The sequence below is a fragment of the Phocoena phocoena genome, chromosome 4 (assembly GCF_963924675.1).
Source record: "Phocoena phocoena chromosome 4, mPhoPho1.1, whole genome shotgun sequence".
Taxonomy (NCBI): domain Eukaryota; kingdom Metazoa; phylum Chordata; class Mammalia; order Artiodactyla; family Phocoenidae; genus Phocoena; species Phocoena phocoena.
The window spans coordinates 74,459,944-74,581,089 of NC_089222.1; the positions used below are offsets into that span (position 1 = coordinate 74,459,944).

At 46.5% G+C, this 121,146-nt stretch overlaps 3 protein-coding genes and 1 pseudogene across 3 annotated transcripts; 2 read left to right on the forward strand and 2 right to left on the reverse strand.

The window, feature by feature from the left end:
• Positions 1-9,883: 9,883 nt before the first annotated feature.
• LOC136122010 (14-3-3 protein gamma-like) lies at positions 9,884-23,714 on the reverse strand (annotated as a pseudogene).
• Positions 23,715-25,980: 2,266 nt separating this feature from the next.
• MUC4 (mucin 4, cell surface associated) lies at positions 25,981-80,952 on the forward strand. Its single transcript, XM_065875846.1, is given in 25 exon segments — positions 25,981-26,062; positions 56,864-57,016; positions 58,361-58,494; positions 59,371-59,535; positions 60,285-60,440; positions 61,553-61,683; positions 63,123-63,211; positions 64,951-65,130; positions 65,314-65,439; positions 66,196-66,315; positions 66,662-66,870; positions 67,614-67,704; positions 68,160-68,327; positions 68,918-69,019; positions 69,418-69,651; positions 70,757-70,894; positions 72,455-72,636; positions 74,218-74,377; positions 75,342-75,521; positions 75,879-75,952; positions 77,266-77,330; positions 77,416-77,648; positions 79,572-79,734; positions 80,723-80,909; positions 80,911-80,952. Coding segments are annotated over 25 exon segments (3,564 nt in total).
• Positions 52,574-55,554, forward strand: LOC136122568 (mucin-4-like). Its single transcript, XM_065876648.1, has 5 exons — positions 52,574-52,630; positions 53,008-53,179; positions 53,658-53,916; positions 53,995-54,376; positions 55,288-55,554. The coding sequence occupies exons 1-5, from the start codon at positions 52,574-52,576 to the stop codon at positions 55,552-55,554; spliced, it is 1,137 nt and encodes a 378-aa protein (XP_065732720.1).
• An 8,826-nt stretch (positions 80,953-89,778) lies between the features above and the next one.
• Positions 89,779-99,870, reverse strand: MUC20 (mucin 20, cell surface associated). Its single transcript, XM_065876724.1, has 4 exons — positions 99,771-99,870; positions 94,614-95,909; positions 91,344-91,435; positions 89,779-89,847 (listed from the first exon to the last, which is right to left on the reverse strand). The coding sequence occupies exons 1-4, from the start codon at positions 99,868-99,870 to the stop codon at positions 89,779-89,781; spliced, it is 1,557 nt and encodes a 518-aa protein (XP_065732796.1).
• Positions 99,871-121,146: the final 21,276 nt, after the last annotated feature.

Consider the following 121,146-nt stretch of genomic DNA (forward strand, 5'->3'; position numbering starts at 1 on the left):
ATTTGGAGTCTGCTGTAGTAATCATGAACATATTTGGCAGGCTTTTGGGTGCACACCTGAAATTTGTTCTAGTTTAGTAGTTTAGAGAAAGCCCTTGGAATGGCGAGATGCAACCTTTGAGTATGGTATGAGCTTGCTTGGTCATATAACATACAAGCTTGGTCATATAAAACATCTGGTGGTTGACTTAATTGGAATTCTAAAGACTGTTTGGGGCTTTCCCAATTAGCAGTTTTCATCCAATGCTGGACTTGACCTTCTCCAGCAAGCATGTGGACTGACTGATAAAGATTGGAGAAGCCAGGTTGATAAATTTGAATTGCAATACTGAATTCTTCAGCGAATCTGAGGCTCCTCAGTTACCTTGGGAAAAATCTTTTATTACAGCTCTAAATTCAGCTTTGGTCCATGGGATTTAAGAAATCCTCAGGAGGCCTAGTTTTATTTTTTAATAGAAGTACAGTTGATTTACAATATTGTACTAGTTTCAGGTATACAGCAAAGTGATTCAGTTATATATATTTTTTCTAGGTTATTTTCCATTATAGGTTTTTATGAGATATTGAATATTGTCACCTGTGTTATACAGTAAATCTTTGTTACTTATCTATTTTATGTATAGTAGTATGTATCTGTTAATCCCATAAGGCCTAATTTTATTTTATTTTTTAAAATAAATTTAATTTTTTTTGGCTGCGTTGGTTTTTGTTGTTGCCTGTGGGCTTTCTCTAGTTGTGGTGAGTGGGGGCTACTCTTTGTTGTGGTGCACGGGCTTCTCATTGTGGTGGCTTCTCTTGTTGCAAAGCACGGGCTCTAGGCACGCAGGTTTCAGTAGTTGGGGTGCGTGGGCTTAGCTGTGGCATGTGGAATCTTCCCGAACCAGGGATTGAACGCGTGTCCCCTGCATTGGCAGGCGGATTCTTAACCACTGTGCCACCAGGGAAGTCCCAGGAGGGCTAATTTTAAAAGGGAATATTTTAGCAGCCTCAGTTGTTTAGTTTCGGCACTAGAGAAGAAAGGGAGTTCAAATAAAGGAAGGAGATTAGAAGAGGGCAAAGGTGGATATAGAGGAGGCAGAGTAATGGGATTAGGGAAACATTGGCTGGTGCTGCTGAGGAAGAGGCCTCAAATGCTTTTTAAAAATCTGGGCTAAGTGAAATAAGTCAGAAAAAGACAAATTCTGTATATCACTCTTATATGTGGAATGCAAAAAATACAACAAACTAGTGAATATAACAAAAAGGAAACAGACTCACAGATACAGAGAACAAACTAGTGGCTACCAGCAGGGAGAAGGGTGGAGGGAGGGGCAAGATAGGGGTAGGGGATTAAGAGATACAAACAATTAGGTATAAAATAAATAAGCTATAAAGATATATTGTACAACACAGGGAATATAGCCAATGTTTTATAATAACTCTAAATGGAGTATAACCTTTAAAAATTGTGAATCACTATGTTATATGCCTATAACATATAATATTGTACTATATCTCAATAAAAAAAACTAGAAAAAAATTAAAAACCTCCTTGTTTATTTGCTTCTGTTAACTTAGAAATAGTATTTTGTAAAGAAACAATTTTAGAATTCTGAATACTTTAGAAGTCTTTAGTTACCAAGTAAAATAGCTATTCCATTCATATGTTTAGTTCTATTCACACAGTCTTCTAATTTAGTCCATAGAAAAACAAGTTTGGGGAGATCTAAGGTTCTCCATAACGGCCATTGAAGTTCTAAATTATCTTTAGTAAGGTTGGTCCAGTTAGTCAACAATGCATCTGAGGAGAGACCATAATTTTTTAACATTAAAACCAGCCAGGGTCCTTGAAGGAGGGCCACCCTTAGAGCATTCAGATGACTGGGATCACATATCTCAGAGGTTTTCTTAAGAGCAAAAGAAAATTCCTAAATAGTCTGAAAGGGGTGGTTTCAGAGTTGGGAGTTGTGTTTTGTTTCACAGAGTGCCTTTCATGGGAATCTCTCTCTCTCTCTCTCTCTTTTTTTTCCCCTGGCAGACAGCCTTTGTCTCAGTTGTTTGACTCATGACCAGTTATCCCTTGTTACACAGAAATTGTCTTGCAGTTGGCAGGCGACCTAATGTCAATCTGGCCTATCCACAACCAACTTAGCTCTCATGGGAGTCTTGCTTCAAGATCGAAATCTCTCATAACGAGGAGCGGGGAGTGCTCTCGTAGTGCTTATTTGCTTGACCTGTGCCCACTGATTATTTACTTATTCATTCATTCATTCATTCATTCATTTTTGCTCTCAAGAATACCAAAGGAATTATACCAAAATTCTAGCATGCTTCCAATAAGAAAACAAACAAGTACTCACCAAAAAGGACAAAGCCTTTAAATAGAGCCCAAGTAAAGTCATAAAGTCGGAGAACTCAGCCAAAGGGAGGGATCTCAGAATCTGAGCGGAGGCTCACCAAACTGGAAGTCATGGGTAACACATGGAAGCGATGAGTACAAGGGGCTCAGTGCATGCGCCTGGCTGGATTCTGAGGGGCGTCGTCCTTTAGAGGTCATTTCCTTTGGATCTTACTTCAGACGCCAAGGAATGTTGACTTAAATAAAAAGGTAAAATGAGGCAAGCTCAAAGTTGTCAAAAAGATAAATTTATTCCGGAATAGCAGAAGAATTGCAGTTGAGGACACGAAAACTGTAGCAAGCTACAGGCAAGTCTGATGAGGATTTGTGGTAGTCTGTATTTATGGGCAGGGACTGTAGAGAGTGGGAGACTCAGTTAGAATTTGCTAAAATAAAAAACAAACAGAGACCAGCTTTGAAAATTCCCCAAGCAGACAAAGCCAGTCCAGTCATACAAACGAAGCTCATTTCAGCTCATTTTGTGAGACCAACCTGACCTGGGTCACTTCTTCTTCATGCCTCTGGAAACTATAAGCAAAAATTCGCGAGGTTGATATGAAGCAACCCCTGATCACCTCCGTACCATTTAAGAAAATTCCAATATTATCACTCTTCTGTTAATCAGGGATTTATGAAAAATCAGTTGCTTGGTCCTTAAGTTTTGTTTTCCTGAGGGCCCGTACATGAGATTTTCCGTGTTATAGCTTCAGGTTCCATTGTACATTGAAATTCTTTCACGGTGGTTTCACCTAGGTGACCCTCAGTGTATTCACTGGAGAAGAAAGAGAATGGTCCCAGTAGACTCTTCCTCTTCACAGTGGTACAGTATTTGTAAAGCCAAAATGAGATTCAGATGCAAAAGTACTTGGGACAGGAACATGTGAGGTCCTCACAAGGTGATGGGGAAAGGAGACCTTGAGCCTTGGCTCTGCTCAGGCCAGTGGCTGTGGCTGCCCTGATCCCTTACCTCCAAGCCACAAGGATTCTGGCTGACACTGTTCCCTCCCCTGGACGGTCCTTCCTCCAGCCCTCAGTGCGCCCACCTGACACCACCTTCCTTTTAGGAAGAGACAGTGTCCCCTGCTTTGGGAATCAGTTGGAACTGAGTTCAAATCTCTGCCAGCTAGCGTGCTGTATGGTCTTGGTCTCAATAGCTTCCCCTCCTCTTAGGAAACGTCTGAGATCCTTCAGATGGCTGATGAGACCTACATCTGTACTCCTTGAGGTGTCTGCTTCTGGCTACCTGCCTCAGCATCACTTGGGGAAACAGGTAAAAGTGCAGGTGCTCTGGCTGAGACTCGGTGGAGGGTGGGCTCCAGAGCCGGCCTTGAAATCAGCTCCCCCAGGAGATCCTTATGCCTGCAGAGCTTGAAAACCTGAAGGATCTGACTCCTACCCAGCTCTCTAGCCTCATTCCACTCATTCCCCTGTCTTGGCCCCCATCCCTCTGGCCTTCTTTCAGATCCTTGATTAGGCCAAGTTTCTATGCACCTCAGGGCCTTAGCACATGCCATTGCTCTGCTCACAGCCATCTTGCCCCACCCCTCCCTGGCTAACTCCTGTTCCTCCTTTAGCTCCTGCCTGCCCCCCGACTAAAGTAAGTGCTCCTGCTCCCTAGAATGTTCTCTACTTTCCTTCATGGCACTTATCACAATTATTATTTGCTTGCCTTTCTGTTTAATATCTGCTTCCAGACCAGACTGAGGAGGGAAGAGACTGGCAGTCTTGCTCCCCACTGCCTTTATCTCTGCTTCTAGTCTCATACCTTGCACAGACAGGTGCTCAATAGACATTATTTGTACAAAAAAATTAACATCTGTGTTTAATTTTCTCATCTGTAAAACAGGATAAACACCTACTTCAAGAAGTTTCAACGGTAGAGATAATACATCAAAATGCCAAACATAGTAGATACTAAATAAATCATAGCTTAAAAAAAAAAAAAGACAAGAAAAATTTGATAACAAGCACAAAAGAGCTGGCGTAGACCTTTACGCTTAGTAGCAAGTAAATTCCGGGAGGATGGTTCTGTTTTATTCCCCTACCTGTGCAGGAGGTGGCTGGCACAGGTACTAGTTGTCAGGAACCTTTGGAGCCTCTGGGGGAAGGGGGAAATGAAAGACAGAGGCTTGTGTGGCTTCGGGCTGCTTGCTGGAGGGACATGCCTCATCCCAGAGCTGGCTGAGGCCCAGAGGGGCTGGCGGGCAGGTGGTGGGCATTGCCTGTGTGATGCACAGAGGCAGGCTTCTCTCTGCTCAAGCAGAGGGAAGACAGCATGCTGAGGTCCCTGGGTGAATGTAAGTCTAGTTGGCCATCATGGGCAACATAGCTTAGTCATGACAAACATGATCTGTGCTGACGCATCTCACTCCACCAGACTAGGGGATCCCCATGACAGGTGGCTGGGTCTTCCTTCCTTCCTTCCTTCCTTCCTTCCTTCCTTCCTTCCTTCCTTCCTCCCTCCCTCCCTCCCTCCCTCCCTCCCTTCCTTCCTTCCTTTGTATCTTTCTTTCTTTCTTCTTTTTCTTTTTTTTGTCAAATGAGAGTTAAGTATTTATTATCTGATAATGCTTTTAGTTTATTTTTCTGCAATGATTATTTGGGTAAAGAGTGTTTTCAGGGAGGAAAAACCGACACGCTTACAAGGTACTGAAATTGGACAGAATGTTTATGAATAGAGCTCTTCCTTTAGGATTTTTCTACCAGTAAGCTCCTAGAACCTAAATTTTCACACACTGCACCACGACCTTTCTCAAAACGACTGCCAACTTCTACAACCCAACAGCTTTTCAATCCACCCAAGTGAGTGCGGTGGACACAAGGTAGAGTGGGGAAGACTCAAGCGAAGAGTCAAATGGCAGTGTAACCCCCGAGGAAGGAGCTGTGGCAGCTTAAGACTCAGGATGTCTCTGAAAATATCAACACAGTCAATGAGATACAAACCTGAATTTTCTCTATTTTTGTGGTGTTTAGTGTTTCTGTTAAAGTGATTCATAATTTTTGTGGTGGACTTAAGTTAAGAATAAAGAAGGACAAAAATCCCACAGCCACCTGCCAAGCACCTATTAACCAAAACCTAAAGTAGCATTGACTCTCCTCAGTCAAGCCTTTTCACCTAGGAGATAAATAACTGCAAAAACAACCTGGATAGGCTAACTAAGGATGTAAAAGCCAAAATGAAGAAAAATACACAATCAATGGCTTGATGTTACATATGGCTGTAATGCAGAAATACTGTAAACTACAATCTAGTGTTAATGCTGTCAACTACCAGAAACTTCTGAAAACAGGCAAGGCCTAAACCATAAGAATAAATATACCTTATGTTTTAAGTCTATCAGCTTGGGATTTAAACTATTCCATGTCTGGTAGCATACACCCTGAAGAAAAATGCACAGCTAAAACAGATGAGACAGAAAGTACCCCAAACGTAAAAGACAAGAGCATATCTCTTAAAGATAAAAATCCTTACTGGAACCACAGAACTTATTGAAGGAGGGCCATTCCACTTAAGTTTTCTTTTCATCTTAAAACCCTATTTACCCCAGCTCTACGCACCACCAGTTCCTACCATCAGGAAACGTGCACAAGCCTCTTAGATAGTCTCCTCCACCAGAGGACAGACAGCAGAAGCAAAAAGAACTACAATCCTGCAGCCTGTGGAACAAAAACCACATTCACAGAAAGACAGACAAGATGAAAAGGCAGAGAGCTATGTACCAGATGAAGGAACAAGATAAAACCCCAGAAAAACAACTAAATGAAGTGGAGATAGGCAACTTTCCAGAAAAAGAATTCAGAATAATGATAGTGAAGATGATCCAGGACCTTGGAAAAACGATGGAGGCAAAGATCAAGAAGATGTAAGAAATGTTTAACAAAGACCTAGAAGAATTAAAGAACAAACAAACAGAGATGAACAATACAATAACTGAAATGAAAACTACACTAGAAGGAATCAATAGCAGAATAACTGAGGCAGAAGAATGGATAAGTGACCTGGAAGACAGAATGGTGGAATTCACTGCTGCAGAACAGAATAAAGAAAAAAGAATGAAAAGAAATGAAGACAGCCTAAGAGACCTCTGGGACAACATTAAACACAACAATATTCGCATTATAGGGGTCCAAGAAGGAGAATAGAGAGAGAAAGGACCTGAGAAAATATTTGAAGATATTTTAGTCGAAAACTTCCCTAACATGGGAAAGGAAATAGCCACCCAAATCTAGGAAGCACAATGAGTCCCATACAGGATAAACCCAAGGAGAAACACGCCGAGACACATAATAATCAAATTGGCAAAAATTAAAGACAAAGAAAAATTATTGAAAGCAGCAAGGGAAAAATGACAAATAACATACAAGGGAATTCCCATAAGGTTAACAGCTGATTTCTCAGCAGAAACTCTACAAACCAGAAGCAGGTGGCATGATATACTTAAAGTGATGAAAGGGAAGAACCTCCAAACAAGATTACTCGACCTGGCATTCAGATTCAATGGAGAAATCAAAAGCTTTACAGACAAGCAGAAGCTAAGAGAATTCAGCACCACCAAACCAGCTCTACAATAAATGCTAAAGGAACTTCTCTAAGTGGGAAACACAAGAGAAGAAAAGGATCTACAAAAACAAACCCAAAACAATTAAGAAAATGGTCATAGGAACATATCGATAATTACCTTAAACGTGAATGGATTAAATGCTCCAACCAAATGACACAGGCTTGCTGAATGGATACAAAAACAAGACCCATATATACGCTGTCTACAAGAGACCCACTTCAGACCAAGGGACACATACAGACTGAAAGTGAGGGGATGGAAAAAGATATTCCATGCAAATGGAAATCAAAAGAAAGCTGGAGTAGCAATACTCATATCAGAAAAAATAGACTTTAAAATAAAGAATGTTACAAGAGACAAGGAAGGACACTATATAATGATCAAGGGATCAATCCAAGAAGAAGATATAACAATTCTAAATATATATGCACCCAACATAGGAGCACCTCAATACATAAGGCAACTGCTAACAGCTGTAAAAGAGGAAATCAACAGTAACACAATAATAGTTGGGGACTTTTACACCTCACTTACACCAATGGACTGATCATCCAAAATGAAAATCAATAAGGAAACAGAAGCTTTAAATGACACAATAGACCAGATAGATTTAATTGATATTTATAGGACATTCCAACCAAAAACAGCAGATTACACTTTCTTCTCAAGTGCGCATGGAACGTTCTCCAGGATAGATCACATCTTGGGTCACAAATCAAGCCTCAGTAAATTTAAGAAAATTGAAATCAATCAAATCATATCAAAAATATCATATCATATCTTTTCTGACCACAGTGCTATGAGATTAGAAATGAATTACAGGGGAAAAAAACGTAAAAGACACAAACATGTGGAGGCTAAACACTACGTTACTAAATAACCAAGAGATCACTGAAGAAATCAAAGAGGAAATAAAAAATACCTAAAGGCAAATGACAATGAAAACACGACAATCCAAAACCTATGGGATAAAGCAAAAGCAGTTCTAAGGTGGAAGTTTATAGCTATACAAGCCTACCTCAAGAAACAAGAAAAATCTCAAATAAATAATCTAACCTTACACCTAAAGGAACTAAAGAAAGAAGAACAAACAAAACCTAAAGTTAGCAGAAGTAAAGAAATCATAAAGATCAGAGCAGAAATAAATGCAATAGAAACAAAGAAAACAATAGCAAAGATCAATAAAACTAAAAGCAGGTTCTTTGAGAAGGTAAACAAAATTGATAAACCATTAGCCAGACTCATCAAAAAAAGAGGGAGAGGACTCAAATCAATACAATTAGAAATGAAAAAGGAGAAGTTACAACGGACACCACAGAAAAACAAAGCATCCTAAGAGACTACTACAAGCAACTCTATGCCAAAAAAATGGACAACGTGGAAGAAATGGACAAATTCTTCGAAAGGTATAACCTTCCAAGACTGAACCAGGAAGAAACAGAAAATATGAACAGACCAATCACAAGTAATGAAATTGAAACTGTGATTTAAAATCTTCCAACAGGGCTTCCTTGGTGGCGCAGTGGTTGAGAGTCTGCCTGCCAATGCAGGGGGCATGGGTTCGTGTCCCAGTCTGGGAAGATCCCACATGCCGTGGATCGGCTGGGCCTGTGAGCCATGGCCACTGAGTCTGTGCGTCTGGAGCCTGTGCTCTGCAACGGTAGAGGCTGCAACAGTGAGAGGCCCGCGTACCGCAAAAAAAAAAAAAAGAAAGAAAAAATCTTCCAACAAACAAAAGTCCAGGACCAGATGGCTTCACAGGTGAATTCTATCAAACATTTAGAGACAAGCTAATACCCATCCTTCTCAAACTCTTCCAAAAAACTACAGAGGAAGGAACACTCGCAAACTCATTCTATGAGGCCAACATTACCCTGATACCAAAACCAGACAAAGATACTACAAAAAAAGAAAATTACAGACCAATATCACTGATGAATATAGATGCAAGAATCCTCAACAAAATACTACAAACAGAATCCAACAACACATTAAAAGGATCATACATCATGATCAAGGGGGATTTATCCCAGGGATGCAAGGATTCTTCAATATCCACAAATCAGTCAATGTGATGTACCATTCTAACAAATTGAAGAAAAACCATATGATCATCTCAATAGATACAGAAAAAGCTTTTGACAAAATTCAACACCGATTTATGATAAAAACTCTCCAGAAAGTGGGCATAGAGGGAACCTACCTCAACATAATAAAGGCCATATACGACAGACCCACAGCAAACTTAAGCAACTTAAATGCCCATCAGCAGACGAATGGATAAAGAAGATGTGGCACATATATACAATGGAATATTATTCAGCCATAAAAAAGGAATGAAATTGGGTCATTTGTTGAGATGTGGATGGATCTAGAGACTGTCATGCAGAGTGAAGTAAGTCAGAAAGAGAAAAACAAATATCGTATATTAACGCATATATGTGGAACCTAGAAAAATGGTACAGATGAACTAGTTTGCAGGGCAGAAATTGAGACAAATGTAGAGAACAAACGTATGGACACCAAGGGGGAAAAGTGGCTGGGGGTGGGGGTGGTGGTGTGATGAATTGAGCGATTGGGATTGACATGTATACACTGATGTGTATATAATTGATGACTAATAAGAAAAAAAACAAAACAAAACAAAAAACCCCTGTTTTCTAGCAACAAGTTAAAGACAGCTCCACTTGCATTAATCTACAGAACCGTCCATATGCCAGTGTGAGGCTGCTATCCAATACCAGCACAGCTAGTCTGCCTTTCCACAAGTGGTATTTTGGCAAAAATGTCAACAACAAGACAGGTCGTGGGTTTCTCCCTAAGAAGGTCATCCCATCACCCCTCTCTTTCCCTCCCCAACACGATCCCCAGCTCATGCAAAAAAAATAAATAAATAAAGATTGCAGTAGTAGCATCAGTGTGCACTGCCAGTCCACCTGGGGGCCTTAATTGCTGCCTTCTCCTCCAGCGTCGTCTTGCTGATCACTTGTCCAGAGCGTTAGGTTGTCGCGAGGAGCTGCATGATGAGCGTGGAGTCCCTGTAGGAGTCTCCACTGAGAGTGTCAAGCTTGGCAATGGCGCTATTGAAAGTTGTCTTGGCCAAGTGGCAGGCTTGCTCTATGGCATTCCGGATCTCATAGTAGAAAAGGCAGTAGTTAAGGGCCAGGCTTAATCTAATGAGGTGAGTGGGCTGTGTGTGCCCTTTGCTGACCTTGTGGGCTTCGCTACATGTCTTCTCAGATGACTCCTCAAAGGTTGCCCTCTTCTCTCCAGTGGTGACTTTGGCCAGGTAGCGGTAATAGTCCCCTTTCATATTCAGGTAGAACACTTTGCTCTCATACCGGCTGTCCTGGCAATTCTTGATCTGGTATTTATCCAGCAGGCTCAGCTCATCCTGACACACCAGCTCCTTGTCTATTTTTTCACGGTAAGCACGTACCGTGTCCACCTTCTCGTTGCCCTCTGCAGATATCTTCTGCTCAGCGCTACTAATGACCCTCCAGGAAGAACGGCGTGCCCCAGCTACACTCTTGTAGGCCACAGAGAGAAGGTTTCCTTCTTCACTAGACACTGGCTGCTTCAGCTCTGTCACGTTCTTCGTGGCCGCGGCCCTGTAGTCCTAGCGTTCCGCCTACTCCACCAGCCGGGCTTCTGCACCAGTTGCTTGCGGTCCACCGTATTCACGGGCTCTTTCGGGCCAGGCGAGGAGACCGGGGCAGCCTGGAGCCTGGGTGCTGGAGGGACCCACCCAGGCTGCGGCTAGAGCTGCGACCCTGGGACCGGGCGCGAGGCATCTGCCGGGTCTTTCTTATTCTCTGGGGGTCTCCCCTGCACCCAGCACAGAGCTGGGCACACAGTGGGTGCTCCCTTAATGATATCGAATGAATCTGTGGATTCATTAATGAGCAAAATGGCCTGGCATAGTGGTTTCAGTCTTGGGGGAGGGTCATGGGCATGTGTGTGACACTTTAATGGACCGGGGGCGGGGAGAGGATGACTTAAGAAGAGACAGGGGAGGCAAGGGCCTCAGAACTGGGAGTGGGGGTGGTCAAGGAGTTGAAGGGGTGGGGAGGCAGACCTGGACTCAGCGAGATTTGGTGGCTGCCTTCAAACGTCTGAAGTGCTGCCCTGGAGGAGGGAGTTGAGGGCTGATCGGGCATGATGAGAAGCCAGGACTCATTAAATATAAGGAGACCTGTCTAACAGTTTGTACTGTCAAACACCAGCACAAAGGTAATGAGTTTCCCATCACTAGGAGGGCTCAGCCAGGGCTGGGCAGTGCTTGGTGGAGTTACTGTAGAGTAGGGTCTCAAACTTTTTTTTTCCAAACTACAACCCATATAAAAGTGTAGTTCATGCTGTAGAGTCCTCCTCTACACATGCACAGAGAGTTTCTTAAAATGCTACTGCTGACCCACTCTGTTCGCATGAGACCCTACTGCCTGGTGCTCAGCACAAGCCTGAGGAATGCATCACACTAGTTGGCCCCAAGGCCCTGTCAGGTCTGGGACTCTGTGGCTGTCTGTCTTCTCAAGGAATTCAAACTCCTGTGAATAGTCAGATGAGAAAAACTCATTTAGGAAGGTAAATCTTCGTTTTAAAAACTCACAAAACATTCACTCTTTTCTTATAAAAGAGTGCTTAGTGTTGACTATACCAAAAAGCAAAAAGAATGAATGTCACTGACCACTCAGAGAATGCCAATGTTAATATTGGGGTATATTTTATTCCAAGTCTATTTTTTTTTTTTTTTTTTTGCAGTAACCAGGTCTCTCACTGCTGCGGCCCCTCTCGCTGCAGAGCACAGGCTCCAGATGTGCAGGCTCAGCGGCCACGGCTCACTGGCCCAGCAGCTCCGCGGCACGTGGGATCCTCCCGGACTGGGGCACGAACCCACTTCCCCTACGTCGGCAGGTGGACTCCCAACCACTGCGCCACCAGGGAAGCCCTGTCTTTCTTTTTTTTTCTTGTTGTATATAGCTCTTTAAAAAACTTTTGCAATAACATGGCATAAATGATTTTGTGAACGTTTTATTGCACACTGTTTTATTGTTTTCCCTGATTGCTGTATATTCTTCCACAAGATTATTTTTAATGAATGCATTATATTTTATTGTACTAATGCATCATAAGAACTTAACCAAATTCTAGTTGTCATCAATTAGGCACTTTCCAGTTTTTGCTATGTACGTATGTCTTAGTATACTTGGCCTGTAATTTCATTTGGATAAATTCCTAGAAGTGAATTTTGAAGAGTAGAAGTAAAATCTTAAGACTTTCATTATGTATTAACAAATTCCTTTCCAGTAATATATGATTTTATAATCTCAAGAGCAATTATGAATGTGAGCTTCTCCATATGCTCATCAATCCTGGCTATTGTCATTTATTTGAAATCTTTACAAATGTGATTTTTTTAAAAAAATGGTATCTTGTTTTGATTTTACATTTCTTTAAATACTAGTGGGATTGAAAACCTCTGTGTATTTCTTTGTTTATTCATGTCCTTTGCTCCCATCTTTATTTTATTTTAAAGTATTATTACTACTTTGTAATAATAATATATGATATTTAATATATATATCTATAAACATATAAATATTATGTTTATATATTAAGGATATCTTGCAAATATGTTGCAAATATTTTTCTTTAGTTATTTAAAATTGCTTTTCAAGTTGACTTATGCTTTTTGTTTTACATACAGGGTTAACCTTCTTTTAAAATATTGCCAAATGTATTTGAAATATTTGGACTTTGCATGTGAGTCTTCTTTCTTCACTGCCCCCTCTGCTTCTTCCCTCCCCACCATGCACACTACAGATGTAGATAAGCAAGTACTCTTTATGGTTGGCGAGGGTTATCTCATTTTCCAGTCTCATTTTTTTTCCGCCACTCTCCAGGTCACAGTCAGGTTATGACCATATAGTTAAACAGAAGGGTCATGGGAGAATGTGGATATTCTATGTTCTAGACTACTCATCCCTATAATCCCAAACTGCAGCCATGCTGAGGATTCAGGCCCCACTCTCCTTCCTGGGCACAAAGCCCTGTCACCCCGACTCTGCTCCACATGGGACAGAGGGGGGTTAGCCTGCACTCCTCCTGGTGTCCTCACCCCTGTCCCTGATGGGCTTGTCGGGAAGATTCCAGGGTGGAAAGGCCTTTGAAGCCCTGTCTCTTGGGCCGGGCACAGCCATTCCTGTCTGGGATCGGGCCTCTCACAAGCCCCCCAACCTCCATCTGCCTTTCCAGCCCTGACCGCTCCACCAGCACACTCTCTTTCAAACTACAGATGCTTTCACTGTTGGAGGAGGTTAAGTAGCAAGAGTGAAAAGCTGTGGAGAGAGACAGACCTGTGTTCTAACTCTGGCTCTGGCCCCTGTTAGCCGCAAAATTCTGGACAAGTTACTTAACCTCTGAGTTGCTCAGAGACAGTTAGTTATCTGCATGCAAGTAATTTATTTACATATAAGAGGCAGGACAGCAAATAGGCTGTTGGTAATGAACAAAGGCAAAACAGGATTTTTAAAAGATGGCAGAGGAAAAAATTTTCTGGGAACTGTGATTTTCTTTTTATATTTTCTTTGTCAGTTGATAAGTGGGTGGCTAGGTGAGAGGCCCACTTAGGCAATCAGCCCTGAGCAGGCTGGCTGGGCCTTGGAAAGTAGCAGTTTTCATTGTTTACGGATTCTCTGGGAAGCTTGAGAGTTTAGCACGTGGTATACAGGAGGGCAGACTCTGTGAGGTCTGCCACGCCCCTCATGTAGGCTGAGTCCTCACCACTCCCTCATGGGAATCTCTCCCAGTAACCACCTCCCGGGTTAGAACTGTGAAGGCTTTTAGGTACCCGTAAACGTTAAAACAGGACAGTCGGGTCTGCTATAATGATTGTCTCAGAAATACTAATTTGTTCCAGTGCAATTGATACATGAGGGAACAATTTGAACCTACTGCAAATTTCACATTTGCTGATGAATGATTTCATCTTCGGGAAACACTAGGTGAAAGCAGAAACCTGCACCCAGATGAACCAAGCTGCCTAGGAATACAAAAAACACACATGGCCACACACCAGACATCTCCAGCTACCTCAGTTCACCATATCCTTCCATATCTGGTAATCGCATAACTGATACCCTCGACCGTCCACCATAACACGCAGCCACCCATGTCCAGGAGCCAACAACCCTTCCAACACCCACATCCAGAAGCCAGCTTCAGGTCTTTCTTGAGGTAAAGTGCCATACTTATTATCGTCCTGATGAACTTCTTAACCATTCAATGTGTAAAACCATACTACCATTTTAACTAGGTGTATTTTTTAAGTTGTTTTTTTTTTTTTTTTTTTTTTTTTTTGTGGTTCGCGGGCCCCTCACTGCTGTGGCCTCTCCCGTTGCGGAGCACAGGCTCCGGACGCGCAGGCTCAGCGGCCATGGCTCACGGGCCCAGCTGCTCCGCGGCATGTGGGATCTTCCCGGACCGGGGCACGAACCCGTGTCCCCTGCATCGGCAGGCGGACTCTCAACCACTGCGCCACCAGGGAAGCCCAACTAGGTGTATTTTTTACGTGTCATTGACAAAGTTTTTGTCATAAGCCCTCATTTTCCCCATAAGCCCTGTGATTTTTATTTCACGATTTTGCAGAGCGCTGTGAATTTTAGTAACACATGTGCAGACTATAGCCAGGACCAGCTACATAATATGTGGGATCCAATGCAAAATGAAAATGTGGGCCCCCTTGTAAATAAAAACTAAGAATTTCAAGATGATGGCAGCAGAGCATTAAACCAAGCTCAGTGCCCTCCTAATCCTGAGGTCCTGTCTGCCTGCACAGAGACACACCCACGAAGCCAGCTCTGGTTGTAATAGAACTGACTATGCCAGCACGTAGTAAGTACTTGATAAATGTTAGTTGCCATTCCTATTGCGGTTTCTTTAATGTTTAAGCTATTTTCACACTGTAAAGCAGAAATTCTATAAAGACCCAGTCATTTATTTATCCACTTTACAAACATTTATTGAGAATCATCAGGGGTCAGGCACTGTGCTGGGGGCGGAGACCTGGGGGAAGGGAGTACATGGCACTTGAATGAGTCGCCCTAGTAAACCCAAGGTAGGGGAAAGAGCCAACAAGCTGGGCCAGCTGGACTTGGGTTTCCCTGGTGTCGGATGTCCGGAGACATTTCCCCTTTGATCTCTCCTGTTTCTGCAAGTCTCGGGAGCAGAGGTACTGACAGCCTTTTGTTCTCCACTATCTTTTCAAGGATGTTTATAAAGTGTGAACAGCCTTGGAAGAGAGAGATAGTGTCTCCCTCTGGGACAGAATGCTAATTTGTTTGCCATCCAATATTATAAAGGTAACGTCTACCTTGGGGGAAAGGTTGGGCAGGTTTTCTTGCAGCCCCTTAAAAAGATTGGTGTTTTCTAAGGTCAGGGTTCCTCAGCTATGATACAAATCCATTGTGTCCCAGCATCCACTTGGGCCTACCTCTGTACTGCCCAGTAGGACTTTGTGGGCAAGGGAAGCCAATGTGAACATGAAGTTCAGGCTACTTGCTGCTCCTTGAGTAATAAAGCCCTTTGTCTCTGTCTTCTACCTGAATCCATGAAACTGTGCAGGCCAGTCCAGGAGAGACCAGGACGAGGGGCCAGGCCGGGGCACTGGGCACCTGGGAAACACCTGACTGAGCAGGACGGCAGGCAAGGAGGCTACGGTTTGCCTGGGAAAGAGCCTCAGCAAAGACCTGATGAATAAGCTTCTTTCAAACCCTGAGGCACTGTGAGGACCCGCCAGGTAGAGTTGGAAATGGAAAAGACAGCTGCAGGAAGAAGGGAGCCAGGGCAGGAATCCCTGGGGGCAACTTGAGGGAGGACCTCCTCCTTAGCAAGCAGGTGTAGGCCACCTGGAAGCTTGGTCAGAGCTTCCTGATTGGGGGTGGGAGATGGCGGCAAAGCCAGTGAGGAAGGGTCTGAGGTCTCAAAGAATCTTCGGACACCGGAGGGAAGCCGGGAGCCTCTGGCCAATGCTGTTCCTGTAGAAAGCCCCTCCTCCCAGAGATGATGACTTTCACACCCTGGTTCCCACCTACCTTCCCTCTCTCCCTCCCCTCCAGGAACTAAAAGTCCTCCATCCCAGGTAGAAAACAGAAACACCCACCCAAGGGAACCCCCAAACACAGGTGCCTTCTGCACAAAGTCCCCCTCCTAACCCTCACCTCCCAACCCAGCAAGCTGGGAGATGCTGCTCCTTGCAAAGCAGGCTCCTGGCATGTTCCTCAGGCCCTTCTCTGCAATTTCCCTCCTTTCCGAGGCTTCCCTCACTCAGGACAGTCATTCTGGATTCCAGTCAGGTACCCAAAGGATTTCACCTACATTCCAGGAAATTTGGGTGAGTCAGCTGCAAGGACTTCCCACGTTTCTCATAGTGCCATGCAAGCTGGCAGCGCCAAACGGCTAACACCTTGTAGGAGCCCTGGTTTCACTGCCTCATTTGCTCTTATTACCACTCCTTCCACACCCACACCTGGGCTGCATCCGCAGGGGCTGGACTTCTGATCTGCCTCAGTCAGAACGACCATCTTCCTGTGTTCTGGGGACTCTGCCCACAGCAGCCCTTTCCCGTGGTTCGGTAGTTCAGGGTCTGGCCTGGATGCCTAAATCAAGCCTGTAAATTTGCTCAGCTCTCCCCTCTGGCCTCCGCATTTTCTCCTTGCCTTCCTCACCTGCTGTACTCATCTGATGAAAGGCTGTACTTTAGGTCCTGAGAAAGGAACAAGAAGTCGTTGTTTGTTTGTTTTTAATGTGTTGGTCATTTATACAGAAATGCAGACTCACGGATATGGATAAAAACACCAGTGAATTTTGATTTTGCCTCTCATTCTTGCCAAGGGCTGGTGGGGAAGGAAGGAGAGGCTCTAACCAAAGAATAAGGGTTTGGGTTTCACGTTCTTCATTTTTTTTTTTTTTTCCTTTGCTTCCAGTTTATTTTGACATCTATAGTGACAAGAGTCATAAAATGGGTTTTAATGAAATACCATAAAGCAATTGGAAAGAAACAACTCCCTTAATTGTTTTACTGGTAGAAAACCCTCTGGTCAAAAATCTCACCTAAACTCAGACGCATATATCTGTTGTCACCTTGATAGCTTCACTTGAGTATCTCATCAATACCTCCAACCTCAATACATCCCCAGACTCGAATGAATGACTGTAGGTCTGATTTGCCAGGTACAGGCTCAGTTTAAGTTGTTGTCCCAGTTGCTCCAATGGTGCCTCCTTTCATTTTCAAACGTGTGCTGCTCGGGACAGAAACAATATGGTCACCCTACCAAGAAGAGACTCATGTCTTTCCCTCCTGCGACCTCCCTCCATGCCTCCAACTTATTACTCCACTGATGTTCCCTTTCTCAGTTACTGGCACCATCCTCCTTCCTGTGGCTCAAAGTGGAGCAGAAGAATGACCCTCTCCCATCAAGCCTTGTGGGTTCTATCTCTGAAACCTTTCTCCAACCAAGCATTCTCCACCTCCCTGCCACTGTACTTCTCCGTACACCATCATCTCTTGCCTGGGCTATTCTATGAGGCCTCCTCTCTCATCTAGTCTCGCTCTTTCACAACTTGATTTCCACCTTTTTTGAACCAAAAGTTGGATCATGTCACCCCTGCTTAAATCCCTGCAATGGTCTCTCATTGCCCTTGGATGAGGAGTGCCAAAAGGAGCAGCCTTTTGTGATAGGCCCTAGCGTGATAGCCCAGTGTGATAGGCCCAGCAAACCATGAGTTTCATGTTCTTAATCCTTTAGGCAAAGTACAGTGATCTTTACTCCGATGGCATGGGGTGGGGGGGCCTCTGAAAGCCAGGTCCTTGCAGGTGTGTGCCTGCTCTTGGCAGAGGGGCAAACTAACCAAGGGCGGTGGCCTAACTATCTCATAGGGACCAGGGGTTTGGGGTTTGGCTGCCCAGGACTGTTAAAAGCAATCAGACATTCAGGGGCTCTCCAGGCAATAACAGTCATGAAAGCTTTCAAAGCATTTTTAGAAAGCCAATCTCACACTTAAATTAGGCTAATACGATAAGTATAAAATATATATACCAGTATATCACAATAATTTAATAATTATACAATTTATATTATTTATTATAAGATATTGGAGCCTACATTTGAAGTCCCGACGTACAGGTTGCATCCAGGGCCTGCAGGCTCTCACTACTCTGTGAGATAGTCTAGTGTCAGAATAAGAAGAAAGCACTCAAAAATATCCTTCCAGGACTGGCGTCTTCCCTGCCCTTGCAGAGTGGTGTGTGTGTGTGTGTGTGTGTGTGTGTGTGTGTGTGTGCGCGCGCGCGCGCGCGCGCGCGCGCGCGCGGTGGGGGGCGGGGAGTGGGCTGACCAGCCCAGCTGCGGAATGCCTGATGACAGGGTGGGGTGGCTTATTTTTAAATACATTGTCCTGTCCCTCACCCCTTGCCCACCCTTATTTTCTTCTCCACGTTGAGAAGGAAACCAGGAAGTGTGACACCTTCACTCAGCTGTAGTAAGCCCACGTTGGAGAGCGAGTGCGAGGCTGAAACCACAGTGGTGGGGGGCAGGTGCGGTCGGCTCCAGCTGCGCCCTGCTCTCCTGCTGTCTCCACTTCCCTGGGCAGTGGAGGGTGGTCTCGGCATGGCAGGAGGCCGCCAGGCTGGGGGCTCCTGGGTCTGCTGCCTGCCCAGCTTCCCCCCTCCCCTGGGAAGTTAGATTAGGTGATTAGTCCCGCCCATTTCCCTGGGTCACCCAGCCTGGCTTGTGGCTCAGGGGTGATGAGGGCCGACGTTTGGGGATTTCCAGGGCCAGCCCGGGGGGAAGTGGGCTTACCTGCCGGGCTTCCCTGAGGAGGCCACCTGTCCTCTACCGTAACGACCCACAAGTACCCTTCGCAAGCTTTCTTCGAAGAGATTTTATTGGGCTGGATGAGTGTCCCCCCAAACTCATGTCGCCTCAGAATGTGACCATATTTGGAAATACAGTCTTCACAGATGTCATCAGCTAAGTTAAACTGAGGTCATACTGGATTAGTGTGGGCAGTACTCCAATGACTTTTGTCCTTATAAGAAGAGAAAAGGGGCAAAGACACACAGCGGGAAGATGGCCATGTGGTGACGGAGGCAGAGACTGGAGTGGTGCAGCTGTAAGCCAAGAAATGCCAAGGATGCTGTCAACCACCAGATGGTAGAGAAGGCAAGGATGGATTCTTCCCCGGAGCCTTTGGAGGGAGTGTGCTTTTGCCAACAACTCGATTTAGGATTTCCGGCCTCCAGAGCTGGGAGAGAATACATTTCTGTTGTTTTAAGCCACCAAGTCTGTGGTACTTTGTTACGGCAGCCCTAGGAAACTAATAGGAGAGAGATCCTCTTGGACTGCCCTCAGTGAGTCTGTTCCATTGCTCAACATACACCCAGACCTCAGGACCGCAAACCCAGAGGGCCCATCAGTAAATGCCCCTCCCCCCATGTCTAGATCCCTCTAGATTGTGACCCTGTGACGGCAGGGGCTATATCTTATTCATCTCAGCATCCCCTGTGCTGGGCACAGTGCCTGGCACACAGGTTCACAGAATAACAGGGCTGTTGGAGTGCCAGGCTGACCCTGAGTTTTGTTGCCTCTGCTGTATCCTGGGGAGCAGGGCTTGCTGGGACTCCTTGGCTCTGCTCCCCTTCCCTCCCCTTGGCCGACCCCTCCAGCTTCAGCTAGTTCCTCTCCCCAGGGAGCTGGGGAAGAAGGAGAGGACCTCACTTCCCAGCTAGGTTTTGCTCCAGGACTATTTCCATTTTCTTTTTCTCTGATCCTCTGGTTAAATTCCCCCACCCCGTCCTCTTTCAAATTCCTTCTGGATTACTTTCTCTAGAATATCACCTGGGCCATGTATCAAGTCTCAGTTCTTCAAATAAGAGGCCTGGCAGCTGGTCCTGGATCAGGGCTGGGAGCCCACCCAGGAAGGCATCCTTGAGGGACTCCACCTGTTTCCCAATCCACCTGCAGAGTCCTTAATCCAACCATGATTTTAGCTCATCTAATGATCTCATTTTACTGTTGGTTTTGCCTCTACCGTTAAGACTGTCAGCATTAGACCCCAAGTGTCTGAGAATTCGCTCACACACTGTAGACTTAGCTAATTCATGTTCATTGACTTCCTGCTGTAGGAGAAGGAAGATCAGAGCAGTGTATCAAAACATACCAGTCTTGATTCTAGCTTAAGGAAATGAGCTTAAATAGGAAATCATCTCTGCACTACTTGTAATAGGGACAAGTAAATAGCCCGTGTCCAACTTAATTAAATAAATTATATGGCAGTCCACTCAATGGAACATTACGCTGATTTTAAAAATGTGTGCGTGAAGTGTTTCATAACAATGAGAGGAAACGTTTAGGTTTAAAGTCATGTGGTAAAGTAGAATCCAAATTTATCTATGATGTGATAGATTAAAACTACGTATATGAGCTATTCCTGGAGAAGTAGCTAGAAATCTATCAGTGTATTAAGAGGGGTTTTTCAAACGTACTGATGATGTTTTTCTTCTCTCCAGTTTTAAATATTTTCCATATCTGCTATCGTGAGAATGTATTACTTTCATAAGGGGAAAAAAACAGCGATGGTAAACTTTATTTGAAAAAACTCTTTAAGGCCTGGGCTGGCCTCTCTGTCAGAACCCTGTGTTGGAAGTCTCTGCTGGCCGCCCTGTCTGAGAGGGCAGGAGGCCCCATCGTGACAGCCCTTACTGAGCATTGCTTGTGGACAGAGGTTTAGGCTAGAGGCGGGTCTGACTGGGGTGCTAGGAGTGCACAAGACAACCTAATAACCATGGGAGGAAGAGCGCAGAGCAGAATGAACACTGGAACCATGGGTGCAAGCCCGCATCTGCCGCTGACCAACCGTGTGACTTGGGACACTCCCTTTTCTGTGGGCCGGCACCTCTTCCATGGCAGAATGAGCAGTGTGGACTCCATGATTGCCAAGGTTCTTCTGGTTCTAAAATTATGTTCAGACTCTTTTTTTCTTTCAGAATTTGAGAAGGGAAGCCTACCCGTAGGTCACAGATAGTGAATCTGAGCTCCTAGGTGCTGGCTTTTTGACTGAGCACTGTTGCTAACTTCCAGGACTGAGTTTTCTTCCCCTTAAAGTTGAGTGAATGGATAAATTTAGACTCCTGGGCCTCAAGTCTACCCCTTCACCCCTGCCCAGGCACTCAGCACGGAGCCTCCTTCTTGGGTACCCCAGGCCTGGAAGATGTTGCTTGGGGAGGCATTAGTCCCCCTCCGCCGCAGAGGGAAAATGAGAAATGAACTAACTGGTGTGAGAACGCAGGGCACTTTTAGAGAAAGGGCCTTGAAGCCCAAACCTGGGAGAATGACAGAGGCCTTTTTGTGGCACAAACACCAGGGCCCTGGCTTCCACCACGGCCTGGGTGCCAAGATCTCACGAGCAGAGCTTGCCCTTTGTCACCTCGGCTCCCTCATCCGCAATGGCCTGACACCAACACATAGCACACTCCCATGGCGGGTCCAGCCATGGGGGAGCCCCCGCCCCAACCGGCATCAATCCCATTGGTCTGTATCTTTTGCAGCCTGGGAATCTTGCCCTCGCAAGCAGATCTCCCCCTCCTCTGTGTAGCAGGAGCCACGCCCACCAAGACCATAACCACCCGCCCCTCCCCTTGCTGGACTGTTGAGTACAGAGCAGTGGTCAGAGAACTTGGAGTTGCGCAGATTTGGGTTTGAAACCCAGCTCAGATGGTCAGTCTTTATATCGTAGAATGGTCATCCTCTTTTAAGTGAGTGTCTCAGTGTCTGCTGGAAGCAAACGCTGAGATGGAGTGAAATGGAAAAGTTTATTGGGAATAACACCTGTGAAAGGAAAAGGCCAGAGGCAGGATTGGGCAGGAGCCAGCACAGCTGACAAAGCCACGAAGTCCCTACAGGTGCTGTGGGATGCTCTGGGGCGCAGACTGCCTCTTAAAGGAATCCTGTGGGACTGGAACTAGCCAAGTCCTTGCACCACTGCCTTGCTCAGTCATTGACCTGAGGGTCACCATGAGAAGGGAGTGCTCCTGGCTTGAAAGTTGAGGTGCACCTGAAGGAGCTGACAGCTGGCGCTACCAACTAACCACTCTCCTTGCAGCCAACAGTGTATCCATTCTTAAAGGCGTATCTCTGTGTCTACCTTGGGGAAATAACCATTCAGCATATAAGCCCCCACCAGCAGAGGATAAGCGCTCAGGGCATGTTAATTCCATTCTTTGGCTTTGGAGCCAGGCAGACCTAGGCTCGAATTCCAGCTTTGCGACTTCCCCGTGTGACCTGGGCAGGAGTGATTCAGGGCAGTTAGCATTCCCCAGTTCCACCTGATCACACAACCCGGACCGTGACTCAGTCATGATGAGAGTGCGTGTTCATTTCCCTGAACGTCAGTTTTCTCAGATGTGAGCTGGGGATGGTGATATGTACCTTGCAGGGTTACGGGGACATACACAGGGCCTGGCACTCTAGTTCAAGTCTTAAGATTGAATAAATCAGGATGAATACATATCTGACTTCCTGCCCCATCTCAATCTAAGTGTTTTAAGGCTGGCCAGGAGTAACTTTATTAGCAGCATGAGGGTCTATCAGGGCATAAATTATATGGAGGTAAGCAATTTTAACCCCATCCCAAGATGAGAGTCTCCCACTTTGGGTAGCCTAGGAGAGAAGTCTCCTTTAAAGATCTTGACACACTGCCCAGAACCCAGGCTGAGTCTATTCAAGCCACATCTGTATCTTCATTCCACGTGAAAATGTCATAATCCTATCCTTGCTCCAATTTACTGATACCCCAAGTCAAGACTGAACTCTCTGGCCCCCCGCATGGAATATCAGCCTCAATTTGGTTTCAGATTCTTGCCCCCGAGAACACCCAGCAGTCTGCAGGTCTAGGAGGTCTCCATCAGACAGACCTCCGGGAATCTACTCATCTCTTCCCTTCTCACTCACCCCTCTCTGTCCCCATCAGATGCCTCAGGAGGGGAGAAGGAAGGACAAACAGATAAAGAGGGGCATTTGTCATAGAGACCCAGAAGCACACCAACCCTGGAAAATGGGCAAGCCGAGAGGTAGCTGGACTCAAAGGGAAATGGGAAGGGAACTGGAGGCAGGCAGGGAGAAGATGAACTAGATTCACACGTGCCAACATCCTAAAACCCAAAAGGGATGCAAGAAAGACCTCAGTATGCAAATGAGCCTGGAATTCTTCTCCAGACTCCTCTTCATGTCCTGCTTCCCTCACTTGTTTCTACCTTCAGGGTTGATGTCAGGATGAAACAAGAGGCCAAGTGCCCTCTACAGGTGTCTTCACAACAATAAAGCACTTTTACATGTTTGAGCTCATTTTATTTTCGCAACCTTTTGGGTAGGTGTTATTTGACAAAGACTTTTGTTTGACTGAAATTTAGTCAGGCTCCTAAACTTCCTTCTAGGCCTGTCTGTGCACTTCCCTGTAAAATCCAGTTTTAGCAAGAGCCCTGCCAAGTCAGTTTAGCAAGAGTGTCCCATCCTCAATATCTGGAACTCTCAATGTCTGATCAGGCACTTCATCCTCCTCCATCCCTCCAAGGTGATGTCTGATCACCCTGGCCTGTCTTCGGCCAAAAGTCCTGTTAGGTTGGTTTAGCCAGAATCGGCTCACCCCTGATGTTTTCTCTTAGTAATTTTCTATCCACTGACCCTTACCCTGCTTCTTGGCTATAAATTCCCACTTGCTCATGCTATATTTGGAGTTGAGCCTGGGTCTATACTGAGGTCCCTTTTCTCACATTGCAAGAGTCCTGAATAAAATCTGTTTTTATGCTTTAACTACCCGTCCAGCTCTGTTTTTTCTTTGACATATTATCCTTATTTTATAGATGAGGAAAATAAGTCTCAAAGAGGCTGTGGCTTGCCTTGGGTGGCAGAGCTGGGATTCAAGTTCAGGTATCCTGAACCCAGTTGGAGTCCTGGCCACCACAGTAACTTCTGGAGAACACTCTGTGCCTCCAGTGTCCCTTGCATTGGAAAGTGGGAGGTTTGCTGTGTTAGGTCCACAAGATGTCCAACTCTTACTTTGGTCTAACCTGGAATGCTTTTTTTTTTTTTTATTTAATTTATTTATTTATTTTTGGCTGTGTTGGGTCTTCGCTTCTGTGCGAGGGCTTTCTCTAGTTGTGGCAAGCGGGGGCCACTCTTCATCACGGTGCGCGGACCTCTCACTGTCGCAGCCTCTCTTGTTGCGGAGCACAGGCTCCAGACGCGCAGGCTCAGTAGTTGTGGCTCACAGGCCCAGTTGCTCCACAGCATGTGGAATCTTCCCAGACCAGGGCTCGAACCCGTGTCCCCTGCACTGGCAGGCAGATTCTCAACCACTGCGCCACCAGGGAAGCCCCTGGAATGCTTTTTTCTCTTCTAAATAGGAAACTGTAGTCCAGTAAATGTCACCAAACAAAACACATAGCAAGTTAACAGAAAGAACTCATGAGCAAGAACTGACACAGAAAAACTGATTAAGAGGCCAAGTTGGCCTTGGCGTCTATGTACATTTTTTTTCAGTGATATCTTCCTCGTATCCTGTCCCACTGCTCTATGCTTAAAATTCTTTACCCATATGGGTTTCCTTCTCCTGGGAAAGAATGGGATCAACGGATCCATACAGAGGTGGGACTGTTGGGGGGACCATGCTACTTCTCTGAAGTAGTTGCACTATAACTGGAAAGTCCAGCCTTTGGGCTTTGGCTGTAATTGGGATTTCAGCTTCAGAAAGCAAGTAGCCGACAAGGTGGTGGAGCCTTCCTGGTCCTCTGAGACGGCGCCACAGTGTAGCCATCCTCTCCTCTTTGGATGGCTCCAGGCTTCTGCCTGGGAACGTGGAAATGCCGATTCCTCATCCTAGGCTGTGCAGTGAGAGCCTGAGCTCCCTGCCTGGGGACCAGTCACTCCACAGACCCCACACTCAGGGAATGAAATCTGGAGAAACCAGGGAAGCAGGGGTTCACACCGTGGCAAAGGGTGGGGAAACATCGCTGCTGCTGTCCTTTGCAGAACTATACCGGCTACCTTCTTTCCCCTTCAAACTCTGCCTGACACGCTCAGTTTGGAGCTCCTGTCCCTTCTTGGTTATGCTTGTGAGTCCCAAGAAGTCAAAATGGGGTGCCCTGGTCTCCAAGGTCTCCAGGAGCAGACCCTACTTCCTCATGGGCTCACAATCCCTTCTCCCCAGGTTCTACTCTCTACCACACTACCCAGCCCAGATCTCTCAAGCAGCTTCCCCAGGTTGCCTTGGGCTTTCTGGACCCTGGTTCTGCTGCGTCCTGTCCTGGAAAGAGGAAATTCACCATTTGGTGAGGGTCTACCCTGTGCCTAGCACTGAGCAGATATTCCGAGCCCAGTCCTCCATCCCACAAGTAGCATACGGGGTCGGGGGGTATTTCTGATTCCCACCTCTCACCCCACATTGTTCCCCCCACTTGCCATGTTTCTTAGGGTCTCCTCAAGTTTCACTCTCCTATTCATACAGCCCCAAACTCACTCCCTCTTAGCCCCTCTCTTCCCCGTTCTGCCCTGCCCTTCCTCCTGAAATGACCCGGCTGCTCCCGCTGTGGCAGTCCGAAACGCCAGCAAGAAAGGGGCAGCCCAGGACACCAGGCAGGACGGGGGGCCCTCATTTCCGTGTGTCCTGGTTTCTATTCCCCTACATGCCCCTCCCATCCCTCTCCCTATTTGGCCCAGGCTGACTAGGAACAGAGCAGCCTGTTTATATTTTTTATTTTTTCCTGGTGGGGGAAGGGGGTGGAGATTGAGGAAAGGAAAGACAGGTCAAGGATTATTGGCACGGGGCCCCACCTTCTTTCGTCTGCTTCCCCTGGTACTCTGGCCCCTCAGGTAAATACACCTGTTTAAGGCCAGCAGCCAGTGGGGACAGGTTCGCCTCTGCTACTTGCACTACCGCTTCTGTGCTGAGTAGCTTCCCCAGGGGAGCGTGAGGGACTCTTTCTGGAGCCATGAGGGGTGTCCACTGCAGGAGGGTCCCCTGGGTGTTCCTGAGCTGCTTGTGTTCCTGCGTCCTTGGGCCAGTGCTCCTGGGTAAGTGATGCACCTGGGGCAGCATTCTGGGGACGGGGTAGCTGACGTCGCCGATCCCATCCGAGGAGCTGGGGTCTGTCATGGGGAGAGAGACAGAGACAGAGAGGTAGAGAGAGGTGAATGGATAGAGATGGGACAATATAGGGGAGAGAGAGGGAGAATGCTAAAGAGACCGAGGAAGGAGGATGTAGAGACAGAGAGAAGCAGGGAGATGGGGGAGTGTCCTGGTTTGGGGAAATTCACTGGGGGAACCAGGGCTTATTTTGTGGAAAGAGACAGGTAGGGAGAGCTGTAGAAAAAGGGAGAGAGGGTTGAGAAGGAATGACACAGAAAAACAGGAAAGCTGGATAACACCCGGAAGAAAAACTTGCAGAAAGATATAGAGTCAGAGGAAAAGACAGGTGAGAAACAGATGAATCAAAGCAAAGTAGATCCAGAGAGAGGAGGGAATCAGAGGAGACAGGCAGGATGGAAAGGAAGGACCAGGGGAGAAAAGAAGCAACTGGCTTGGAGAAAAAAGGCAGGACTAAAGGGCAGCTGAGACAGGCAGTCGGCTTCTTGCCTCTGAACTTGGGTTTAAAAGCTTCCTCTTGGGCTAATGCCCTCAGGGCAGGGCTCATAGCCCTGGCATTGGCCTTGGCCTCCTCTACACCCTGCCTGCCTGCCTGCCTCTATCTGGAGCTGCAACTAGAGCTGGAACTAAGGCCTTTGGGGGAAGCTCCCCCTGGGTCCCCTGTCCCTTCCTCACTACCTTCCAAGCTGCCCCCCTGGCCCCAGGGCCAGGTTTCATTCTGTATTTCTCGGTGTCTGAGTCTTCTGAAAGTCTCTGGGGCCAGGAGACGGTGAGAGGTCAGGAGCCCAAACCAAAGATATAATCACAGCTCCCTCCCCTCCTCAGCAGGCCCGGGGAAGCCTTCACCCAAGGAATCATTTCTCACACAGCGGGTCAGAGGAACACATTCTCTTACAGATAGTAAGAGGCACAATGCCAAGGATGTGGAAGATTCCACCTTCCTTGAAACGTTTAAGGGCGTGGCTAAGACCAAACAGAACGCCCACCATCTACACCACCCTCACATCCAAAGCCCCTCATCCTCCCTACTCATCACACAGTGAGGAAACAGAGGCCAGAAGGAGCCTTCGGAACCTTCAGTTGCCAGCCCCATAGGGTCTGTTCCTGGGGGTAAACTAAGGGGTGTCTGTAGGAGTCATGACCATGGGCAACGGGGAGAAGGTGGCTTGGATTTAGGGACCTTGGGTCCAGTCTTGGCTCTGCTGCTAAGTGATCTGGTCCCATTACCAGGTCCTATTGTATCTCTCTCCAGGACTCCGTTCCCCTATGGAAAAAGGATGGCATGGCCTCTGGATTGCTAAGTTCTTAAGGGGCAAGGACTGGGGTGGGAGTGGGCAGGGGAAGGCAGGTAGGGAGCAATGGGGTGTGAGCGAGAGGAGGACCTTGAAGTTGGAAGGGAGTCCCCACGATGGCTCTGAAGCCGCGCAGGGTGCCCTGGAACCGAGTCCTGTGCATTGTGAAAGGGCACAGGATGGAGCAGGGTCAGGAAAGGAGGGGGAGTGGGATGGGAGGTGGTGCCCCAGGCCTGTGATTGAGCATCCAGAGGACCTTGGAGGGAAAAGTAGTCTCTGCTGGACAGGCAGTGGGTGCCCCATGTCTGCCGGGGTGGGGAGTTCTGGGAAAGTGGGAACTGGTCAGTCCCATTCCCTTGGCTCCCTGAAGGGGACTCACGAGTGACCTGCCTATATTTGAACCCAAGGTCTGCTTCCACGTTGCTGCCAGCACCCTCACCCAGGCCTGGGTCATCCTTGGAGCAGGTGTCTGAGCCTTCACCCCAGGTTGAAGGGAGAAACCCTGGGGTTTCCATGAAGGTGCTGTAGTGTAAGGGCTTCCTTAGGAAAAAGCCCTGGATCCTGAAGGGGAAAGGGGAAGAGAAGAGTGGACAGAGGTGGACTGGACAGGGAGCCAGCGGAGACTTGGTGCCTACAGGTGGCTCCCGGCAGGAATGGCTTAGAAGGAAGCCTGGCAACCCTGATTCCACGCCCTCTGACAAGAAAACGAGGTAAAATAAGCCTCAGTCTCCCATACTATCAGTGGCCCAGTAACCGAGGGGCCACCGCCCTGCACAGCCACTGGGAGGTGATGGGACTGTAGCAAGTGCAAGACGGTGGAGATCCACGGCCACAGAGGGCCCCAGGGAGGGCTCTCCTGCTTCCCTTCACTCCGAGAACCTCTAATCTGTCTGTCGGTTTAGGGGAGGCCCACCCAACTTGCCACCAATGGCACCCAAGCCCTCCACAGGCTATCTGCCCCCCACTCCAGGAAACCCTCCCTGGGCTTCTGGGCTTCCAACTTTCTCCAAAAGGAGAAAGTCCCTGAACAGGAAAATCAATCAAATTTAAGTCAATGGCTTGCAAAATGTATAGCAAAAAGCAGGAAGTTCAAACCAGGAGGCCCCACGTCAAAATTGCCTCTTACCAGCCCAGAATTTGTGAGAGAAAAAACTTTGACTTGGTGTCTTCACTGGCAAAATTAGTGAAGTGGAAAGAAGCTATTTCACAGGGTTGTGGTGAAGATTAAATAAGGTAATATCTAGTACAAAGTAGAAGATCCATAATATCTTGTTTGACAGGCCACTGCATGTTATTTTTTAAATTTTATTTTATTTTACAATGTATTAAACTATAGTTGATTTATAATATTGTGTTAGTTTCAGGTGTACACCTTCAGATTCTTTTCCATTATAGGTTATTACAAGATATTGAATACAGCTTCATGTGCCATACAGTAGGTCCTTATATATCTATTTTATGTACAGTAGTGTGTATCTATTAATCCCACACTCCTAATTTATCCCTGCCTCTCCTTTCCCCTTTGGTAATCATAAGTTTGTTTTCTACATCTGTGAGTCTATTTCTATCTTGTATACAGATTCATTTGTATTATTTTTTAGATTCCGCATATAAGTGACATCGTATGATATTTGTCTTTCTCTGCCTGACTTACTTCACTTAGTATGATACTGTCTAGATACATCCATGTTGCTGCAAATGGCAATATTTTGGGACCACTGCATTTCAGAGCTGGGAAGCTGGGGCAGGAGGATGATGGAGGCAGAGTGGAGAGGGCACCTCTGTTGGCTCGGAGGCATTCCCATTCATCCAAGGATCTTTGAGCTCTAAAAAGCCACCCCCGATCTTCCTGTGGGTTTGCAAGGGTCCGCTTGGTTTATTCAGAATGTGGCATCTCGCATGAACTGACGCTGAATGCCAGCTCCACTGTGGGGCAGAGGCCCCGCTCCCTGACATCGCGGCTGCACGTTTCCTTGTGTGGCAATCTTCTCCACACCCTCGGTTTCTGGGCTCCGGAGGCAGAGGCTGTCCTGGCAGGGTTTGACACACCAGTGATTTACGTCTCCATTGCCAGGAGAGGCCAAGAAGCGGTCGGCCTTTTACGTGCTCAAACAAGCAGTTTGCTACCGTGTCTGTTCTCTGGTTTCGTGGTGCTGCTGAATGCTTCAGAGATGCAGCCACCAAGCCACCTCTCTCAAGGCCAGGACTGAGGACTTTCCAGCCATCTCTCCTACTTCCAACCTTTCACCTTCCACCAGGCTGAATTCATGGCAACAAATACTTAGTCACTGTTGTGTCCCTGTCCCCAGCACAGCACTGAAGAGTTCAGTTGAAATGAACTCAATTTGTTGGCATTTCATAGAGGTTTAAATACTCAACATTTTCCATGAGACTCCAAAGCAGCTCCAGGAACTGGGTGTCTGTGTTTGCACATGAGGCCTCCACAGTCGTGGCCAGGCTCCTACGGAGGGTGCTGGCTTTGCGGCAGGCAGCTCGGTTCTCCTAGTGTGCATTTTTAAGGTCTGCAAATACATCTCCGCTCTATTCAGATGTCCCCGACTAAAATTGCAGTTAGAGTTTGACAGTGGGTTTGGAGGAATTCAGAACAGGAAAGAGTGTGGAGTTATTCATTCACTTGCTGAATTTCCACTCATGCCAAATGCTCTGGACACAAGGATGACGAAGTCATGGTTCCAGCCTCCCAAGCTTGTGTGAGGTCGCACAGCCTGTAAATAGGGCAGCTGGGCCTAGAAGGCAGGTCCCCTGACTCCTCGGTCACTGCATTTGCATTGTGGTACACAAGCTCTATAAACCAGCCCTGCTCATTGATGGAGGATGAACAGAAGCACCCACACCTCGTGCTGAGATATTCGTTCGTTCGTTCATTCATACATTTGTTAGTTAAACAACGATTTAAGGAGTGTCTCCTATGTGCCTGACATTGTTCTAGGCAGTGCTGTGTGAACATAGTGAAGAATGGAACAGATGGGGCCCAGCCTCCCGGAGCTAAGATCTAGTATGCAGAGAGACATGAAATAATTACAGAAAAATTCCCAACTGCAAATGTGGTGTTATGTTGAACAAGTATTATGATGAGAGTAAAATAGGGAAACTTCATTTGGATTAGTAAGTCCACCAAGGCCTCTCTGAGGAAGTGCCGGACATGTGAGCTGAGACCTGAAGGTTAAGTAGTAAGTGAGGTGGAAATTGGTGGGGTTGGGGAGAGTAGTGGGGGGGGGGGGCAGTGGAGGAGGGAGAGGGAGCATGAACCAGGCAGGGGAAGATGTGCAGAGTAAGGAAAGAGCTTGACCCTTTGGAGGACTTGAAAGAGGTAGACAGGTCCAGATGATGTAGGGCCTTGTAAGCCGTGGAATGGATTGTGGATTTTAAGGAACTAAAATGAGCAGACAGTAAGGGGTTTTAGGTAAAGGAGGGATGTGATCAGATCTGAACTTTGGAATGGTTGCTCTGGATACCACGGAGGGAAATGGATTGGAAGGGGGCAAGGGTGAAACAAAAACTAGTTAGGAGCTGGCTGCGGGAGTCCAGGCAGAAGGTGCTATGGCATGGCCTAGTGGTAGCAGTGGAGATCTGGGAAGGGAGTGGATAACAGTAAATACAGCAGCAAACAGAGCTTCTGCCATAATAAGGACGTAGTCACAAGGATTGTTGCCTTTGTTAGGCAGCAATCTGGCATCTCAGGACCTTGTAAAGACCAAGATAACAGGTAGTGCAGAGTGCCATTTATCGAGCTTAGGTACTGAGCTAAGCTAAGCGTTTTACATACATTAGCCCGTTCGCATTACTATTATCTACCATCATCCCACTTTTATAGATAAGGACCTCAAGCCTCAGAGAGGTCAAGTAACTTGCCCAAGTCAAACAGTGAATGTTGGTCAGTTCGACTCTGGAAACAACAGTCATTTTTTTTTTGAAATTGACGTATGGTTGATGTATAATGTGTTAGTTTCTGGTATACAGCAAAGTGATTCAGTTATATGTATTGATATATGCATATATATTATTTTTCATATTCTTCTCCATTATGGTTTATTTTAAGATATTGAATATGGTTCCCTGTGCTAGACAGTAGGACCCTGTTGTTTATCTATTTTACGTGTAGTGGTGTATATCTGTTAATCCCAAATTCCTAATTGATCCCTCCCCGCTTCCCCTTCGGTAATCATGAGTTTGTTTTCTATCTACGTCTGTGAGTCTGTGGAACCCACACTCTTAACCACTCTGTGGCCTTGTCTCCATTGACTTGTCCCTGTCGGTCTCAGAAAGGACCTTGTTAGGGGGCGTCAGCAGTACCACGTCTGTCTGGAATCACAGCTAAAACAACCAAACAAACACCAAATCATAATAGTTACTGCCATATCATCTTCCCACTTCATTCCCTACTCCCCCAAGTCAGAGACCAGCTGACCTATGCTGTGAGGGAACCGGGGTATCGGAAAATTCACTGACGTCATTACAGCTTTCTCAAGCCTCCCTTCTTTTCCTCACCAGTAAATGGAGCAATCTCCTTAGAGGTGACTGCAAAAAAAATTAGGTCAATAACATCAAAGAAAATTGGCTTCCCATTTGGCTTCAAAGCAAGAACTTTATCTCTCCTTCGCAACTGTACCCACTGAAGTCACACCCCAAACAATGCCTATTCTTCACCTTGGATATCACCACAGGTCATTTGACCTAATGTCTGGTGTAGCAGACATTAGGTGTAGCAGCACTAAGGTTGCCCTGGTGATAACCCCAGAAACTCTGGAACCAAGTCAAGAAGCATCACAACCTAGCTTTTACCATCTGCTTGGCACAGCTCCAACTTTCCTTTTCCTCGATGCCCTCCTTGCCTCAGAAGTCCCATCTCCAGCTTCCAATGTCTTGGTTTCGGAGCTTGTCTCTCCCTGGCCCCAGTCGAGGCAGGCCCACCCTCCTAGCCAAGGGTGGCCCTCAGGAGTTTGGCTACCTTTTGCCACAGCAGTGTTCACACTGCCCAGGCTGCAGCCATCGTGTTGGTCTCCTGACCCCAGGACCACTGTGACAGTCACAGGAGAAATTGATACCATTTCACCCTCTCTCAGCTAAAGGGACCAAAGACTAGGAGATGGGAACACATGAATTCATTCATTCAACAGATGTCTATGAAGTAATTCCCATATGCCAGCCATCGTTCTAGGTGCTGGAGATATCTTGAGATCAGTTATCCTAAGGGCATTTTGAGTTAGCATCTTTCATCATCGTGAATTCTAGGAACAATGGAGGAAAGATACCCAGCAGACACAACAGTGGTCACAGTTTCTGTTTCCTCTAACAGCAGGAACACAAACACAGCCACCAGCTCCATTGTCACCTGTCACAGTTCCTATAGCAGGGGCTCCAACAGCCATCACATCCATTACCTAACACCCACCCATCATCCCTGAGGGACAGCTCTGGGAAGTCTCCAGCTCCCAAATCCTGACCACAGAGGGGCAGAAGCCTGAAATCACCCACAGCCCAGGAACCTTTCAGAAATTTCAGGCTTTGGTCACCAAGAATTTCTGAGAGGATGACAGTCTTCATCCTTGATCCTGGGAAGTGCAGACCCAGCTGTCTGTGAGCAGCAGTTTCTACATCCTCCTTCCTCCTCTGTGGGAGGGGCTGATGCTGCATCCCATTGAAGATGGGGGGCTACGCCGATCTGAGGCTGACACACATACAAATGGCCCTGGTCTCCTGGCATAGTATGGCAAGGAGGGTGGTTCTGCCCCTTTCCTCCAACTTCTTCACAATTTTCAGGGCACCTGCCACCCACCTGTGAGTCAACTTTCTCTTCAAGGTGAATCTTGCCGTTGGGTGATTTCCTTGGCTCTACACTGCCCTAGGCACAGCCCAGTGAAGAGCCCCACAAATCAGGAAATAACAGCAGAAAAGTGAAACTTTGTGGGTGAAATGGCATATGGGTTCCTCACCTCCAGTTCCAAGAATAACTCAAGACAAACAGACCAGGCACGAAGAAGAAGCCTCTGCCCACAGTGCACGTCAGCAAGACACAGGCTTTGTTTTGTTTTCTTCTCAAGGAGTGACGTCACCACTATGTGGGAACGCTATCTCCCACTATCGTCACCGCTTCTGCCACCACTCCTTCACCTGAGTCAACAACACACCCATCACCGCCTCATACCTGTGGAGTCACCAGAGGGCCACACAGGAGAAATGAGGCCTGTCAGCACCATCACACTGGCCGTCCCCGCAGCCCTGAGAGCACAGGGGAAGAGCTGGCCATCTCCCACCGGACACGGTTCAAGGGGAGAATAACAGCCTTGTGGGGAGATCTCTGACTGCAGTGGTAGCAGAGAAATCCATGGAGGGTTCCAGGACTCCGAGTGAGGAATGCCCCACCTCAGTGCCAGCTCTGGTGTCCTCACTGTCCTTAGATGCAGGTTCCTCCTCTGGAAGAACTTCTTTAAAACTATCCATCTTAGGTGACACGTGTCTTCTGACAGCAGTCTTATCACTGCAAGAGGTCAACAGCCATCACAACTCATTCCAACATCATCACAGACAAGGGGACACCAAGAAAATTGGCAGAAACCTCCTGGTGTCACTTGCCCCTGAAAATGTGTCAGACTTGTTCCCAGGCTCAAACCACTGCACGTGGCAGGCCAAGAGCTCGGGCAGGTCAGTCACCATCCCTTACTTTATCTCTCTTGAGGTAGCGTTTGAAGAGCCCAAATTGTGGAGAGGCCATGCACTTGGTGACAGCCCCACAGCTGAGCCCTGTCCCTCACAAGGTATGCAATGTTGGGCAAGTCACTTAGCCTCTCCAAGTCTCAGTTTCCTCATCTGTGAAATGGGGGTACTGTTAACTAAGAGAAGCTATAAAGCACTCCACAAATATGTGGTACCAAAATTGTTATTATTTATAGAGTGTAAATATGCCTGATGAGAGAAGTATGAAATAAATTCCTATTCCCAATGGTGTGGGTCAGTTAATCACAAGTCAGTTGACACTCAAGAACTTGATGTGAAGACAGTAGCTCCACAGAAACTGCCAAAAGGGTAGAAATGCCTGGGTAAGAGGCATTCCTTATTACAGAAACCATTCTGCAGTGCAGACAGAGCCACTGACAAGACTCTCAAACCCTCTTCTCAGCCACAACCAGAGGAAGGTCAGCCAGCACCAAGTGGCCTCCCTCTGAGGACCCTGGTTTCCTTATCAGTAGTGAGAGGATGACAGGACCAATTCCAGCCACCAGTCTCCATGGCTCTGATAAAACAATGAGACCCTGCCCTCAGGATCCAAGCAGCTGCCTTCTAGGGCAGGCAATCCAGGTGTTTTCTAAAGTGATCTCTGCTACGGAGGCGATAGTAGAAATTCCCCTTCCTGGTCCCCATAGCTGAAGATCAGCCCAGCAGTGGTGTGATGGAAGCTAAGAGTCAGGGTGGGAAATGAAGGAATCAGGAAGAGCAGTTAAGAGGTGGCTGCAATAGTTAATGAGGATAACACAGCAAAGTGAACAGGAGACGGTGTGGGAGAAATACAGTAATTTGGAGGAATAATAGTTGGTCCCAAACTCTGTTGCTGGCAACAAGGAAGAGGAAGGAATCAAAGATGACTCAGGGATTTCTGGCCTGAATATCTGGGTTACAGTTAACTGAAGTTACAATTAACCTAAGGAATGTGTTGGGAGGAAAGAATCCTTCAGCTTCTGTGAGGGCAATACTGTGCAAGTACCAAAGGGACACTGGTCAGGGAGAGACTATTGAGGTAGACGCTCAATAAATGTTTGTTGAATGAGTGAATGGATGGTGCCAAATTTTACAGAAATTAATGGGAACAGAGAAGAAAATTTGTTTTGGTGCTTAGGAAGGAGTTTTCTGGTAACTCTGGAGGAAAGTGTTTTCAGCAAGGTGACTGAGGTGGAGGAGAGAGTGTAAGGAGTAGATGATAAAGAACACGTGGAGAGTGTAGACCCCTCTGTCAGGATGCTCATCTGAAATGACAGATAGGGATGTGGAGGACACAATATGGGTGAGAGACTTTTATTTTAGGTCAAGAAAGACCTGGGCATGATAGTCAGGAGAAGAGAAGGGGCAATGCACAAAGAGACCCTCAGACAGGGAGAAGTGATGGACTAAGCCATCTGAGGGGAGAAGGAGGAAACAGACAGGGCACTGGGCATGCATACGTGCGTGCGTGTACACAGCCTTTCAGTGAAGACTTAGCCTTTCTTTTTAGGTAGGATAAGGTACCTGGTGAAGACAGAGACATTTCCTGGTGGAGAGGTTCTTGGGACATTGAAGGAGATCAAGTTAGATGGCTTTGGTCTTTTCAGTGAAGTAGAAGGTAAAGTGTCATAGAGAAAGGAGAGAGAGGACGGGAGAGGAGAGGAGGGAAGGGGAGGGGAGAGGAAAGGAGAGGAGAGGAGAAACATATTTCTCTCAAATAGCAACTCTCCACAGTCAAATCCTCAGCTCTCTGCTCTGCAAATATATTACGTATTTGGCCAGGGTGAGGATGACAGGCTTCCGTTGTCTAACAATCTGATGAAAACTGAAAAGCCTGACTTGAGTTCTGCTAAAAGACAAGGTCAGTTCATTCCAGCAAAGCTTGAGCAGCAGGAATAAGGCTGGGAATATTCTTTAGAACAAAGCATGGTCAAGACCCCCAATATCTGTGGCTTCAGTAAGGTGGTTTTAGCTTACAAAAACATGTTAAGAGCAGATACTATCATTTTAAGGATGGTGTTTCTTAAAATGTGGCCCATAGACCACCTGTATCAGAATCACCCTGGGCACATGTTAAAATGCAGGTTTCTGGGGCTTCCCTGGTGGTGCAGTGGTTGAGAGTCCGCCTGCCAATGCAGGAGACACGGGTTTGAGCCCTGGTCTGGGAAGATCCCACATGCCACAGAGCAACTAAGCCCGTGCACCACAACTGCTGAGCCTGTGCCCTAGAGCCTTCAAGCCACAGCTACTGAAGCCCATACGCCTGGAGCTCGTGCTCCACAGCAACAGAAGCCACTGCAATGAGAACCCACACACGGCAACGAAAACCCAACGCAGCCATAAATAAATAAACAAATAAATAATAAAATTTTTTTTTAAAATGCAGGTTTCTGGATCCCACCCCACACATGGGGAATTGGAAGTGGTGGTAGGACCCAGAACGTATCCTTACAAGCTCCCGCAGGGATTTGGATGCACCCTATCTTTTGAGAACCACTTTCTTACCAATAACAACTTCTCTATAGACTTCCTCCCTCACCAGGATTTCGTGCCTAAGAATAACCCACTCAAGTTTAGCAGGTTGGGTTATCTGCAAATTGTTTTCATAAATAGCTGAATAATCTGTTGAAGGAGCGTCTTAAGACATTGTTTAAATGGTGGTGAAAGACAAATACAATACTGTAGTTTTGGTGTAACTAATGCTAATCTCTTCCTTCTAATAACGAGCCCTACAGATTTAGAAACTTGTTAAGACTGCACCTAACAGTAAAACTCTGTCATCAACGTGAAGGGGCTCATTTGCCTTCTTATACGCTGGAAAAGGAGACTCTAATCAACTCAGCCCATGGTTAGCAAGTTCTTTAAAGATTCAAAAAGACAGAGCCCTGTTTGACAATATTTAAAATTGGTACTGCCAAAACAAGATTTTTCTCAAAGGGAGAGGGTATTGGGAAACATGTACTTGCTCATATACTGCCAGTGGGACTGTACATTGGCACAGATTTTCTGCAAAGAAATTTGGCAGTATGTATTAATGACATGAAGACTTTTATAACAGCATTAACCAGTAATTCCACTTACAGAAATTTATGTTGAGACAATGAGCTGAAATAATGAAAACAAAACAAAATATCATACAGAAAGATAGTCATCGAAGCTTTATTTATAGTAAACAGTCTAAGTGTCAAACAGTAAGTTAATTATGGGAATATTATTTGATGTAAAAAGGTGATGTCCAATGTTCCACAAGGGACACAGACTCTCCCTCTCTTTCTCTCTCTCTCTTTCCCTCTCTCTCTCTCTCTCACCCCTCCCCCCACCACACACCCCCACACACCCTAGCAACACATGGAACAAGCATAAAATAAGGTTTATTAAGGAAAAACTTCCAAGCAAAGTGCATATGATCCCTGAGCTCTCATTATTTCACAGAGAGGGGGTTATAGCAGGACACAATGGAGGAAGTGTTCTAGGAGAGAGACCTGCCCCTGTGCTGCTGCTGTTTGTAGGGAAATGGGAATGGTAACAATGCAGGTTTTCAGGTTGAGGGAATGGCTTTGTCAGGAAAGGGGACCTCCAGAGCTCAGCCAGTTGTGTTTATGTAAAACACCCAAGATCTTGCTGTTGACATTAGCTGGCCCAATCCCCCTGAGCCAACTCTTCCATGCCTACAAAAGGAGGAAGATAAAGAACTACCATCAGAGACAGAAAAGATTTGTCTTTCTTCAGGCTATCTGTACAAAGAATGAAAGCATGAAGAAATGCTTATGATATCAGGTAAAATTTTTAAAAAGAATGCAAAGTTATATATGCTAGGTAACTTGAACTATATATTTTTTAAAACATAGGAAAAATCCTGGAAGGATACATAACAATGTGATTGTCTGGGGAGTGAGATTATGAAGTTTTGGTCTTTCAAAGATCTATAGCTTACAATTTTTATATAATGAGTATGTCTCTTTAATATATTTCAATATTGTATAACTTTGTCCATAAAGATTAAGCACATCTTTTGTTGGATTTATTCTTAAGTACTTTATATTTGCACTATCAAAAACACTACCACCAAAAAAATTTTTTTGCTGATGTATAGGAATGCAGTCATTTAAAAATTTTTGTGTTATATATGTGAAACTTTGCTAATGATTTATAAATTTAGGTAGTTTTCTATGTAAACAATTATATCATCTGCAAATAATCACACATTTATTTCTTCCCTTCCATACCAAAAAGAACTTCTCTATACCTTCATACCTTTGTTTATTTTCCTTATCTTATTGCACTGGCTAGACCTCCAGCCTGATGTCGAATAGAAGTTGTTATAGCTGGCATCCTGGACTCATTCTGAATTTTAAAGGAAATATTTCCAATGTTTTATCTTTAAGTATGATGTTTACTACGGGGTTTTATTGATATTGTTGAGCAGGTTAAGGAAGTTCACTTCTATTTTTAGTTTGCTAGGAATTTTAACAGGGATGAGTATTGAATTTTATCAAATAGTTTTTCTGCATCTGTTGTGATGATCATGTTTTCCCTTCCTTCTGTTTATATGATGATTTATATACTTTAATAAAATTTTATGTTTTTCTTGTATTTCTGGTTTAAACAGCTTGATCATGATATAATTTTTTATAAATGCAATATTGAACTTGGCTTGCTAATATTTTGTTTAAGACATTTCCGTCCATACTATTACTGAGATTTACTGATCTATAGTTTTCCTTTCTTATACTGTCTTTGCATCTTGATATTATACTAACCTTACAAAATTAGTTGTAGAGCATTCCCTCTTTTACTAAACTCTGGAAGAGTTCGTATAAATTGAAATTATCTATTCCTTGAATGTCTGGTGAAAATTGCCTATAAAATCATCTCGACCTACATTTTGTGAGGGATGGACTTTTTCACTTTTAACTGGTGATTCAGTTTGGAATAGTTTATATTCAGATTTCCTATTTTTTTCTCAATTACTTTTCTTTTTTTCTTTTTTAATTAATTTATTTATTTTGGCTGTGTTGGGTCTTTGTTACTGCACGTGGGCTTTTCTCTAGCTGCGGCGAGCAGGGGCTACTCTTCCTTGCAGTGCATGGGTTTCTCACCGCGGTGGCTTCTCTTGTTGTGGACATGGGCTCTAGGCACGTGGGCTTCAGTAGTTGTGGCTCATGGGCTTAGATGCTCTGCTGTATGTGGGATCTTCCTGGACCAGGGCTCGAACCAAAGTCCCCTGCATTGGCAGGCGGATTCTTAACCACTGCACCACCAGGGAAGTCCTCAATTACCTTTTCAATTTTTAAAATTGTGGTAAAATACACGTACATAAAATTTACTATCTTTACTGTTTTTGAGTGACATTAAATACATTTATAATGTTGTGGTACTGTCACCACCATCCATCTCCAGAATTCTTTTCATCTGTAAAACTGAAAGTCTATACCCACTAAACAATAACTCCCCACTTCCCTCTTCCCCCCAGCCCTTGGCAACTGCTGTTCTACTTTCTGTCTCAATTTTGACAAGCCTAAGTACCTCATATAAGTGGAATCATACAATATTTATCTTTTCGTGACTTGCTTATTTCACTTAGCATAATGTACCCTCAAGATTTGTCCATGTTGTAGCATATGTCAGAATTTTGTTCCTTTTTAAGGCTGAATAATATTCCATTGTATGTATATATCACATTTGCTTATCAACTTATCTATCAATAAATGTTGTCTGGGTTTGGTATCAGGGTAATTCTGGCCTAAAAGAATGAGTTAGAAAGTGTTCCTGCCTCTTCAATTTATTGGAAAGGTTTGAGAAGGATTGGTGTTAGTTTTTCTTTAAGTGTTTGGTAGAATTCACCAGTGAAGTCATCAGGTCCAGTGCTTTTCTTTGTTGGTTCAATCTCCTTATGAGTTGTAAGTCTGTTTAGATTTTCTATTTCTTCATTATTTCCTTCCTTTTACTAACTGTGTGTCTATTTTGTCTTCAAAAAAATAACTTTTGGCCTTATTGTTTTCAATTGTTTTTCTATCACTAAGTTCTGTTCTTTTTATATATATATAAATTTATTTATTTATCTACTTTTATTTTTTTAAATTTTACTTTTGGCTGCATTGGGTCTTCATTGCTGTGCGCGGGCTTTCTCTAGTTTGGTGAGCAGGAGCTACTCTTCATTGCGGTGTGCAGACTTCTCATTGCAGTGGCTTCTCTTGTTGCAGAGCATGGGCTCTAGGCACACAGGCTTCAGTAGTTGTGGCACGCGGGCTCAGTAGTTGTGGCTCGTGGGCTCTAGAGCACAGGCTCAGTAGTTGTGGCGCGTGGGCTTAGTTGCTCCATGGCGTGTGGGATCTTCCTGGACCAGGGCTCAAACCCATGTCTCCTGCATTTGTAGGTGGATTCTTAACCACTGCACCAGCAGGGAAGTCCCGCTGTTCTTAATTATATTGTTCATTCAGCTTTCTTTTTCTTTCTTCTTTCTGATTTTTTCTAGTCCACCTTTTCACTGAGGGTTCCAGCTTTATGCAGAAGATACTCAATTTACAGTGTCCTGATCTAAGATTCTGTCTCCTTTCCCCATGAAGCCCTTAAATCCCCTAACTCTAGATCTCAGAAATACATGCATATCTTGCGAGAGTACTTACTTATCCTCTTAGTTTTCAACTCCTTCACTCCTGAGTGTCTCCCTCTCTTTCTTCTGTTCTCAGTTCAGCATTCAGACAACACTTATTACACATTATTTGTCATTTGCAGGTTTTGTAAAGACTTATCTCTTCTGCCATATTGCTGGAAATGGAGCTGTACTACTTTTATAAACAAAAAAATCTTTACTTAAAAAATTGGGCTGTGCAGTCATGAAACTTTTGCTGCTGATACTGATTTTAGCAGAGGTGATGCAGGCTCTGACAAGATTTAATTGCCAAGAATCTATAATAAGTTTAGTAAGTTTGGCATGTAAATAGCTTCTGTCTGGTGACTCAAAGCCAGATGACAGAGTGTTGCTTTTATTTATGTTTTTAGGAAAATAAAATAAGCCAAATAATAATTGCATAGTGTATGTTTTCCAATCCAAACCTTATCTAGAGAAACCAAGTTTTGGAACTTTACTAAGGAGAGAGCAGGTATAGAATATGGAGTCCTACAAACAAATCTACTCATAATTCGGAATAAAGGAAGTCCCCTTTTAAAGTCTAAGCAGAGTCATTTTGGGTTAAATAGGAACCCAAGGACTTTCCAACACAGCTCTGCAGCTCAATCCATGCATTTGTCCATACCAACTTAGAAGCGTAATTAGTACTATTAGTACTGTAATTAGTAACTATTAATAAATAGTAGGTGAGTCACTTTCTTTTTAACAAATTAGAGTTGCAGGTGAGTCACTTTCTTTTTAATAAATTAGAGCTGATTCATAGTCATTCTCACTCAAAAGTCTAAATTGCTTTCTTTTTAAAAAATATTTTATGGAAGTATAGCTGATTTATGATGCTGTATTAATTTCTGCTGTACAGCAAATTGACTCAGTTATATATATATATATATATTCTTTTTCATATTCTTTTCCATTATGGTTTATCACAGGATATTGAATATAGTTCCCTTTACTACACAGTAGGACCTTGTTTATCCATGAAACTGCTTTCTTAAGAAGAGAAAGTGGTGAAATTGCAGTCACTTCCAGGAACAGCACTCAAACCTAAATTCTTCTCTAGGAGTTTGTCTCACTGTGAACTATATCCCTCCAACTAGTTGTGAGCACAGAAGTTAAAAAATTTTTTTGAGAACAGCAAGGGACCTAACAAAACCCAAAACGACTAAGTTCCTAAGAGGGGGAAAGACTCACGCTTTCTTGGTTTCTTCTTGGTTTAGAAGACTCATGGACCTTAAAGTTCAGGAGGATGGTATGCTCTCCTGGTTGACAGGATTTGTCTGTAGCTAGTGTAAGTGCAGTCAAATATTTTAAATAAAATAAGTTGACATTTAAACATTTTGCCAGGCCAATAAATTGAAAAAAAATTAGGTATGATCAATTAAATTAACATCATGTTACGATGTGGTCAGGGCTAGAGTAGGTGTACTTACTCATTAGGTTTCTGCTAGATTGGGACAAATGTTAAAAATAAAAATTAAAAAAGGTAGGGCTTCCCTGGTGGTGCTGTGGTTGAGAATCTGCCTGCTAACGCAGGGGACACGGGTTCGAGCCCTGGTCTGGGAGGATCCCACATGCCGCGGAGCGACTAAGCCTGTGCGCCACAACTACTGAGCCTGCGCGTCTGGAGCCCGTGCTCCACAACAAGAGAGGCCGCCATAGTGAGAGGCCTGCGCACCGCGATGAAGAGTGGCCCCCGCTTGCCACAACTAGAGAAAGCCCTCACACAGAAACGAAGACGCAACACAGCAAAAATAAATTAATTAAAAAATTTAAAAAGGTAGAAATTTAATTTGCTTTTTTAAAAATGCTATAATTCAGGTTGAAAGAGTTAACACTCCTTCCCATTATGGAGTTTAAAATAGTCTGGTCACTATTCTAGTCTAATGTTGCCTTCTTTCTCATAAGGAAGATGAGTTGTTATATTCCTGAGATTTTTTTCTTAACAATTTGAAGCAGCCCTAATCAGTTTGCCTCATTCTGTGGGAATCCTGCTTTTCCATCCCTTAGCCTTTATTGTAGCATTTTTTTAAGCTTCCCTCCAAGCTATCTAAACCTCCGACCTGGCACAAGTTTTATCGACCAGACCTAACCTGGGCTCATTTAGCCTCAGTACTGCCTGGCAACCCAGGAGCGCACACACTTGGGACTCAGTCATCTCCTTCTGCACAGATACTGCTTATTCTCCACAGTGAAGGAACTTGTCTTCATCTTTTGTACCTCTCAGGGAGGTCTTAAGGGAAGGAGTATTTGGTGACTTTAGCAGGAAGACTGGCCATTTCAAATCAAATAAAAAATATTAAAATTTAATCTTATTCTAAATTCCTTGAAAAATATTGATGATGCTTTTTCATTTCAAAAACACATTCAGGGCTTCCCTGGTGGCGCAGTGGTTGAGAGTCCACCTGCCGATGCAGGGGACACGGGTTCGTGCCCCGGTCCGGGAAGATCCCACATGCCGCAGAGCGGCTGGGTCCGTGAGCCACGGCCACTGAGCCTGAGCGTCCGGAGCCTGTGCTCCGCAACGGGAGAGGCCACAACAGTGAGAGGCCCGCGTACCGAAAAAAACAAAAAAAACAAAAACAAAACACATTCACTTTATAGGATTTTAAAAAAATCAGTGTATGTAGTTGGCAAATTTACTTTTGAGGCCCTGAATGTATATGTCAGAGGCCTCAGCCACCTAGAGAAGCACTTTCTTCTAGATGTTAACCTTATTAATGCTCTGTTTTGAATTTGACTAATGAGGAAAAATCTCCCCCTTCAATTAAGTATTTTGAAACTGGCTACTGTCATCACCTTGGAGAAAAGAGCTCTTTTCAAAGAAAGAATAGTGTCTTAGCCTTGATGTTCATATTACTTAAGAGAACAACATCTCTTGATAAATGGAAAAGGTACTTCTATATAGAACCAAATACTGCAAATTTGTTTAAAACTGGATTCATTGTTGTACTCAGTAACTACTGGAAAAAAATTAGTGTCAACATAAGGGTTGAATCAAAAAGAAGTTAGCTCTGCAGTTTTTTCAATAAACTTTTTTGGGAGTTGAAGATAGTTTGGGGGGAGAAATCAGACAAGGTATCTGAACTAATGTAAAATATAAAATGAAGTTAGATTGTCATCAATGAACTGCCACTATTATGCCTATCTCTTTATCACTGGGTCGAGACTTTTGTTGAGACCGTCTAGAAAAAGGGCCACACAATGACTTTCATGGGTGCTAGGCACTTTTGTCTTCCTGGGCTTCTTCCTCTGATTAAAATAAAAATTAAAAACTATACTTCATGACTGTGTTGGACTAATGCAATCAAGGCTGGATTCATTATTACATATCCATTATAATTACATTGATTTTTTTCCCTTCTGACTGTAAAAGAAATTAACATGAAAACAGTTTTATTGATCCTAAAAGTAGCTTGGGCCCCAGGCCCTGTGGCTCTATGCCTCACCTTGGGGGCTTGCTGGCAACTCTAAGGCAGTGGTGCCTTGAGAAGCATCTTGCTGAGGTTTGTTAAAAGGGGGTCAGCCTGTTCTCAGGACCTCCCACATGGTTCTAAAAACCAACAGAATTCATGCTACTCCCATTTAAAAAGAAAAATTAAGGTAGAAAGGGAAAGCTCTGGATTGTAGGTAGGGGGACCACCCTCAGAGACAGTAAAATGAAATATAAATAACTGTACATCTGAATATAAAAGAGAGTCCAGGGCTTCCATGTTGGTGCAGTGGTTAAGAATCCGCCTGCCAATGCAGGGGAAACGGGGTCGATCCCTCGTCTGGGAAGATCCCACATGTCGCGGAGCAGCTAAGCCTGTGCGCCACAAATACTGAGCCTGCGCTCTAGAGCCACAATTACTGAAGCCCCGTGCCTAGAGCACGTGCTCCACAAAAAGAGAAGCCACCGCAATGAGAAGCCGCACACCGCAATGAGAAGCCCACACACCACAACGAAGAGTAGCACCCACTTGCTGCAACTACAGAAAAGCCAGTGCGCAGCAATGAAGACCCAATGCAGCCAAAAAAAAAAAAAAAGAGAGAGAGAGAGAGAGCGTCCACCCAAAAAACACCCACAATATTCCAGAGAAGAGGGAGTCACTTTTATACTTGAGTCCTCATAAATTCTCTTGTATTATTCGGTCTACTCCCAAATGCTTTATACTGAATAAACAAAGCTTTCTAAGACAGTACAAGTAGTTGACATGTACTGTCAACAGTACATGTATCTATTCATGTCAGGCATTCAAATACACAAGTTCGTAATATTTCCCTTTCCTTACTCTTCAAAGAAGGTCCTGATGAGTCAGCAAAATTCTTAGGTATTTGAGATGGGGTACGAGAGAGAAATGAAGGAGGAAAAGAAGATCAGAAGATTATCACTGGGGGAGAAAACTGAAGGATTTTTAGAAATAGAATTAGGAGACAGGTGAGAAGGAAAACTGAGAGATAAGCACTAGGTTAATGAAAAGAAAAAGAGGCTATGAAAAAGGCAGAAGGCTACTCATCTCCTTTATCATGTTTAAGAAATGTTTGTATAGGATATGCAAAAATTTGAATGTTTTTCGTTGAATGAACACTGTGTGTATTTTAATTAAAACACTGTTCTGAGACTGCAGCTAATGGATCTTGGCTTCCATATAAGACTCATATGGGGAAGGTAGGAGTATACTGGGCCAGTTTCAATTACCATACCCACAAAATTAATGGTAATGGAGAAAATGTTAGCACAAAGACATTCATTGAAATATTATGTATGACTAGGTACCACAGTGTTGGTAGAAAACTTAGACATGGTTAAATAATAAATCCTGCAGCCATTTATTCTGAAGCCCTGTGATATAGAGTGATACATGTGCAAAATGATTGTGTTATAAACTTTCCAGCTTCACAGAAGGAACCTCTCATCTCATGAGTCCTTGTATCTTATATTTAAAGGCACTGCCCAAATAAGCACAGCTGGAACTCCATCTACGAAAACTAGAAACTATCTGACAAGTAGTGTTACTGAGAAACTGTCCCGTTCCAGTATCAGCAACACACTTCTCTCAACATCGGAAATGTCCACAGTAACAAACTCAACAAAGTTCACTGTACACCAAAAAGAAGGAACATCACATTCTGTTACTAGCAGTACTGCTCCAGGCACTTTGGCAGTCTCAAAAACACTTGGAGTAAAGGGAAAAACAAAAGCATCCTCTTCCAGACCCATTACTCAGGTAACATTATCATCTTCTCAGGACCACCATATTCAGAGCATGGAAACCATCAGAGAACCTCAAGGCACGACCATCACAGATGTGACCACGTCAACTCCCTCATCATCCCCACGTGGACACACTCTTACAGAAGGCACTCCCCAGGAGACATCCTCTTCAGGTGAAACAACCACTTCATATCCAGCTAGTGTGAGCCGCACACCTGCGACAACATCAGAAATATCGACAACACCAACCTCAACAAACAGAAATTTCTCTCCATCTACTGGAGGCAATACATCTCGAATGACATCACAGGTGACGACATCACCAGCTTCAACAGACACCACTGTAATAAACAAAAGGGACACATGGCCAACTGTAACGGGTCATATCACTCCAGTGGTCTCAACAGCCTCAGTGACAGCTGGACTAGAGGAAAAATCGACCTTACCCTCTTCCACCACTTCTACTGAAGAAACACCAGCATCTTCTCAGGACCACCATACTCAGAGCATAGAAACCACCAGAGAACCTCAAACCAATACCGTCACACATGTGATCACATCAACCCTCTCATCATCCCCACGTGGACACACTCTTACAGAAGGCACTCCCCAGGAGACATTCTCTTCGGCTGAAACAACCGCTTCTTCCCCAGCCAGGGTGAGACACACACTTGCGACAATGGCAGAAATATTGACAGCACGAACGTCAACAGACAGAAATTCCTCTCCATTTAGTGTAAGCAACACATCTCCGACAACATCAGAGACGATCAGTTCACCAGCTTCATCAGACACCACTAGAGAAAACAAAAGGGACACATCATCAACTGTAATGAGAAATATCACTCCAGTGGCCTCAACAGTCTCAATAACAACTGCACTGGAGGAACAATCTACCTTACCCTCTTCCACCACTTCTACTGAGGAAACATCAGCATCTTCTCCAGACCACAAAACTCAGAGCATGGAAACCACCAGAGAACCTCAAGGCACGACCATCACAGATGTGACCACGTCAACTCCCTCATCATCCCCACGTGGACACACTCTTACAGAAGGCACTCCCCAGGAGACATCCTCTTCAGGTGAAACAACCACTTCATATCCAGCTAGTGTGAGCCACACACCTGCGACAACATCAGAAATATCGACAACACAAACCTCAACAAACAGAAATTTCTCTCCATCTACTGGAGGCAATACATCTCGAATGACATCACAGGTGACGACATCACCAGCTTCAACAGACACCACTGTAATAAACACAAGGGACACATGGCCAACTGTAACGGGTCATATCACTCCAGTGGTCTCAACAGCCTCAGTGACAGCTGGACTAGAGGAAAAATCGACCTTACCCTCTTCCACCACTTCTACTGAGGAAACACCAGCATCTTCTCAGGACCACCATACTCAGAGCATAGAAACCACCAGAGAACCTCAAACCAATACCGTCACACATGTGATCGCATCAACCCTCTCATCATCCCCACGTGGACACACTCTTACAGAAGGCACTCCCCAGGAGACATTCTCTTCGGCTGAAACAACCGTTTCTTCCCCAGCCAGGGTGAGACACACACTTGCGACAATGGCAGAAATATTGACAGCACGAACGTCAACAGACAGAAATTCCTCTCCATTTAGTGTAAGCAACACATCTCCGACAACATCGGAGACGATCAGTTCACCAGCTTCATCAGACACCACTAGAGAAAACAAAAGGGACACATCATCAACTGTAATGAGAAATATCACTCCAGTGGCCTCAACAGTCTCAATAACAACTGCACTGGAGGAACAATCTACCTTACCCTCTTCCACCACTTCTACTGAGGAAACATCAGCATCTTCTCCAGACCACAAAACTCAGAGCATGGAAACCACCAGAGAACCTCAAGGCACGACCATCACAGATGTGACCACGTCAACTCCCTCATCATCCCCACGTGGACACACTCTTACAGAAGGCACTCCCCAGGAGACATCCTCTTCAGGTGAAACAACCACTTCATATCCAGCTAGTGTGAGCCGCACACCTGCGACAACATCAGAAATATCGACAACACCAACCTCAACAAACAGAAATTTCCCTCCATCTACTGGAGGCAACACATCTCGAATGACATCACAGATGACGACATCACCAGCTTCAACAGACACCACTGTAATAAACACAAGGGACACATGGCCAACTGTAACGGGTCATATCACTCCAGTGGTCTCAACAGCCTCAGTGACAGCTGGATTGGAGGAACAATCAACCTTACCCTCTTCCACCACTTCTACTGAGGAAACATCAGCATCTTCTCAGGACCACCATACTCAGAGCATAGAAACCACCAGAGAAACTCAAACCACCACCATCACAGAGGTGACCACGTCAACTCCCTCATCATCCCCACGTGGACACACTCTTACAGAAGGCACTCCCCAGGAGACATCCTCTTCAGGTGAAACAACCACTTCATATCCAGCTAGTGTGAGCCGCACACCTGCGACAACATCAGAAATATCGACAACACCAACCTCAACAAACAGAAATTTCTCTCCATCTACTGGAGGCAATACATCTCGAATGACCTCACAGGTGACGACATCACCAGCTTCAACAGACACCACTGTAATAAACACAAGGGACACATGGCCAACTGTAACGGGTCATATCACTCCAGTGGTCTCAACAGCCTCAGTGACAGCTGGACTAGAGGAAAAATCGACCTTACCCTCTTCCACCACTTCTACTGAAGAAACACCAGCATCTTCTCAGGACCACCATACTCAGAGCATAGAAACCACCAGAGAACCTCAAACCAATACCGTCACACATGTGATCACATCAACCCTCTCATCATCCCCACGTGGACACACTCTTACAGAAGGCACTCCCCAGGAGACATTCTCTTCGGCTGAAACAACCGTTTCTTCCCCAGCCAGGGTGAGACACACACTTGCGACAATGGCAGAAATATTGACAGCACGAACGTCAACAGACAGAAATTCCTCTCCATTTAGTGTAAGCAACACATCTCCGACAACATCGGAGACGATCAGTTCACCAGCTTCATCAGACACCACTAGAGAAAACAAAAGGGACACATCATCAACTGTAATGAGAAATATCACTCCAGTGGCCTCAACAGTCTCAATAACAACTGCACTGGAGGAACAATCTACCTTACCCTCTTCCACCACTTCTACTGAGGAAACATCAGCATCTTCTCCAGACCACAAAACTCAGAGCATGGAAACCACCAGAGAACCTCAAGGCACGACCATCACAGATGTGACCACGTCAACTCCCTCATCATCCCCACGTGGACACACTCTTACAGAAGGCACTCCCCAGGAGACATCCTCTTCAGGTGAAACAACCACTTCATATCCAGCTAGTGTGAGCCGCACACCTGCGACAACATCAGAAATATCGACAACACCAACCTCAACAAACAGAAATTTCTCTCCATCTACTGGAGGCAATACATCTCGAATGACATCACAGGTGACGACATCACCAGCTTCAACAGACACCACTGTAATAAACACAAGGGACACATGGCCAACTGTAACAGGTCATATCACTCCAGTGGTCTCAACAGCCTCAGTGACAGCTGGACTAGAGGAAAAATCGACCTTACCCTCTTCCACCACTTCTACTGAGGAAACACCAGCATCTTCTCAGGACCACCATACTCAGAGCATAGAAACCACCAGAGAACCTCAAACCAATACCGTCACACATGTGATCGCATCAACCCTCTCATCATCCCCACGTGGACACACTCTTACAGAAGGCACTCCCCAGGAGACATTCTCTTCGGCTGAAACAACCGTTTCTTCCCCAGCCAGGGTGAGACACACACTTGCGACAATGGCAGAAATATTGACAGCACGAACGTCAACAGACAGAAATTCCTCTCCATTTAGTGTAAGCAACACATCTCCGACAACATCGGAGACGATCAGTTCACCAGCTTCATCAGACACCACTAGAGAAAACAAAAGGGACACATCATCAACTGTAATGAGAAATATCACTCCAGTGGCCTCAACAGTCTCAATAACAACTGCACTGGAGGAACAATCTACCTTACCCTCTTCCACCACTTCTACTGAGGAAACATCAGCATCTTCTCCAGACCACAAAACTCAGAGCATGGAAACCACCAGAGAACCTCAAGGCACGACCATCACAGATGTGACCACGTCAACTCCCTCATCATCCCCACGTGGACACACTCTTACAGAAGGCACTCCCCAGGAGACATCCTCTTCAGGTGAAACAACCACTTCATATCCAGCTAGTGTGAGCCGCACACCTGCGACAACATCAGAAATATCGACAACACCAACCTCAACAAACAGAAATTTCCCTCCATCTACTGGAGGCAACACATCTCGAATGACATCACAGATGACGACATCACCAGCTTCAACAGACACCACTGTAACAAACACAAGGGACACATGGCCAACTGTAACGGGTCATATCACTCCAGTGGTCTCAACAGCCTCAGTGACAGCTGGATTGGAGGAACAATCAACCTTACCCTCTTCCACCACTTCTACTGAGGAAACATCAGCATCTTCTCAGGACCACCATACTCAGAGCATAGAAACCACCAGAGAAACTCAAACCACCACCATCACAGAGGTGACCACGTCAACTCCCTCATCATCCCCACGTGGACACACTCTTACAGAAGGCACTCCCCAGGAGACATCCTCTTCAGGTGAAACAACCACTTCATATCCAGCTAGTGTGAGCCGCACACCTGCGACAACATCAGAAATATCGACAACACCAACCTCAACAAACAGAAATTTCTCTCCATCTACTGGAGGCAATACATCTCGAATGACATCACAGGTGACGACATCACCAGCTTCAACAGACACCACTGTAATAAACACAAGGGACACATGGCCAACTGTAACAGGTCATATCACTCCAGTGGTCTCAACAGCCTCAGTGACAGCTGGACTAGAGGAAAAATCGACCTTACCCTCTTCCACCACTTCTACTGAGGAAACACCAGCATCTTCTCAGGACCACCATACTCAGAGCATAGAAACCACCAGAGAACCTCAAACCAATACCGTCACACATGTGATCGCATCAACCCTCTCATCATCCCCACGTGGACACACTCTTACAGAAGGCACTCCCCAGGAGACATTCTCTTCGGCTGAAACAACCGTTTCTTCCCCAGCCAGGGTGAGACACACACTTGCGACAATGGCAGAAATATTGACAGCACGAACGTCAACAGACAGAAATTCCTCTCCATTTAGTGTAAGCAACACATCTCCGACAACATCGGAGACGATCAGTTCACCAGCTTCATCAGACACCACTAGAGAAAACAAAAAGGACACATCATCAACTGTAATGAGAAATATCACTCCAGTGGCCTCAACAGTCTCAATAACAACTGCACTGGAGGAACAATCTACCTTACCCTCTTCCACCACTTCTACTGAGGAAACATCAGCATCTTCTCCAGACCACAAAACTCAGAGCATGGAAACCACCAGAGAACCTCAAGGCACGACCATCACAGATGTGACCACGTCAACTCCCTCATCATCCCCACGTGGACACACTCTTACAGAAGGCACTCCCCAGGAGACATCCTCTTCAGGTGAAACAACCACTTCATATCCAGCTAGTGTGAGCCGCACACCTGCGACAACATCAGAAATATTGACAACACCAACCTCAACAAACAGAAATTTCCCTCCATCTACTGGAGGCAACACATCTCGAATGACATCACAGATGACGACATCACCAGCTTCAACAGACACCACTGTAATAAACACAAGGGACACATGGCCAACTGTAACGGGTCATATCACTCCAGTGGTCTCAACAGCCTCAGTGACAGCTGGATTGGAGGAACAATCAACCTTACCCTCTTCCACCACTTCTACTGAGGAAACATCAGCATCTTCTCAGGACCACCATACTCAGAGCATAGAAACCACCAGAGAAACTCAAACCACCACCATCACAGAGGTGACCACGTCAACTCCCTCATCATCCCCACGTGGACACACTCTTACAGAAGGCACTCCCCAGGAGACATCCTCTTCAGGTGAAACAACCACTTCATATCCAGCTAGTGTGAGCCGCACACCTGCGACAACATCAGAAATATCGACAACACCAACCTCAACAAACAGAAATTTCTCTCCATCTACTGGAGGCAATACATCTCGAATGACATCACAGGTGACGACATCACCAGCTTCAACAGACACCACTGTAATAAACACAAGGGACACATGGCCAACTGTAACGGGTCATATCACTCCAGTGGTCTCAACAGCCTCAGTGACAGCTGGACTAGAGGAAAAATCGACCTTACCCTCTTCCACCACTTCTACTGAGGAAACACCAGCATCTTCTCAGGACCACCATACTCAGAGCATAGAAACCACCAGAGAACCTCAAACCAATACCGTCACACATGTGATCGCATCAACCCTCTCATCATCCCCACGTGGACACACTCTTACAGAAGGCACTCCCCAGGAGACATTCTCTTCGGCTGAAACAACCGTTTCTTCCCCAGCCAGGGTGAGACACACACTTGCGACAATGGCAGAAATATTGACAGCACGAACGTCAACAGACAGAAATTCCTCTCCATTTAGTGTAAGCAACACATCTCCGACAACATCGGAGACGATCAGTTCACCAGCTTCATCAGACACCACTAGAGAAAACAAAAGGGACACATCATCAACTGTAATGAGAAATATCACTCCAGTGGCCTCAACAGTCTCAATAACAACTGCACTGGAGGAACAATCTACCTTACCCTCTTCCACCACTTCTACTGAGGAAACATCAGCATCTTCTCCAGACCACAAAACTCAGAGCATGGAAACCACCAGAGAACCTCAAGGCACGACCATCACAGATGTGACCACGTCAACTCCCTCATCATCCCCACGTGGACACACTCTTACAGAAGGCACTCCCCAGGAGACATCCTCTTCAGGTGAAACAACCACTTCATATCCAGCTAGTGTGAGCCGCACACCTGCGACAACATCAGAAATATCGACAACACCAACCTCAACAAACAGAAATTTCCCTCCATCTACTGGAGGCAACACATCTCGAATGACATCACAGATGACGACATCACCAGCTTCAACAGACACCACTGTAATAAACACAAGGGACACATGGCCAACTGTAACGGGTCATATCACTCCAGTGGTCTCAACAGCCTCAGTGACAGCTGGATTGGAGGAACAATCAACCTTACCCTCTTCCACCACTTCTACTGAGGAAACATCAGCATCTTCTCAGGACCACCATACTCAGAGCATAGAAACCACCAGAGAAACTCAAACCACCACCATCACAGAGGTGACCACGTCAACTCCCTCATCATCCCCACGTGGACACACTCTTACAGAAGGCACTCCCCAGGAGACATCCTCTTCAGGTGAAACAACCACTTCATATCCAGCTAGTGTGAGCCGCACACCTGCGACAACATCAGAAATATCGACAACACCAACCTCAACAAACAGAAATTTCCCTCCATCTACTGGAGGCAACACATCTCGAATGACATCACAGGTGACGACATCACCAGCTTCAACAGACACCACTGTAATAAACACAAGGGACACATGGCCAACTGTAACGGGTCATATCACTCCAGTGGTCTCAACAGCCTCAGTGACAGCTGGATTGGAGGAACAATCAACCTTACCCTCTTCCACCACTTCTACTGAGGAAACATCAGCATCTTCTCAGGACCACCATACTCAGAGCATAGAAACCACCAGAGAACCTCAAACCAATACCGTCACACATGTGATCGCATCAACCCTCTCATCATCCCCACGTGGACACACTCTTACAGAAGGCACTCCCCAGGAGACATTCTCTTCGGCTGAAACAACCGTTTCTTCCCCAGCCAGGGTGAGACACACACTTGCGACAATGGCAGAAATATTGACAGCACGAACGTCAACAGACAGAAATTCCTCTCCATTTAGTGTAAGCAACACATCTCCGACAACATCGGAGACGATCAGTTCACCAGCTTCATCAGACACCACTAGAGAAAACAAAAGGGACACATCATCAACTGTAATGAGAAATATCACTCCAGTGGCCTCAACAGTCTCAATAACAACTGCACTGGAGGAACAATCTACCTTACCCTCTTCCACCACTTCTACTGAGGAAACATCAGCATCTTCTCCAGACCACAAAACTCAGAGCATGGAAACCACCAGAGAACCTCAAGGCACGACCATCACAGATGTGACCACGTCAACTCCCTCATCATCCCCACGTGGACACACTCTTACAGAAGGCACTCCCCAGGAGACATCCTCTTCAGGTGAAACAACCACTTCATATCCAGCTAGTGTGAGCCGCACACCTGCGACAACATCAGAAATATCGACAACACCAACCTCAACAAACAGAAATTTCTCTCCATCTACTGGAGGCAATACATCTCGAATGACATCACAGGTGACGACATCACCAGCTTCAACAGACACCACTGTAATAAACACAAGGGACACATGGCCAACTGTAACGGGTCATATCACTCCAGTGGTCTCAACAGCCTCAGTGACAGCTGGACTAGAGGAAAAATCGACCTTACCCTCTTCCACCACTTCTACTGAGGAAACACCAGCATCTTCTCAGGACCACCATACTCAGAGCATAGAAACCACCAGAGAACCTCAAACCAATACCGTCACACATGTGATCGCATCAACCCTCTCATCATCCCCACGTGGACACACTCTTACAGAAGGCACTCCCCAGGAGACATTCTCTTCGGCTGAAACAACCGTTTCTTCCCCAGCCAGGGTGAGACACACACTTGCGACAATGGCAGAAATATTGACAGCACGAACGTCAACAGACAGAAATTCCTCTCCATTTAGTGTAAGCAACACATCTCCGACAACATCGGAGACGATCAGTTCACCAGCTTCATCAGACACCACTAGAGAAAACAAAAAGGACACATCATCAACTGTAATGAGAAATATCACTCCAGTGGCCTCAACAGTCTCAATAACAACTGCACTGGAGGAACAATCTACCTTACCCTCTTCCACCACTTCTACTGAGGAAACATCAGCATCTTCTCCAGACCACAAAACTCAGAGCATGGAAACCACCAGAGAACCTCAAGGCACGACCATCACAGATGTGACCACGTCAACTCCCTCATCATCCCCACGTGGACACACTCTTACAGAAGGCACTCCCCAGGAGACATCCTCTTCAGGTGAAACAACCACTTCATATCCAGCTAGTGTGAGCCGCACACCTGCGACAACATCAGAAATATCGACAACACCAACCTCAACAAACAGAAATTTCCCTCCATCTACTGGAGGCAACACATCTCGAATGACATCACAGATGACGACATCACCAGCTTCAACAGACACCACTGTAATAAACACAAGGGACACATGGCCAACTGTAACGGGTCATATCACTCCAGTGGTCTCAACAGCCTCAGTGACAGCTGGATTGGAGGAACAATCAACCTTACCCTCTTCCACCACTTCTACTGAGGAAACATCAGCATCTTCTCAGGACCACCATACTCAGAGCATAGAAACCACCAGAGAAACTCAAACCACCACCATCACAGAGGTGACCCCATCCACTCCCTCATCATCCCCACGTGGACACACTCTTACAGAAGGTAGTCCCGAGGAGACATTGTCTTCGGCTAAAACAACCGTTTCTTCCCCAGCCAGGGTGAGCCGCACACCTGCGACAACATCAGAAATGTTGACAACACCAACCTCAACAGACAGAAATTTCTCCCCATCTACTGGAAGCAGCACATCTCCTACAACATCAGAGATGATCAATTCACCAGCTTCAACAGACACACTGAGTGATGTAGCCTCTCATTCTCCTTCCACAATGTTTTCCACAAGTGGAGAAGTTCTGACAACCACCCCAGGCTCATTCACCCATGAAATTATGAGTGCTGGTGTCATTCCCCCTATAGGTTCTGGCAATAACTCCTTGACAAATACCACACATGTCCCTACTTCCTCAGTGGGCGAGTCAAGCACACCCACCTCTGAGCATCTTGCAACTGTTCAGATAGTAGCCTCTACTATGCATCCTATTACAAAGCCAACAGATATGGTTTCTACAAGTACTCATAACAGTGTAGCTGGATCCACACCGACTTCACCGTTTCCACCAACAAGCTACCTTTCTATCAATACCACTCCTGATACTTCTTCAGCATGTAAGTATTCTAAGAGTCCATTGCTTACTCTACAGCCATCCACAGACTGTTCTGTCTCTGACTCTACTTCTTTTGGTGATGTGGGCACAGCTCAGACCATATCGAGTTTCTATACTTCAACCAGTTATTTTTCATTCTCTCAATCAGCCCCTGGCCCTGCAGTCACCTGGAGCTCCACCACCCTATTCACAGGTCACCCCACTCATCTGTCTGTTACCAGCACTTCTCCACCATCCACAGCATCCTTAAGCTCTGCCGTGAAGACTGAGACATCAGGTAGGTGGGGACTCCGGAGTCTTGGCCTCTTACAGTGGCCCAATTGGCTCAGTTCAGCCTCAAGGAGTGCTTGAGAGAGGAAGGTGAGTTAGGACTGCCAGGCTGGAGTTCAGGTCCACGAGAAGATGAAGTCAGTGGCGGGTATGGTGGGTGACAGGCTCATCATCCCTTCTACCCCAGGAGATAACTATTTTTCTGCAGGGAGTGATTTGGGTGTGACCAGAAGACAGACAGGCTCCTAGCTGTCTCTCCCAGCTCCTAAAGTCTCTGACTCTCTTTAACTCTGCTATTTTCTCTGTAAAGCCCACTCCAGTCTTCTTTCCCTGCCTGCCCAGGAACAATCGTAACCTCACAGAAGACAGACAGTGGGAGAAGCACAGCAACATCGCTACCCTCAACAACCTCCCAGACCCTTACCACTCCCACTGCTGGCACTTCCAGAGGCACCTGTTCAACAGCTGCCCCAGTCCCTATCAGGCCCGAGGAAGGCAAGTGATTCCACACAGCTGGAGCCTCTCCACCCTGGGAGGGAGAGGATGGAGTTAGATGTGGAGGTTGTAGCTGTGGCAGCTGGATTGGATCTACCAGTGAGATCCCTCACGGCTCGTTGGGGGAACCAGTTCTGTGGATCTCTCCACTGCCCTACCTGGGCCATTGGAAGTCCAGCCACCCTCCATACCCCCTTGATAGGGGTGGGTAACTGAGTGCTTAGTTTCAGCCTGCTTGCTCATAGACTGTTGTTTTGAATCAGAAGGGCCTTACAGGGGCAATGCAAGAGCATCAGAGTTGGGTGCTGAGGGTTGGCTTTGCACATGGTGCTGGGCTAGGAGCTAGAGATACAGAAATGATCAAGGTGCTGTCTAGCAAGAGACAGAGCTGCTGCCTCAGTAGGTACCATTAGAGGAATAAGCCCAGGATATTAGCTGCACACACTGGAAGGCCCCAGGGAATGTCAGGGGTGGGCGGTGGGGTCAAGGTGAAGAGGAGGCTTCCTGGAAAGAGTGAATAGGAGCTGGGGTAGCGGAAGTGCCCCAGGCAGGCAGGAGGGCCTGAACAGCTGGAATAAAGGCATGGACAGGAAAAGCAGTCCTAGTGTTGCATGGGGAGGAGATCCGTAAAGCATTGGGGGTTACCAGAAGTGAGGGGAAGGGTGCTGAGAAGCAAAGCTGTCATGTGAGGGGATCGTGTAGATAACAGGCACCAGGGAGGACGTGGCGTGATTTACATTTATGAACAGTGCCATGGTGGCTGGGGTGGGGGATGAATTTGCAGGAGGCCAGGAGAGCAGTGTAGAGACTGCTGCAGTATTCCAAGCAACACCAGGTGAGGGCTGCCAGTATGGAAAGGAGGAGGCCCATTTGAGAAAGGTTTAGGACAAGGTTTCTCAGATTGGAGCCCAAGGACCTCCCTGGGGGATCTGATGACAAATTCTACGGGGATTTTAAGTTTACCTAGAGAAATACCATCTTAGGGAACAAGTCTCATTCTGTGAAATGATCTTTCAATTACTCATCTTCACTACATTGGAGAAATTTTGTCTTTTCACCCTTAAAAGAATTTTGAGTACCATAACTGGTGCAGAATAATTTGTTGGTATTCTGACAGCAGAACCTGTTTTTCTTCAAACTGGGGAAGGCTGAGTATACCATTTCAGGGGTAAAATGAGGAGATGGGTTGAATGCAAGTGGAGAGAGGAGTCCTTGATGGCTCCCACTTAGGGGAACGGGGGGCAAGGGAGGAGGAGCAGCTTGGGGACACTCTTGGGGGCCCCTACCAGCCCTGATGACATCAAGGCCCATGAGAACTTCCTGCTCCTCTTTGTACCGGCCCAGGCGTTTCCCTGTTCCCCTATGGGCTGTGTGCTGGAGACCAGGAGTTTGTCAAGAGGACTGTGGACTTCACCTCGCCACTCTTCAAACCCCAGATTGGCTTCCCCCTCGGCTCCTCTCTCCGGGATTCCCTCTATGTGAGTCCCCAACTGAAGTCCAAAGGGCAGGACCCATGACCAGCATTCCACGGGCCTTGCTTCTCCCTTTAAGCCTCAGAGACATCCCTGTGACCATGACCAACCATGACCATGACCGAGCAGGAGAATGGAAGCAACGCTGCTCAGGCACCTACTGTGTCCCTGCCGCTAGCTCAGTTTGCATGCACCATCTTTAATGATAGGGCACCAGCTGAAGAAGGCAGGGAGCTAGGCAAGGCCTCCCCACCCAGGTGGACAGAAGTGTTGTCACCTCAGTAGAGAGGTGCCGGGGCCAGTAAGCTCTCCACCGTTTTCACGGGCCCTTTTATTGAGTAGGACGCTCTGCTTGGGAAAAATGACTCTTTGATGCTGTTCACATTTTCTATAATTATTTCCTGGTTCCCTGGTCCAAGTATTGATACTTCATGTCTCCCGGAGGAGAGCTGAATAGCAGTCGTGGCCCTCAGTGAGGGGGCTGAGTCAGGACACACTGTGAAAGGGTGACACAGCGATGGGGTGAGGGTATCAATTCTTTTAGCTCTAATGGATATAGCACAAGCTTCAGGGGTGGGGCTAAGGGGATGTACCCAGAGACGTCTGCTCTATGATGATGGGCTGTCTGTAGATGGGTCTGCCACTGAAGCAGGACAAAACCTACCGCCTTAGGAAGGACTTAGGATGTGAGGAATGGCCTAAGGATGAAAAGTATTTGTGGGAGAACTATGTAAAGGGCCTCTCCCGGCAGGGAGGGAGATGGATGAGACCTTCCAGAGGTTGTTGAAATCTCTGAAGTTCTACCCTCATGCATCCCAGGAGCTGATCCAAGGCTGGGATGCTCCCTTCCTGAATGCTAACCAGAAGACCCTTTGTGCTCAGTTCACAGATAATGGCCAAATCATTTTTCCGGAGTCAGAGTACCAGATTTTCTCCTACCCCAACCCTCCCCTTAGAGGCTTTACAGCCTGGGATCCTGTGGCCCTGGTGGCTCCATTCTGGGACGATGCTGATTTCTCCAGCAGCCGGGGAACCATATTTTACCAGGTGGGCCTTTCAAAGCTCAGCACTCAGGGTCCTGCAGCAGCCAAGGAGAGACAAAGGGCTGTGTGGAGGACCTTGAAAGTGCTCCAGCTGTCATAGCCCGGGCTCAGTGTGGGCAGGGATTGAAGCTTAAATATGAGGGCGGGAAGGAAGCAGACTAGGACACAACCACAGGAAGACTGCAGGTGACAGAGATGCGGTGCAGCGATCCATGGTTTGATTTTAGAATGAGGTTGTAGGAGTCCATCCTAACGAGGCTGAATCAAGCAGGGACCCTGCGTGTGCTCCTGGGTGGGGTTTATGACTCCAATCAGTGGGAGGTACCAGCACAATGAAAGCTACCGTAGGCGAATGTGGATCGTGCCCCTGCCACGGACAAGGCACTGTAGAAGGTCCAAAGGTGAAGAAATACATGCCTGTCTTCAAGGAGCCTTCAGCCGGACATAGGGAGGTACAAAGAGGCACAGGTGGTTGCACAGTCAGAGCCAGCTTATGCTAAGAGATGCACAAGTTCAAGTCCAGAAGACTTGGGTTTCTGGGCCTCGACTCTCCACTCCATACACCCCAGGCGTCCCTGTGGCCTGAATTTGGATCTATCTTAAGGTCACAGGCACTAACTTTGAAAATGTAGGCCTGGGAGGGGGAAGGATGGGAGACACAGGTGGGCTAAAGTGAGCAGAAAGTGGGGGGTCCCTCAGGAGTATTGAGCTGGGACCCTCATTTCCTTGTCCGTATCTGCCTTCTTTTTCTAGGAATACGAGACTCTCTATGATGAATACAACCTGCTAGTGAGGGAGGTGGAGTCTTCGATTAAAAGGTTAACAAACACCTGGAACTACAAAGCCAGGTGGACGCTAAAGGTCACGTGGGTCCACGTCCCCCCCTATCCTGCCTGGGGGACCATCGGGGTGAGTGGACCAATGGGCACTTCCCTGTGAACCATCTGGAAGTCAGACATCCTAGAATCCTAGGCAGGGCCCACTCTTCTAAACTCCTCTCTGACTCAAGGACAGATGGCTGATTATAGCACTCCCCTCCGAGCCCACCTCCCCGCCTCCCCATCCCCCATCCCTCCACCTCCAACCCCCCCCCCCACCCTGTTTCCTGAGCACTTACCACGTGCCAGGTATGCCTCAGGGCTACGCTTACATGACATCACACCAGCCCAGAGCACTGGGTATTAGGAGTTGAAACATGGGACATGAAATTTCTGTTAGTCAAAAGTGGCTGCCTATTGGCAATTTTATATGGCTCAACCTAATATTATTATTCACATATTAGAGATGAGGGAGATGATGGCTAGAGAGGTTAAACAACTTGCTCATGGTCACCCAGCTAGGAAATGACAAAGCCAGGCCTGGAGCTGAGGTTTTTCTGACTCTGTACTCTGGCTCTCGACTGAAATGCATCCAGTGGAAGGGGGCACACCACAGGCTCTCCTTAATCTTCTCTCTGGGGCCTCACCGCTCGGACAGTCACAAAGTTATTCCTTGTGTCTGGTCTAAAAAGTCACTCATTTCTTCATTGGCTCAACAAATTCATTGCTTACTTCCTTTGTACAAACCCAGTGCTTGACACCCACCTTCAGAGAACCTCCAGTCTCACCTGCGTGGTCCTCCACACTATTTAGGGTGAGGGGACGTTGGGACAATATCCTTAAATATCCCAGAGGAAGTTCCTCAGGCCTCTCCCAGCTCTCAAGCGTCTTGGCTAACCTCTCAGGTTGCTGAAGCTTTCTCATACAGACCCTCTTCTAACTGGATTCTAACCCAGAGTCCTTTACCTTCCCTCCCTGGAAAGAAGTCACAAAGAAGGCAAATCCACCATGGCAGGTGCTTTGACAGTTAGGGTGAAATCTGTGCATAATTCCAAACTTGTTTATATTTTAAGCCCATGCCTTTGCTCTGGGTAGGCCAGGAAAAGGTGACGTGGATGTGGTGGGGGTGGGGGGTGGGATGGGTGGTGGGACATCCCAGATCTCTCACAGGCATCCCTATGTCTGTCTCCTACCAACCCCCAGACCAACACCTACCAGGCCATCCTTTCCACAGACGGGAGCAGGTCCTACGCCATGTTTCTCTACCAAAGCGGCGGTATGCAGTGGGATGTGACCCGGCACCCAGGCAACCCTGTCCTGATGGGCTTCTCCAGGTAGGACAGGGAGGGGCTGTCAGCCCTGAGCAGATAATTGGAGCCCTGCAGAGCAGGGCTTGCACTGCACACACACTCCATCCCCCCCAGGACAAGGCAGGATTCCTCCTTGCCAATGCTTCTGACTCACACAGACTCCAGTTCCCATTTCTTGCTGTTTCAGATTAAAAGATCCCTATTCACCCTGCCATTCTCTTTCCTACCCCAATCCCAGTGCACAGTGATAACAATTCCCAGAGCTTTCACTTCTAGGATTTCCACTGACATTAGCTGACCTCTCTCAACTTCTCAAATATCATCACAATAACAGCCAACATTTATTACACCAAGTACTTAATAGGCATTATTTCATTTGACTATCACAGCAACCTCATGAAGGAGATACCATTTACTACCCATTCTGCAGGTAAGGAAACTGAGGTACAAATAGACAAGTCATTGCCCAAAGTCACAGAGCTGGGAAGTGGCAAAGCAGGAAGTTGAATCCAAAATATAATGCTGAAGTCTGCCTTCCTGACTTCTGATGGGCTGAGAATTAACCTCTCGCCCAGGGGCACCAACAGCTTGTGTGGGGTCAGTGGCAAAGATGGAGAGCAGAGAGGTGGATGACGCGTGGATGCGGGCGTGGGTTCCCAAGTGTGGAGATGGCTCATTCTCTGACACAACAGCTCCGAGCCATGGTGTGTGTGCAATCAGTTGTGAAGGTCACATGTAATTTGTTACTGGTAATTGCTGCAAGGGTTTTTCTCCGAGAGTGTGTTCAGGATCGCCCCTATAATTACATTGCTTTCACTTGCTTTTTGATGTGCCCTGGAGGAGAAAGTAGCGGAATTATCCAACTTAGCTAGGAATTTCACACCATTCTGAGTGCACCCATGGAAGGTGTCATGCCCATGAGCCTCATCTGTCCTGTGTCAAAGGGGAGAAAGGATCCGGAGTCGCTGCTCTGAGACGTGCACCCAGAGAGGCTGAGGGTTCTGCTCCAGGGTTTCCTCCTTCCTGGAGCGGCGCTTAAACACCACCCTGGGGTGTGTGGGGAGGGGCGGAGCACCCATTGCCCAGGTCCTCCTAACTCAGAGACTGCTCTTAACCCTCACAACCAGCCGTCCCCTACAGCGCCCCCTCTCCAACCCCTAGTTGAAGGGAAACTAACAGGAAGGAGGCCTGAGCTGTTTCTTTCACACCCCTGTCTCAGGACCAGTTTCCTGCGGTTCTCCATCTGATGTGGAATAAATTAGGGCCTCCTACCCCTGCCCCATCCGCCTCCTTCCCTCTCCTGCTTAGCGCTGGGAGTCAGTGATTCTGACTGAATAGCTGATAACTAATGACCGGCTGGACCGAGTGGGCTGACTGACCGGCCAGATGAATGAGTAACTTGCCGACTGAGGGGCAAGACTCTGTGTGTGACAGAGGCCAGAGATTCTTTCCTTTGCCTGCAGTGGAGATGGGTATTTCAAAAATAGCCCATTGACATTCCAGCCAGTGTGGAAGAAGTATCGTCCAGACCAATTCCTGGATTCCAACTCAGGTAAAAGCGCCATCTTATCACACTGGAGGGATTCAAGTCCTCTTCTGTCTCGCACTCCGCGTGTCATGACAGTCCTAGAGGGGCAGCTCCCTTGTATCTCCACCATCCCAAAGGGTGTTTCCAGCACAATCTGACCTCCCACAGGTGGAATCCAGACTTGGCACTGCCCAGGGAGCAGCGTACCTCCTGCACCCTCATGCAGTACAGAGTCTTCTCCCTGGAATGAGCCAAACCCAGGAGGACTATGAGAGGGGGCCCAGATCCTGAAAGCGAGGACGGGGTACAGCAGGAGGTGGGCACATGAATGAGCAGTTAGGAAAATTCTCCAAGTGTCCTGTCCTAGAGCTGGAGAGAGAACCCAGATGAGATCCCTTAATGGATCTACCAAAAAGGAGTTCCAGGGGATCTAACATCCATTCAGTCATCATTTATTGAGTACCTGCTGTGTGCTGGACACAGTGCTAAGAGCCACAAGTATGAAAAAAATAAAGACCAACTATGTTGGTCTCAGAGAGCTCTTTGGTAAGAAGGCCAGTACTTTAGGTCCCATGGGCCTCCTCCATGACTTGTACTGTCTGGTGGCCCCAAAGGGAAAGAAATTACAGTTTCCAAAATGTGATAGAACAAAAGATATTTTAGCATTAGAAATTAACCATGTAAACTGTGAAGCATAAATCCAGTTCTATTTGTTCTGTGGCAAGAAATTCTGGTAAACAGAAGCTGAGTCAAATCATGAGTGCCATCTTGTGGAGAAAGCTATCCTATCAGATTAAGTCCCTTCTATCCAGATGCAGCTGCTTGTGATGTAGGGGGCGCAATGTGATAATGTGTGTGTGTGTTTTGGGGGCGAGTATCTGGTGTGTTTCCCTCGATACCAGGCCATTGTGGAGAAGATACACGAACAGCTAATCATAAACAATGATTATCCTTTTCAAAACCTTATCAAGCTGTAGTTATCTTGATAATTTCTTCTTTTGTGTGGGAACAGGATCAAAATCTAATACATTATGTTCTATTGCATTTTTTTGTACTCTGGAGCCCCATTTCTCTCTCATGCAGCTGGGGTGGGTGGTAAGTAACTTACAGTTAATTAAAGGTCTATTTGAAGTTCAACCCCCCTTCAGGATTTCTTCTCCCAATTACTTCTCGTTTCCAAGGATGGCATCTGGGCACAGAGGAAGCTTCCTCAGCCTCGTATTGTTGGAGCAAGCGTCTGCTTCATGTACCACCTTCCCTGTGGTTCCCCAGCTGACCTCTGAGCCTCAGCCTCCATCCTGGCTGCTTTGGCCACTGGCATGTCTGTGCAAGTGTCTGAGCATGTAGCTGGTGGCTGGTGGCATCACTCACTGAGATATAGGGTGCATGAGGAGAAACTGGTTTGGGGGGATTGGCAGGTATTGGAGCTTAGAGTAGCAGACATGAGGGTAGAGAATGGGGTGGAGTGAAGCTCAGGGCCAGGGTTTGGCTCTGAGTTGGGTATAGGTGAGCTCTCCCTGCCCATCACTTGTCCCAGGGTTTCACCCTAAGATCCAAGCTTTGGGATTTTGACCATCACATCGAAGGGGCCTTTGGGGAGGAATCCCTGCCAGTCTCAGTTGGGTTCATCCCTGGAAGAGCTGTCCAGAGTTGGGGGAGTGACATACAGAGGGTGCATTTATGAGTTTTGCTTGTCCCTAAAGCTAAATCAGAGCTTGTGGCCCCAGGCCCTGGGATAACCTCTTCTTCCTCTGCTCCCCCAGGCTTCCGAGGGCTGCAAATCTACAAGCTACACAAGGAAAAAAAGCCCAACTACCGTCTCCAGTGCCTGCAGTGGTTGAAGAGAGAGTCTCAGTGGCCCAGCTGGGGCTGGAACCAGATCTCCTGCCCGTGTTCCTGGAGGCAGGGACTATGGGACTTGAGATTCCAGCCCATCAACATAGGTGACGCCTCCTTCCTATCTCTCGAGGCACCCCCAGTGTCCCCCACAAGCCCACCCCCTCCCTCTGGCCATGCCTGACCTTTCCCTTCCGGGGCACCCTCAGTTCCTCCCTGGAAGCACCCTGACCCCACTGCCGCCACCACCACGGGCATCCTGGGCCTGAGTGTGTCTGGGCTTGTTGCAGCCTGGTCGGGCCTTGGCAGCAGGCAGCTGTGCAGCTTCTCCTCCTGGAGAGGGGGCGTGTGCTGCAGCTACGGACCCTGGGGAGAGCTTCTCCAAGGCTGGAGAGTGCAGAGTCCTTGGCAGTTTGGTAAGTGTGTCCACGGAAAACTCAACCCCGCATTTTCTGGAGCTTTTTGTTCTTCACTGTCAGAGACCAGCTTGGGCTCCACGTCAGCAGTGGGACCCACAGAATGAAGCCTCTTTTCCACATTTCCTCCCAGCTGCTTCCCCTCAATTTCCTGATCTTGTAAGATTAGGAAGTTTCCAATATCCCTTCCAGCTGGCATCCTAGGGATTTCTGACTGAGTTCCTCTTGCCCCATCTCCACTTGGCCCATAACCCCAGCCCAGAGTAGGGATATCTTTCTAGGGAAGGGGAGGGGCCTGGTCTGACCCAGATTAGCAGGCTGTCTGGGGGAAGACATGGGGTCGTTTCCCGCAGAGATCTTCCAAAGGAGCTAGAGAGGACAGGGTTGGGGGCCCAGGGTAAGCATGTGCTCCCCACCTCCTCCCTGCAATCTCAGCAGCCTCCTTAGTCCCCAGACGACCAGCCACAGCCTCCCACTCTCAGCGCTTGGAAAACGGTGGGACTCAGCGCCCCCCACTCCAAGAAAGGAAGGACCCTGTGCCTGCCCACCAGAGGCTTTGCTCCACGTGGCTCTGACAAGCCCACAAGGGACATAGTAACTGGTCAATGGCCTAAGGTCATTAAGCAGGGTGGGATTTGAACTCATGTGGGCCTGATTTGCCAACCATGCCCTTGCCGCCCACATCATCCTGCCCAAACCTCCCAGCTGGGTCCTGCAGGTCCCTCATCTCCCCCCACCCGCTGCTCTTCCCCACAGACGAAGAACTGGAGCCGCAGAATTGGTGTTGCCGTTTCAACGACAAGCCCTCCTTCTGCGCCCTGTACCAGCTCAGGAGGCCCCGCGTCAGCTGCGCTGGGTACCAGCCCCCGAGGCCAGGTGAGGCTGCCGGAGCCCAGCCCTGGGGCAGGGCTGAAGTGGAAGATCTGGGGAGGGGTAGCCTCTCGGGGTCTGGACCAGGGCGGCAGAAGCTTCCTGGGGCAGCACTGTGACCACAAGGGAAGGTAGAGGTGTGTGCGGAGTGTGGCAGAGGAGGGACTTCAAACATGGCCCTGCGGAGGGAGAGGTGTGGTAGGTGGGGAGGTAATGAGAGGACATGAGTGGGCACACAAGCATGAGAGGGCTTTCGGGGAGGGTTAAATGCTCCATGAGCACCTCTCCAGGCTGAAGCCTCCCAGGTCTTTCCCTGGTCTGCCCTGCAAACCTGGTACCTCATTTGTTCCAGCCTGGATGTTTGGGGACCCCCACATCACCACCTTGGATGGTGCCAATTACACCTTCAATGGGCTGGGAGACTTCCTGCTGGTCCGGACCCAGGATAGAAACTCCTCCTTCCTGCTGCAGGGCCGCACTGCCCAGACCGGCTCGGCCCAGGCCACCAACTTCATTGCCTTCGCCGCTGAATACAACTCCAGCAGCCTGGACCCCATCACGGTGAGTGGGGCCGGGGCCCTCCCCTCGCAGGGAGCCTTTAGCTCAGGGACCTTCAGCTGGAGACTGAGGCCCCGGAGGAGAAAGAGAAGGAAGAAGGGAAGGGAGCAGGAGGGAGGGAGGATGCATCCTGCCAGCGCAGTGGTTCAGATTAGGAGTTTGGGATTAGCACACATACACACTACTCTATATAAAATAGATCACCAACAAGGACCTACTATATAGCCCAGGGAACTATACCGAATATTTTGTAATAACCTATAAGGGAAGAGAATCTGAAGAATTGTATATATATATATTCTTCATATACATATATGTCTGAATTGCTGTGCTGTACACCTGAAACTAACATGATATTGTAAATCAACTATACTTCAATAAAAATAAATAAATCATTTAAAAAAGAGTCAACCCGGGAGACACGGGATTAGGGTCCTGGCTGTGAGACTGAAGAAACAACTTAACTTCCAGTGCCTCTTTTTCCTTAGAGTAAAATGGGGATGATAATATTACCTACCTCACAGGGCCGCTGTGAGATTTAAAAGCTAATCTATGAAACGTGCCTCGCTCAGAGCCTGGCCCACGCCAAGCGCCTCACACATGGTAGCTAGTATCACCTCATGGTCACACTCCCCATCACCTTCACCTTCATCCAAGCCCCAGGCTCTGAGCTCTGCGCAGCCTCCCTCCCCAGTTTCTGGGCCCACCTGCAGGTCGGTCTTAGGCCTCTGCCAATTCCCTTCCAGGTTCAATGGCTCCTTGAGCCCAGTGACATAATCCACGTTCGGCTCAACAACCAGACTGTAAAATTTGAGACTAACCATGAAGGTGCAAAAGGTAGGCTGGGGACAGCCGTCAGCTGCCCTCTCCTGCTACCCTGCCTGGGTCAGGATCAGCAGGGTGCCCAGCACCAGGCAGAAGGGAGCTGGGGCCGAGAGGCAGTGGCGTCGGGGAGGAGCAGCGTGGTCACCACCCCTGCTGTCCCTCCAGCAGCTGTGTCTGAGCAGTTCCTTCACCAGAGCTGGGCCTTAAACTTTCCCTCCTCACTTCTCTCCTTCCCCTGAGGCCATGACAGCCTCCAGCCCATCCTCAGTCCCCAGGGAGAAGGGTGTGGGGTGGGCCGTGAAGGTGTCCTGTGAGTGTGGTTTGGGGCCACTGGAGTAGGACCCTGCAGGGCATCTCCCAGCTGCTCTTAGTCTCCTCGCTGCATCTTGAAACTTCACTACTGCCAAGTCTTGGGCCTCCAGGGCTCCAATGCTGGCTTTTTCCTCATTTGTCTCCCAACATTCCAGGCCAGGAGATGTTCAACACCTCTGGAGTCGTAATGACCCGCAATGGCTCCACGGTATCAGCCAACTTTGATGGGGCAGTGACCATCTCAGTGATCGCTATCTCCAACATCCTCCACGCGTCCTGCAGCCTCCCGGAGGAGTATCAGAACCACACAGAGGGCCTCATGGGTAAGGAACTGGCAGGAGCCTGCCTCTGCCGTGGGAGCTCAGAACCCCCAGCCCGTAAGCAGCTCCACCTCCAGTGGGCCTGTGGACATCACAGGTGGAGTTTCCTTTCTCAGCCTCCTTGGAACAGAGCCTGAGGGTACAGAGCAGCAGGCAAGGAGGAGGGAGGTAGCTCTTCAGCTACCTCTGAGGCTCACTTCCCATCCTCCTGAAGCTCCAGGTCCAGGGCAGCGGGGGGGAGGGGGCATCGAGGGTGGGCTCTGGGGAGCATGGGGCCAGCAGCCACCCTTCCCCTCCCTGCCTCCCTCCCTCCTTCCCTCTGGCTTCACATCTTCCCACCCTCCCCCATCCCCCACATTCCCTCCCTTCTTTCCCCACTTCCTCCTTCACTTCCTTCTTCCCTGAAGCAGAGGGGCAGGCTCTGAGGCTATAGTCCTCTCCTGGCCTCCTGGAGGAGTGAACCGACAACAGATGCAACTGAAAGAGGCTTCGCAGGCCTCCTACTCCCCACATCTCCATGTGACCTGTTGGATGCTCCCCAGGGAAGGGAAGGCCACAGTCCCAGGGTGGCTGACCCCTGCTCTGTCCCTCAGGCTTCTGGAACGGCAACCCAGATGACGACTTCAGGATGCCCAATGGCTCCACCCTTCCCCCAGGGAGCTCCGAGGAGATGCTTTTTCACTATGGAATGACCTGTGAGTGTGAGCCTCAGGGTCCCCAGGCAGATGGGGTAGGGCCAGGATGACGGAAGCTACAGCACTGCCTCCCTCAGGCCTGTGGGGACCAGACCCCTGTCCTCTATGAGAGGGGAGTAGGAGGGAAGAGACCTGAGGATGCTGGTGCCCCCCCAGATTTGTCCCCTCCACTTCCGTCCCACCTGCGTCTCTCTACCTGGAAGAGAGGACAAGGAAGTTGGGTGGCCCTCACTCACGAGAGCGGGGACTTCCAGACTCAGAAGCTGGAAGTCACTCTGTCCTTCCACATACCCCTCCCCCACCCAAACCATATAAATTAAGGGTAAGGGGTGGACACAGCAGAAATATAGCTGGAGTCCCACCCTGGTGCCACCACCATCGCACCTTGTGTGTTTTAGGGGAAATCAACGGAACAAGCCTTTTTGGCAAGAGGGACGACCATTTGCCTTCCAACTTCACCCCTGTCTTCTTGTCACAACTGTCGGGAAACAAATCTTTGAATGAAAATTTGACCTCCAAGTGTAATGGAGATACATACTGCATCTACGATGCCCTGGCCACAGGAAACAAAAGCCTTGGACTGTACACTGGGATGCTCTTTAGAACATACCAGCAGATGAACACCACCCTGAGTAAGTGGTATGAGGCCCAGGGAGGCATGTGCAGAGTTAGGGGGCAGATGAGGTGACCCCCTTCCATGACACTCCTTTAAACTACACATTTTTAAAACTTAACAGATTCTTTTGCTCATGTTATTCCTCTGCTCAAACCGTCCCATGATCCCCCAGCCCTGTCCTTATGATAACCTTCAAAGCCCTATCCAATCTGGCCCCATTGCCTCTCCAAACTCTTCTCCTAGGACTTCCCACCTCACTCATTCCACTCCAGCCCCACTGGCTTCTTTGTGTTCTTCACACATGCCAGGCTCACACCCGACTCCGAGATACTGCACGTGCCATTCTCTTTGCCTGGAATGCCCTTCCCCCAGAGAGCCACAGGCTCGTCCCTCACCTCCTTGCAGTCTCTATTCAAATGTCACCTTCTCAGCAGTGCCTTTCTTGGCTAGCCTGCCTAAAATTTCACATTCACCCCCACTTCCTATTTGCCTTCCCTGCTTTATTTTTTCTCCTTAGTATCTATAACTATCTAACATATTTTCTAATTTTCATAGGTATCTTTTTTATTATTTGTTCATTGCTGCATCCTTACTACCTAGAACAGTTCCAGCCATAGAGTAGATGCTCAATAAATATTTGTTATGACTGACTGACTGACTGAATGAATAAACAATTGTATGGAAATAGCAGGGCTCCAAAACACAGAGACCAGTGCAAAGGTTTTACTCCCTCTCCATTTCCTGACAAATGCAAAGCCCATCAGATGTTACCCTCATGGTTTACAGCCCTCTTCCAAAGGTAAAACTCCACAACGGTCTGAGCAATGCTGACCTCTGATTCACTTCATACCATGCCCAGAATAGCATTCTGATCAGGAAAGAACTTGAATCCTGTTTGAGGAGAAGATAAAAGAGAGAATAAAGATTTGGGTGTGTGGGCAATACAACCACAACCTTCTCTGCATGTGTCTGAGAGCAGGTACACAGAATAATTCCTTCTTCTGGAGGTAGGTCACAGCCCAGGCAATGCCTCACACAAGAGAGAGGACTGAAGAAACAGGAGGCCCAGAAGACAAGAGAGTATCTTGCCTCACATCTCGCATTCCTTCTTTGTGTCTCAGATCAGTACCCCCCGTCTATTGAGGGTCCTGATGTGATGGAAGCCTACATGGGACAGGCCAAGGTGGTTAATTACACCAGCAGCACTAAGGACGTCACATTCACTCTCAGAAACAACTACACTGACTTCAAGCTCTTTGGTAAGAATCCTTGGCTGGGGCTGTAGCAGATGAGGTCACAGTCAAGCTTCGGGTAATTTTGCATTATTATACCCTGTGCAACTTCATGTCACTTTTCCATTGGAATATCCAGGACCAACATTTCTTGGGAATAATCCCTGTAATTCAAATAGGTGCCCCCAGTGAATAGTAGTGATGGGCTTATGGAGATTTGGCTGGCTAGCTAGACTGCCTCTGGGCATGTACAACTGATTCAAAGACCATTTCATCTCAGTCTTATAATATGCAATCATCCTTATGCAATCAACAAATTATTAGAATAAACATAACAATTAACAAATGCTAATTTAAAACATTTTCATATCTATTAAAAGAAGGATATCATATGGGACGAGATTTAAAGAAATGCAAATAACTTCATTTGGTACCTTTCTCACTATTTTTATGTTTGTCAACCATGTTTACTTCACTTTGCCTCTCTTTATCTGCTTTTCTGCGCTGGGACCAAGAAAAGCTCCATCTTTCCCTCCCAGTAATGGTGTGAAGACCTGGTTTCAGGACTGTAACCATGATCTGGGTCAAGAGTCAAAGCCCAGGGAATTCCCTGGCAGTCCAGTCCTTAAGACTCAGCACTTTCACTGCGGTGGGCCCGGGCTCAATCCCCGGTTTGGGAACTAAGATCCCACAAACCACGAGGCACGGCAAAAAAAGAAAAAAAAAGAGTCAAAGCCCACAGGATGTAGCTTGCCTTCTGTTGCCAGCACTAATTAAGCTGGTGACTGTTCTTTGCTAAAACCAAAGCCCTTAGGGACCTTATTCTGAGCTCTGAGCACCTCTCTGACTCATTTTCTTTCTCTGTGCATAAGAAGGGACTGCTTTGGCTGTACCCTGCTGCTCCATATAGCATCCCTTCAGGTGCCAAATTAATAGTATCAGGAGATTTTCTCCTCCATGGGGCTCCTGTCCTGAAGAGTGTTGGCCTGGAAGTTATGCTCGTTTGTTCCCTCCTATCAGCTCTTCTCAATCTACTGTTTTAAGGAGACGTTCCTATTTTCTTGAAAAACATAAGACAGGTTGGATCAGAAGAGTCTTTATTGATAGGTAGCAGTGTTTCACTGTAGTCTGGTGTCTGAAGGTGGCTGGTCAAAAGTCCAGGCAATGAGAGCAGCGGGTGAGAAATCAGGGCGAGGGATGAGGATGCCATGAAGCTGAAGTCAGTTGGGCTTGCAGTGTAGCCTGGGGAAGTGTTGGGAGGATCCTGGCCTTTGTCCTCCATCCCCCCTGGATGTCCCATCCTGGTGCAGGCCTAGGCAGCGTTGCCTTTTGGGGTCTCTTCAGGGGGAGCAGCTGCCTCCCCCTCTGTGAGGTTCCACCCTATGATCACTGAGTTGGGCTGGTGCCACCTCCAGCTCGGAGCGTGATCAGGATTACTCCAGGAAACCAGCCTTGCTCAAGGAAATGCTGGAAAAAATTGGAGGGGTGTTCTGGGGGTGGGGGATGTCCAGCATCAGCTCTTGGGGTGGCGGAGAGCAGAGCAGTTGAGGCCTCCAGCTCTCAACAGTCTCGTCTTCCCTGGGGCAGAGAATGGGACATTGCTATGGACACCAAAGTTGCTGGGACCATTTACTCTGGAGATTCTAGCAAGAAGTGCCAAGGACAACTTGTCATCTGTACTCAAGCCAAGGACAGTGGTCTGTGCGTGCAAGGCAGAGAGCCAGTGTTTATACAACCAGACCAGCTGGGTGGGCAATTCCTCCCTGGAGGTGAGTGGTGAAGAGGGTTGGCGGTGGGGGGGTTTCCAAGTTGAGGGAAAGGAAGTGGGAACTGAAGGGATGTCGTCCTTCAGCTCCTCTGTGCTAATGTGTGTGATGGGAGGCGGGTGGAGCTGTGGTAGGTGAGTAGAGCAGACAACAATCTCAGGCCACGAACTTACAAGTGTAAGAAATAGAACTTTCTTTACTGCTTATAGCTCAACTGAATTTTTATCTCCCAGCTCCCATTTAGCCAGGCTGGCAGGAAACTTCCACCTCAGTCTTTCTTAGAGTTGCCCAGTGGTTGCCAGCTCCATGGTTCTGGAGTAAGACAGTGAAGTAAGACAGTAAGATGTGGGTAGGAAGGTGCCCATGTGGTCCCTGGGCCTGAGTCTACATGGATCACAGGTCCATGCACCCTCCCTTCAGACATAGGGGAGTGTTCTGTGGCTTCTGTGCGTTGCTCAGATACAAGAAACCTTGTGGCTTAGGCAGAGTGGCTTAGGGTCCCATCTGCCTAGAAGCACTGCGTAGCCATTTCTCTGGGGCTTCATCTTCATGGTGTTGGGAAGAGAAGTACAGATCCCTCTGATCTTGGTCCCCCCAAAACCTTTTTTTTCCCCCCTTTTACTCTCTTCCTCCAACTAAAAGAAACATCTCTTTTGCAGTTTGAAGAAAATCCTTCTCCATTCAAGTTTCTAGCCAAGATACTTGGCCTAAGTCCATGAATCTGGCCCCATCTGCTTTTTTTTTTTTTTTTTTTTAACTTTTTGGGGGGAGTCAGAAAGGAAAGTGTTCGGCTGGCAATACCCCACTACCTCCTTCACCTCTTACACACACACACACACACACACACACACACACACACACACACACACCCTTCTCCCGAAGCATGAGCAGAGAATTCCTACTTGAAAGGGAGAGAGGTGGAGGAGTCCAGGAGGCAGAAAAGGAAAAAAATACAGAGTAGGGGGAAAAGGGATTAAAATCAATATATTATTTTAGATATCCCAAGATATCCAGTGTTAAAGGGTTCCATTTCGGGGAGCTTTCCAGCGTCATCTCAGTAGGCGAGATAGAAAAGAGAGATGAGGAACTTGATGAGGATCTGGACGATTCCCCTCCCTGTGCCCTTGTTCTGGTTGTCGCGAGCTCTCACTGTGCTCAGCAACGAGCCTCCTTCTTGGCTGGGAGTCAGCAAGGGAAGAGAGAGCAGGAAACTGCAGCTTACGTAGGATCCAGTTTTCCAGGGATAGTAGAATATTTATTTATTTAGCCCCTGTCTAGGAAGGGTTTCAGGCAGGGAGATTTGCTGTAAGAGGGAAGAGGCTGGGATCCCGGGGCAGAGGCCAGGCAGAGGGCTCAGGAAAAGGATGGCCCAGGGAGGCCACGTGGCCTGGAGGATGGTCTGCCTTTGACAGGGACGTGCAGGCCCAGGGCCTGTTCAAGAAGCTGCTCAGTGGATACTGGCAGAATTAAGACAAGGACTCAGGGTCCATGGGTTCTCAGACCTGAGGGGTTGGTACAGCAACACCCCAGAAACCCTTAATGGTTCAGCCTCCTGGCCGCCCAGTGATCAGCACCCTATTCCAGGTGGCCGACTGCAAGTGTGACGGGAACACCACAGGCCGCTACTGCAACCGCTTCAAGGACCCCTGTGAAGAGCAGTGCTTCCCGAATGTGAAGTGCATTTCCGGGAAGGGCTGCGAGGCCTGCCCCCCGAACCTGACTGGGGATGGACGTCACTGTGCACGTGAGCTGGGGACAGGGCCTTGGCAGGAGGAGGTTTTGGGGACAGGTGACATCTCGAGGGCCTAAGACAACTGGGTGAACCATTTCTCCCCCCTTTCCAGCAAGTCTTTAGAATGTTCAATACAGGTGGGTATGGTAAGGAGGTAATGTGGGTATGGCAGGGTGTGAGGCCGAAGGAGAAAAGATTGTACAGGCATGGAGGAGGGGCCAGAGCTGAGAAGCCCTGAGGCACTGTTGGGGGAAACCCCGGGCAAAAGACTGAAGATGGCCTGGAGAGGGGAGGGAACTTTTAGCAGCAGCCAGGGAGCCAGAAGTAAGCTGGGGTGGGGCCCTCAGGCTCCGGGGGTTTTCAGAGATGCAAGGCCCAGGGTCTCTGCATTTCCCTAGTCAGGACATTGTGTGAGGGGGGGATGGGAGGGCGGGGGTGCTGCCATGGGCATCTGGTGGCAGGGGTGCCTCATCTTCCCTTTGAGTCCTCCTTCCACCATCTGTTGCTTGACCTTTGAGCCATCAGAGTCATGAGGGCATCACGGTGAGGCCTCCACTAAGCCCCCTGAAGCGCCCCAGTGAAATCTAGAGACCACTGCATCTTCTGAGCAGAGACCAGAGAGGTAGAGCCACCGCCTTATAAAGGCAGAAAAGGGGATGGAAGTGAAGAAAACAGGTCGGTGGGCTTTCCTGAAAGAGAGTCCTTTCCTGATGGGAAGGGTCTGATAAACACTCCATTCCCTCAGCAGAATTGGGAGAACCCTTACCTGGCAGGGGAAGAAGGGTCGCCCGGCAAAGAAATGTCTGGAGAAGGAAGAAGGATAGTTTGGGGTTCAGAGTGGCCCACAAGCAGAATGCAGTTTAAGTGGGCTTTGCGGGAAAGAAATCAAGCCTGTCCTGGGAGCAGCTTTCCCTGGGCAGGGGGCTGCCCCTTGCTGCTGAGAGAGGTGTTGCTGACCTCTCTGCTCCCCTTGCAGCTCTGGAGAACCCCTTCCTCTGTCAGAACAAGTCCTGCCCTGAGAATTACTGCTACAACAACGGCCACTGCTACCTCTCCCAGGCTCTGGCCTGCCAGCCCGCCTGCACCTGCCCCCCAGCCTTCACCGACACCCGCTGCTTCCTGGCTGGGAACAATTTCACTCCAACTGTCCGTCTAGGTACAACCAGATACTCCACCATCCCCACTTCTCTCTCCTTGGGAGACGATATGGGGATCTGGGGCCAGGCTAAGTCCCTCAAACTCACAGGACACAACTCCAAATTTCCCTCAGGTGGTGGTAAGTCGTAGGCTATGGGAGCGAGTGGGGGGCAGCTGTCACAGCATGAACCACGGGCCTGAGCAGTCTGCTGAGGAAAGACCGAAGGTGACCTCACAGCTCAGCAAGACAAGAGTCAGGGAAGCCTTGACCATAGTCCAACATGCATTTGTGTGAGGGTCAGCAGACTTGGCCACTTCTGCTGATCCTTCTGGTAAACCTGTGAGGTGATTATGAACCTCCTTCTCCCATCTCCAGGGCTTCCCTTAAGGATCATCCATCTCTCACTCATTGAAGACGAAGGTGCCTCCCAAGCGGATGTCAATGCCTCGGTCAGTGCTGCAGGCCAGCTCTGGGTGGGGGATGGGTCTTGGCAGGTTCAGGGTGGGGTCTTAGCCATGGCTTGTGCATTCTGCATCTCATAATCCGTCTAGATTCAACTGCCAGAGGAGGCTGGAGCCTCCTGCCCCAGGGAAGGCTGGGGGTGAGGAAAGCAGGAAGGCCTAGGACAGAGACCTCCAAGGGGGTTAGAATGACCAACTCGCAATGAATAGAGTCCAGGGTGGCCGAGTCAATGCAGGCTTTCCTTCCGAGTATCCCTCAAGACCTGCCCTTGGATATTATATGGAGGAAACACAAGAGGGCATTTCACCTCCAGGAAGCCTTCCCTGACTTCGCCGAGGAAACTGGGCCTCCCTCTTCATGGCTCCCATGCCCTTGTCCATTCCCCAATCACAGGCAAAGTAGCACAGTAGTTGAGCTATTGAGGCTCTAGAATCCTACCCAGGTTCAAATCCTGACACTACCACTCACTAGAGCAGGTGTCATAATTAGACAAATTATTTGAACTCCCATCTGTAAAAATAAAAGTAATAACAGTACTTATGTCAATGGTTTGTGTCAAGGTTTAAATGATAATGTAGGCAAAGCACTCAGCACGGTGCCTAAAACACAATGTATTAAAAAAAATTACCCAAATTATTATTACTACTGCTGCTACTACTACTACAGCACTCCACACTCCGTACGGTAAAATCTGTTAACATTTGTCTACTGCCGCGGACTATGGGTCTTTGGGAATGGACTGTTCCTAAGTTACACTGACATCCCTCACACTTGACCATCCCCTAGGACTGGCTAAAGATAATCTCTGTTCAATATACACGTGGGGAGAGAATGAGTGGATAAATCGGGGATCAGAGGCAAGGTAGAGGTCCTTCATTTCAGATTCTCCCCTTGTGATAGGAAGTGGGGGTGAGGATATGTAAAGTCCTTCACTCACCAACAAACTTCTATTAAGCAGGGACCTGTGCAAGTCACCAGGCTAGGCTGGGGTGTGGGGATGCAGAAATGCATAAGAAACATTCTGGTGTCTTGGGTCCTCATCTTCAAAGAAGGAAACAGGGAGTTCCCTGGTGGCCTAGTGGTTAGGATTCCAGGCTTCCACTGCTGTGGCCCGGGTTCAATCCCTGGTCAGGGAACTGAGATCCCACAAGCTGTAGGGTGTGGCCAGAAAAAAATAAAAAAGGGAAGAAGGAAACAGAAAGGGATGAATATGTGCATTAAAGTGGGAAGGGTCTCCTCTCTGGATTGGTCCTAACCCTCACTTCCACCCTCCCACCCCAACTCCCATCCTCTGCCTTAGGTGGCCTATAGACTGAGGAACCTGGATGTGCGGGCCTTTCTCTGGAACAGACAAGTGGATCGAATGTAAGTGGGACTGTCCCCACCTGGTCGCTGGGTCCTCCCACAAACTCCTCACCCCTTGGCCCCTCACTGTGCCCCTCCCATACAGTGGACCCCCAATAGCACTGGCCTCAGGAAGCTCCCTTCACCGCTGGAGCATCATCTCGGAGTTCCAGTACCGCCCTGGGGGCCCTGTCATCAACTTCCTGAATACCCAGCTGCTAGACGCAGTGGTGGAGGCGTTCTTAACTCCATGGAGGAGGTGGAAGAGAAGTGCGGGGCCCAGGAACAACGTGACCTTCCACCCCATCTACAGGAGGGACGTGTACAGTATTATGGCTCGTGAGTCACTGTCTTGGGGACAGTTACTGGGATAGCTGAGGGGGGAGGTAAGCAGAGGGAGCCTGTCACAGATCTGCAGCCCACACAAATCCATGGCTGAAATGTGTTCTACAGCAAGCCACAGACAAAAATTAAGTTAATTTAGTTTTTTTTGTTTGTAATTTTTGAGAGAAATTGTGAACATTTTACCCACCAGCCTTCTAAATTCAAGAACAGGCGCACAAAATACTGCTTGATGAATCCCCACGTGTACAGGTTCACAGAGCAATTACTCCAACTGCTGCTTTCCTGACCGTCACTGCTAACGGTTTTCTTTCCACAAAATTGTTAATGATTTGGTTAAAAGACCATTGTACTTTATAAACATAAACAAGGACATTCTTTTTGCCTTTGCCCTCCAGCTGGAGATATTCAGTTGAAGGCTGGAGACCTGGCCCAGGGGCAGATATATCCCATCCCTGAAAGAGTGTGACCCCATGCAAAAGCCATCCCCAATCTAGGCCTCCACACTCCCATCTGGAAAATGAGATGGGATTTCTGAGGTCCCTTTCAATTCTGACAGCCCCTAATTATCCCGGAACAGGAATGAAATATGTTGGCAAGCTTGCCAGGGAAGGAAAGGAATAGCCCACCGTATTTTGTGAGTCAGGCAGAGAACAGGGCAGTGAGTATGTCAAACCCAACAGAAGCTGCTGTGTTACTTGGGTCCAGGACCAAGCCAGAGCTCCTTTTAGAATCTAGGCTAAGCCTCCTCCGTCCCAGGGGCAACGATGTGAAATTCTCCAAACTACTATGCGTATGGGTGGTAGGGGGGTAGGCTTGGGGTTAAGAGGACACCCCAGACCTGATTGTGCCTTTTGTTAGAGAAAACAAACAAACGTCCCGCAATTTTTATTATACAAGTACAATGTGTTTATTGTAGAAACTTTAGGAAACACAAATTAACAAAAAGAAAAAAAAAATCACTTGTAATCCCTGTCCCCAAAGACAAATCCATTTTGCACCTATTTTTCTGAATTTTCTTTTATGCATAGGAACCTTCACACATATAAATTTGTTTACAATAAAGGGATCAAATCATGCCTAATGTTTGTTAACCTCCTCATTACTGAAATAATTGTGAACATATTATCTTGTATATTGTTTACACATTCCAATTTCATATATTAGTTTACAATATGTCTTAATATAGTGTGCTATAATAGATTTTAAAAAGAATGTTATACTAATAGTGACCATTTAATGAGGGCTTCCTGTGTCAGGCACTGTTATATTATCTGTTATATTATATTATCTGCATATATTATCTCATTTAAAATTTACAGCAAGGTAGTTTCCTTTTAAAAATAAGGAAACTGAGGCTGAAAGAGTTAAGAAATTTCCCCTAAACCACACAACCAGTTAGTAGCAGAGTTTGAATTTCAACTCAGGTCTGGCTGATTTCAAAGCATATGCTCTTTTTTTTTTTTTTTTTTTTTTTGCGGTATGCGGGCCTCTCACTGTTGTGGCCTCTCCCGTTGCAGAGCACAGGCTCTGGACGCGCAGGCTCAGCGGCCATGGCTCACGGGCCCAGCTCCACGCTTGTGGGATCTTCCTGGACCGGGGCACGAACCCATGTCCCCTGCATCGGCAGGCGGACTCTCAACCACTGCGCCACCAGGGAAGCCCCATATGCTCTTAATCAATGCATTTTTCATACCGTGGTGCTTATCAGTTGCACAATATTTAACAAAACCACTCCTGTTGAACATTATTGCTCTTATTAGCCATGCTGCTCTGGTCTTCCATGAACATATGTAGTTTTCATGTGTGTTTCCAATTATTTCTCAGGATAAATGCCTGAAAATGGAATTCTTGATCCAAAAGGTATAGATCTGGTGTTAATCGGTTGCTTTCTATATTCACTTTTATCCTACCTGACAGTGAATGTGAGCACGCTGGAAACTTACTTCCAATGCAGCGGATACAAGGGCTACCATCTGGTCTTCCACCCCCAGAGCGGCTTCACCTGCGTGTCCCCCTGCAGTGAGGGCTACTGTGAGCACGGAGGCCAGTGCCAGCACCTGCCCGATGGGCCCCGCTGCAGGTGGGCGGGGCTGGGGGCAGGAGGCGGAGGGCAGTGCTGGGAATCCAAGCTGCAAGGGGTCCGGAAATGCCATGGTACCTCGTGGTGTCTGAAAATTTAGGATGGCTCCGTTTGTAATTAAGAGAAAGGGGATCAGAGGGAAAAGGGACAATGGAAAAGAAGATGTGTGCATGCCTAAACTGTGCGGATGAAAAAGTTGCTATATTACCTATGCAACTCAAACCAGCTACTGGGTAGATATTATGACCACTTTAAAGATGAGAAAACTGCAGCTTAGAGACGATAAGGAATCTGCCTAAGGTACCCAGCAAGTTAAGTAACAGGATCGGGGTTCCAAAGCCAGACTCTCCCACCTGATTTTGCTTCTTGGGTGGACAGCCTCCTGCCTCATTGTGGAAAAGGAGCCCATTGTCTTGTGTCTAGGCCCGGCCCTGCCCCTCCTTAAGAGTAACAGGGGAGGCCCTCTCAAACTAGCGCCCTCTGTCCCACCGGTTCATCAGCAGTCTGAGGGGCTCCTGTGAGGGGAGTGCACTAGGTCGCAGGCCTGCCATAGAGAGGGGCAGCGCCACCTGGGCCCTCTTGTCACACCAGTGCCCTCCGTCTACGCTTGTTCCCACTGCAGTTGCAGACGGGCCCAGCCCTCTCCGCTCCTGAGTCCAAGGAGGGGGCGGGTGGAGCCTAGCACCGGACCCCAGCTCTCCGGGGGTAGGCAGGGTTTGTGACTGCGCATGCTCACCTGCGGCCAGCCCCGCCCCCTCCCCGAAGTCCCTGTGGAGGCGACCTTAGATGAATTTACCACCCCCTCCCCCATCCCCCCCGCCCTCCTCGGTAGCCCGGTGGCCTACCCTCAGCTCCAAGTCAGGGCTGACTCCGCCCCTTCCCTAGAGGGGAGCCGAGCCTATCGTGGAAAACCTCCTCTGGCCCGACAGAGAGGAGGGGTGGGGAGGCCGAGCCACCTGCTGACCGTGTCCCCTCTCTCTGTCCCCAGCTGTGAGCCCTTCTCCATCTACACGCCCTGGGGCAAGCGCTGTGAGCACCTGAGTTTGAAACTCGACGCCTTCTTCGGGATCCTTTTTGGGGCCCTGGGCGCCCTCCTGCTGCTGGGGGTCGTGCTGTTTGTGTTCCTGCGCTTCCGGGACTGCTGCGGGAGCCGTTTCTCCTACCCGCTGGGCTCGGAAAGCTGAGGCTTTGCCCCGAACGGACTGCGGTGGCCTATGATACCTCAGGAGCTACCCCAGCCTCACCTGCACACACTCCCAGGCGTCGTGGTTTAGGGAGCCTGGAAAAAGTAAGGTGACTGATGCGGATTCAGGATTCTTTAAGAAGAATGAATAATGGGAATGAATAATAAAGACCACACCTTGTCAGAACAGGAGACACACAGGCTGAAAGGAAGGGGCCATAAAGGCCTACTATATAAATAGATGGATTCTCACACAGACATACCCACACAGAGGACACTGACCTACAGAAACACTACGTGCACACACCAGAGTTGATGGGGTGATGGCTTTAAATTAAAAACCAAAATACATTTGCACACAAAAGTCTCCAGTTTACTTCTAATTAAAGTTTATTTAAATAAAATCCCTCTGACTTTTTGTGTTCCCAAAGCCATGGATTTCATTCATGATTTTCCTCTGGTGGAAAATCATGATTTTCCTCTGGTGGCTAAAGGGCCACAGAGGGTGGAGGGAGCAGAGGTCGGTTGGACCCAGTCCTGCTTCAGTCCTCAGTTACTCTATGTTGGGAAGCTCGGTCATTCCAGCCCAGACTTGGATCTTTGCTTCAGTCTCCACATCCCCTTCTTCCCCTCCCCCCAACACAAGCCAAGGCCTGGCCCTCTGAGGAGAGTGGTAAGGATACCCCCATATGGAGTATCCCCAACTCTCTCCCAGGACCCCTCCCTGCCTTGCTGGTCTCTGCCCATCAGTTTCAAGAGGATAAGTATGCAGTGCCTTTTCCTATCTGGAGTGTTCCCTGGAGGAAGGATTAAATCATTTCAGCTCCCTTTCCAGGAACCACCCCATCCTTAGATCTAGGGTACCCAACCCCTGATACATTTTCTCTGTCCTTTCCTGGGCCCCAGTTAGAGTCTTTTGAGCTGCTCCACCCCGTAGTCCCTCAGTCCCACTCTCTCTGCTTTTCCCAGGAACCTGATCAGTTTCCATCTCAACCTTCTCTCTTAGCAGGCAGAACTTTACACATATCTGGTATAACAACTCCAAGGACAATTGGTCCACACCTCCTGTGTCCAGAGCACCTCAGTTCCAATCCTGTGCAGAAGCTGGGTAGTTGCCTTTTGGTCCTATATCCCAAATCCATGAAGAGAGAATCTGATTGGTCCAGCTGTGTCAGTTGTCCATCCCTGGTCCAATCAAGTGTAACCACAGAGTAGGAAAAGAGGTCACATGATACAAGCCTGGTGATCAGGCTCAGACTTGTAGGTGAGTAAGTGGTGTTGGGAGAAGTTCCAAGAGAAATATGATTTCTGATCTGAGCAGAGACTCCAAACTGTCTGTTTTACATAGAGAACGACTTCTCCCAGCAGGTGAAGCACCTCCCAATACGTACAAGTCTGTCGTTTTCCCCTCAAATGCCCCCAAGTGTAATCAAGTCTCCATATAGAACCACATTCATTTAATCCCAGCATTCACTTATCAAGAATTAAGCACATGGGAATTCTCTGGTGGTCCAGTGGTTAGGACTCTGTGCTTCCACTGCAGGGGGTAAGGGTTCGATCCCTGGTCGAAGAACTAAGATCCCACGTGCTGGGTGGCATGGCAAAAAATAATAATAAAAATAAAAAAGAATTAAGCACATAGCCCAAATACGTTCACTGGCGAATTCTATTGATACCTAACATTTCAGGAAGAAATTCTACCAACTCTATAATCTCTTTCAGAAGACTGAAGCAGAGGGAAGCTTCCTAACTCATTCTGTAAGGCCAGCACTTTCCTAATACTAAAACCAGAAAAATGCATCACAAGAAAATAAAACTATACACCAATCTCTCACTAACATAGATGCAAAAATCCTCAAAAAAATATTGGCAAATCGAATCCAACAATGGATAAAAGGAATTATACACCACAATAAAGTGGCATTTATCCCAGGTACGCAAGTCTGGTTCTACATTTTAAAATAAATTAGTGTAATCTGTCATGTCAACAGACTGAAGAAGAAATCACATAATCACATCCATAGATGCAGGAAAAGCATTTGACAAAATTCTACACCCTTTTTTGATGAAAACTCTCAACAGACTAGGAATAGAGGGGAACTTCCTTAGCTTGATAAAACACACACACACACACACACATACACACACACACACACACACACACTCTACAAAAAAATCCTACAGCTAACATCATACTTAATGGTGAGAAACTCAAAGCTTTCCAGCTAAGATCAGGAATAAGGCAAGGATGTCCCCTCTTACCACTGCTTTTCAACATTTGTACTGGAAGTCCTAACTAATTCAATAAGACACACAAAAAATTCTTTTTAAGGTATAAAGATTGGGAAGGAAGAAATGAAACTGTCATTTTTCACAAATGACATGATTGTCTATGTAGAAAATCTGAAAGAATTGATTCTAAAAAACCCTCCTGAAACTATTAAGCAATTATATCAAGGTTGTCGGATACAAGGTTAATGTACAAAAATCAACTGTTTTCCTGTATACCAGCAATAAGCAAATAGAATTTGAAATTAAAAGCACGTTACCATGTCCATTAGCAACCAACCAATAGAATTAAATACTTAGGTATAAATCTAACAAAATATATACAAGGTCTATATATGGAAAACCACAAGACTCGGATGAAAGATATCATAGAACTAAATAAGTGGAGAGATACTCCATGTCCATGGATAGGAAGACTCAATACTGTCAAGAAGTTAGTTCTTCCCAGCTTGATCTACAGATTCAATGCAAACCCAATCAAAACCCCAGCAAGATTTTTTATAGATATTCACAAACTGATTCTAAAGTTTCTGTGGAGAGGCAAAAGACCTAGAATAGTCAATTCAATATTGAAGGAGAAGAACAAAGTCAGAAGACTTATACTACCTAATTCAAGACTTACTTTTAAGCTAAGTACTTTATAAACTATAGTAATCAAGACAGTGTGGTGTTATTAAAAGAATAAACAAATAGATCAGTGGAACAGAATAAAGAGCCCAGAAATAGACTCACATAAATATAGTCAACTGATCTTTGACCAAGGAGCAAAGGCAACACAATGAAACAAAGACAGCTTTTTCAACAAATGGTACTAGAACAACTGAACATCCACATGCAAAAATATGACTCTAGACACAGACTTTACACCCTTCACAAAAACTAACTCAAAATGGAACAAGACATAAATGTAAAATACAAAACTATAAAACTCCTAAAAGATAACATAAGAGGAAACTTAGATGACCTTGGGTATGGTAATGACTTTTCAGATACAACACCAAAGTCATGATCCATGAAAGAAAGAATCGATAAGCTGGACATCATTAAAATTAAAAACTTCTTTCAAGAGAATGAGAAGACAAGCCTGGGGGAAAATATTTGCAAAAGATGCATCTGATAAAGGACTGTTATCCAAAATATACAAAGGACTCTTAAAACTCAACAAGAAAACAAACAACCTGATTAAAAGATAGGCAAAAGACCTGAGCATAGACCTCACCAAATAAGATATACAGATGGCAAGTAAGCATATGAAAAAATGTTCAACATCATACATCATTAGGGAATTGCAAATGAAAACAATAAGTTTCCACTACACACCTATGAGAATGGCCAAAACCCAGAACACTGACAACACCAAATGCTATAAGGATGTGGAGCAAAAGCGATTCTCATTCCCTGCTCCTGGGAATTCCAAAGTGGTGCAGCCACTTTGGAAGACAGTTTGACAATTTCTTACAGAACTAAACATACTCTTACCATATGATCCAGCGATTGCACTCCTCGGTATTTACCTAAAAGAGATGAAAACTTATATCCACATAAAAACCTATACACGTATGTCTATAGTAACTTTATTCATAATTGCCAAAATTTGGAAGTCACCAAGATGATTTTCAGTCGATGAACAGGTAAATAAACTATGGTACATCCAGACAATGGAATGCTACAGAGCACTAAAAAGATATGAGATATCAAGCCATAAGACATGAAGGAAACTTAAATGCATATTATTGCATGAAAGAAGCCAATGTGAAAATGTTACATAGCTTATGATTCCAAGTATATGACATTCTGGAAAAGGCAAAACTATGGAGATAGTAAAAAGATCAGTGGTTTCTAGGGGCTTAAGAGGGACAGAAGGATGAATTGGCAGAACAGAGAGGATACTGAGGGCAGTAAAATTATTCTGTACATCACTACGATGGCAAATGCATGTTATAATACATTTGTCAAAACCCATACAACACCAAGAGTGAAACTTAACGTAAGCTATGGACTTTGGATGCTAATGATGTGTCAACCAACATAGGTTCATTGATTGTAACAGATGTAACAGATGTTCTCCGATGGGGGATGTCAATAGTGGGGGAGATTGTAAGTGTGTGGGGGGAAGGGGCTATGTGGGAATTCTCTGTACTTTTGGCTCAATTTTACTGTGAACGTAAACTACTCTGAAAATAAATTTTATTAACTTAAAAAATAATACAAATTTAAATCAAAAGAATTAAACACATATGGCACTGAGGACAGACAGCATGGGGGGTGGGGAGTTGTCCAACAGTTAGAAAGAAGGGAATGTAAAACAAGGAGGGAGGGATGACGGAAGCATGGTGGACTGGCGAGACTGCCGTGCCTTGACCATTGCAATCTCAAAACTAAGCTATGCGATGAGGACTTGAGGTCAGGTAGGGGAAGGCTGTCTTTTAGGGTAAGGTACAAAATTTACGTCTCATCCTCAACCCAGTCAGGAACCTTGGCAAGGGATTTACCCATGCTGTGCAAGACATGATTATTATAGATACTTTGTGTCATCAAACCTGCTAAAGGGAAACCTGATAGAACAAAAGCAAGGTGGAAACGGGGAGCAAGGCACCCAAACCCGAAGTCCTTCCTGCCCCCATCCATGTTCAGACACTAAGCTTCTTCTCCTCCCACTGAGAAATGGAGGTGGAGCAGAAAGACAGAATGTGTGTCACGGACAATCCTGCCAGAGGCAGTGGAGCTGTCCGTAAGCCTAAGAAAAGGCTGGGGGCTTGCCACAGCAGAAGGAAACCCACAGACTGGGAAAAGGGAAGAGGTGGGGACACTGGTGGAAGTGGAGGCATTAAAAGTAGGGTTTCAGATTTAACAATAAAAATACAGAAAGCCCAGTTAAATTTGAATTTCAGATAAACCACAAACGATTTTTTACTATAAGAATGTCCCATGAAATATTTGGGATATCCATATATTTTAAAAAGCATTCATTGTGTATCTGAAATTCTAATTTAACTGGGTGTACTGTATTTTATCTGGCAACCTGGTCAGAACGGCTGAGGCGCTGGGCATGTAGAGAGAGGGAGTCATGAGAAAGGAGGACGGCGCCTGAGGGGGACAGCCTCCTGGCTGGGAAGGAAAGGCTTCTTCTGAATGGTACGTTTAGATCAAGGACACAGCTGCACATTTTCATCAAGTCCCCGGCTCTGTGATTCTGTCACTTATGCACCTGGAATAAAGAACTGATGGGCTCTGCTTCAGGGCTCCAGGCACGTGTTGGCTTAGCAGAGAGGAAGGAGAGACCACACACCCCTACCCCCGGTTGGTGGCAAGCAGCTGAGACACCCTCAGTGGGCACTGGGGGAGCGAAGGGAGCTGTCTGGGGACATGATTGGCCAGAGACACAGATTCCCCTGCCCAACCTTCCCTGCTCTCAAAGGAACCTTTCAGAAACACCCTTGGGCCAGCTTTTAATGACCAGGATGATGCATAATCGATCACTGGTATGATATACCGATGTACCTATTTATTGATACCAAAAAACGTGCCCACTCACTTCAATTTGTGGTGCAACCACGGGATTAGTTACCATTCACTGCTTTCCGCTAACTGGTGGCCAGTCCCGCTCACAAGGGATGAAGGAAGGACGGGCTGTGCAGAAGCTTCAGTTGAAGCCTCTTGTCAGAAAAGTTCCACCTCACACTGTCCTCATCATGGCCTTGTGTTTTTGCCTTCTGAGTCTGTGCTGAGTCATAGGAGACTTTAGACAGGTTGTCTTGTTTAGGTCCATGCCCACCTTTGTCTTTATGAAATACGTGGCATTTTCATCTCATATGTATACAAGTTTGAATCTTAAATAACTGGAGAATTTTCTCCAGCCACTTCTGGTTCTTGCTGGTTTGGTAACATTACTTCTGCTAACTTTGGTCATTTCCAGTAATTTTCTCTCTCTCTCTCTCTCTCTCTCTCTCACACACACACACACACACACACACACAAGCATAATTATACACTTTAATTCCTAAATGCTTTTAATTGGTGTATCCCATATTTTACAGATATTTTTGGCTTCCAATAGTAACAGTAATCAACACTGTATGTACATGTATGTCTTTATAGGTATGTAATTAAGATTAAATTATCCACTTTATTAGGTATCATCTGTTTGAATAAGTGCAAAACAAGAAAAACTATTTAAAAATTGGGTTTCTGTAACAGCAGTGTTATATAAACTGCTCTCAATTCATGCCTAACTATAGTGCAGCTTGATAATTATATCATTAAATTTATCTTCTGTTACTTCAACACTGAATGTCATTTTCTTACCATTCGGAGCTCAGTGCCCATATTTCATGGTCATCTGCTCACACGGCCCGTCCTCTAAGTCATTCAGAAAATATTTGAGTGCCCTCCGTGGCTCTGTGCTAGGTTCTGTGGCTACAGGGATGGATACTATATGGTGCTCTGTCCTGATTTAACAAACTTATAATAAATAAATCATGACATAGCATGTTAGCTCCCCTTTAGGGAATTTGAGAAAAACCACCATGAGGAAGTAGTGGATGATCTGGGCTTCTAAGCATGAGTAGGAGTTTTCCTCCCCCTACTAACTTTAATCCATGTGGGAAGAGACATCTTTGAATCCCCCAAGGCACACAACATAGTCTTCCTTCTGTTGTAGGTGCTGAACAAATATGCCGAGATGAATGTTTGAATTATTTTTGTCCAATCTACTTTATAAAACTCATTCTGCCCCACTCTGCAAGAGGAAGGGAGTCGATTGAAAACACACACTCCCCTTATTCAAAGCAATATCCAAGTTGTCTTGTTGTTTCCTTCTTTTACTCAACAAATATTTACTGAGAGCCTTTTTTGTACCAGGCACTATCCTAGATGCTAGGGATGCTGCAGTGTGCAAACTCTTCCATTCTAGATGAGGGAGACAGATAATAAACAAGACAAATAAAACATGTATTATGTTAGGTTGTGATCAGTGTTATGAAGAAAATCAAAGCAGAGGAGAGTGGTTAGGTAGGCCCACTGAGAAGGTGAAGGAGGTGCAGGAGTTAGCCAAGAGGATATCTGGAGGAGAAGAATTCTAAGCAGACTGAGCAGTGCATGCAAAGGTCCTGAAGCAGCAGCATGCATTCAGGGAACAGCAAGGAAGTCAGTGTGGCTTGTGTGCAGTGAGCAAGTTCAAGAGGCTGGTGGAGGGGTGCAGATCGTGGACAGTTTTGCAGTATTGTAGGAACGTGGCTTTTTCTCTGAATGAAATGGGAGGGTTTGGAGCAAAGGAGTGGTACAGTCTGTCTTACATTATAAAAAGACAGCTCTGGCTGATGTACTGGGACTAGATAGGGAGTGGGGGGAAAAGGTAGAGACAGGGAGGCTTGATAAGAAGATACTAGTTATCCAGGTGAGAGATGATGGCAGCTTGGACCAGGGTGAGAGCAGTCAGTAGAGATGGTGAGGTGGGCTCATGTGCTGGGCATATTTTGATGACAATAGAGCCAACAGAATTTCCTCATGAATTGGATATAACATGTGAAAAAAAAAAAAGAAAAGAAACAGAGGAATAAGAAATAGTTCCAAGGATTCGGGCTCGACAAACTGAAGGATGCAACTGACATTAACTGAGATGAGGAAGATGCAGGCAGAGCACGTTTAGGGGTAAGGTTAGTACTCTGATCTTGGAAATGTTGAATGTAAGGTACCTCTTGGTGGAGATCCACTCAGAGCCACCCACGTGGAGAGGCTGAACATATACATTAACAATGGTTGTATTACATACAACTAGACAACTCCAGACAACTAGAGGTGGGATTTTAGACCTTTCTTTCTTTCTCTTCCCCCACTTCTCATTTCCTTTCCCCCCACCCCTTGGTTCTTTTTGAATTTCTCAAAACTTTAAATGCAAGTTTTACTTCTACAATAGAAAAAAAATAAGCCAAGTTTAATTTTTAAAAACAACATGACTTATGAGCTATGGGGGAGGAATAATTGAGGATTGCTTGTGTCGAAAACTTGAAATTCAAGTCCATTCAACAAGCATTCTCTGTGATCCTACTACAGGCCAGGTGCTCTGCTAGGTTCCAGGGATACCGAGATAAACAGATGTGGTTCCTGCTCTGAAGGAGCTCACAGTTCAAGAGGCTCTAAGGCCAGCCTCAGTCAGTGCTGTAATCAAGGTCCAAACTGAGAACCTGGGGAGCATGAAGGAGGGAGGTAGCAGTGAGGGTGCACAAAATTCCTGTACCATAAAAACATGACCCTGGGCCACACTGAGTGTAATTTTAATGTAGGATGGAAGCACACAGCAGGTGACAGATGGGTGATCAGGTCACTCTTTACTGAAACACAACACACATGCCAGGGGAAGTCCAAGGACATCTCTGGAACAGGCGAAGACCCCACCCCCTCCCTACACACGTACACCCAGGCATATGTGAGCCAGGGTCCCACTGCCATGACTGGGTAAGGCCGTGGCTTGCTGATCTACATGTGAACCTTCCAGCTAACATGGCTCAGGCCCAGGCCACAGGCAGCACTGTCCGCTTCCACACATGGCAGTGCCTGATCACAGCTGATGTTCTTCAGCCCCTCCTGACACGCAGCAGGGAGACTTGGGTGGGAGACATAAACGCATGCAGTTTACGGTTGAGCTGGTGGGCAAAAGGGAACATATTAGGAGGCCAGCAGCACTTTCTGAACCTCTTGCAGGCTGGGCATAGGCTAGGTCCTTCATGCCATTTAAACCTCACAGTAACCTTAGAAAGCAGGTAGTACCAGCCTCATTTTACAAGGAAGGAAAGTAATACGGAGTACCTTACTGAAGGTCACACAGTTAGGAACTGGAATTCACACTCAAGTCTACGTGGCGCTCATGCTTGTTGTTTGTCTGACTCCTGAGCCTTTCGCCAGTGGCCAGCTCCCAACAAGAACTGACACCCAACACTTGCATGGCCTGGTTCTTGCACCTCTGCTCCTGATCTGCTCCTATCTCCCTGGCTTCTTTCTGACCCCTGAAATAGTTTCCAGTTTGAAGGGCTCAGATCTGACATATCCTTGGCTTCCTTCTTCAACCAGGATTCACACTTGCTACTTGGATTATCCATGTGCAGTGGGAATTTGTCACTTATTTGGCTCTCCCACTTAAAAGCCCCATGCCATGTTCAGGGACCTCCTTATTATGGGAGTCCTGATAAGCCCCCCTTCCACTAAGAGAACTTCTAGGGTCCAAATATTCCCTCTTCCCATCATCCCCTGGAAGCAAGATGGGGGCACAAGAGTTATGCTGAGCTGACTCATTCCAACCTTCCAATGACTCACACCATCCCCCCAAAACCCTAACCCTAGAATTCCACCACTAGAAGCTTTGTCCAGGGATCTGGCTTTTAGGAGAATTTTCCCAACTTCTACAAATATAATCTGGGTCCCCATCTAGAGCGTACATCTATGGGGGTTTTTTTGTTTGTTTTTTGTTTTCTGTCTAATATCCCTATTTCCTTTGGGACCTTTCCTTCCCATTCCATGTGGTTCAGGTCGGGCTGTCAGTCATGGTGACCCTTCCAGGTCAATGAGATCCGTCCTTCCCTAGTACGATATGCAGATCTTGGGAGAGGTAAGTGCCTTGTGAATCTAGGGCTGTCACAGCCACATTTCCTAACATATGAAGAGGCTCTGAGGAATGAAGGGAGCAGAGCTAAGAGGGGGAGAGAAAGAGAAAATCCTGATGATCCTGTCTGAGCTTCTGGATCCAGCCATAACTGAAGCTGGACAGCCACCTCGGTTTCGCAGCCAATACCTTGCCTACTGTATAAGCTATGATGAGTTGGGTTGCCGCCACTTGCAGCTGAAGTCCTGCCTATCTGCCCATTTATAACATTGACCTTCTCCCAGGGGCCTGAAAGCCTGACCGTCCTAAAGCCTGAGGAAATTGGGATTAGGGAAAGAATCTTTTTTTACATAGCAGAGAAGGGGAATACAAAAACAGGCAGAAGCAAAGCCAGACAGGGATTTTTAGATCTCACTCCTAATACTCCATAAGAAACTAGACCCTCCCAAGTGTACAGTATCTTCTGTATCCTGGAGATCTTACCCAGGGTCTCCAAGAACCTCTCACTCTCCTCTACTCCCCGGCACAGAAAGTGCCACTCACCTGCTGCATCAACCTCTCTGCCACTCTGGGGGCAGTGAGGTCTTCTGGGGAGGCCACGCTCAGCCTCAGGAGGAAGAAGCCTCCATCTTCACCTGCAAGTTGAGAACAGTGGGAAGATGAAAATATGGGTAAGTCATTTCAGGAATCAAGATGTGAACTGTGCTACCCAGTCTCTGTCCCCACGCTGCATATGTGTGCTCACACTCGTGTGTAAATGAGTCTGTGTTCACATAGGATCTTACCTCTATTCACTGCAAAGAGAAAGGATTCCTTCTCTCCAGTAACTGGACCCATCGTAGTGTCTTCCCAACAAGAGGGAAGGAAATGATGGCTAGAGGCCCCATCCACATTTGGAGAAGTCAAAAGAGTAGTGTGAGGAAGGAGAAATGAAAGTGGATCTAGAATGTTCTCAAGGCCTGGAGGCCTGGATGGGGCTGTTGGGAAAGGGGCCAGCCGGGGAGAAGGCTGCAGAGAGGCTGGTCTCTGAGGGGATGCACTCAGCCGGTGCTTCCAGCTCCAGGTTGGCAGAGGTCTTTCAATCCAGCCTTCCTGACTTAGCAGCTTGTAGGCAACTTCCGTCTTTTCTTGAGCCCTAATGTGCCTGCCTTTACCTGCCACATTTTAGTCATTTCTTCCTGTTAGAATACTATTAGAATTGATCCAGCAATTGCACTCCTAGAAGTTTATCCTACAGAAAATAACACACATGTGAAAAATGTGCTATTTACTGCAGTGCTGTTTGTCATAACAAAATACTGGAAAAGACCTAAATGTCCAAAAAGAGTCATGTACCACAATATTCATTGCAGCTCTGTTTACAATAGCCAGGACGTAGAAGCAACCTAAGTGTCCATCGACAGATGAATGGATAAAGAAGGTGTGGCACATATATACAACGGAATATTACTCAGCCATAAAAAGAAATGAAATTGAGTTATTTGTAGTGAGGTGGATGGACCTAGAGTCTGTCATACAGAGTGAAGTAAGTCAGAAAGAGAAAAACAAATACCGTATGCTAACACATATGTATGGAATCTAAAAAAAAAGGTCATGAAGAACCTAGGGGCAAGATGGGAATAAAGATGCAGACCTACTAGAGAATGGACTTGAGGACATGGGGAGGGGGAAGGGTAAGCTGGGACAAAGTGAGAGAGTGGCATGGACATATATATATACTACCAAATGTAAGGTAGATAGCTAGTGGGAAGCAACCGCATAGCACAAGGAGATCAGCTCGGTGCTTTGTGATCACCTAGAGGGGTGGGATAGGGAGAGTGGGAGGGAGGGAGACGCAAGAGGGAAGAGATATGGGGATATATGTATATGTATAACTGATTCATTTTGTTATAAAGCAGAAACTAACACACCATTGGAAAGCAATTATACTCCAATAACGATGTTAAAAAAAGAAAAGACCTAAATGTCCATCCATAAAACACTGGTTAAATAAATTATGGTAAAACAAAATACTGAGAAGCCATAAAAAAGAATGGCCTTGTCTCAGAGATCTGTGTTTAACACATGCTCCATTTGCATGAAAAGGAAGATGAGAGATATTATTCTATATCTATATGATATAGTATCTATGTCTATATTATATCGATATCATATGTAGATATCCTCCATCTTCCCTCTTATGCTTCCATATGCATATGTCATGTCCACAAGAGGATTCACAAGAAAATGATACCATCAGTTACGGATGTAAGGAAAACTGGGGAGCTGGGGGACAGCAATGGGAGAAAGACATTTTACGGTGTACTCTTTTGTACTTACTCAATTTCAAATCATGTGAATGTATCATCTAATCAACAAATAAAAGCTTTTTAAAATAAAAATATATTAATAAATTGAGCCTTTAAAAATAAAAGCACAACAGGAGACTGAGTTTTGGAATCAAACAGACTTGGAAGTCCACTGTTACTTTTTTACCATCTTTAAATCTATTCCTCATCTGTCAGGTGGGGTGTAAGAATACCCACCTCATAAGGTAGTTTTGAAGGTTTAGTTAGAGGAGACAACATGCAAAGCTCATACAGTAGTTTACTGCCTGGCATCAGAGAGAAACTTCAGCTGGTGCCAATGCTCACTAGCTGTGAAATATTTTTATATCACCTCTGCCTGGAATACAAAAGATATTCAGTAACGTGGTTGTGATTAATATTTTTATTTCACCCCCCAAAAAAGGCAGTGCAAGCTGAGGATACTGCAGGGATGAGGCACGAGGAAAGAGTGATGGGAAGTGTAGGTGAAGGCTATAGGCTGACTGGGAGCTGGGCTGACAAGGCACCTCCTCTCCAAGAAATATCTGTTGTCTTAGAGATGTAGCTTTATTTATTTTTTAACATCTTTATTGGAGTATAATTGCTTTACATTTTTCTGTTAGTTTCTGCTGTATAACAAAGTGAATCAGCTATACATATACATATATCCTCATATCCCCTCTCTCTTGAGCCTCCCTCCCACCCTCCCTATCCCACCCCTCTAGGTGGTCACAAAGCACCAAGCTGATCTCCCTGCTATACAGCTGTTTCCCACTAGCTATCTATTTTACATTTGGTAGCATATATATGTCCGTGCCACTCTCTCACTTTGTCTCAGCTTACCTTTCCCCCTCCCCGTGTCCTCAAGTCCATTCTCTAGGTCTGCGTCTTTATTCCTGTCCTGCCCAGAGACATAGCTTTAGACTCCCAAATCTTTGCCCAGTTTATTTATTTATTTTAAGTCACCATTTATGGCCACCAATCCCAGCAAGTGCATCCAGTGAGCTCCATTTTCATGGGGTCCCAGCTGCTCAGAGGGCAGCAATTTGGGCCAGATGCCCATATGGTATGGCCCTGGCTGAACCAGAGGCGTTCAGATAATGAGGGCTGTGTCTTTTAAGTAAAATTTGGGTCCTTGCCTGGTGCACAGTAGTTACTTAACAGTCAACTCCGTAGAATGGCAGAGATGGAAAGGACTTCATCGCAACCTCCTCCAGCAACTGGTGGAGAAACTGAGGCCCAGAGAGGGAGAGGGACCTGTCCTAGGTCACTCAGGTTGTTAAGGGCAGAGACAAGATCCCAAACCATTTCTCCACACTTTTTCCATACACCACCTTAATTCTGCTCGTTACTGATTTTGGCAAGTACCACTAGAAGATCATGAAGGGGTGACATCAGAGACAGGGCTCAGAATAGGCCCCCAGATCCTTCCTTTCTCCCTACTCCCTAAACATGCAGACTCCAAACCCCAAATCCCCAAAAATAACACATGGGGGAAGCCGCTCACCTGCAGTAACATCTGTCAGACTGGTCTGAGCACTGGTGGACGTGGCTGTTGAGGGTTTCCCTCCAGCTGTGCTGGCTATCTTCAAGGTCTTTGCAGAGGCTGTGGTCTTGGCTAAGGTGATGTTTGTTTCTTGACTGCTGTTGGCTGTAGCCGGATGGACAGAAGGAAGAGGGCTCCTGCTGTTGGGAGCGGGCGCACTGAATGTGATGTCAGTGGTAGAAGTCTCTGAAGGGGTGGAACTCATGATGGTAGTCACTTCAGACAGGCTGTAGACCGTAGCTGAGAACCTAGCAGGGGAAGTCACCTCGCCTACTGTTGACGCAGTCCCTGTGGAGATTGTAACTGCTCCTGAGACCTCGGTGTGGCTTGTTGTCTCAACAGAGAGGGATGAGTTTTCTTCCAACAGGTTCATGCTAACTGTCACCAAGGTTCCACTGGGGGCCGTGGCCTTGGCGGCTGTTGTTTCCATTTCCGTGGTGCTACTGATGGTGAGTGTGACGTCAGGTGTGGCTGATTCTGTGGCGCTGGCTGCTGACAAGGTCTCAGCAGAGGCTGTGGTCCTGGCGAGGTGTGATTTTGCTTCAGTGGAGTCAGGCAAAGCGGATGTCTCGGGGGTAGGCAGGGTCTTTCCTCCCGTGGGGCTGCGACCTATGTCTGAGGCCCCAGGGATGCTGGTAGTTGCTTCTCTTTCTGTAACACAGCAGTCGATCACCTCGATGTTGCTGATGTTGTAGGTAACCAAGGCTTTAGCCAGGGCAGCGATGTCAGGTGACAGGGCTTGTGAGGCGGTGATGGCTGGAACCGAGCTGTCAGAGGAAGCGCTGCTCTCCGAGGACAAGTCCTCGGCTTCTGTAGAGGTGTGAGCTAATTTCAAGAGGTCTACCATGATTCTCTTTGCCTCTTCAGAGCTGCCGAAATTGCAAAGGGTGTCAAAGGCGGCTTTTGAGAGCTCAGTGCTTGTGACGGTCTCAACTGTGGTCATTCCACGTCCCACGGGGCTGCCGTTTGTGGCTGATGTCTCCATAGGAGTGGTCATCACAGCCGAGGACTTGGAAGGCATTATTTTTATGAGGGCCATGGTCTTGTTTTCCCTGTTCTCTGCTACTGAAATGGTGCTGCCTGGGAGGAAGGTCGTATCAGAGGTCTGGGTGCTTAGGGTTTGAGTTTCCAAAGAGATATGGTTTGACATAGAGGTCTCAGTGAGGTCAGTGGTCTGGAAGACTCCCTCTGAGCTCGTCCTGACCCCTGGAGTCACAGCAGGCACTTCTGTGTGGCCTGGTTCACTGGTGCTGGGGCCTGTATTGGGTAAGACCAACTTTGTGAGCTATGAGTCCCAGGGCACTGACTTCACACAAGCTCTTGTGCTTATGCCCTGGGCACTGCTGGGAGGAAGGTGGGGAGGGAGACTGCTTTTACCCTATTTTTCATCTATATATTCAAGGAAGAGGAGGCACTATTGGGAAGACCAGGCCCATGTGGCAGCCATGGAACTGGGATTGCCCTGACTGATGTCCTCTGATGGCCCACATGAGGCAAGCAATCCCCAGAATCTAGTTGATTATTGGTCTGAAACCATCCGAGTGAATGTGTAGGGCCAGGATCCAGCTTCAAGGGGGAGCAAAAAAGGCAGAAGACCCAAGTGAGCCAAGAACTGCAGAGCAGGGACCATGACTCTTAGAACTTTCTGGAAGAACCTTGTCACTTTTTTTTTAATGTCTATTATTTATTTTCTTATTAGTCATCCATCTTATACACATCAGTGTATACATGTCAGTCCCAATCTCCCAACTCATCACACCACCACCCCCTTGTCACTTTCCTATCAATTCTTTTCTCATCCAGTGACTGTTTCCCCATGGAAGTAAAACACTTCAACCACAAGAAACCTCTGTGGTTTTGTGTTGAGAGGCAGCTGCGGGGATTGGAGGAGAGGAATTTCCTGGACAGTGTGGGTGATGGCTGCTGCAAAAGAGGGAAGCAGGCAGAGCCCCAAGGGCTCTAGCAAAGGAAAAGGGCAAGCTGCCCACCCGCTCAAGCCTCTCCTGAACGTGGGCCTTAGACGGCAAGGATGGAACCCCAGAACGCCAGAAATGATGAACCCAGCGTCTTCCACAGGAAACAGGGAGCCAGGTGAAGCAAAACTGTACTTTTTAGAAAGATGCTGCTAGCGTGTCTGCCCAGGGCAGGACGCTCTGCTCACTGCACCGACGCTCTGAGGTCGTGTGAGTGGAGGGCCAGCAGGCACGCATTGCCCGGGGGAGGCTACAGCAAATATTTAGGAGCTGACAAGGGTGCCTCTCCTGTCTACAGAGGGAGAGGGGATCTCTCTGTATGTAGGCCATGGTGCCTCTTGAGAAGGGTTGCCAGATTTAGCAAATAAAAATACAGGATGCCCAGTTAAATTTGAATTTGAATTTCAGATAAACAAGGAATTATTTTAATGACAAATTCTTTTAGTATGTGTATTTCTCATGTAATATTTAAGACATACTTATACTGATAAACTCATTACCTGAAATTCAAATTTAGGTGGACACCCTGTATTTTATCTAGTAACCCTACTCTTGGAAGGAAAAGATGAAAATATAAGCACCCTTTTTCGGGGTTCTTATAGTTTAAGATGGTCTTTCCTGAGACCTACTGGTCCCAAATTACCCAAGGGCCCAAAGGAGGGCCAGGACCATTTGGTCACCTCTACCTAGGGTGTCAGGACAGGTCCTCGGCTTGTCCTCTTGTGTCTCCCATTGGATAATGAAGCATCACTGGGCCGGGAGGCAAGAGACTGGGTTCTAGTCCCAGGTGTGTTGTCTACCAGCTCTGGAGTCTGACGATTTACTGGTGCAAAAACTGACTCTGTCCCCTACCAGCAAGGGTCTCATACCTGCCTTGCTGTGGGGGTGAGGACCAGAGGGGAAGGGGAATGGGGAAGCCCTTACATTCCAAAGCCTGCAGGGGGTTATTACACATCCCTCCCTGACCACGTCCTTTCAAGGAGTCACCTGAGAGCACACAACCTACTTTCATATAGCGAGAGTTTCAGGCTGTACCCACATGAGGATTAGGTGGTCATGGCACTCACTCTCATTACCTGTTCAGTGCGGTCTACCTACACCCACAAACCACGCTTTTACAGAAATATACTTGCTTCTCTCCACTTCAAAGCCCGAGATACTTCTCTGAGCCTCTCAGTCCCCACAGGTGGAGGCAGAGCCCTTCTGCAGCCGCCCACACAGCCTGAAGCTCAAGCTGTGGGGTCTGACCACTGACCTCCCCTCACACATTTTCTTCCTTTCTTGGGAGCCTTGTGCGGTCATCTTGCGGTGAAACCTCCTCATGCTTCCCAAACCCATAGCCTCTTCATCTCTGGAGCCCTCACAACCCCCCACCCAACTCTCTTACCCACTGGGGGTCTTCTCAAACAGAGCAAAGCCCACCCTGGCTCTTTACAGCTCTAGAATGCTGCAGCTCTCCTGACCCATTCCTCAAATCAAACTGGTGGAGAGGAAAACATCTGGACTGGGACTCTGAGTTCGAGTCCCCTCTCTGCTGCTTGCTCACCAACCTTGTGACCCGGCCAGTTCTCCCAGCTCCAAGCCTACATTTTCCCATCTGTGGAATGGAGCTGGGGTACCTATTTCATAGGATTGTGAACATTACATTAAATTAAACGTCAAACATGCAGCACAGGACTTCCCTGGTGGCGCAGTGGTTAAGAATCCGCCTGCCAATGCAGGGGACATGGGTTCGAGCCCTGGTCTGGGAAGATCCCACATGCTGTGAAGCAACTAAGCCCGCGAGCCACACTACTGAGCCCACGTGCTGCAACTACTGAAGCCCGCGTGCCTAGAGCCCGTGCTCCGCAGCAAGAGAAGCCACTGCAATGAGAAGCCCGTGCACAGCAACGAAGACCCAACGCAGCAAAAAAAAAAAAAAAAAAAAAAGTGCAGCAGAAGCCTGGTAGGTCATGAGTGCATGCAGGAGGCAGTGTGGTCCAGGGGTTAGGCATGTGGGGAATAAAAGCCTGGCTCTGCAGACAATTTACTTAAGCCCAGCAAGAAGCCTCAGTCTCCTCACGGTGGGTGGGGGGCTGGACGAGAGTAAGAATGAGAATTGTATCTCTCTCACAGGGTTAACTGTGAGGATTAAAAGGATAGTGATGGCTGAGTAGAGTTGTCTGTGCTCTACAGTGGGTTCTCATTAGTTATCTATTTTATACATAGTATCAGTAGTGTACATATGTCAAAATGTCATCAGACTGTATATATTGTGTTGCAACTTTTTTCATTCAATAAAACGTTATGGGTATATCCATGTCAAAAAAAAAAAGTGATGATCACAAAGAAAAAAAAAAAAAAGATAGTGGTGGGAGTATATGGGAAATCCCTGTACCTTCCTCTCAATTTTGCTGTGAAGCTAAAACTGCTCTGAAAAATAAAGTCTTAAAAGATAACGCATGGTAATGATGTGTCAGTGTAGCTTCCTCGATGGTAATCCATGTACCTCTCTTGTGAGGGATGTTAATAGCAGAGGAGGCTGTGGGGAGGTGGGCAGAAGATACATAGGAATCTCTGTACTTTCTGCTCATTTTGCTGTGAACCTAAAACTGCTCTAAAAAATAAAGTCTATTTTTACAAGAGATAATGCATGTGACAAGCCTCGCACAGTTCCTATTACAGATCAATGTTCATTCTCTTCTTTCATAAAAGCCCTGCCTCTCTCAGAATCCACCCTCCACAAACAGCCTGTGACAGTCAGACTTTTCACACAAAAATGGGTTTTTGAAGGAAATCCATGCTAGAAAATAAACTTGGAGGAGAAAGAATCTTGTCAAGCCACATTCTTAGGCTTTAATCAGATTTATCACCAGCCTGCACCTCCCTGACCCCCACAATCTCCCCGCCTCACGTACTCACACCCTCACAGGCATAAAGACAAACCCACAGCAACCTCACATTTGTATGGACCGCAGAGTCCCACATGCTTAAGCTGACCCAGTGCCGTTGCATACTATCAGCCATAGTAATACTTCATGTATATAGCTTTATGGTTGATGATAACTAACCTGAGAGAGCTACCCTCACCCACAAAGGGCTGCAGTACAGAAGCTCTCACCCAGAGTCAGGAGAGAAGCCCACAGGCACCCTCTTGCCTCCTTACCTGCAGAGCTCCTAGGAGCCACAGCCACCCAGCAGAAGAAGAAAAGGGGCAGAGCCAGGCCCCAGAGAAAGCCCATCCTAGCTGGGGCTCCGGCCACCATTGCCCAGCAGATCTGCCCACTGCCTCTTGCTGCCACCTTTTCCTGCTTGCTCAACCCGCGGAGCAAGGGCGGGCCACCTGCTTAGGTGTGGCTGGGTAGTTTCCAGGATGTAACCAGGTGACCACAAGTGCACAGGCTGAGAGCTGGCAGGTTGTGTGTCAGGGCTGACAAGGAGCTAACCCTCCTGCCCCCCTTGCCCACTGATACCCCCCTCTCTGAAGTTTGGTTTGAAGATATGGAATCATTTCCACAGTGATATTCATCCCCTGGGTCCTGCAGGCAGGGAGGCCATGGAAGATGGTGTTTCACACACATTTCCCCCTTCCCACAGCCTTTCCCCCCTCCCTCTCCCCTTGTGCATGGGGCTTTGACTTCTAGTTGGAGAAACATGGATTTTATTCCTAATTCTAGACTTACTAGCTCTATAATCTAGGGCAAATTGAAGAACTTTCTGAACCTCAACCTCCTGATCTGTAAAATGGGCATAATCCTTACCTCACTGGGCTGTTTCATGAGGCTCACATGAGATAAAAAGGCTCTATGGGCTTCCCTGGTGGCGAAGTGGTTGAGAGTCTGCCTGCCGATTCAGGGGACACGGGTTTGTGCCCCGGTCCAGGAGGATCCCGCGTGCCGCGGAGCGACTGGACCCGTGAGCCATGGCCGCTGAGCCTGTGCATCCGGAGCCTGTGCTCCGCAGAGGGAGAGGCCACAACAGTGAGAGGCCCGCGTACCGCAAAAAAAAAAAAAAAAAAAAAAGGCTCTAACAGTGCCTGCTACATACTTGGTGCTTGTTGAAAACATATACATTTTAGGTGCTCAGTAAATGAGTGAAGGCCCTGATGTCCACTCAGATCCTCAAGCAACAGAGAGAAGGAACAGCCCCCTGAGGTCTGCAGGAGACAGCTCTCCAGTGTGGGGCAGGACTCTGGTCCCTAACATCCTTCCATCTTTACATCCTGTGATCCTGCATCCCAGCCAGAGGCAGGATCATGTCTTGGGCCAGACTGGAGGTGTGGGGTAGGAAGAGCACAGCTGGGAGAAGGGAAAGTGTAATGCTGGTCTGAGTCCCCAGGCCTGGGAGGAGGGACACTGAGGGTGATTACTTAGGGAACCTTGGGGATTTGGCCACAAGACGGGGAATGAGGTTGCAGAATGTATTTCCAAATGCCCTAGTGAAGAATCTTATCCCCTCAAAGGGCCAAGGACATAGCTGTTATGGCCACAGCCAGTGGCCAGACAAGATATCTTGGGGATTTCAGGGCAAGAGTTTTGTGATGAAAGCAGCTCCAGAGTAGAGGAAAGCTTGCTGAACAGGTGTCAAAAAAATCACAAAATCTCACAGCTGGAAGGAAATTTAAAGTGGAATCAGAAGGTATAGGTTTGGGACTTCCCTGGTGGTGCAGTGGTTAAGAATCCACCTGCCAATGCAGGGAACACAGGTTCAAGCCCTGGTCCAGGAAGAACCCACATGCCACGTAGCAACTAAGCCTGTGCGCCACAACTACTGAGCCTGCGCTCTAGAGCCCGTGAGCCAGGGCTACTGAGCCCACATGCCACAACTACTGAAGCCTGCGTGCCTAGAGCCTGTGCTCCGCAACAAGAGAAGCCACCGCAGTGAGAAGCCCGTGCGCCACAACGAAGAGTAGCTCCAGCTCACTGCAACTAGAGAAAGCCCGAGTACAGCAACAAAGACCCAACGAAGCCAAAAATAAATAAATTAAAAAAAAAAAAAAAGGTCTAGTTTCTGTTTCCAGCTCCTTCCTTGGTAGTGGTCCAAGAGCTCTGTATGATCTTGGATAAGTTATTTGCCTTCTCTGGGCCTCTGTCAATAAGACCTCTGAGGTCCTCTTGGCCATGAAGTCTGAGGTCCTGCGTTTGGTGTGAGCCACTGTCTTCTAGAACTTCACCCTCCATTGGGATAAAGGGCTCTGTGGCCTAGAAGGAGAAGGGAGTCATTCTAGGGCACGGGGGTGGGATGAGGGGAGGAAGACTCTATGAGAGGAGACTGAGGGGTCTGTCTGGGACACAGTCCAGCACATGGGGTCAGGGATCTTGGACCCCAGTTCCAACCACACTGTTAATCCGTATAGTACTCCTGCCAGGCTGAGCCCTTCCACCCTCCCATTCAACCTCAGTCCTTCACTTTATAAAATGGGAGAACTGATTTCCCCTTGGGGGGTGGGTAGGTGGGGAGAGGAGGCCCCAGGGCCATAGCAGTGACCTGAATTCTCTTTGACCCGATCTAGTAATGAGTGATCTGGTGTGACTCTTCACCCTTGAGAAGACAGAGGAGAAATCCAGAAAGAATGCAACTCCTTTGAGCCGCCTCCCTCCCCTCCTGGCCCACCTGTCTGCCCCACCCTAGCGGGGAAAGGGACTTCCTCATTCTAGCGGCCAGTGGCTTAATCTACAGACCGAGGTACTCCAGGTGCCCTTGCACCCCCACCACAGACTTCCCTTCTCCATTTCCTTTCTCTTTTCATCCTCTAAGTGATCAACAGCTCAGCTCTAGCCCAGTGGTCTACGATGAGATCTAACCAGGAACCTGCTAGAAGGGAAGCCTGGCTGAGTGCTTTCCTGAGTTTTTGTCTGGTCCATCTTCCCCTGTATCTGGGGGAATTTCCAAGCCTGGACACATGACTGTTGGCCCTGGGGGCATAATAGTCTTATCCAGAAAGTTCCTGGACATTTTGTTCAGCCCAACTCAGCTCTCACCCTGAATGAGCATAGGAGGCTAGTTTTATTAATTTAGCAGACATATATGGAGCACCTACTAGATGCCAGACACTGTTCTAGGCACCCAGGATACAGCACTGAGTAAAACAGATCCCTGCCCTCATGGAACTAACTTCCCAGTGAAAGGAGATGGCAAACATTAATAAGTGAACAATATAGGGATGAATATTATGGAAAAAAGAAAAAAAAAAGACAGGTAAGAAGAACCTGGTGTGTGTGGCGTGGAGAGGTGAGGGACAGATTAAAGTATCAAAGAGCACCATGGGATCTGAGCAATGACTCCAAGCTGGTGAGAAAGTTAACCAAGTGGATACGTGGGGAAGAACACTCCAGGCAGTGGAACTGCTAGAGAAAGATCCAGAGACCTAAGGCAGGACCTAGTTCAAGAAGCACAAAAGAGGGCGTGTGGCTGGAGCCACGTGAGAGGGCAGAGTTGGGGGGCAGGGGTGCAGGGTGATAAGACATAGGTGACAAAGGGCCTTGCCAGCCTTGGGCGCTGGGTTCTTGGAGTGAGGTGGGAGCAGCCCCTGGGGAGTTTTGAGTGGAGGAGTGATGGGTTCTAACCTGGGTTTTAGAAGGACCACTCTGGCAGCTGTGGGCTGGAATAGAAACTGGAATAGAGTTGGGACGCTTTTGCCCTAGTCCAGGTAAGAGAGGAGGGTGGCTCTGACCATAGTGGTACCAGAGGAGGTTGGAGTTGGTCAGATTCTGGATATATTTTGAACGCAGAGCCAACATGACTTCCTACCAGATCGGTGTGGGCTGTCAAAGGAAGAGAAAAGTCAAGAAAACTACAGACTTCTCAGCCTGAACAAATGGAAGGATGGAGTTGTCACCAGCGCCATTTGGGTCTGTGTTTGTTGGGAGGAAAAACTTTTTCCTCTTCCAACCTCGGTCCAGTGACTGGAGGTCTGCAACTTAACTAAGAAAAGACAGATGAACAGGAAAAAAGACAAAGTTTGTTTACACGTGCACCAGGGAGCTGCTTAGTAATGAGTAAGTAACTCACTGAATAACCAGAGACAAAGGTTTCTACACTGCACTTAACAAAGGCATAGGGCTTAGGACCTCTGTGGGAAAATATGGAAGGTTCTGTTGGCAGTCTGTCTCCACGGCAGCTAAAATTGGCTGGAAAATCCCTTGGAGGGAGATTTATGGCAGCTGTATTTTTAGAAGGCTCTGTTTTAGTCAGATAAGGGAAGTTCAGATAACATTTCTTCCTGCATCTTCTGTAGGTCAAATGTTTCCTCTTTAAAATAATCTTTATACCAACTCTGGGGGTCTGAGTGGGTCCCCACAGGTTCAAAATGTGTAGATAAGGAGAGATGGTGGGAATCATTTAAGTTTGCAAAGCCCTGAGAATGGACCCCTCCATACCCTAGCCCCTATTTCCTTGGGTTGTAGCATAGAAACCTCTAGGGAGCCCTCTCTTCTTTCATTTCTTTTATTAGGGTACAACCAACATATAGTTAACTATGCCAACCTCAAGTAGTATACAGCTTGATGAATTTTTACATGTGCTTACACCCAGGATGTATTCACCGCTCAGATCAAGATATAGGACACTTTCAGCATCTCAACAGGTTCCCTTGTGTTCACTTCCAGTCAGTATCCCTCCAAGGACCACCATTCCCACCTCTATCACCATAGACTGGTTCTGCCTATTTTTGAACTTCATATAAATGGGATTATGCACATATAATTTCTTATATCTGGCTTTTTTCTCTTAACATTATGCCTGCGAGACTCACCCATTTTGTTGTATATAATGGCACTTCATTCTTTTTTTATTGTTGGGTAGTATTCCATCGTATAAATATACCACAATTTATTTATCTACTTTCCTAATGATGGACATTTGGATTATTTCTAGTCTTTCACTATTCTGAATAACACTGCTATCAACGTTCTTGTATATGTCTTGGGTATATATATATATATATCTCCAGGAGTGGAATTGCTGGGTCATGTGTTTATCTTCAGTATACAGCGTCGAACAGTTTTCCAAATTGATTGTGCCCGCTTATACTATACCAGCAATGTATGAGAGTTCCAGTTGCTCCACATTCTCATCAACACTTGGTACCACAGGTCCTTTTAATTTTAGACATTCTTGCGGATTAAAAGAATCACCTGTTAACACTGTGATTTTAACTTACATTACAGGAAGCCCTCTGCTTTCTCAGGGCTTTGCCCAGGTGGTATGCCGCTGCCGGGGAAATGACTTTCACAGGGAAGAGGTTTGAAGAACACAGGGAGGGAGGATGGAGAGCCAGGTAGAAATAAAATTTGCATGTACATGTGCACACACCTGCACACTTGACTAGCGAGGAATCTGTGCCAGTACTGGAACATCTATGGGGACCCTGTTTGGGATGGGGGATAATGTAGGAGAGACAAGTGAAGGAGGAGATGGAGTTTCTGGGCATTTGGAAGGAGAATGAGCCCTGACCCAAGAAGAGGAAAGAGCCCACAAATCAGCATCTTTGGGCTCTCTATGAGGCCCACAGGCTGATCCCAGCTGGAGAGGCCACATCCCACAGAGCCTCACCTGAAAAACTCTTCCTGGCAAGGGAGATCTCAGGCTCTGGAGGTAGGAGTGGGGCTTTCCCAAACAGGGCCCCGGGCTGTCTCTCCCCGAGGCTAGCAGGAGATAAGGCCAGAAATGTGCCTTGGGGCTGTGTGGTGGATTTTGCATGCCATGCATGGGAGGTTAGCCTTATTCTAGAGACAATGGGAAGCCAGTGGTGGTTTCTGAATGGAGAACTGGCAGAACCAGAGCTCTGCTTTGGGCAGTACAATGTGGTACAATGTGGGTTGAGACCAGTTAGGGCAAGAGGACCAGGACTGTGAGGCTGTGACCTAGGACTTCAGCAGTGGGACGTAAAGGGGACAGACGTGGACTGTGTCGTGAAGCAGAACTAGAAAGACTTGGCACCTTGCAGAAGAAGACCAGGGGCAGAGAGAAGTAAAAGATGACCCTGAGGTTTAGAGTCCAGGAGGCTGGAGGACAGGGAACCATGCACAGGACAGGAGGAAGAGCAGATTTGGGAGGAAAGGACGGGCTTGGCAGACCCTAAAGCCCCTGGCATCATTTTTCTAGTGCTCTGAAATCCTGCCCACGAGGAGACCCCAGGGAGGCCACTCCCGGCACACCAGAGGAAGGTACCCTGCCCCTCCTGTCACAGTGGGAAGAGAAGGGGGTGGGCAAGAGGCCACAGGGCTCAGGCCAGGCTATTTTAGGACTTACAGGCAATACTATGGAGCCCAGGAAGGAACACTGAGAAGAGGGGCAAGAATTACTTAGCCACAGGGCCGCTAGGTTCTTTCTACTTTCAAGAAATGTTTGCTATATTCAGTGTAACCAACACAAAACAATAAATACTGTGAGCCAAATTTCTGTTTTATAGTTTGTATGGCTGATGCTATGCACATTTAACAGAGTTTACGACAACAGCAGGTTTCCATTTTTCCTCTGGTTGAACCAATGGGGAAGCACACAGGGTGGCAGCTGGGAGACAAGCACCCCTGGGCCCAGTGATCATGGCCCCAGGAGGGGAGGCTGAGCTTTGTTCCAGGGCCCTGCTGGTACCGAGTGGGGGAGAAGCTTCAGGGAGGCGTCAGGCTGTCTTCTTGAGTCCCTTCATGGAGATGGAGAGGGGCTGGTTTGGAGAAGCTGCCAGACCTAAGTGAGCAGTAAGTGAAGGCCTGTTGCCTCTCCAGCTTATTTACATTTCCCCAAATAACCACTCTCTCTTGTTCATCCACCAAGAACCAGGCCCTTCCACAGCGGCCCTACAAGGCAAGCTCTAGGACACAGATGAGGAAAGGGAGGCTCGGAAAGGCTCAGAAGACTGAAGGCTTGAGGTCAGCCAGGATTTGAACCCAGGTCTATCTGGCTCCCAAGTCCAAGCTCTTTCCATCGCGCTATACTGCCTTTCTTTCTGCCCAACGCTGTAATATGCTAGGGTGGGGGCTGAGGGCTCTCCTCCAGTGCTGCACAGAGAGCTGGACAGGTCAGGGCTGAAGCCGGGACACAAAAGGAAAATAAAGAACATAGGGCAGAGAGCAGCAAACCACAGTCTGTGGACCAAATCTGTCTTGCTGCCAGTTTTTGGCATAGATCACAAGTTAAGAATGTTTTTTACATTTTTATATGGTTGAAAAAAGTCAAAAGAAGAATATTACTTCATGACACATGAGAATTATATGAAATTCAGTGTCAGTGTTCATGGGCAGGAACCCTGGCTTCTACCCTAAAACTGTGGCTGCAACAGCGCTGCGACCAGCTCAGGCTCTTTGCCCGTTTTGGTATTTGCTCCTTGACTTTGGGGCTTGGAGGCCAGGGAGGCAGGAGCAGGTTGCCAGCCACCCCTTCTAGGAGCATCTCCAGGGCACTCACCATGCTTTGCATCCAGTCTAGATTGCTTCTGGCAGGGCTTGGGCGGGTTCTCCTTCCTCAGCACCACCATGCTGATAGTTTGAGGAGCGGAAAAACACAGGTGAAAGATCCTGTCCTCATCCCTGCCTCCCACCCCCTGCTGCTGCCCAATACCCCCAGCACCTCTCTGCAGACTCCTGTCTGCCCTCAGAAGTCTACATGGGACAGGTCAAGAGGCATCTGTACTGCAAGAGAAGCGGGGACAGTTAGGTGCAACACAGCCACCCTATTTCCCCACCCTATTCCCCAGTCACCAACAGCTGAACCTCTCCTTGTGGGACCTGCAAAAGTGGCTCAGAGGGGAGCAGCAGGAGGCAAGGAGCAGTGGGGAAAAGAAAGTGGGGAGGAATGTGTAGGCACTTTTGAGATGAAATGGACAGAATGCCAGGATCTTGGGAATGTCAGGGACCTTAGAAGCCATCCAGTCCACACCCTGGCCTTGGCCTAAAATACATGCAAGGGGCTTGCCTCTGTCAATCACAGCATCCAGCTCTGCTGGGGGTGGAACGGAACCTGCATGTGAGTTACCAGTGTTGCAGAGGGCACGGTGATCCAGGCAGCGGTCTGGTACCACACGGCAGAATTCATCACAGTAGCAGCTTCCTCTCCTGCAGTGGTGATCCATTCCAAGGCAGCAGAGGGGCTGGGGTTGGGAGCAGCTGCCTGGAGAAAAACGGACATTAAAAAGAGACAGGGTTTCCCTGGTGGCGCAGTGGTTGGGAGTCCGCCTGCCGATGCAGGGGACATGGGTTCGTGCCCCGGTCCAGGAAGATCCCACATGCCGCGGAGCGGCTGGGCCCGTGAGCCATGGCCGCTGAGCCTGCGTGTCTGGAGCCTGTGCTCCGCAACGGGAGAGGCCACAACAGTGAGAGGCCTGCGTACCACAAAAAAAAAAAAAAAAAAAGAGAGACAGATTTAACAAATGGTGCTGGGACAACTAGATATCCATATGCAAAAGAATGAATTTGGACCTCTACCTCACACCATATATAAAAATTAACTGAAAATGGATCACAAATCTAAATGTAAGAGTTAAAACTGTAAAACTCTAGATATTGTCATGACCTTGGATTTAGCAGTAGTTTTTCAGGTATGACACCAGAAGCATAAGTGACAAAAGAAAGAATAGATAAAGTAGACTTGATCAAAGTTTTGGGCTTCTAAGGATACTATCAAGAAAGTGAAAAGACAACCCATGGGATGGGAAAACATCTGCAAATCATATATGCAATAAAAGAATTTTATTCAGAATATGTAAAGAACTCTCACAAACTCAACAACGTAAAAAGACAAATAACCCCATTTTAAAATGAGCAAAGAATATATCCAAAGAAGATACACAAATGGCCAATAAGCACATAAAAGGGTGCTCAACATCACTAATCATCAGGAAAATGCAAATTAAAAACACAATGAGTTACCACTCCACATCCACTAGGATGGCTAAAAACAAAAACAAGTGTTGGTGAGGATGTGGAGAAATTGGTACCCCACACATGGCTAGCAGAAGTGTAAAATGGTGCAGCCACTTTGAAAAATTGTTTGGCAGTTCCTCAGAATGTTAAATGTAGAGTTACCATATGACCCAGCAAATCCACTTCTGGGTATATACTTAAAAGAATTGAAAATATCTGTTCACATAAAATCCTGTACATAAATGTTCATAGAAACATTATTCATAATAGCAAAAGAGTGGAAATCATTCAAATGTCCATTAACTGATGAGAGGATAAAACAAAATATGGAATTTCTATACAATGGAATATCATTCAGCCATAAAAATGAATGAAATGCTGATACATGCTACAACATGGATGAACCTTGAAAATGTTACGCTAGACGAAAGAAGTCAACCACAAAAGGCCATGTATTATATGATCCTATTTCTGTGAAATGTCTAGAACAGGCAAATCCATAGAAAGTAGATTAATGGCTGCCAGGGGTGGGAGGTGTGGTGAATAAGGGTGTGACTCTTAATGGGGACGGTGTTTCTTTGGGAGGTGATGAAATGTTCTAAACTTAGGTAATAGTGTTGGTTGCACAACTCTGTAAATATAGTAAAAACCATGAATTGTATATTTTAAAAGGATGACTTTTACATTATGTGAATTGTATCTCAATAAAGTTGCTATTAAAAGGAGAGAGACAGGACTTCCCTGGTGGCGCATTGGTTGGGAGTCCGCCTGCCGATGCAGGGGACACGGGTTCGTGCCCCGGTCCGGGAGGATCCCGCATGCCGCGGAGCGGCTGGGCCTGTGAACCATGGCTGCTGAACCTGCGCGTCTGGAGCCTGTGCTCCACAATGGGAGAGGCCACAACAGTGAGAGGCCCGTGTACCGCAAAAAAAAAGGAGAGCGACAGAGCTAAGAGAGAAGAGTGAGCAAGAAGAGAGACAAAAAGAAGAGTGTGACAGGGGAGTGACAGCAAGGAAGACACAGAGGCAATAGAGAAAACGACAGAAGAGTTGTGAGAAGAGGGACGTAGAAAAACCCCACAAAGTTAGAGGAAGTTCTCCAAGGTCGCTATTCACAAAACAGTTTCACCAACCCCAATTCCTACCATTTCCCCAAGGTGTTCAACTCAATTATTATTATTTCAATTTATTTATCTTATTTTATTTTGGGTTGCACTGGGTCTTCGTTGATGCACACGGGGCTTTCTCTAGTTACAGTGAGACGGGGCTACTCTTCGTTGCAGTGCCTGGGCTTCTCATTGCGGTGGCTTCTCTTGTTGCGGAGCACAGACTCTAGGTGCACAGGCTTCAATAGTTGTGGCTTGCGGGTTCTAGAGTGCAGGCTCAGTAGTTGTGGCTCACGGGCTTAGTTGCCCCACAGCATGTGGGATCTTCCTGGACCAGGGCTCAAACCCGTGTCCCTTGCATTGGCAGGCAGATTCTCAACCACTGCGCCACCAGGGCAGCCCTCAACTCAGTTATTATCTGATCATTCCTTATCCACTACAAGATGAAGGGGTTCATCCTCTTTAAGACCGTGGCCCAGGTAACCTGGTGAGTCTTTGGTTCAGAGCAGAAGGGGCCCCAGTACTCTCATGCCCAGGACTCTCAATGTTGTTTTCCCTTTACTTTACCTTGACCTTCCCAATTGACTCCTGTTAGGTTAGCACCTGCCTGGGGCTTTGTTTAGGGATAAGCCTGACGACCTTCCAAAGTCGAAAGGATCAGCAGGGAGCGGGCCTCTGAGGGGATGCGGGGTCAGGTGTGGCTAACCCAGCCTGTTGTGGAAACAGGGGCCAGCAGGTAGGTGTCTGGTGAAAGGCGGGCAGTGGTCCAGGGAGGTCAGATCTCTCAAGGTGATGGTGGGCTGGGCTGGAATGGTGGCCTCTGAGTTTGGTCTGGCTTCTGCCTCATGTTCTACTCAGGAGCCTCCTGCAAATGATCAGTTTCCATTCTCATATCATCCCCCTTCCCACTGGTTCAGTGTCAGGTTGTCACCAAGACCAGGAAACGATCAAAGGATTGGAGCCGGCAAAGAGCCCCAGGGACCATCCAAATGAGGGCTGTACCCCATTTGGGGGTCAGTGATCAAGTCAGTGGTCATAACCAGCATTTATTTTAACAGTTTGGGATGGAGTGGAATGGAGTGGAGTGGAATAGGATAGGATAGCGTAGGATAGGATAGGATACAAAATATCTACATATATTGTATATTGTATATAGAAGTGTAAGTTGCTTGGGGTTCTTTCTGAAATTTTTGTGTTTTTCTGTATATGTATGTAAGTATTGGATCACAGCGTAAAATATCTCTATTAATGTGGACCATGGCCAGAAAAGTTTGAAAGACACTGATCTAAAAATGGAAAAGCAGTGTTCACAAGCAGTGATTGGGTGACAGAGCTGGGAGTGGAACCAGCAATTTTGACTTTCCCCTTGCTTTTTCCACCACATCAGGCTCAGGGCTTTTTCTTTCAAAAAGCCTTTGGTTGCACTTGCCACTGCTCTGGGCCATTCTCTAAAGATCCTGCATATTCCTGCTTTTGAGCCTTTAGTCAAGCTGTTTCCTCTGATTGGAAGGCCCTTCCCTCTCATAGCCACTAGAAGAAAACATTCTTATCCTTCAAGGTCATGATTAAATTCAACCTTCCCAGGGTTGCTAACGAACCAGCTTGTTATTTTGAGAGTGATAAATGAAGAATCATTTATCCAGTCTTTCCACACAAACCAAATAGTTGACAAGGGAAAGGTCTTCTTTATAGGAGAACTCCAGCTAACAAATGCAGAATCAATGGTAGAATTAGAAAACCACCATGTGGCAATCCTTAATGAAAAAATGGATCTAGGTAACAATCATCAGTGGAAGCTAAAACCATTAGAGAAAGGTCGAGGGGGAACTTTTATAATGGACCTACAAACGGATGCATCTGGCTGATCAAGTTTAACACCAGTAGAAGTGAGATGACTAGACATTGCCTGTCTCCTTCTCCATGCAATAGGAAGTACAAAGCCTCACCTACAGAATATACTTACCAAAAGAAATGAACCTTAACTACTAGATTTCAGGAAATGCAGGGGACAGAGAAGCACCCACAAGGATCCAGTCAGACAAATCCAGAATTCAGGAGAGTCTACAGGACAAATGACCTGGTTTCTTCAACAAATAAACAGCATGAAAAAAAAAGGAAGAGAGCTGATATAGATTTAAAGAGACTTAAGAATATAACAGCTAAATGTATGTGTGGACCTTGTTTGGATCCTGATTCGAATAAGCCAGTTGCAAAAAGGACTTTTTGATAGTTGGAGAAGTATGCACACTAATAGGTATTAAATGGTAGTAATTATTTTAATTATTTCAGCTCTGATAAGGTATTGTGGTTATATATTTTTTTAATATGGTGGATAAGAATTTGGTGTTGATAATTTTCACACTAGCCAATAGGTCCATTGGGTTCATTTAACTATCCCCTCTACTTTTGTGTGTTTCAAATTTTCCATAATAAAAATTTTTTAAAAATAAATTTGATCTAACCTGAGAGGCCTTCCTACATCCCCCCAGCTGGGACGTAGGTATTAACTACATTTCCTGGGATTAACTTTTTCCTCTTACTTTTAAAATCTATTGATTTCAATTTCTAACATAGCATTAATCCCTGTCTCCATTATTGTTACGATCTTTTTCCTGAAGGTGTATTTATCTGCCTTCCTACCAATTGGTTGAAGGCAGGAAATGTATCTCTGTAGTTCTGGTGTCAAATCATTTATACTTAATTTAATTTAAAAGAGCTGCATTGGACTTGGGCTCACACTTGAGCTCCCAGGGTGTCCATAGGCCAGGACAGATTTACAGTTCCTGACAGCGCTGACTGGTCCCATCAGAAAAATGACAGCGCAATAAGGGAAAGGAAGTCCACCCCATGGTGACCAAGCACCCATTCACTCACTCATGCATTCATTCATTTATTCATTTTATTCTATTGAGTGACTCTCTGAGCCAGGTACCATGGTGGATCATGGACATACATTCCACTGCCCTGTCCAACCCAACCCTCCAAAGAAACACCTTCTAAGAGCTCAGTCTAGTGAACAGAGTGTCATCATACTACAAGTAACCAGAATGTCATCATACTGTATGGTAAGTGCTGCACCACAGGTAAGAGGAGAGAGCCGCGGGGTTGGTGGAGGGCCAGTGAGCCCACCAGGAAACAGACTCCTGGTGAAGAGGTGGTAGCTCAGGGACTCCTGTGTGACCATCTCGTTGGCTTCAGTCTAAAAGGCTTGTAGAAGTGACAAGCTGTGAGGCCAGGAACAGCCCCAAACAAGGCTGGGTGAAGAACCCCATGCTAATAGTTGGCACCCCTCCAGAACAACACTCTTTAAACCTGTTTGACAGTTTTATAGAGAAGAGGGTGAGCCCTGCTGGGGCAGGGTGTGGAAAGGGGGCACTGGGCAGCCTCCCCCTCCCCTTTACAGTTCCCAGTGATACTGCTCCAGCCCCCAAATTGCGAACCCCACTCAGCAAACCTGAAGCCCCGCCCTTCCTCAGAAGTCCTTTTTACAAGCAATTTATTAACACATCTGTTATTACTTAAGCATGCACCCTGAGGCTCCCACCCCTACAAAAAGTATTCCTAGCAATGACATCTAGTTTTCTCCCAAAAGAGGTTCTGATACAGCTTTCTCTATCCCATTGGATTTCCAGGAATATTTTAGCAAACCAAATGGGTTGGTGCCTGGTAGTTGCCCAGTGAGTCTGCCTATTAATCTGGATCTGGGCCTGTCATACCACCTTCCCTCTTGTAACACTCCCATCCCCCGACAGTGCACATTCCAGAGCCCCCTGCTGCCTCTACTCATAGGCACCTCTTCTGGACATTCTTCTTGATTCCCCAACCAAAACAGACCTTCCCAAGCGAATCATCCAAGGACAACTTATAAACATGAATGTGGGTACACAGAGAAGCCACCTTAAGCACTGGTAGATGCTTAGTAAATGTCTGAATAAATGAATTATTTAATTAATGAATCAGTGAACATAAGGAGGTGGATCATGCCAGGGACAAAAATGGTTGATTAAATGAATGAATGAATAAATAAAAGAGACTAGAGGCCAGGTCCCTTCAACCTGCTAGCCTGGCTTCTCACCTGTCTCCTGGTTTGGGGCTGCAGGGCTCAGCCACAGCAGGAGGAGGAGAACCAGCCACATGGCTGCAGGCATCAAGCAGAGACAGTGTTTCAGGGACCGAGGCCAGGACTTTTAATACCCACCCATCCCAGTAAGTTCATTTGGTATCTGCACCCCCAGGGAGGAGCCAGCTGGCACCTGGGCAGTCACTGGCAGGGGCAGAGGTGGCACCAAGTCAGGGGCACAGGTGTCCCATTTGCTTGGAATAGCTTGCCCAAGCAGAGGTAACACAGCAGAAAAACAATTCTCCCATCTCCTGGGGTTTCCAGGCCTTTGGGAAGAGCAGAATCAGAGAAACCAGAGTGACTGCTGTCAGGGATTGCAACCTCATCTTACCTTGATTTCATCTGCAAAGACCCTATTTTCATAAAGGTCACATTCACAGGTACCAAGGATTAGGACTTGAATAGATCTTTTGGGGGGGACACAGTTTAAGCCACAACAGTAATAAAATTTTATTTTTCACATTTAGGTCTTTACCTAGAATTTTTCTGTGTGTTGACTTGAGGTGTGGATCTAAAATAATTTTTTTTCATATGGATAACCAGTATTAAATAATCATTTACCAAATAATCTATCACTGCCCCATTGACTTGTGATACCACCTCTGTGGCATATCAAGCTTCCTTATATGTATAGATCTATTTATGGACTTCCCATTTTGTTTCGTTGTTCTAATTTGTCTTTTCCTACACAAGTGCCACACTATCTTAATTATGATAGCTTTAGAACACATTTTGATGTCTGTTAGAGCAAGATTATTCTTCTTAGCATTTCCTTGTCTATTTTTAGCCCTTTCCATTTCCATGTAAATTAATATATTTATTTTAAATTCCCTTTCATATTGCTCTAAATTCTGTAGCTCCTGGAGAATTTTCCTATTACATCTGCTGATTCTTTCTCATGGCAATTTATAACATCAATTTTTAAAATTAAACTTTTAATTTGAAATAATTGTAGACACACATGCAATTATAAGAAATAATACAGACACAGTCCACATACCTTTTACCCCATTTCCCCCAATGGTAATAGCTTGCAAAACTATAATACAACATCACAAACAGGATGCTAACATTGAAAGAGTAAAGATACAGAATATTGCCAAAGATCCCTCCTGTTGCCCTTTTATAGCCACATTCACTTCCCCCCTGCCCCTACCCTCTCCTTAACGTCTGGAAACCACTACTCTGTTCTCCATTTCTATACTTTTGTCATTTCAAGGACGTTATATAAATGGAATCATGCAGAATGTTTGGGGATTGACTTTTTTTCACTCAGCATAACTCTCTGGGGACTCATCCAGGTTGTTGCATGTATCAATAGTTTGTTCCTTTTAATTCTGAGTAATGTTTTAAGGTACGGATGTACTGTAGTTTTTTAATTATTCAGCTGTAGAATGATACCTGGGTTGTTTCCAGTTTTTGACTAATAAAGCTGCTATTAACATCACACATGGATTTTTGTGTGAATATGTATTTTCATTTCTTGGAGATAAATGTGCAACAGTGAAATTGGTGGGTTGTAGGATAGTTGTATGCTTAGTCTTATAAGAAACTGACAAACTGTTTTCCAGGGTGGCTATACAATTTTATACTCCCACCTGCAATAAACAAGTGATACAGGCTCTCTGCATCCTTGCCAACATTTAATATTGTTACTATTTTTAATTTCTGTGATTCTGATAGCTATGTAGTTATATCTTGTGGTTTAAATTTGCATTTCCCTAATGGCTAGTAATATTGACCATGTTTTCATGTGCTTATTTGCGATCTGTGTATCTTTTTCAGTGAAATGTCTCTTCATATCTTTTGCTCATATTCTAGTTGGATTATTACTGCTGAGTTTTTAATTATTAAAAATTGAGATATAATTGACATACATTTACTGTTGAGTTTTGAGAGTTCCTTATGTATTTTAGGTACTAGCTCTTTACTGCATGTGTGGTTTGCAATATTTTCTCCCAGTTTGTAGCTTGTGTTTTTGTCCTCCTAACAGGGTCTTTTGCATTGAAAAAGTTTTTATTTTGATGTGTCCTTATATAAATCATGCTTTTGGTGTCAAGGCTAAGAATTCTTTGCTTAGCCATAGATCCTGAGATTTTCTCTTTTTTTTTTCCTAAAAGTTCTATAATTTTACATTTAAGTCTGTGATCCATTTTGAGTTAATTTTTGTATAGCTGTGATACTAAGTCAAGGTTCATTTTTTTTTTTTTTGTCTGTGGATTTCCAATTGTTCCAGCAACATTTGTTGAAAGGGCTATCTTTCTTCCATCAAACTGCTTTTGCTTCTTTGTCAAAAATCAGGTGGGCATAATGTGCGTTGGTCTATTGCTGGGCTCTCTATTCTGTTTCATTGATCTGTGTCTATACCTCCACCAGTACCACACAGTTCTTTTTTTTTTTTTTAATAAATGTATTTATTTATTTTTATTTTTGGCTGCATTGGGTCTTCATTGCTGCGCACGGGCTTTCTCTAGTGGCGGCGAGTGGGGGCTACTCTTCGTTGCAGTGTGTGGGCTTCTCATTGCGGTGGCTTCTCTTGTTGCAGAGCACAGGCTCTAGGCTCACGGGTTCAGTAGTTGTGGCTCACGGGCTCTAGAGCGCAGGCTCAGTAGTTGTGGCACACGGGCTTAGCTGCTCCGCAGCATGTGTGATCTTCCCATACCAGGGCTCGAACCCGTGTCTCCTGCATTGGCAGGCGGATTCTTAACCACTGCATCACCAGCGAAGCCCCTACCACACAGTTCTTCATTACTGTAACCATACAATGTCTTGAAATTGGGTAGGCTGATTCTTCTTACTTTCTTCTTTTTCAAAATAGTTTGTTATTCTTGTCCTTTGTCTTTTCATATAAATTTTAGAATAACCTTGTCCATAAAACAAAAAAATCTTGCTGAAATTTTGATAGGATTTGCATTAAGTCTGTATATAAATTTGGAGATAACTGACATCTTTACTATGTTGACTCTTCCAGTCCTTGAACATAATATACCTCTCCATTCATTTAGATCTTTGATATCTTTCATCCAAAATTTGTGCTTTCTGCGTACAAATCCTGTACATAGTTTGATTTACACCTAAGTGTTTCTTTTTCTTTCTTTTTTTAGTAAGTGGTACGGTATTTTTAATTTTGGTGTCCACGTGTTCATTGCTAGTATACAGAAATGCAATTGACTTTTGTATGTTTATCTTATATCCTACTACATTGCTAAACTTATTAGTTTTAGGAGGGTTTTAAAAAATAGATTCCCTGGGGTTTTCTACATATACTGAAGTATGTACAGATGAATTAATATGTCTGAGATTTGCTTCAAAATAATCTTGATGGGGTAGAGGGTGGGGATATAGATGAAACACAATTGACTGTGAGCTGGTAATTGCTGAAGCTGCATAAAGGATACACGGGGGTTCAGTATTCTACTCTCAATATCTTTGTGTATGCTTTCAATTTTCTATAACAAAATAATGTTCCCAAATGTTATTCCCTGTAAAAGCTGTAGGGGCCCTCATTGTAGGGTAAAGTCATAGTGGTTGACCTGTCATTCAAGGCCCTTTATGGTCTGACCTCCCCGCTAACTATCCAGTTGTTCTTTGAACGCTTTCCAAAAGACCCCCTTCTCTGTATGTCTCCTAGTTGTCTAAACAACGTTTTCAGTTTCAGCTTTGTTTTTGCTCCTGCTGCATTGACCCTCCTCTCTGTCCCAAAAGACCCTTCTCCCTCCTCTCAGATTAAATCCCACGCTGCCTCCCACCCAGCTCCAGAACCAAGAGGCCCTTGAGGCCTCCCCTGATCAGTCTGGCCACATTGATCTCCCCCTTCTCTGACCTTCCAGAACTCTGTCTTTAACATTCATTCCCGTATAACATAGTTGTTAAGAGTGGGAATTTTGGAACCAGACTGGCTGTATTTGGATCCAGGCTCCATTGTTTACTAGCTTTGTCACTTTGGGCAAGTTATTTAAACTCTCTGTGCCTCAATTACTTCTTTATAGAATGGAAATGATAATGGTATCTACTTCATAGTGTCGTTGGGAGGATTAAATGAGTCATACATGTAAAAACTTTAGAATAGTGTTCAGCACACAGTAAAAAATCCGTATGTAATGATTTCGTTTGTGTACGTCCTATGTTATAACGAAACTGTAAATTCCTAAAGGGCAGGAACTGCATCCAAGCACTGAGTCATTTACATGGGAGAAGAAAAGAATCACACATCCATGATCTGGATCAGTTTAAGTCAGACAAGTAAAGCCAACATTTAATTGCATAATTTGTCACTGTGGCCCTTTCACTGCCTATACCAAGGTTCTTTGCTTGCCAGCAACAGAATCTGGCTCCTGCTAACTTAAGAAAAAGGAATGTACTAAAAAGATTTGAAGGTTAAGCTAAAAAACTGGACTCAGAACAGGATAGGAAACTGGCGGCCCCGGAATCCAGGAGAGAGGAACGACAGTCTCTTCACCATGCTAGAATGAGAAAGCGCCAGCCCACTTACTTTTTCGGTCATTGTCTTATTTGCTCAAGGTTCCAAGACTAGGGAAAGAGTTTTGGCAATCCAGCTTGATCCATGTGCCCACTCCTTGGTCAGAGGTTTAAAAAAATGAACTTATTTCTGGTCATTTTTTTGGGGTGGGTGGGTGATGTTAATTAAGAACTAAAAAGAAGGCTTGCTCTATCTGTTCTCTGGGATCTTTGACTGGCGTATTATGGAAAGAAGGCAAGCTGGATAAGTATTTCTGTCTGGCTGGTAAACTCTTTGCCTTTAAAGACTTTACTTCTACTTGGGTCCAAAAGGGGTATGGTATGGGCAAGTAAGTGCAAATGAAGGAATGGCTTCTGCTCACGGGTGCTGATGGGAGTTCCATGCCAGAGTCAAATAGTGCTGTTTGTAGTCTCTGGAATAGCTGGAATCCTAGAGGCCTCTGGAGAACTGTCCAGATGGTCATTATCTGGACCTTCCATTCTAAAACCTCAAGAGGGTTTTCCTGATTCCCACTAGCCTTGTCTCTGTCCCTGGCTCTTATGGAAACTCCAAGGTGTCCTCTCCCTGTGTGCTCTCAGGACAGAAGGGCTGGACAGAGGCACCAGTTCTCAGAGGAACTGCACATGAGGCAGGGAGATAAAGAAGGAAGGACAAAACTGGAAGGAAAAAAAGAAAAAGAAAGAAGGAAGGAGCTCTCCATGTTTTCTGGGCCAACGTGGGTCAGCACATCTTGTGCAGAATAATATTTGGGTGTATTTTAAAGCAATAGCTATCTTGACCCCCCCCTCCAGTGTCTATATACTTTTGTACATTCCCTCTGCATTTCAAGGGAAAGAATTTTTCCCCTAAAACCAAACCAAACCAAAGTGAACTCTTTAAATTATAAAAAATAATGACCACTTTACAGATATTTCAATAGGCAGATAAAAGGAAAGAAATCACTCCATAGTTCCATAATTTCTGCAGAGCTACACTTACTTTTATGTATTTCCTTCTCTTCCCATGTGTATTTTTCTTTCCATGAATGTTTTTCTATAATTGCAATAAGGGGGTATATATACTAAGGGGGTATATAAACTTCTTATTTTGGAACCATTTTAGATTTATAGGAAAGTTGCAAAGACAGTGAGTTCTTATATACCCCTCATCCAATTTGTTTTTGCTAATGTCACCATCTTATACCTTTCAAGACTAAGAAACCAACATAGTACATTGCTTTTAGCTAAGCTCTAGACTTATTCAGATTTTACCGGTTTTGCCAGTAATGTCCTTTTTTCTGTTCCAGGATCCAATCTAGGATAGCACATTGCATTTAGTTGTCATGTCTCCTTAGGCTCTTTTGGTCTGTGATAGTTACTCAGTCTCGTTTTTCATGACCTTGATAGTTTTGAGGAGTACTGTTCAGGTATTTTGTAGAACGTCCCTCAAATTGGGTTTGTGTTATGTTTTTCTCATGATTAGACTGGGGCAATGGATTTTTGGAAAGAATACCACGTGGCGATGTGCCCATCTCATCACAGGGGTGCATAATATCCAAACGGCACCCCTGGTGATGTTAACCTTGATCACTTGGTTAAGGTAATGTTGGCCAGCTTTGTCCACTGTACAACTGCTATTTCTCCATTTCCATGCCCTTTTTTTTTTTTTTTTTTTTTTTTTTTGCGGTAGGCGGGCCTCTCACTGTTGTGGCCTCTCCCGTTGCGGAGCACAGGCTCCGGACGCGCAGGCCCAGCGGCCATGGCTCACAGGCCCAGCCGCTCCGCGGCATGTGGGATCTTCCCAGACCGGGGCACGAACCCGTGTCCCCTGCATCGGCAGGCGGACTCTCAACCACTGCGCCACCAGGGAAGCCCCTCCATGCCCTTTTTTAAAAAGCAAATCACTAATTCCAGTCCACCCTCATGGGGAGAGGGGATTAAGCTCCACCTCCTGGAGGGGCATAGGATTTACATATATTGTTTGGAATTCTGTCAGGAAGATTTGTCTCTTCTTCCCAATTTATTTATTTATTCAATTCTTTATTTATTAGTATGGACTCACAAATATTTGACATAAACTTTTTCTCTTTTGTTTCATATAACATTGTGTTATAAGGTTTTTTTCATGTTACCATCCTGATCTTTATAACCATCATTTTAATGATCGCATCTACTTTTGGATATTTTCCATTAACTTTGTACTCTCATAAATTATGCTTCTGTAAACATCTTTTGAAACAATGTTCTACGATTCTTTGTATTCCAGATCTGGCCTGGTGTCTGGAATACAGAAACATAGCATATATTCGATAGATGTTTATTTGGGATGGATGGATGGATAGACGAATGAGTAAATAAATGAAAGAATGAATGCTGGGCTGGCAATGTAACTCAGTAGCCCCCTTTTTTTTTTCCCCTGCTGAACAGTCTTCTCACTCTTGGCCTATGAAGATCTCAAGTCTAAGTTAAATGTTGAGAAGAGAAGTTTGAGAACTTGCTGGAAATCAAGCTTTGGCTTCCTGTGAACCACACCTAGTTTGTAATAAACAAAGAACCTCAGAACAAGTAAAGATTCTGTACTGTAAGCTATTTTTTTTTAATCTCTGATTCGAAAACATTTGGATATTCTATCAACTTCAGCAGTCTTTCACACAGCTTTATCATTCTTCTCTCTGCTTACCTTGTAGACATAACAATTTTTAAATACCTAGGGTATTTTTAGGACATAGAAATATCTTTGTATCTCCTGGTTTAGTCCCTGGCAAGGAAAAGCTGACAGTTTAATAATAAAGTGAGTGAAGTACATTTGGAATGCTATCTACTCTAATAATGGCTGCTGGACAAAACAAAACAGAAACAGTCGCAGACAAAGCTGAGGGAGGAGAAGGGAGATGAGGACATTTTCATCACTTCAAGACTTGGGAAAGTAATCACTGTAGATATTTGCTGGCAAGAAAAGAGATAAGAAAGCTAAGACAGGAGGTAATCAGAGGCAAGGTCA

Bases quoted from the DNA above. Each gene is read 5' to 3' on its own strand.
- LOC136122568 (XM_065876648.1), top strand. From the start codon at position 52,574: ATGGCAGAAATATTGACAGCACGAACGTCAACAGACAGAAATTCCTCT. The intron at 53,180-53,657 runs GTAACGGGTCAT...ATATCACTCCAG, and splicing joins CAAGGGACACATGGCCAACT to TGGTCTCAACAGCCTCAGTG. The intron at 53,917-53,994 runs CAGGGTGAGACA...TTCCTCTCCATT, and splicing joins ACAACCGTTTCTTCCCCAGC to TAGTGTAAGCAACACATCTC.
- MUC20 (XM_065876724.1), bottom strand. From the start codon at position 99,870: ATGGTGGCCGGAGCCCCAGCTAGGATGGGCTTTCTCTGGGGCCTGGCT. The intron at 95,910-99,770 runs GTAAGGAGGCAA...TACCCAATACAG, and splicing joins GGCTCCTAGGAGCTCTGCAG to GCCCCAGCACCAGTGAACCA. The intron at 91,436-94,613 runs GTGAGCGGCTTC...CTCAACTTGCAG, and splicing joins TCTGACAGATGTTACTGCAG to GTGAAGATGGAGGCTTCTTC.